General features: G+C 37.7%; 1 protein-coding gene across 3 annotated transcripts; it reads right to left on the bottom strand.

Moving 5' to 3' along the window:
• Positions 1 to 26,717: 26,717 nt before the first annotated feature.
• tlx1 (T cell leukemia homeobox 1) lies at positions 26,718 to 126,787 on the bottom strand. 3 transcript variants are annotated; one of them, XM_039734942.1, is made up of 4 exons: positions 126,047 to 126,787; positions 123,982 to 124,219; positions 121,263 to 121,441; positions 26,718 to 28,600 (listed from the first exon to the last, which is right to left on the bottom strand). In XM_039734942.1, the coding sequence occupies exons 1-4, from the start codon at positions 126,516 to 126,518 to the stop codon at positions 28,542 to 28,544; spliced, it is 948 nt and encodes a 315-aa protein (XP_039590876.1). In that variant the 5' UTR covers positions 126,519 to 126,787; the 3' UTR covers positions 26,718 to 28,541. The 3 variants fall into 3 exon arrangements, with proteins under 3 accessions (XP_039590876.1, XP_039590886.1, XP_039590895.1); XM_039734952.1 differs by having other exon boundaries at positions 123,982 to 124,183; XM_039734961.1 differs by lacking the exon at positions 26,718 to 28,600 and having other exon boundaries at positions 120,168 to 121,441; positions 123,982 to 124,183.
• Positions 126,788 to 144,179: the final 17,392 nt, after the last annotated feature.

Raw genomic sequence — 144,179 nt, 5'->3', positions numbered from 1 at the left:
GCCTCACCACTTCTTTTTTAAGTTTAGCTCTTCAAGACTTTTTATTTTCTATTGTAGCTTTTTTGGGTGGATGATTCCATTTTTGATATTCATTTTTTGTTTTTAAGCTGTTTTAATCTGGATACAAAGTATTCATGCCTTTTTTCCATTTCGTAAGTCCTCTTATTAGGGTGATTGTCACCACAAGATGACCAGAAGTTGTGACCTGTGACATCATTGGGTCAACAGTGTAAAGATCAGCACCCCACAATTATTGGTTATCCTTCTCCTTCTTCTTTCGGCTGCTCCAGTTAGGGGTTGCCACAATGGATCATCTTGTTCCATACCTTCCAGTCCTCTACATCTTGCTCTGTCACACCCATCACCTGCATGTTTCCTCTCACCACATTCATAAAGCTTCTCTTAGGCCTTCCTCTTTTTCTCTTGCCTGGCAGCTCTATCCTTAACATGCTTTTCCCAATATAACCAGCATCTCTGCTCTGCACATGTCCAAACCAATGCAATCTCGCCCCACTGACTTTGTGTCCAAACCACCCTACCTGAACTGACCCTCTAATGTACTCATTACTAATCCTATCCATCCCTGTCACACCCAGTTCAAATCTTAACATCTTTACCTTCAGTTAGCGTTGGGAACCCGCGTACCAAATTTCTTGAAGATGGGCCCATAAGTAACAAAGACCGTTGAAAAGTTCAATATGGCGGCCGACAGTGGCATCATACCACCAAAATAAGTACCAAATTTCAGACTTCTACCTACACGGGAAGTTGGAGAATTAGTGACGTTGGAAAGTTCAATATGGCGGCTGACAGTGGCGTCATACCACCGAAATATGTACATTGGTTTCGGTTAGCGCAAGGAAGCCGCCTACCAAATTTCGTGAAGATGGGGCCATGAATAAGAAACTTCAACATGGTGGATGTTGTCGACCGTTATGACCATTATGCGTAGAATTTCGAAATGAAACCTACTTAACTTTTGTAAGTAAGCTGTAAGGAATGAGCCTGCCAAATTTCAGCCTTCTACCTATACAGGAAGTTAAAGAATTAGTGACATTGGAAACTTCAATACGGTGGCCGACAGTCGCATCATACCATTGAAATAAGTATGTACATTGGTTTCGGTTAGCGCAGGGAAGCCGCCTACCAAATTTCGTGAAGATGGGGCCATAAATAAGAAAGTTCAACATGGCAGACATTGTCAACTGTTATGACCGTTACGTGTAGAATTTCGAAATGAAACCTGCTCAACTTTTGTAAGTAAGCTGTAAGGAATAAGCCTGCCAAATTTCAGCCTTCTACCTACACGGGAAGTTGGAGAATTAGTGATGAGTGAGTGAGTGAGTCAGTGAGGGCTTTGCCTTTTATTAGTATAGATAATATACGTTGATTTATTTATTCGTTCAGGTTCTGTAAAAAGACAAATTTCCCAATAGGAACAAATAAAATGAATCTATCTATCTATCTATCTATCTATCTATCTATCTATCTATCTATCTATCTATCTATCTATCTATCTATATTAAATCCATTCAAATAACCAAATATTCAAAATCTATGATTTCAAAAATATAGAAATTATGCCTGACTGAAAACTGGAAGAATTTCTGAAATCAGCAAAAAATGAAGAAAGTTCTGAATTCCCAACACTCGCACTGTCCTGATCTATGCAGTATTCTTTGGTCCATTTTTTGATACAAGTTTTATTCTTATTGTAATTTGATTTCTCCAGACCTCATCATTTTGATTCATTTTGAACATGTACCTGGCCTTGTTGTTTACTGTTGCCAGGCCTCTGACTCAGGGAGCATTGCATGTGACGATATTGTACCACATGCTTAAAGCAAAGCAGCTGGCGTTCATATTTTTGCATGATGTAAATTCTTCTTACAGCTCGTTCAGGTTTCTTTTTTTGTCTTTTAGTTATTTTTAACTTTGATGTCATTTATTTTACACATTTTGGTTTATTGGTGACTTTTATCTTTTATGTCATGTTTTTGACATTTTGACTGTTTTTGTCAACACTTTTGTCTACTTTTGTTTAATCTCCCGATCCATTTCAAACTGTCCTTTTCAAGACAAGCCTGTTTTTTTCAATCTCATGCAAAGAATGCATCTGTACACCTGTCCTTTATTCCTGATAAATACTTGATTTTCTTATGATGCACACCCTTTTTATGTTTTTATTTATTTATTTTGCAATTTTGAAGCTCATCTACTCACTGCTATTTATTTTTGGACTGGATTGGATTGATTGTTGAAGCACAGGCTCATTAAATAGTAGTTAAGCCTCTCATCAGCTGTCCTGTTTTACTTAATATTATTCATCTGACCATACCTGAATTTATTAAAACATCTTCTTAAATAAAACACCTAGAAAACAAAAAAAGAGAAATAATAATAATAATAATAATAATAATAATAATAAATAAGAGATGCATTGGAAGGATGTCATATACACCTTTTCCTAGCAGGACTTTTGAAATATTCTAATGCTAGAGTAAAAATAGTCATAAATAATGAAATCAAAAGCCCCGAGCAGATGCATCTGAAGACCTTACCTGTCTTTGATCCTGTACTAAATGGCTCATTAACATCTGGAAATTCTGACACAAGAGTCAATATTATTATCTGTTTCAAAAAGAGATACAAGGGGAAGGTTAACACAATGAAGAAAAAATATAAAACATCTGCCTTGCTGTCCCTCTTGGGCCTTCCTTAACAGAACATTACCTCTTTCACGTGGGGGCAGTGTTTCTGCATCCATACACATCACATCATTTCATCCATTTATCTCTTCTTTTCCCATACTGGGAACGGTTAATTCTGCGTCTTTGCCAGGAACTGGCCATCACAGGGATCATTTGCAGATTAGTATCAGACAAGGGTCACCCACACCTTTCTGTGGACATTAGGGAAGTTTTGGGAAGTTTGGATCAGTAATTCCTGCACATTTCAACTGACCTCCTTTTTCTTCTGCTGCACTTGATTTATTTACAAATTATATTTAATTAAGTATCAAATATTAAATATTAATATTAAATAATTTTTAAATTAATTTTGGTTACAATCATATGTCTTTTCTCTATAATTACATTTATGTTGTCCTTATTATGTTTTTGTAGCTCCTTCACACACCCAAAACCGTGGGGTCTTCAATTATCTTTTGGTCATTTTGAAGATTTCACAATTCTTGTTACTGTTTCCTTGTATTTATTTTAGTCACTAAATGGACCAGTAATTCCCAAATGTATGTTATTCCAGCTGTGTTAGAACAGTTAAAATCCCAGTGATACCTACTGGAGCTATTGTCTTCTAGAACACCCTTTGCTCACCAAAGACACATTCCTAAGTGACCAAGAACCCATCCTTTGTGTTATGATCATTGATGCACAAATGCAAATTTCACTGAATGATCTTCTCAAGTGTTGCCTGTCTTACTTGCACCTGTGTATACTGAGTGATAATTAGATAAAACAAGTACAGTAATAGTTTTCATTTGTTAAAGGAGTTATCCAAATTAAACAACCTACTCAATTAACCACAATATATTATTCTTAATTATTTGATTGGGATGACAATCAGTAGTGATAAAGGAGGTAAATACTCAAATTTAAAAACTCATGGACTTTTTTTTTACTTTTTCAGTACCCATCAAGGAAAGAATTCTGGCCATAAATTTTTTGCTTCTAAATTGGGGCAATGATGCCACCTGGTGGCTATTTTCAGAATTACAGGCTCTTACAAATCGGGGGGAAAACGGCAGAGACAGGAAATATTTAAGATAGTGCAAATGAATAACTTCTACTCAGTACAAGAAAACATTTTCTCTTTGATGGCATATTGAAGTTTGGCAGCTGCTAATATGAACCGGACTGCTAAAAGGTAATTAGAGAGAAATATTACAGGAAAGGTGAAAGATAACCCAAGGAAATTCATTCACTAATTTAGTCAGGCGTCAGAGGGGAGATGAAGTGCGTTAGCAATGGTGAAAGTGAACTACGATATGTGTGCAGTGAAATAGCATATGCACTGAACTTGCATTTCCTGAAGTTTACTTGTGTAAAGAACTCCCATCAGAAACAGGGATGATCAAGGTGAATTAGAATTTGTATAGTGAGAAGTGCTGCATAGATTAAATATCTAACCAATCAACAAGACAGGATAACATTTATCCTTGAGTTTTTAAGAAGATTAGTGAGTACATACAGTATATAAACACTTCATGCATATTTTTTATAAAATCTCTACAAGCTGGACTGGAAGCTACTGAATATTTTTCAATTATATAAAATAGTGATTAGGGTGATCTAAGTAACTAATGGCCAGTAAGGTTAATGTGCATCAGAGGTAAACTAATGGAAGTAATTATAAACTCTTTGAAGGCTGAATATTTTTTCCAAAAAACTCAGTTTTTTGAAAAGCACACAATGTACTGGTTTCACACATAAATCAAGACTGGTGTTGGCACCTGTTCGGCATCCCTGGCAGCAGTTGCTGTGCAGGGGAAGCTTGATGGCCAGCAGGAATGTATGGTGGGCTGGCTACCTCTTTGTCTTCGCACAGTGTGACGCAATATGGTTTGTATATCTTGTCATCATAAATGGTGGTCCTCCTAGGCGAATGCTGCTGTAGGCGTATCAGCTACACAAACATTTTTGGTACCATGATCAGCCGGGGACTGATAGGCTGATGCTGGTACCTCACTTTTGTTTTTGATATTCATCTCCAGATCACTTGCATCAAACTCAGAGTCCGGAAAGCCAGAGTCTGTTTCAGTGATAATACGTAAAACGTCCATGGAGTATTTTGTTTTGCACATTTGCTTTAGTCTCACCAGATGTCGATGTCATTTTAGAGGCTGTTTGCTATTCACGACTCATACAAGCCCAGGGAATCGAGGTCAAATCAACAAAGCTATGTAACTTTCCTTCAACCAAAGAGAGTCGAACTAAAATGTAAGGACGAGTTTTGTCACAGTTTACAGCCCATTATTGTCTTAAATCCCTGAATTTCAACAAAAGTCAACATCAGCCCTGAAAGAGTTTCAGACCAGGAAGGTCGTATTTCACTAATACATTGCACTTACTTACATAAGGAAGAAGTAAGAATATGTGATAAGACAGGTGCATATAATATTATTTGCTTTGATATTTATAAAGCTTTTGATAAGGCACCACTTGAGAGATCAGTAATGAAAATGTGGGAATTGAGGGTACTTGTGTGTAAGTGTTTCAACAGAGAGTAAAAAAAAAGGGTTATGGTGAGCGGAACCTGTTCGGGTGATGTTAAAAGTGATGCTCCACAGAGGTCAATGCTGGGGCTGCTGTCCTCTATATACTCACAGATGAGTGGGGACACTGCCCGGCCGGGATGCCTGGATAGTCCCCGAGTTGGACAATATTTCTTCTCGGCCACAAGAGGGCAGCCGCCCGGATCTAATTGGGGGCCACAGAGACAGAGCTGGGACGCTCAGTATGAGAGGACATGGCCACCGGCAGGGGGCGCCCGGACAATTAGAGAAGCCTGGATGGCAGCACTTCCGCCACACCAGGAAGTGCTGCCGGAAGTAATTCCGTGGACACCTGGAGTGCTTCCAAGTGCTTTCCTGACACTTCCGCCACACCAGGAAGTGACGTCAAGGGGAGCACCTTGGGTCATGATAAAAGGGGACGCCTCCCTCCAGTAAACGAGCCAGAGTTGGGAGGAAGGAGACAAAGCTTGTGAGGAGGGGACTGGAGGTCAAGAAGAAGAAGAAGAGTTGGTGATTGAAGGCATTGTGGTGCTCGAATAGTTAATAAAGAAGTGTGTTTTGGACATTCTGGTGTCGGTCTGTCTGTGTCTGGGGGTACGCTTTCCACAACATAAATGATCTAGATACAAATATAAACAACAAGACGGTCAAGTCTACCAATGACACTAAACAAGGTTAATAAAATAGAACAAACTGAATTGGTACAGTGGGTCCAGGAAAATATACAGCCATTGCCAGATTTGTGTCAGATGAAGTTTAATGTAAGTAAATATAAGGTATTACATGTACAGAGTAAAAATGTTAGATTTGAATATACATTCTGAGGATTGAAACTTGAATGTACACCTTATAGGATGGTTTCATCCAGGACTCTTCACTATTCACATCCAGACAGTGTCCTGGAGCAATCAAGAAGGTTAACAGGAGGTTAGGTTCTGTTTCACACTGTGTAAAGTACAACTCACTAGTAGGTCTCATCTTGACATCTGTGTTCAGTTTTGGTGTCCGTATTACAAAAAGATGTAACAGCACTAGAAAATGTCTAGAAAAGACTGACTAGGCTGATTTTGTGACTGAGAGTACTGAGATATAAGAAAAGATGGAAGGAGTTGAACCTTTTCGGCTTAAGAAAACAGAGATTAAGAGGTGACATGATTGAAGTGTTTTAAATTCTGAAAGAAATTAGTATAGTTAGTTTACGTAGGTGGTGACTTTTGCTTTTACCATAGGATCTCTTTAACTTTGTACAGCTGTAGAGAGAAAGAAAACTGAATTTATGGAAAATAAAAAGTCTTTTATTCCTGTATTAGCATAAGTAGATATGAAAACTATAAAGAATTAAACGTAGTGTGAGTCTTAACACAAATTAGGTATGCCAAGTAAATAGTTAAATAAAGGCATATACCATATTTCTTTTTTAATTGAGCTCAGAAGGAAACCGCCAATATTTTAATAACCCAAAAGGACGGAGAAGGGTGAGAATGATGAATGGAGACAGCCCGATGTCGGAGAAGGGGGAACACCTGTCGGTCGGAGGCCAGCTAGGAAATAAGGGAAGGAAGAGAAGATAATGAACAGCAAAACATGAGAAATATTGGTAATTTCTGAGAGGGCCTGGAAGGGGCCAACTGGAGTAAGGAGTCAAATTAAGTAGCAAATTAGATGTGCTGAGCGAGGTCAACATGATAAGGAATAATTATATTAATTGCAACTTTTGGCTTGTTCAAGGCTCAGCTCAGTTTCTCTTAATTGGGTTGAGTCCGCATTATTATTTATTGAAATAGAGCTAATTACTCTGTTTGCCTATCCTCTGACTCCTAGAGTCTTCTTTCGAAGTGAGAATATTTTACACCCGACAAGTTCCCTTGCAAGGGCTGAAGTGGCTGTTTCTGTGATAGTCTTGACATAGGGTTGTTGGGGCACTCGCCATTTAAGGAGGCCTCAGTGTCACTAACAGTGAGATCCACTATTAGCGACAGTGGAAAGTGTGCCCTTATAAGTTCAAATGTGACAACAACAGGGTAAATCTGTTCTCACAGTCGCTTAATCTTATTTTGGCAGCATTGAACACAAGGCAGGAAACAGCCTTAAACTGGGTACCAGTCCACTGCAGAATCAGAGGGTGAATATCTATACATAAATGTGTTGATAAGATATACAGTATCTGTAAAACACAGTCGATATTTGTTGGTTTGTTTCTTGAACCACAAACTTTAAACGTGACACACTTCTCACCACAATTCAGGCTTTTGACATGTGTGGACGCTAGGGGTCATTGTTGCCCTTTAAACACAACAGACAGACACGCAGGACACAGGGTAAAAGCACTAAGAAGTAATTTATTAATTCTTTTCTTTTTATAACAGTGCTGACCAGCACCACAGCCACAATAAACAGTCAAGTAACAATCACCAAGCACAATATTCTCTCTTTTCTATTCTCCTCCACACCTCCCAGCAAGCGGTGTTTAACCCCTACCCAACTCTGGCTCACCTGCTGGGTTCACAGCAGTCTTTTATATATGGTCCGACACGGAGGTGCTTCTGCTCTTCCGCCCATGTGACTTGTTACCACTTCAAGTTTTCTTCAGCCTGGAAGTACTTCTGGATTTCTGTCCTTATGACTCACTAGTATTTCGGGCTATGAGAGCAGTATGATTCTCCAGATCCTTCCACAGCACCCCTGGCGGCACACATGGCACCCAACAGGGGTGAGAAACTGAACTCCAAGTACCAGGATGCCCTGTGGGAATCTGGGGCAACGCTACTCTCCAGGGGAGCTACCATCTAACATCCTGAGGGAGGGATTGTTTTAAAAAAGCCGCCTTCCCCCATCCTTCCATATCAGGGGCGTCCCGGCCGGGCTGAGCAGCTGGGCATCTCTTACACATCTAATGCTGTACTTTATGTTTTGCTTGGAGTCAGAGTGCGTGTCAAGAAACAGAGGTGCTGAAAGAGAAACATCGCCATATACAGTAGCTAGTGATGGCTCTCTGATATACCAAGAAATCCAGGTCTGAATCCCACTCATAACTTTTAACTTTATGTACCTTTTCACTCTTTTTAATGGATGCCATTTCTTTTTTTACATTTTTTTTAATTGTGTGTAGTTTGGCTACTTATTTTCTACTGTATGCTGAAATTCAGGCTTGCCTGGGAATGGGTCATATGCTTCATAGTATGATTTCAAAGAAGCCATTTTCCACCATAAAAGGAGTCTGGAGAATTGTGATGACCATCACTTAATTTAGTGATTTTTGAAACTGCAAAACTTTGTTCTTTTCTTAATCACACTCCTGAAAATAAAAGTGCCAGAGTGGTTCTTCACAGCAATGCCAGAGAGGAACCATTTTTGGTTCCCAAAAGACCCATCCATATGAAGGTTCCAGAAAGATGTATTTAGATTTGTAACAGACTCCATATAGCAAATAACCATAACTAGATGGTAACAGCCCATTGAGGTATTCTTTGTGTGATAAATCCAGGTTTTTTAATGTGTTTGTGTCCAGCTAGGCAGCCTACCATAAATTAAAGATTTCAGCGATTTTCTACATATTAGGAAGGTTCTCAAAGCACAAAGAGCCAATTTCTTGGGAAAGAACCTATCAAAGAATGAAATCGTGTTTGGTCAAGCAATTGTCCTACAAGGAACCACATATCTGAGTAAAGAACCGTAAAATGGCAGTAAACAACCAGTATTTTTAATCATGCACTTAACCCAGGGCCATCTTGACTGCATCATAGGCTCCTGGGCAAAGTCGTGCGCTGGGGCAAAACACAAACATACATAGGCATCAGAAACATCGTGGGCCCCTATGCCCCTGGGGCCACCGGCCAACTCCCATACCTTAAGACAGCCCTGAATTAACCTAAAATATTTAAACACATTATTTCCAATGCCATTTTGCACATTATTTTTTTCATGATCTCTTCCAATGAAAGGTATATTTTTGACTAGTTTTTCTTTTATTAAAGTCTGTTTGTGACTCCTTAGTTTTTTCAACTTTATGTTGCTTTTCCATTTGAACTAGCTAATTTTACACAAGAACTCATGTTGATCATGTAGATAACAAGATTTAAATGTCATTTGTACCCACTGGTTTTCTGTGTGTTTATTTCATGCTTTTATTGTTGCAGTCTTTGATGTTACTGGCATCTCCACTTTTGCTACAATGCCACATTGTTTCCAGGCACTTGTGTTCATGTGTGCTATAACAAAGGTGAAGTCGCTGCCACTATCTTAATTTAAACTGAACAACAGAATATTGTCAGAACTTTGCTCTAAATAAAGACAATACTTGATAGTGAAGGGAATCTGGCTCCTTAAACAATTTTTATTTGTGTTTTTATTTAGTTTTGAATTTTTGCCTGCTTCCAAATTAGAATTTGATTCTCAGGTTTGTCTTGATCTCTGCTATTCAATATAAAAAACTTGCTACGCCTTACTGCAATTCAATCGCCCTTAAAAAAAAAAACCTCCACCACTTGCTGCCCAAAAATCACATAAAACAGCTGGTGTTTTATGGACAAGAGAAAATGGTCCAGTATGTTCTGGTGAGCGAATTAGGTCCTTGTGTGCCCAAACACAATGCCTTTAAGATGGTTGTACTACTGTAAGGGGTTGTTAGGAATATCAGACACCATGTGCTGTTCCTGTTGCTTTCAGTCTCCGTGTCTCTACAGTTTATCACACTCAATGGAATGTTTTCTGTTTTTTATGTTAGGAAAGTCACAACACAAAGTGAGTGTATTTCTTAAATAAACTGAAACTCATTCACTGTGGAGGAATCTAACTGCTGAACATCATTAACGTGTATGCATAACACCAAAGGTTATAGTCTAGCACTTACCAACCTGAGAGATTTAACACTAGAATCCCTGAAGCCTAAAAAATCATAATCCCAGGCCACCTTAAATTCTCTCGCACCTCCTCATCAGCGTCTTTTGATTTGAAAATGTGTCGATCAACACCAGCAGCAGGCAGCCTGCTATCCCATCCCCTCCACCGACACAATTTTAGTCGTACACAAAGTTCTCCCAAGTCTGTTTATGTCAGTGTGAGGTGCCTGGAATTATAGAGGGTAAATAATATATTGCTTTTTGGAACACATACATTTCATTTGTGTTCCGTGTCTACAATGATCTGTGCAGATGTTGGATGACAGGAAAGACAAGGCAAGAAATGTTGAACGCATCACTAAAACAAATTTTTTTTGCATGTGCTACATAATTGGCAAAATATTGACATGAAAAGTATAATGTGTGAAGACTGATGTCCAAAGATTAACACTTTTACAAAAGACATAGATATAACAAAACAAGTGCACATTTTTTCTAGAATTTAACCAAAGTAAAACAAATTAGGATTGGGTACGAGACACACACACACACACACACACACACACACACATATGTCTGCTTGGTTTGTGCAGAGGTAAGAACTGCTATTTCCAAGTCGGAGGATGCGGGTTTGATCCCGGGTCCTTCACACATAAACTGTTTTGAATAGTTCGCAGCTATTATTATTACTATTATAGAAAAAAAAATACATTTGATTTGTTTGAGTCTGTAACAGCCAGTGTAAATGTATAGTACTTATAAAATTTAGCATTTTGTTTTATTATTCACTTTTATTCTCTCAGCCATGTTCATAATTACGAACATTTTTGTAGGCTTATGGGATTCTAGTGTTAACAGTGCATCAAGAAATTATCTCCATGTTCTAGTCATTTGAGTCAGCTTTGTGTTTTTCAGTCCAACCTAAAAGAAAAAAAAAACTATATTCAATAAAATAAGTAAAACTAAAAAAAAGAGCATTACATTCCCTCTATACATTTATCAAAACAAGGTTTATTTGCAAAAATGAATCTTTTTATTGTATTATTTCAGCGAATATTATATATGATAACAATAGCCAGGCAGCAGAAAATTAAATGTGTTCCTTTACATAATTTATCTATATCATTTTAAATCTAAAGGAATTCAATAAAATAATTAAAGAGAGATAATTAATAAAAGAACAATCGTACTTCTATGGCAGTAATGAACAGGTCCCTTCAGGGTATCTTCCCATTTGAGCTCATTTCACAAACTAAGTTGCGGTCTTAATGTATCCGCTAGCTTGATACAATTTTTATTGTTTTCTGATATAATTTCCTGAGTGGTGTGATTGCCTTAACTTATCTTTTAAATGCATTTTGGCATACTATTCCAATAATGAATACAGAAATTATTCCAGCTCAGATCTTAACACTTTAAGTACTGGCCTGTTAATCTGTTACTTATAAAAGTTACTTTTACATGACTATCTGGAAAATAATATCACTGATTCAAATGTCTTTGTATAAATGCTTCTTTAATTCTAATTTCTACATTTTAGGTATCCATTCTGTCACCCAACATTTAAGATCATGCGGTTTTATTATAAGTTGTGGAAAAAGTGAAAGAAAATGTTGAATTTGTGGTTTGTCATCCAATAACAAAAAAAAGCATTCTGCAGAGCTGATGTTTTGAAAAATGGATAGATCTATCTATCTGTCTACAGTATCTGTCTGTTTGCTATTTGTCCCAAATGGAAAACTTGGAAACTTGGCTTTTTACAGAATCTCAATGAATAAATAAAAATATATAAATATTATAACAAACAAACACAAATACTAAAAAGAATGAAAACTTGGCTGTCCCTGTGAGGCAGTATGCAGGTGCATTGCTGTTGATATAAAGGAGCCCCAGCAGTTTCTTGACACTTCTGCTGAATGATTTGTTGGCTGAAAGTCCTCAGTGTTAGTGTGTCAGAGAGGGTGTGCAGAGTTGTTCTTAATGACACTCAGTTTTGTTTTCATTCAATCCTTCACTACTACCTCCAGTGACTACAACTGATGTAATGGTGTTCTGTTAGTTATAATCATAAGTTAATAAATGCAAGGCTGTCTGTTGATTTAGCATTATGTAAAGCAGTTGTTCTTAACCTGTGGGGCGCAAAGTAACAAAAAAGGGGGGTCAAAGATATGAAAAAAAGAAAACAAGAATCGAAAATATGAAAAATACATCTATTGAAACCAAAACAAATTAACTTAAACTACATTCTGATACTAGAAAAATAAATACAGAGTTAGATAAATGTCGCTAAAAGTTAAGTAAGTATAATAAAACTTGTAGCGGTGTATCGGCAGCAAAAAATATAGGAATACATTTTATAAGGGTTTCAAAAAAACGTTAGGGGGCACGATTAAAACTGTTATGAAAACTCGGGTCGCAAATACTTAAAGGTTGAGAAACGCTGATAAAATGGATAAATTTGATAGGTACTTAATAACAATGACTGTGGACATCCATTAATAAATATTAATATTATTCTAGAGTGCTTGAATAGGGCAAATAATTGTGTTCTAAAAAACATATTTGTTAGTAACAAGTGTCAGAGATCAATTAAAGTCTTTCTTTATGAATATTTTCAAAAAAATAATTAAGGACATTACCAACGGTTTAAACACACAATCAGATCTTTTATGAAGTTTAATAGAAACCACCAGAGTTCTAATGAAAACATAAAAGCAGTAGACAAAGTCCTGTTTATATGTTTTACTCTTGCAAAGTCCATCCATCCATCCATCTTCTAACCCGCTGAATCCGAATAGGGTCACGGGGGTCTGCTGGAGCCAATCCCAGCCAACACAGGGCACAAGGCAGGAACCAATCCTGGGCAGGGTGCCAACCCACCGCAGGACACACAAACACACCCACACACCAAGCACACACTAGGGCCAATTCAGAATCGCCAATTCACCTAACCTGCATGTCTTTGGATTGTGGGAGGAAACCGGAGCGCCTGGAGGAAACCCACGCAGACACGGGGAGAACATGCAGACTCCACGCAGGGAGGACCCGGGAAGTGAACCCGGGTCTCCTAACTGCGAGTCAGCAGCGCTACCACTGCGCCACCGTGCCGCCCCTCTTGCAAAGTCATCTCTTTAATTACTCAACTTTTTTATAATACAACTGTGAAGACATCACATGTCATCCATTATACACATTATGCACCTAACGATGCATCAGATAAACAGCCAAAACATTTGTTCAGTTCTTGTCACTTGATTACAAGGTATTTGCGCACTTGACCTCTCCCTTAATACCTCTTACTAGATGATCGAAGCACTCGCTTGCAAGACAACAACAGCCCTTTTTTTACTCCATTCCTGGCTCATCCATGAAGAGGCATTAGCTTCCTGTAAAAAAACACTTCCAAAACAATTGTTGCTTTCTTTTACCAATATTTTATTAATGTTACCATTAATTTAAAAGGAACAGGCATTTAGCTGAAAATGTTTCTTGTTTTTAAACCACTTTCTGCTAAAACACTATGTGTAAATAAAATATAATGGTTAACATATTTTAAAGTGGTTTATGAATTTTCAGGTCTTACACTAAAATGCTAGTGAAACACTCAGGTGTGAATGGGTCCTTGGACTTTTAGGGGCTGCATACATGTTATACTGAATGGTTCAACATGTGCCTACAAGACAAGAGGTGACAAGAGGTCACCTGACTGGGCCTTGCAGTTGTTCCTTAAGAACGAGATTTCCCCACTAAGTATGGGTCATAAGCTTGCACTGATTAAGTCCCTACCCTTTGTATACAGCACCTATCACTATTACTGATTGGATGTTGAGGCTCTTGGATTGGGCCTGCTATAGCCACTTGCAGCCTCTGCTGGAGTGCCTATCAGATAATCAAACATAACTATCAAGGAACTAAAAGTTGTAAAAAGGTTTCTGTAGTTGATCCTGCAGATGGATCATTACTAAGCTTCAAGTGGTGTAAGAGTGCAAAGGGGGCGCAGGGGATCTCCCCCTTGTTGGTCTTTCAGTAGGAGTACCTCTAGAACTTAGCCCCATTTTCTCCATTGGATCAATGCTTCAGTATCCATGGCTTTGTTTGTGTGGGGTTATTCATTAAAGTAACCCCTACAGAGAACAAGGACTGACTGTAAATAGTTTCAATATGGCCGACCCCATGAAGAACAATGATGTCACTAAAAATGTAATTAAAAAATAACAGTGTAATTAAATCAAATACTCATAAAATAAATCGATAAGTTGTTTCTGATTCAAAGATAGCATCATTTGTAGGCAATGGTCACACATTTGCCCAGTGGCTTCTCTTAATTAAAGAATTAAGTGACATCACACTGGAAAGAAGAAGTAGTGTCATTATAATTTGATCCCAGAGTTTAACATATTCAAACATTTTTACTCATCATTTTGCATTATTCACCTTATTTGGGTTGTGAAATTAAAAACAAAACAAAACAGATGTTAATAACCTACCCAGTTTTATGAGAGTTACAAGTAAGGAAGTTCCACTTGGTTAGAAAATTAAATCAATATTTCACTGTTGTCCAGGAAGACTGCCATCAGCAGCTCAGTAAGCAAACTGAACTGCAGTGAGAGTGTTGTGAGCAAAATAAGTGAGCTGGAAGAGATTTGTTACAAAAGAGGGACACTTAAGGCAAAGAAATTACTGACCCAAATTGACTATGTGATGGCGTAAGCTATAAAAAAAATGACTCAAGCTGACTCATACATGCGGAACATTATCTGTAACATCATCTCTCTTCATATTAATGGGGCACTTTTTAACATTTTTACTTACTTTAATAAAGAAAAAAAGGGTTCCATCAGGTTTCTACCACCACTACAATGAAACTTAAAAAACAAATTTTGCAATGTGCAGCCAATACTAAGATTTTATATATATATGACATTGAGAGCATTAGCAAGTGGGATCCCATCAAGAGTATGCTGTTACATTTTCACGCATCATCACCAGTATCATGGACTCTTGATTTGACACTCTTTATCTGCGTACTGATAGAATGTTCACTTACGATATCCAGCTAGCTGATTTACGTCTGTTAGATGTTCTTTCTTTAAAAAAATACTATAGGCGCATTGAAGAGTGCTATAGAAAAATAAATTGACTTGGCTTCATTTGACATCGAGGGCTCTCTTTTTAACGAGAATTCAACTCATGAAGATGCTTTGCTTCTAGTATGTTTTTGCCCTTAAAACATGGGTATTTTACATCAATCAATCAATCAATCAACATTTATTTATATAGCACATATTCATACAAAAAAAATGTAGCTCAAAGTGCTTTACAAAATGAATAGAAAAATAGAAGACACAATAAAAAATAAACATAAGTCAACATTAATTAACATAGAATAAGAGTAAGGTCTGATGGCCAGTGTGGACAGAAAAAACAAAAAAAAAAAACTCCAAAGGCTGGAGAAAAAAATAAAATCTGTAGGGGTTCCAGACCAAGAGACCGCCTAGTCCCCTCTGGGCAATCTACCTAACATAAGTCAAACAGGCCTCTTTGTATTTAGGGTTTTCATGGAAGGACCTGATGATGATGGTCACGTAGACTTCTGGCTTTCAGTCCATCAATGTTGGAGCATCATGATACCAGCGCGCGCAGGAGAAGTAGTGTTTTAAAGAAGGTACGAAAAGAAAAGGAAAAATTTTAAAACTAACGTAACATGATTGTTAATGTAATTGTTTTGTCATTGATATGAGTGTTGTTCTCATATCTATCTATCTATGTTGTTCTCATATCTATCTATATATATATATATATATATATATATATATATATATATATATATATATCTATCTATATATATATCTCTATCTATCTATATATATATAGTAGAATACCAGCTCAGAGAGAGAGAGTAGTGTGTTAAAGAAGGTACGAAAAGAAAAGGAAAAATTTTAAAACTAACGTAACATGATTGTTAATGTAATTGTTTTGTCATTGATATGAGTGTTGTTCTCATATCTATCTATATATATATTTCTCTATCTATCTATATATATATATACCCGCTTGGCAGCGGAGAAGTAGTGTGTTAAAGAAGGAAAGAGAAAGAAAAGGAAACATTTTAAAAATAATGTAACATGATTGTCAAAGTAATTGTTTTGTGTATTTGGCAGCGTCACGAAGTTGTTTTCGTAGCTGCATCAGGAAATGTACCACGACGCCTGACACGCGTCCTTTTACTGTTTTCTCACAGCTTGGATTGCTGCTGTCATATATATACACACACACACACACACATACATACATACATACATACATACATACACACACACAAATTAGATACATGTGTGTATGTATGTATGTATGTGTGTGTGTGTGTGTATATATACACATACATATACTTGTGTATATGTTTGTATGTGTCTATATGTGTGTGTATAGGTTTGGTCACTGAGTGCAAGGGAAAAATAATAAATTATAGTCTATAAGTTATTAAACAGTAAAACATTAACGTTTTAAGAAGTACAGGTACATTGAAATTACATTTTCTATGTGAACATTCAAATTTGTGCCTCTGGTAATGTGCCTTACCGCATTTAAAGAAAATTAGTTTTGTGTCCTCTGCAGTGTTAAGAGAGAAAGGCTTTGGTTTGGGATAAAAGGAAAAAGGTGTAAAGAAAGGAAAGTTGCCTTTTTCTTTTATATAGTATAGTAAAATACCCGCGCTTCGCAGCGGAGAAGTAGTGTGTTAAAGAAGCAATGAAAAGAAAAGGAAACATTTTGAAAATAACGTAACCTGATTGTCAATGTAATTGTTTTGTCACTGTTGTGAGTGTTGAGTGTTGTTGTCATATATATATATATATATATATATATATATATATATATATATATATATATATATATATTTACACACACACACATAAACATATATATATATACATATCTATACATATACACATATATACATACATATATATATCTACATATATACACACACATATATACACACACATACATACATACACACACATATATACACAGAAATACATATATATATATATATATACATACATACACACACACATATATAAGCATATATATACATATACATACATATCTACATATATACACACACAGCTATTTCAGATCAGTGCAATACGCTGTTTGTTAAAACGGTTGACTCCGCTCTTACGTGCAATAACAAATCAAATCATTCAGTTGTCTTTGCTCATATGTCATTTTAGAGCTGGACGCCTGGCATCTTTTTTTGGCCACAAGTTCGTTTCTGTTTCGTGTGAGGTTCTGTGTTGTGGAGATTCTCAGGATGGATTGCAGGTGCTCATCAGTGAGGCGACTCCTGTGTGCTGTTTTGTTAGTCTTTATCACTGAGAAGAGCTTCTCATACAGATATGTGCTACCAAACATGCACAAGGTTCGAGCCGCATGTAGAAGGACTTTTTTTGTTCTTCAAAGTCACCAAAGCGCCGTGCAAACTCAGTGCGCAATAACTGTAGCTTCGCAATAACTTGCAGCATCATAAGGTAGACTTGATTAACGTGGTAAGTGTTCGGCAAGGCAGCTAAAGCGCTGCATTATGGGATCTGTAGTTTATTGTGTTACCAGCGCTTCATATACCCGGGCTTTAATAACAATAATACAGTATATAAAATGATCTCGGGCGGATATAATTACACGCCGGGCGGATGTGGCCCTGCCCTTGAGTTTGACACATATGGACTAAATAGAACTTGAAAAGATATATTTTTCAAATGTGATCGCAATTCAGATAGAGTTGACGCAAGACTACAGCCTGCATGCCTCAATGAGTCATCCTCCCCTCGCTCTTACTTTTTTACAGTTCATCTAATGAATACACTGAGTATGGCTTTACCAAAACAATCATTGATGGCGAATAAAGTATCCTCTTTAAAAAGGGGGACCGGAGGGTGTGTTCCAATTATAGAGGGATCACACTCCTCAGCCTCCCTGGAAAAGTCTATTCGGGGGTTCTGGAGAGGAGGGTCCGTCGGATAGTCGAACCTCGGATTCAAGAGGAACAGTGTGGTTTTCGTCCTGGTCGCGGAACAGTGGACCAGCTCTTCACCCTTAGCAGAGTTCTGGAGGGTGCATGGGAGTTTGCCCGACCGGTCTACATGTGTTTTGTGGACTTGGAAAAGGCATTCGACCGTGTCCTCGGGAATCCTGTGGGGGTGCTCGGGAGTATGGGGTACCGGACCCCTGATAAGAGCTGTTCGGTCTCTGTACAACCGGTGTCAGAGCTTGGTCCGCATTGCCGGCAGTAAGTCGAGCCCGTTTCCAGTGAGAGTTGGACTCCGCCAGGGCTGCCCTTTGTCACCGATTCTGTTCATAACTTTTATGGACAGAATTTCTAGGCGCAGCCAGGGTGTTGAAGGGGTCCGGTTTGGTGGACTCAGGATTGGGTCACTGCTTTTGCAGATGATGTTGTCCTGTTTGCTTCATCAGGCCGTGATCTTCAGCTCTCTCTGGATCAGTTCGCAGCTGAGTGTGAAGCGGCTGGGATGGGAATCAGCACCTCCAAATCCGAGAGCATGGTCCTCAGCCGGAAAAGGGTGGAGTGCCCTCTCAGGGTTGGGGGAGAGATCCTGCCCCAAGTGGAGGAGTTCAAGTATCTCGGGGTCTTGTTCACGAGTGAGGGAAGAATGGAGTGTGAGATCGACAGGCGGATCGGTGCGGCATCCGCAGTGATGCGGGCTCTGCATCGGTCTGTCGTGGTGAAAAGGAGCTGAGCCGTAAGGCAAAGCTCTCAATTTACCAGTCGATCTACCTTCCTACCCTCACCTATGGTCATGAGCTATGGGTAGTGACCAAAAGAACGAGATCGCGAATACAAGCGGCTGAAATGAGTTTCCTCCGCAGGGTGTCTGGGCTTTCCCTTAAAGATAGGGTGAGAAGCTCAGTCATCCGGGAGGGGCTCAGAGTAGAGCCGCTGCTCCTCCACATCGAGAGGAGTCAGATGAGGTGGCTCGGACATCTGATCAGGATGCCTCCTGACGCCTCCCTGGTGAGGTGTTCCGGCACGCCCAACCGGGAGGAGGCCCGGGAAGACCCAGGACACGCTGGAGGGACTATGTCTCCCGGCTGGCCTGGGAACGCCTTTGGGATTCTCCCGAAGAGCTGGAAGAAGTGGCGGGAGAGGGAAGTCTGGGCCTCTGCTTAAGCTGCTGCCCCCGCGACCCGAACTCGGATAAGCGGAAGAGAATGGATGGATGGATGGATGGATGGATTATTCGAGTATGTAGAGCGGGATATATATATATACATATATATATATACCCGCGTATCGCAGTGGAGAAGTAGTGTGTTAAAAAAGGTAGAAAAAGAAAAGGGAACATTTTAAAAATAACGTAACATGACTTTCAATATACAGTATTTGTTTTGTGAGTGTTACTGAGTGTTGCTGTCATCAAGGATTTGATTATCATTATTTCTTTCAATCAGGTTCGTATTTGTAGGATGTGTTGTGTTCAAGTTACATTCCGTGTTTGTCAATCGTTGTAAAGATGACAGGTTTCATTCATCGATTCGCTTCTTACTGCATCAATAAACAGCTCGTCTTCTTCTTTATCTGAGACCTGACACACTGCATGCACGGGTTTTTTTTACACTGTCTTATTTTAGCGGGACATTGACTTTTTCCACCGTGTGCTTTGTTTCCACAGTAGCTGCATTTATGAATATGCTTATCAGACGCTTCATATTTTTTGCTGCCTTTTCAATTGTGTAATTCGGTTTTTGTTCAGCGCTTTGGAACTGTTGCTTTTATCTGTGCACTGCGTCAGTTCACGTGAGCCACTCGGTGTACTTGCATCGAAGGTTCCCAGCTGTGCTGGTGCCATCTCGTGCTATGTCCATAGCTTTATTTAATGTTACCTTAGTCCTGGCACTTAAAACTTTCTCTCGCAGTTTCGCTGAGTTTGTGTCAAACACCACGCTGACCATCTCATCTTCCTCTGCATAAGCACAGTCCTTAACCCGTGAATATTTAGTGGGAGTTTGCTATTGGATTGCCGCTGACGGACGGCCTTATATGGGCAGGCACTAAATTACAAATGCCAGCGGCAGCCTGTCTATGAACTTAATTTAAAGTGTAGATTTACATCGTGCTTTGTTTCCAAAGTAGCAGAACTCATCAATATGGTTGTATATGTCACTCGCTCGCTTCTTATTGTTTCGCTGCCTTCTCAATTATATGTTTTCTTCAGCGCTTTTTTGAGGTCTTCCTGATTTTCTATGTACTGCGTGATTACGTGGGAGGCGTGATGATGTCACACGAAACTCCGCCCCCACGGCGTTGAAGCTCATCTCCATTACAGTAAATGGAGAAAAACTGCTTCCAGTTATGACCATTATGCGTAGAATTTCGATATAAAACCTGCCCAACTTTTGTAAGGAAGCTGTAAGGAATGAACCTGCCAAATTTCAGCCTTCCACCCACACGGGAAGTTGGAGAATTAGTGATGAGTCAGTGAGTGAGTCAGTGAGTCAGTGAGTGAGTGGGTGAGTGAGTGAGTGAGTGAGGGCTTTGCCTTTTATTAGTATAGATATTGTCACACATGTGCGAGTAGGAAGCAGCTAAAGGGTCTGAGTAATTGTAATAAAACATCCGACCGGGGGTGGCAGAGAGCGCTGACTGTCTTTCTCAATTCCCTACAGACCTTTCCTGGGAAAGTCTGCAAGGTTTTCGGCGCCTCAGAAGACATCACTTCCAGAGCCGGCCCCTTTGCTGATGCCACATCCGGTCCAGATGACATCACTTCTGATTCTGGCCCTTTTGATGACGTCACTTCCTATATGGGCCTTTAAAGCCTCCATCTTTGTCTATTGTGATCAGTTCTGTTTTGGACTCTGTTCTATGCACATCATGCTACTTATTTCAACTTTTGCAGGTGGGAAAAACAATATACGGGTGCTGCCCCAAACCTTTATGATGTCTTGGACTCTTACTTTTTACTATATATATTAACATACAACGTTAGGGGTCGCCACAGCAGATCATCTTCTTCCATATCTTTCTGTCCTCTTGCATCTTGTCCTCTGCATTTTACAAACGTGATGGACTTCACCTAAAAAGATTCAGCACCCAGGTCCTCTCTGACAATATCTCAAAGGTAATCTGTCTTTCTTGACTATGTAATTTTAGTCATCTTCGTCTTCTTTTTATTTTGGCTGCTCCTGTTAGGGTTTCCCACAGTGGATCATCTTCTTCCATATTTTTCTGTCCTTTGCATCTTGTTCTGTCACACCCATCACCTGCATGTCCTCTCTCCCCACATCCATAAACCTTCTCTTAGGCCTTCCTCTTTTTCTCTTTCCTGGCAGCTCTATCCTTAGCATCCTTCTCCCAATATACTCAGCATCTCTCATCTGCACATGTCCAAACCAATGCAATCTCGCCTCTCTGACTTTGTCTCCCAAACGTCCAATCTGAGCTGACCCTCTAATGTCCTCATTTCTAATCCTGTCCATCCTTGTCACACCCATAGCAAATCTTACCATCTTTAACTCTGCTACCTCCAGCTCTGTCTCCTGCTTTCTGGTCAGTGGCATTGTCTCTAGCCCATATAACATAGCTGGTCTCACTACCATCCTGTAGACCTTCCCTTTCACTATTGTTGATATCCATCTGTCACAAATCACTCCTGACACTCTTTTCCACCCATTCCACCCTGCCAGTACTCTCTTTTTCACCTCTCTTCCATAATCCCCATTACTCTGTACTGTTGATCCCAAGTATTTAAACTCAACCACCTTCACCAACTCTACTCCTTGCATCCTCACCATTCCACTGACCACCCTATCATTTAGACACATGTATTCTGTCTTGTTCCTACTGATCTTCATTCCTCTCCTCTCTAGAGCATATTTCCACCTCTCCAGGGTCTCCTCAACCTGCTCCCTACTGTCACTACAGATCACAATGTCATCAGCAAACATCATAGTCCACGGGGACTCCTGTCTAATCTTGTCTGTCAACCTGTCCATCACCATTGCAAATAAGAAAGGGCTCAGAGCCGATCCCTGATGTAATCCCACCTCCAACTTGAATGTATCCGTCATTCCTACTGCAGACCTCACCAATGTCACACTTCCCTCGTACATATCCTGTACAACTCTTACATACTTCTCTGCCACTCCCGAGTTCCTCATACAATACCACAACTCCTCTCGAGGCACCCTGTCATATGCTTTCTCCAGGTCCACAAAGACCTGGCCTTCTCTATACTTCTCCATCAACACCCGCAGAGCAAGCATCACATCTGTGGTGCTCTTTCATGGCATGAAACCATACTGCTGCTCACTAATCATCACCTCACTTCTTAACCAAGCTTCCACTACTCTTTCCAATAACTTCATGCTGTGGCTCATCAATTTTATCCTTCTGTAGTTACTACAGTCCTGCACATCCCCCTTATTCTTAAATATCGGCACCAGTACACTTCTCCAGTCCTCAGGCATCCTCTCATTTTCCAAGATTCCATTAAATAATCTGGTTAAAAACACCACTGCCATCTCTCCTAAACACCTCCATGCTTCCACAGGTCTGCCATCTGAACCAACGGCTTTTCAATTCTTCATCCTTTTCATAGCTGTCCTTACATCCTCCTTGGTAATCCGTTGCAAATCCTAATTCACTATCTCCACATCATCCAACCTCTTCTCTCTCTTGTTCTCTTCATTCATAAGCCTCTCAAAGTACTCTCTCCATCTGCTCAACACACTCTCCTCGCTTGTGAGTACATTTCCATCTTTATCCTTTATTACCCTAACCTGTTTCACGTCTTTCCCACCTCAGTCCCTCTGTCTAGCGAATCGGTACAGGTCCTTTTCTCCCTCCTAAGTGTCCAACTCTCATACAATTCGTCATACACCTTTTCTTTAGCCTTTGCCACCTCTCTCTTCACCTTGCACCTTATCTCCTTGTACTCTTGTCTAGTTTCTGCATCTCTCTGACTATCCCACTTCTTCTTTGCCATCCTCTTCCTCTGAATACTCTCCTGTACTTCCCCATTCCACCACCAGGTTTTCTTTTCCTCTTTCCTCTATCCAGATGTCACACCAAGCACCCTTCTTGCTGTCACCCTTACTACATCTGCTGTAGTTTCCAAACTGTCTGGTAATTCTGCACTACCACCCAGTGCCTGTCTCACCTTCTCCAATGTCATCCAACAGACCACCATCCTATGCTGCTTAACTACACTTTCCCCTGCCACCACTTTGCAGTCTTCAATCTCCTTCAGATTGACTCTTCTGCATAGGATGTAATCTACCTGTGTGCATCTTCCACTACTCTTGTACGTCATCCTATGTTCCTCCCCTACCTACCACCTCCTTGTCTCCTCTGTTCCCTTCACCAACATGTCCATTGAAATCCACTCCAATCACCACTTTCTGTCCCTTGGGTACACTGTTCATCACTTCATCCAACTCACTCCAAAAATCTTCTTTCTCATCCATTGCTCACCCAACTTGCGGGGCATATGCACTAACAACATTCATCATCACACCTACAATTTCCAGCTTCATAATCATTACTCTGTCTGACACTCTTTTCACCTACAAAACACTCTTGACATACTGTTCCTTCAGAAACACCCCTACTCCATTTCTCCTCCTATCCACACCATGATAGAACAATTTGAATCCACCTCCAATCCACCTGGCCTTACTCCCCTTAAGTCTCTTGCACACACAATATATCAACCTTCCTTCTCTCCATCATATCTGCTAACTCTCTCCCCTTACCAGTCAAACTGCCAACATTCAAAGTTCCTACCCTCAGTTCCACTCTCTTTACCTTCCTCCTCTCCTCCTGCCTCCGGGCATGTCTCCACCCTCTTCTTCTTCTTTGGCCAACAGTAGCCCAATTTTCACCAGCACCCTGTTGACGAACAGTGCTGGTGGTGGTCGTTGTTAACCCAGGGCTCGACTGATCCGGTATGGAAATTTGTGTTTTTGTTCGAATATTTTATTTGGCAAAATTTTACACCGGATGCCCTTTCGGACATAACTCTCTCCATTTATCCGGGCTTGGGACCGGCGCGAAGAAACACACTGTTTTGTACATCCCCTGTGGCTGGGTTATATATAATGAGTTTTTATCAGTTTTTTAAAGTGCTCAACCGTATTAGCCTGGCGAATTTCTATAGGTAAGCTATTCCATATTTTAGGTGCATAACAGCAGAAGGCTGCCTCACCACTTCTTTTAAGTTTAGCTCTTGCAATTATAAGCAGACACTAATTTGAAGATCTAAGGGATTTAGAGTGTAAGGTGAGAGGCATTCCAAAATATAGGATGGAGCGAGATTATTTAAGGCTTTGTTAACCATAAGCAGTAAAATATTTTTCTGAATTATATAAAAGGCCTAAAGAGTATGGATATATATTAACCTGTGTTTTCTTCCCTATATATATATATATATTATTGTAACATGGCTTTCGCATTGCTTCATTGTAGTTTAACCCTGATATTCTGTATATGCATTTAATTATCATTTTTTTCATGGCTCCACAATCCTAACCCCTACTCTCTCTTCTGTTCTTTTTCTGGTTTTCTGTGGTGCTGATCTGCGCCACCACCACCCGATCAAAGCACCGTGATGTCCCAACATTGATGGATTGAAGGCCAGATGTCAACATGACCGTGATCGTCTAATTCTTCCATGTGAAGCCTGAATACCATGAGGACTGATTGAGATCATTTATGTTAGATAGAATGCCTAGAGGGGGCTGGGTGGTCTCGTTTATTTTTTTTCTCCAGCCGTCTGGAGTTTTTTTGTTTTTTCTGTCCTCCTTGACCATCGGACTTTACTTTTATTCTATGTTAATTAGTATTGCTTAATTTTATTTTTATTCTTTTTTTTTTTTCCTTTCTTCATCCTGTAAAGCACCTTGAGCTACATCATTTGTATGAAAACATGCTATATAAATAAATGTTGTTATTTGTTTTAAACAGTTATTTCATGTATTAAGAATAAGTGTGTCAATAGATAAGAGAACATTATACAGTTCCAAACACTCCATTTGCAAACTGAAGCAATATAACAACATATTTGAATGTCCTTAAAGAAAAAAACTGACACAATAATAGAGTGCTTTCCTGTTAAAAAACATGTGATCATTGTAGGCATGCAATCCAGTGCTCCATTAAGTAAATCTAACACACAGGTGCTAATGACATCATGTGTAGGTTGAACCAAAGTGGAGAATTCAAACAGAAAATAAAACAGTTGTGGAGAAAATTAAACTGGGCAAGGGCAGTCATACTTAAAAGGTGAAGCTGCAGGAAATATAGGATTGTAAGCTGCACAGCTTACCCCATGCTAAAAATGAGTGTCAAGACATAAGGTTGTCATCCTGCATCATCAAGGTCTCTCCTAAGCAGACATTTCACAGCAGATAGACGTGTCCAGGTATGCAGTCTAAGCTCTTCTGCAGAACTACAAATAAACTGGTAAAGCCGAGGACCAGAAATGCAGTGATCAACCATGGAACATGAGAGCTGCAAACAAGAAATACATCAAGCTAACTTGAAAATAGGAAGATGTTCAGTACTACTATAAGTGCCACAAACATAGAACTGGCACAAACCACAGGGATCCTGGTACAGGTACACCCCTCTACTGTCTGAATAAGTTTTCTCAGAAATGGTCTTCAGGGAAGACCATGCAAGCAAAAAGCCATTCCTCCAAAGTGGAAATAAAATTAGTAGAATCTTCAGGGTAAAAAAAAAAAACCAAACAAACTGTACATTTTGGTTTGAGAGAAGTGAATACCGGCTATGGAATCTGTGGAGGGCAAGCCATAATGAATCCATGCATCCTGTCTGGTACCGTCTGCAAAAAAGTTTACTGTTCTGATATTTAATTCTATTAATTCTCTCTCTCGGTGGCACATTTCTTCATAAAGATCAGGTCACATTTTTGGACACAGTGATCCATTTGGTATAGTTCACAGACATTTCCCTAACCACCAGGGACAATTTCACAATTTCAATCCACTCAAAACTAGTTCAGTTTCTTTTTCCATATTAATTTCAATGCAGTTCACGGACTTTGGCTAAGATCCCGAAGATTTCTTCAGTTTTGCTGAACTTGATGCAATGTAAATTCAGTGGGATTTTCTTATAACTATTGTTTTTAAATATTAGTGTTACTACAGTGACAAACTCCTTAGATAGGTTTCTGTTACAGCACTGATACTATTGGTATTAAAATACACCCCATTTGAATTGTACTATTATAATAATAATAATAATAATAATAATGTCATTTACAACATTATAGTTCAAACATTAGCATTGTTAAACAGCATTCATAAGAACAATTTGTGTCCATGAAAAGTGCAATGCTGTGGTTTCACAAAGGGTGTCAAATAATCCCAAGACTGTCACTGGTGTTATTTAGAAGCCTTTATTGTGATTATACTATGTATAGCAAAATTACAGAGTAGCTACTCCTTTCAGAAGCAACAAAAAAACAAATTGTACATTTATACAAGTTAACAGCAAAGTTTTACATTTAAAAACTGCTAAATAAAAAGAATATAAAGAATACTAAGTAATAGGTTCTAATTGGTAGGTAACAAATGTGGAATTATGAAATTAGAATATTACTGATCATGCAAGTACAACAATTGAATTACCAATGATGTGAAATATTACACAAAGATTACTAATAATGTAAGATATTGCACATAGGACAAATAGAACAATATTGCAATAGGCTGTGATTATTGCACAATGAATTACCAATGATATGAAATATTACACAAAGAATAATAATAACGTAGATATCGCACATAGGACAAATAGAGCAAATACTGCGCTGGACTGTAATTATTTATAGGGGATCAGTGCACATCCAAAAAGGGAGCTTGGAGGGAAGAGAGGGGGACAGAGACACAGAGAGAGATGATCAGTGCATGCTGAGATTCAATGTAGTTACGGCTCCTTGATTTGACTGACCTGTATCGCCTACCAGAGGGCAACAGGTCAAAGAAGTGAAAACCAAGATGTGAGGGGTCCTTCTAAATATTTTTTGCCCTGCCGAAGCATTAGGAAGTATACAAGTCAATAGTCTTCTGAGCTGCATTGATGATATACTGAAGCCCCCTCCTGTCAGCTACAGTGCATTTTTTGTACCACCCTATGATATCGTAAGTCAACACGCTCTTTATGGAGGACCTGTAAAAGTTTATAAGCAGCTTTTGATCCAGGTTATTTTTTCCTAAGCAGTCTTAAGAAGTGAAGTCACTGCTGTGCCTTTTTAATGCTGCTTTGGAATTTCCAGATCAAGAGTGGTCAGCAGAGACGAAGGTACCCAAGAATTTGAAGACTGTGACCCTCTCCACACAGTCACAATTGAAGAAGAGGGGTTTGAGGTCTTCGCTGATTTTCTTGAAGTCAAAGATGATTTCCTTTGTTTTCATAGTGTTCAGTGTCAGGTTATTTGTTGAGCTCCAAGCTGACAATTTCAGGCTCTCCTCTCTATAGGCAGACTCATTCCCCTCTAAGATGAGTAAAACCATCATGGTGTCATCAGCAAATTTGATGATGATGTTATTAGGGTGGGCTGGACTGCAGTCATAGGTGTAGAGGATAAACAGAAATGGACTTAGCACGCAACCTTGTGGAGTGCCGGTGCTGAGTGAGTGAGTGGAGGAAAAGTGGGGGCCGAATTTTACTGCCTAAGGGAGATTGATGAGAAAGGCTTTAATCCAAGCACAGACCAAGTTGGGGGGGACCTAGGTTAGACCATTTACAAACTAGAAAATCCAGAGTAATAATATTAAACGCTACATGTATAAAAGGAACTATGGTCTGAAAGCACATTTTTCTGGTGTTTGGGTTTCATTTTATTCCTGATTTTTTATTTTCTTACATACAGTATTCACTTAACTACAAGTTTGTCTGTTCCCTTTAGATACCTTCAATCTCCTGATTTTTGTATAATGTAAAGCTCAAAATTTAAAAAAATATTGGACCATGTTGCTTAACTGGTGATCAAAATATCTTATTTGTCAGCCAGCATTTGTTCCCTGCCTTTTGTATACTTTTGTCACAACTGTTATTTTTGATTTTATTATTTGTTTATTTATGGTTATTATGTAAATTCTGTTAATATTCTATTTAAAAATTATGTTTTGTGAATTTGTGCCATTAAGCTATATTTCTCATATTTTATGAGTGGAGTCCCAAGATGCAGGGGCACAATAATACTACTGCTGAGACTGCTCTATGCCTTTATATTCACATGAAGGAGTTGGTCCCAGCAGAGGTTCATTGTGAAGCTGTGGAGTATTATGGTGAAAACATTACTCCATCACAGACAAAAAAAGAAAAAGGTGTTCCTCAGACAGTTGTCATCGTACTCTCCCAAAATGGTGGTTTAAGTAGGACATTAACAGGAAGAGGTGGGTTAGATAGACCAGAAACCAGAAGTGATGTCACTGGAGCTCAGTCCGTCAATCGTTCTTTCTGCAGAGGAAGGTAGAACAGAGGTATTAGATAACAGCGCCAACCCCTGGTTTGGAGGCTAATCACTATCAAATGAGCCCTGAAGAGGTTTCCCAGTCACACATGTGTGACAGTGTCTAAACTAGAGGCGTCAAGCAATGGGAAATGTAAGCCACAAATGATAATGAAAGACTGCCAGATGACTATTAATCTTTACAGCCAGTATTTTTTTCACTTGTTTTGTTGTACTGTTTCGTTTTTCAATTATTCTCAGCTATTTGTTGTAATTTCAGCAATGAAGGTTAAATTTCAGATCAAGTATTACGTCCTTTTTTTCTATCTATTTACAGTGTTTTTTATATGCAGTATATGTGTATGTACAGTATATATACACAAACCACTACAGTATATTAATGAGGTTCAACACTTGATTAAGAACACTAAAAGATAAATGATTAGTTTAGTTTACTGAACAAGATACTGCTCATCACTATTAGCAGTCCCAATAACTCATATTTATAAGTCCCCTATATCCTTACAAAAAATGTAACTCCAGACTGGTCTGTGAAAAACAAAATGGTTATACTGAGGAATAATTTAGCCAAATTTTTGAAATACAAGAAAAACATAATGAAATCAACCTCAAACACAAGAAAAATGCTATACATTCAGAAAATTCAATTGTTATCTGCCTTCTTTGATTAATCTCATAAATAGTCCTCACAGAAATGCAAGTTAATCCAAGTAATGAATTGAGGCCCAGTGAAACTAAACAAAAGTATTATTAACTGAGTTACCAGTATTTTTTAAGAGTCAACATTACAGTGTGTCTTAATTCTGGATTGTATATGCAGTGTTAAGAACATAAGATATTTCACTGATGAGAGGTGACCATTCAGTCCATCAAGCTCATTTGTTTAGCTAATAGATGAGCTGTTCCCGTGTCCCATCAGGTACTTCTTAAAGGTTGTCAGGTTTTCTACTTCAAATACATACAGTATCTCAGAGGTTTGTTCCAGATTCCCACACCTCTTTGAGTAAAGAAGTGCTTTCAGGCCTCAGTCCTAAATGAACTTCTCCTTAATTTCCACTGATTTCATGAAGTACACAATTCACTATTATGTAGTTCTACTTTAACGATGCCATTAAGAATTTTCAGTGCCCTGAAGCATGCCTCTATTTGCCTTTTTATTAACCTGATCACTGGAGTCTCCTCTAATACAACCCATTTGTAATCAATTCTGATCAGACAGAATACTTTTCATGACCTGGCTCACTTCTTTCTGTTCATCATTCTCCTTTGTGGTAAATGATTCAAACAGAAGAGTCTTAAGATTGAACTTCTGGGTTTTAGAAGCACTACGGTGGGCTGGCACCTTGCCCGGGGTTTGTCTCCTGCCTTGCACCCTCTGTTGGCAGGGATTGGCTCCAGCAGACCCCCCCATGACCCTATAGTTAGGATATAGCGGGTTGGATAATGGATGGATGGGTGGTTTTAGAAGCATGCTCATTGGGTGAGATCATACTCCTTTGATGAAATCCAAGCACTAGAGTTACACAGCTAATCAAGTGATAAATATCTGCCTCTATTCATAACATAATGATGCTTCAAGAACAAACACAGTCCTACCAAACAAGCAAAGAATCATATGTGGTACTACTACACACACACACACGATGTGTGTATAATATATATATATATATGTTAGTAAGGGACAGCCGGCAGCCCCACCCAGCTGGGAAGCCCAAGGCAGCTTCTCTAGGGCACTGCTTCACCTAGAACAGTAGAATGCAGCTCTACTGGACATCATGGGACTTGGAGTTCTTTATCTCAGCCCTGATGGGTACCGTGTTTGCTGCCATGTGGTACTGCAAGGACCGATGAGCACTATGGCATGGGGTTTCTGCCTCACCCACATGTGAGCAACATCGGAAGCACTTCTGGGGTAGATAGAATACAAGGTGCTGCCTGCCTCACAGAAATGAACCAGAGTTGGGTGGAAGGTGGACAAAGCATGCTAGGAGGAGCAGAGGAGGCAGTGACCAATAGAGAGAAAGAGGTAAAAGAGTGGTGCTGTATTTGTGCATACATGTACTTGTGACAGTGGGTGGGGGAAATCCTTGTTATAAGAAGAGTTTCCCACAATGAAACACTGTTTGTATTTTAAACTGTCTGTCGGTGTCGAGTTTAGGGAACTGAATATATATATATATATATATATATATATATATATATATATATATATATATATATATATATATATATATATATATATACACGTACATACATCCATCCATTAGCCAACCCGCTATATCCTAACTGCAGGGTCACAGGGGTCCCAGCCGACACAAACACCGAAGACATACATAGATATGCATGTGTATATTATATTATTATATATAATATTATATATATACTGTAAATGGTAATTGAAGGTGCTCCAAGAATCCTGGTTCCTCTTCTTTCTGAAGCTTGAATCCATATCCAGACTCATGTCCTATCTCTCAGGTCACTGGTACAATGACTGGAAGGGTCTTTTAAGCTCCAGTCATGGATCACTTCTGTGTTTACTCTATTAATTATGTCCATTGACAGGAACCCTCTCCTAAATTCCTAGAATCACCGTTTTAGTACTCTCAGTACAGGTCCCGAGTATCCCTAAAGTTCTGAGCAACAACTTATACACTTAGGGCAAAGTAACAACCAGGATGGATGTTTATCAAAAGGGAGCCAAACCAAAGTCTCCGTCTTTTCACCAATTGGAGGAGAACTCCCTTAAATGTGTCCGGCCATCCATTCTAACTTTTACCTGGAGTAACAGCTCCCAAGGCGCCTATTTAGAATTACCATTGGTGGCATTTCCTTGTTTGCTTTAGCATGATGAAGAGCAACCTTATTTCCAGTGCCTCATATTAGGACCTCATAAAGTTCTGCACCTGTATTGTGGTGTGGCAATCTCTCTTCCCCAACATCTCCTTCGTGTTCGGGCACCACTTATTTATTTCATCTTTTGTGCATACAAAAATGGTTCATAAGTCATCTCATATAATTAGTTTGTCTGAAATACTTTGTGGAATGTAAACACAGCTGTCACAGAAGTGAAAGGCATGTATAGATCCATAACTTGTTTTCATCAATCATTTATAGCATCTTTCTGAAGTAATTTCAGCTTTTAAAGTACATGCCTGTTAAAATATAATATAGAGGCAGCAGAGCAGCAGTTATTTTTCTGCTTGTTAAGGGATTTTTCCTCTACTTTGAATTTGATTTTATATTAAAAATGTCTTCCAGAGCTGTTTTATAGGTTTTCACTGTTGTGATAAATTTATGTCTTAATAATTATTTTTCATGTGTTATTGATTGAATCTGTAAATACACTGTACAGCCTGCACTGGCTTATTATACTTCTCATCTTTATTCTTTGGCAGTACCCCCTCTGGTACTTACAAATTTGGATGCAAAGGACATTATTTTCTTTCCACTGTCTATAACTCTATAATTGAAAACTATTTCTATACCACAATTTATGAATACATTTTTAACCATACATGGTCTTAGATGGAGTATAATGAGCAATGTAGAAGTAGTTTTCAGTGGTGGTCGCTTTGTGGGATTTCTTATAATGTATCGTTGATCAATGCTGCCCCAGTGAAATCTTTAAAACTATTAAACTTGCCAAATAATTAATAGCCATTATGTCCGCAGTCTAGAAGCTATCTTAATATGCAAGATTACATTCACTAATCAACACAGCTTATTTACTGGGTACAAAACAGATCTGTGTGCAGTGTAGTGCTTTCATGCAACACCTTTCCATCAATTCATTTTGCATCTGTTTAAAAAATAAATACAATAACAGAATGCTATATTTATATTACAAATCAATGTCCATTTGACTCCAGCTCTTATTTGGAGAAGAGCCAAAGATTTTACAGTCCTAAGTTCTATAATCAAGCATTCATTTTCTGAACCTGCTTATTCCAGCACAGGATTATGTCATGGGAGTCTATTCCTGCACCAAAGGGAACATCCTGGTATAATCAGTCCTGGCCAAGGAACCAGTCATGCCCACACACACACACACACACACACACACACACTCACTAATTCACCCCAGGCCACTTTTGACACACAAAATATCATAATCTGCACACTTTGAAAAGTGGGAATGCCTGAAGACAAACCCACACTTACATGGAGGGAGCACATAGAGACCAATTAGGAATTTGACTCACTATCTTGAAACTAAGAGACAGCAGCACCCTTTAAAGCACTTGCTATTTTTTAAATGGTTTTATTTTAATCTTGCCTCATAGACTTAAAAGTGAGGATGCAAAGAGAACACATTGATGTTTTCCACATAATGCTAATAATAACAGTGAAAGTGCTGCAGTACCGATATGGGATCATCAACTGAAGCGAGCAGGAAATCCAGATGATGAGCAGGAAGACCAGAGAGCTACTAAGTATGGCCTCCTGCAGCCAAATGCTGACACAGACCAAACTTTCATACCCAGATGAAGTGGTAGACATGGACTCATTCAGCTGGAGAGTGCAGACAAGAGTGTGATTGTTGGCCTTAGCAAATACATCAATTTTGGAGCCAACAAATATACCAGATTCATTATGAGACATGTAAAACAGGAGAAGTTTCTCTCTTGTCGAAATCGGTGAAGAAATCAAGTGTTGATACTTCAAGTCTGAAAATTGTCCCCAGACAATGGAATTTAACTTTAAAAGCAGCATGAAAGCTTCACTAATCAATGAAACAAATCAACAACCTCTCATCTAAACCACCCCATGGTCACTTCTACAGGCGCACATCGAACAACTGTGTTGGCAAGAAACTGAACTTTGGATCGTTGCAAGGCTTGAGGCTGAAGGGTCACACAGAGAGTCTCCTCATGGCACCTCAGGCACTATCATCAGAGGTATACTCTAAAGATGGATGTTAATAGCAAGTGCAGGATATGGCAGTAACAAGAAGAGCACATCAGTCAGATTGTTGCTGGATGCTAGCACTAAAAGAATACATGGATGGACAAAACAGGATAGCAAGGTACCTGCATCACCAGCCTGAAAAGGTCATTGAGACAGAGGACCCACAGTTATGTATAATATGGATGCAAACACTAATCAAATCATTGGAGTCACCCGACCAGCCATCATTCTCCATGACAGAAACAAGACGATGTTTCTGAGACAATGTCTACTCATCAACACAGCTGTGCCAGATGATGTGAATGTCTCAGTCAAAGAGGATGAAAAACTCAGCAAATACAAAGAACTCGAGACTGAGATTTTGTGCTACTGGATTTCAAATGCTTGTGTGATTCCAGTCATGTTTGGAGTGCTTGGCTCTGCTCAACTAGAAATCCAAAAAATATCTTGATGAACTACCAAGTAAAGTACGTACCACTCACATGCAAAGATCACCCTCCTCAGATCTGCCCACATAATTTGTAAAGTCCTGACCATTGGACAATAACACCTAAGGGACTCAGTGGATTCCTGATATGAAGCAACCAGAACAATCAGAGGAAACCAAAGGAAAAATGATTGGAATAATAATAAAAATAATCTCCTCAGAAAAATCTCTTCAAAAAGATATGAAACTGCATTGCAAGGAGGAGTTAAACAAAATCCTTCTAACACAACAGAAGAGACTGAGGAAAGCCTAGAAGCCATTTAATCTTGCAGTCAAAATTACTTTTTCAAATGTGGCTTTGGCATACTGGCATATTTTTGGTTCAAGACAGACAGACAGACAGACGGATGAAAGAACCAGTGGTTTATTAAATGAAAACAAACCTTTCACTGAATACAAAATCGCCTCTGCCTATTCTAACCCCAACCCAATCTCAAGGTTGCAGAAACTTGGGCCTAACCTGGTAACATTGGATAGAAGACAGGGACCAAATCTAGACAGGTGTTCTTCATTGTCATATGTGCTGATTTAACCTTATGTAGGAACGCACAAATTCCAATGGGATTATTTAATAATTATTCAGATTAACACAAATTCCAATGTGATTATTTAATAATTATTCAGATGAACACACTCAATAACAGATCAATGTTACTGCATTCTACTATGATGTCATCTTCTGTCCATTGTGCAACATAAGGTCACATTCTCAAGTGCCATCCATATCCACTAATGACAGGTCATTTTGTATATACCAATTATCCCAACATTCACATCTTTAAATGTGCACCCTTAAAAATAAAGCCATTAAATTGGATCATCAGTGTGATGTCATATAGGAGATCCATTTTTGGTTTCTAAATGAACCATCGAGGTTTCTGAAAGAACTTATTTAGTTCCATAACATGTTTAATGGATAATCAAGAGTAGATTATTGCAGATTTGTGAAGTATCAGTGGGGTCATCATTTAAAATGACTCTTGCTGCATACAATAACACAGGCCGAGTTCAGGTTTTCTTGATCTATTATTGTCCTGCTATAGGTAGCCGACATTAAATTGATGATGCCCGTTTTATCCAAAATCAAAAATGAAAAAAATTATTTCAAAATCAAAAGAATTAACTTCACATTCACGGAACCTTTCCCAGAACGAAATTACCTTTTTGCCAAGCAATGGGTCTAGGAAGAGTGCACACAATCCAGTAAAGTGCCATTAAAGAACATACAAGACTGTGGTAGAAAAACACACATAGACACAGAGAGAATCTACAAAGTCCACACAGACTGTAATACAACGAGGACCTGAACACGGGCTTCCTAAGCTGTGATTGATCATTACATTCCGAATGCAAAGCCAAATCTATGCAATTTCCTTTTAAAAATAACTAACTTCGAGATTTCAAATATACTTGTAGTACGTATGTATTTATTAAAGAAATCTGTGTTTACAGATAAGATCATTATAAATCGTTTTTAGATAAGATACGGTAAATGAATGAAAAACGAAATGAGCCATCACGATCCTCGCGCCCGAGTCTGCAGTCAATTCCGGGCAAAAAAAAAAAAAAAACCCAGTGGTTACTATGGTAACAAAAGCGCGCTCGCAACTACGGAAGCGCAGCAAGAACAAATTGAGCGGACATGAAGCCAAGGTAAGGCAGTCCATAGTCATCATCACCGTGTAGTTTACTCAACGCAAATCACACTTGAGTCCTTGATGCGCTCATAACAAGTCCTAAACTAGAAATAGCACAACTATTAACGCACCTCGAGAAGTCTATTTTGAAGAAACAGAGACTTACAACACGTCTTTATGTGCAAAACAATTTAACACATTTTTAAACATCGGGAGTGATCGGAAACGTACATACTTTTCTAAAAGTGTATGAACTAATGTTCATCTAATTTATAAAGCATCGAAATTTAATCCGGAATGAGGACTGCTCAGTTCCCACCACTGATTCACTGTGTGACACTAAACAAGTTCCTTAATCTAATTGTCCTCCACTTATTCAGAACAAAAGGGCAATGAACGATTTCCTAGTATAGTACGTCGGCGAGAGCCACGTATCAAATAGTGATAAAAACAGAAAGTCACATTTAAAAACGAAGATGTCTTAAATGAACGTGAGCGTTTGTACAAGTCCATGGCGCTTTGAAGAATTGTGAAGTTCATCCAAATGGCTGTAAAACTCAGTTTCGATCACGGCAAATATGTATTACTTTATTGGATCTGTTTAACATTCATCAATGCATCCATTTAACAAAACCCTCTGCTCCATTAGGGTCGCAGTGAAGCGGGTGTCTAAACCGAGCATCAGGCACAAAGCACGAACAATCGCCAGTCAATCACAGGGTTAACACACACGCACGCACGCGTGCAAACACATCCACACACGGGTCAGTTTAGCATCTACACTCCACATAAAGGAAACGGAGAAGAAGCCTCACTGGCGTATTCGTGAGTTCGAATTCCATACTCGGTCGATTTCCGCACTGGTTAGGTTGATTGGCAGCGGCAAAGTTGACCCTGAGTTGGTTGTATTCGTAATTAGGCCCTTTGATGGACTGGCATCCCGTCAGGAATTGGATCGGTTCCGACCGTCCTCTGTCACCCTAATGAAGTGTGCTTGTTCCATTACCTTAAAGAGATATATTTTTCTTTTTGAAATCAAAGTTTTATCACATGACCATGCCGCATTAGGATTTTTAAAAATTAGTTAAAACACGGAAATTTGTTCCATTTATTAGCAGTTTGGACACTTTATTTTTTTCAACGCAGGCATATAGTGGCACGAAATAACGTTCCCCACGTGACCTCGTTGCAACATAAGCATAGGGCAGTTGCAGGATAGGCAAGGATCTGCATAGAGGTGTCCAGCTGTGATCCTGGTGGGCGGCAGTGGCTGCAGATTTTCATTCTAGACCCTTTTCCTAATCATTGACCAGTTTTCACTGCTAATGAACTTTTTTACCATTCATTTTACTAGCCCCGTTTTTAAGGATTCGGTCTTCTTTCTTGATCCTTTCCTTCATTAAATGGTAGCCAAACAGAAATGAGATATGAATCGAGCTAACAGATGATTAACTAAATCGGGGCTTCACAATTCAACCAGTTTTATTAAAGAGAAGCCATTTTCTGCTGTTAATTAAACCCGTTAACTTGCCATGGCTTGTTGCTGCTCTCATGCTGCCACTGCAGACATTTCCGAAACTGTTGATTTCCAGATTTTTTTTTAAGAACACCAACAAAATGTTTTGGTGACCAGAATAGATCAGCCTTACCGAGACCTTCAGCTTTCGTTACTTTCAAGTACTTTGTGACGGGCACAGGTGAAGTGGTCATGTGGCAGTATTGTCTGACTGCTAATTAGAAAAAAAAAGAAACAGCTAAGAACTATGAGTCATTAATTAAAACTAAGGCAAAAGAAATTAATTAGCAGCAAAAACTGGTCACTAACAAAAACGATGATTAGTATGAAAACCTGAAGCCAATGCGGCCCTCCATGCAGGACCAGAGTTGGACACCCCAGATCTACACTATACTGTGAAATCGCATGTGGTGCTACAACTTGAAATAAATAAACAGCTAACCACAGCTGTCTTGAGCATCAGAACATAGAGAGCATGACACTGTGGCATTCATTAGAAAATATCAGTACAGTGAAACAGGAGAAAAACTGACCTCTCTGGAGAGTTAAGATGGCATACATCAGGGGTCCTCAATCACAGTCCTGGAGGGTCGCAGTGGCTGCAGGTTTTTGTTCTAACCCAGTTGCTTAATTTGAAAGCAATTCTTGCCAATAATTTAATTTCATGGCTTGCTGATGCTTTAACTCTATGTCAGGTAATTCTCATATCCTGGATTTTCTTCCCCTTTCTAAGGATATCATCCAAATGATTTGAAGGCCAAAATGGATGAGTAATTCTCACTGCTTCACTTTTTTCTCTTCACTTTCCTTTAAATATTTAATTAAACCAACTAATGCACGATAAATACTCACAGGTGTAAACGGTAACAACCTAAATGGAGAAATGTTGCTCTCTTTTATCATTTGCATCTTATTGCTAATTAGGAGCAAATACAAACCAACAATACAGCGGTTTAAAACGAAAATAAGTAATAAGGGTTCAGACAACTAAAGTGAATCAGAAGTGTTACTTGAGCAATAAGTGCTTCTTATTAAGCGACTGGGTTTGAGCAAAAACCTGCAGCCACTGTGGCCCTCCGGGACTGTGATTGAGGACCCCGGCATACATGTTACTCTAATTGGTGACTCTAAATGAGTGACCGTGAGTGGGTGCAGGTGAGTCTGCTGTGTCCATAAATGGTTCTTACGTTGTTGTTGGTGTTACAATGATAGTTCTGATACCAAGAATTAAGCAATGGATAGATAGTTACAGTACTATAGTTTCAGAATGGGTTTATCCATCTATACAGTTTCAGATTTCTTGTACTCATGAATCAACACACATGAATATTAAAATCTTAAAAATACAGAGTGATGAATTAACCTATTTAATATTATCTCTTCATTCTTGAACTTGATCATTCCATTAAAAGAATGAAAAAGAAAAGTTCTGGAACAAATGGCTGATTGTTGGAACTCATCCTGGACGAGGTGACAATTCATCAGCCATGACAAGCTATACTATCCAAGCTAATTAAGAGATACCCATCAACTTAATCTGCACATTTTTTTGAAACTGAACTATCTGAAGAAAACCTATGCAGCCATGGGAGGAATGTAGGGACCGCATTGCCAAGTGAATCTGGGACTCTGCACCTGCACTTTTTAAAAGAACGTTTTTTAAATGGTTCTTTAGAGGGTTATGTGGTTCATCCTGTGAAGGGTTCTTGGCATATGAAGGTTCTTTAATCTTTGAAAAGGTTCCTAATATGTGGACAAAGCAAAAAGGTTGATTGTGTAGTACAGGTATGTTCTTAAAAACATAGGTGTCACAGTGGTTCTACAGAAAGGGAGCACCATTTTTGGTTTCCAAAAGACCCATCCACATGAAAGTTCCAGAAAGGATCTTTATTTAGATTTGCAACAGGCTCCATACAGTTAATAACCAGAGATAGTAACAAATGTGTGAAATATCAAAAAGTCATGATTTTAAAAGGACTCCTGCTGCATACAGTATTACAGGCTAGGTCCAGCTTTTCTTATTCTGTTAGTTTCCTGCTAGATAGTCATACTATGCATGAGAAGACTTCAGGTTTCTTCTCCATATTAGGAGGGTTTTCAAAGCACAAAGGACAAACTTCATATAAAGAACCCTTCCCAGAATAAAATGGAACTTCGATAAGCATTGTGAGGAACACAAAGCCCAGTAAAGAACCATAAGCTACAATTAAAGAACAACTGTTTTCAAGAGTGTGTCCCGAGGTATCCAACAGGACACTGACAGATCCAAAAAACCTGAACTTGGAATGAAGTATGAGTCGTTTTAAAATTATGAAGCCATTGGTGTTTCTGAATCTACCTATCCATGAATATCTATGGAACCTGTTACAGATTTAAATAAATTAAGATTATTTTAGAAACCTTTAGAAACTTTTTTGGAAACCAGAAATGTTCCCCCTATGGCATCGCCCTGAAGAACCACTTTGGCACCTTTACTGTTAAGAGTGAAGGCAGCAGAACTCCACATACACCGCCGCCCTACACGCACACCGTGCGAGTATATGTACGTAAAGTGACAACACTGCACAAAAATCAGTTAGCACAGATTAATTTTAACAAGTTCAATATATTTATTTGTTTGTGGATGGATTTACTTATTATAAATCCAAATGAAATGAGCGAATTTTAATTTTGCGTACCGCCCACATTTGTGCACAGCGTTGTTGTAATCGTCACAATTATGTAGACGACTCACTTGGCTTGCAGTTTGTGCTTTTTCTATTAGTGCGTCTTACTTGGAGGGTTGTACGTCATTCAAAACAACATTCTTTCTTTAACGATCCGATGAATCAGAAATGTATTAACTTGTCCTTATAGAGGTTTCCCAAATAATAATAATAATAATAATAATAATAATAATAATAACAATAATAATAATAATAATAATAACAATAATAATAATAATAATAATAATAATTCTACACAAAGTAACGCGCACCTCGCGAAATGCAGAATTATTCGGCACTGCCCAGGGTGGAAAAAAGAGTAGGTGCAGTCATTAAATGCAATTTTCAGAGGGAAAATTTGGGCACCAAATCAGAATTTCACTGACTAAACCTTCCGGGGAACAACCATTCATAGCTACGTCAAGTCCCAAAAACGTTTTTCTTTTTTATTCCTTCATTTATTTTAGAAGCACATTCTATACACTCAACTCAGACTTAACAAAGCAAACAAACAAAGCAAAATGCAACCCTCACCCAAGAGAAAGAGAGGAGAGACAACATCCAAAGCTACTCAATAAAAGGGAACAAGAAAGGAAGAGCACCCTTTTCCCCGAAGTGAAAGTTAATTTTAAATTGTTATTGATTAGATCCTGTCGTGTTTTTAAAAAGGTTTTGAACAGATCCTCTAAGTGAGAATTTGATTTTTTTCCCATTTCAAGTAACTTGCTACACTTTTACAAATAAAGGTACCAGAGCGGTTCTTCAAAGAGATGCCATAGGGGAACCATTTTTAGTTCCCAAAAGGCCATTCCACATGGAGGTTCCAGGAAGAACCTTTAATTTATTTAGATCTGTAACAGGCTCCGTACAGTAAATAACCATGAATATATGGTAACAGGTTTGTGAAATACCAATGGTTTATGATTTTTAAGGACTCTTGCTACATATTTAAGTGACACAGGCCAAGTCCAGGTTTTCTTAATCTGTTAATGTTCTGCTATGTACAAGTAGCCTACAATACGTTAAATATTTCAGTCGTTTTAAGACATTTTTCAAAGCACAAAGAACCAACTTCCTATGCAAAGAACCCTTGTCAGAATGATATGGCACTTGGTCAAGCAATAATTTTACGAAAAACCACACAACCCAGTAAACCACCTTGAAATGCCGGTAAGGAACAGTTATTAGGAGTGCAGGAGGCACTTTCCGAACAAAGCTCTAGGTGTGGTCACTACGTTGACACCAAACAGTTATTTCGAATTCTCGAGTTTTATTAAAATAGCATGCGATAACTGCTTTAATAGCCACTGAATATTTGTAACTTCTTAAATGTTGACGCTTATTAAAATCATTTAACATCAAAAAACTATTTGTCTTTGAATCCAAAAAAAGTTCGCCAACTTGATGATCATGTGCTGTTGGCGTTATAAAAACACAAACAGCTCTGCGCTGTGTAGAGGACATGTCTGATTTTAAGGTAGTGCACCGGACAGACGAGCTTGGAGGCATCCTTTTTTAGTATTAAAAGAGGACTTTCATGTGAATCTATACAGAGATAACAGACCCTACCTGCCATGGACGTCATTGGAAAGAGAGAGGAAGAGAGAGACCGAGAGAAACTGAACTCACCTCCGAGACGTTGGGGGAAACTCGGATTATACAGAATACTTATTACAAAACTTATAACCTGTAAACATTAACTTCATTACTCTGACATGTGATATTCCTACCAATTAATTTATGTAAATTAAATATATTCCAATTACTAATGATTGCTGTTTTATTATTTGTTTGCTTTTTACCTGCTCAAGTAAAGACAATGAAAGATTATTTACTTTAAGTTACAATTTTTGCGTTAAACAAGAGACGAAAGGGAACGTTAAATGTACATAAATAATCACTGTTTGGTTGTTTCTTATATTTCTATAAATGTATACCTTCCCTTTAAAATCTCACACTATATGTATATATTATTTTTTTCACAAAGACTAAAACTAATTTAACGTCTAATCATTTAATAAATTAGCCATATTTCTATAATACTGTGTAGTAATATGCATGTATATACTCGTACGTATATATTATCTATACAGACACAGTATATATCAAAAGTCCACACATAGTGACATAATAAGAAAATAGGAAGATGTCACTTTGAAAATTGAAAATTTCAAACAGCTGTGCCGTTTAGCCCCATATTCTATTTTTTAGATTATCTTAACCCAACTCAAATCCCATTTAAATCAGTTTCAAAGACCTTTTCACCATAAATGTAAACAGAATTTTAAAAATAAGTACAACAGAGTATAGGGACTGAAGATAGTTCATATAGGTAATCAAAAATTGGTCAGAGAGAAGGAAATAAGCGATACATGATTTAATAATTGCCTCGCAGTTAGGAGACCCGGGTTCGCTTCCCGGGTCCTCCCTGCGTGGAGTTTGCATGTTCTCCCCGTGTCTGCGTGGGTTTCCTCCGGGCGCTCCGGTTTCCTCCCACAATCCTAAGACATGCAGGTTAGGTGGATTGGCGACTCTACATTGGCCCTAGTGTGTGCTCGGTGTGTGGGTGTGTTTGTGTGTGTACTGCGGTGGGCTGGCACCCTGCCCAGGATTGGTTCCTGCCTTGTGCCCTGTGTTGGCTGGGATGGGCTCCAGCGGACCCCCGTGACCCTGTATTCGGATTCAGCGGGTTAGGAAATGGATGGATGGATGGATGGATTTAATAATAAAAGCATGTACAATTATTCATTAGGTCCTTTGATGTTGCATGTTGGTCTAAATTGATCATTTATGATAATCAGCTTTATTTGGCATGTATCCTTTTCGCTGATTAGAAAATCCTTCTTTACTGTATAGTGCCATGGGCATAGGAAAGGCGCTATATAAATAAAATGCATCATCCTTATTATTATTCCTAAAAATAACGGTTCTGTAATGACAATTTACTGGTTTGTGTGGTTGCTCACAGACCCATCCATGTAAAGGGTTCTTTTTAGTTGAAATTGGTTCTTTGAAAAGGCTTCTAATACGTTAACAAAGCAGAAATCTTTAATGCATAATGCACTACCTAAATGCATACTGACATATCCAGAAAACTTGAACTTACCCTATTATTGTATGCAGATACAATCCTTTGAAAATTAGGGACCCATTGATATTTCAGAACTGTTATGTATTAATAGTTATTTGGAAAAGCTTAATCTAAATAAATTAAGGTTCCTTCGGGGACCTACATGTGGATGGTTCTTTTTAAAAACATATATGGCATCGCTCTGACGAACAACTAAGGTACCTTTATTTATAAGAGTGTCCTTGATACAGGGAAGCAGATGGGCGTCAACTATCCTTCCACCAGGCGTCCCTAACACTCAAGCCGGCCCTGGCACACGGTACACGTACTTAAACAGACATATATGTTTTGGTGCGGCATATTGGCGCAGTGGTTATCGTTGTAATAGAGGTTGGCGTAGTTGTCATCGTCTGGGTGGAAGTTCTTCCCGTGTTTGGGTGGGTCTTCCTCTCACATCTGGAAAGCAGATCATGTCACGTTAGCCGTCCATTCTAAATTGGTTCGTGTGGGTGTCTGAGCAGCCCCCCACAACAGACTGCTGTCATCTCCAGAGCTGCTTGTTTCCTGCATTGCTCCTGTTGCTGCCTTGATAGCTTTCGACTTCCCGCACTCTGAATTGAATTAAGTGGGGTGGAGAGTTGTTGTTTTATATTTATATTTTGCATGAGGTAAATTAAACACATAAAGCTTGTAAAGACGCATACACATTTGGGCTCCTTGTCAATATAATTATTAGTTTAATGATTGCTCATTAAAAGGACACAGAATCGAACCGCAAACTAACAAGCAGTACTGTTTCTGTACTTTCGAAGGGATAAAACACCGAAGAAATAATTAACGCTGTTCGTTTGTATTTAAAGCAGAGTTCACAACCATGTCTGCGTGTGGTTTCCTGTTTCATGGCTATTGGTGTTACTGCTGATTAATCTTCTTTTGCTGAGTGACAAAGTAGGCTTTACTTCTCATTGGAAGAAATGATTAAGTCAGGGTTAGGGCACCACCTAGTGGAAGAATTGAAAACAACTGTCAGCTTTCTCTTGTTCGTAAAACTATCGACCCCCCAAAATGCATTGATGAATAACATGATTATATTTAATCATTATACAATGCTTTGGTAGAACGTCATCGATTTTTTTTTTAATGAGCTTTCCTTAATATAGCAGAAATGACGTCTGCTATCATCAGTTCATCAATTGTGTAAGTTAGCGTTTGTGATTATTTGTTCATTTTTAAGGCTTATGGGTTGTAATTTTCAAACTGAGTGCTGATTCGGTGTGTCCGACAGTTCGAGAAGATAAATGATGTCAGCTCACACGCACAGGAGATCGAATGGGACAGCGTGACATCCCTAACACTATTGTTCTGCGTTTTATCTTCCCACATCACCGCCGCGCTGACCTTTCTGTTTGTAGCTTTAATCGGCGTTGAAAGGTACGAAAAAAAGAAAACAGCGGTGTCCAAGCTTATGTCCAGATTGTATCCATCTGTCCACCTCTCACTACCCAATCAATCTGTCAGATTTCTACTTTTTATCCTGCCTGTTTATTTTTTCTTCAAAAAAGGTTTTTTTCCCGTGCACCCCACGCCTGCGCACTTACTCTTTTCACTTCTAGCACACGAGAACGTTTCCATTGCTGAAATTCATCTGTCCAGCCATTGATCTTTTTTCAGTTCTACATGGCAGTACGGACATTTGGTGGTCCACAAAGTACTGCTATATACCACAAGTGTCATCATGTCAGGCTTTTGCTCGAACTGAAGTAACGCTTTAGATACAAACTCAATAACTGAAGATAATAAGTTTAATCTTGTATATTCAAATAAAAGTGCCCAGCACAGTAGCACTGTGGCATCATGGACCCAGAAACCTGGCTTTGGACCCCATGCCAGGCTCGTGTTCCAACGGATTTGCGTGTCTTTATCATGTGTGCATGAGTAAGTAAGATCTGCGATGGATTGTCACCTTACTTAGGGCTCTTTACAGCTTTCCAGCCAATTCTTCTGGGATAGTCTTCCCCTCCCACAATCCTGAATTGGATAAGGCAGGATTGAAAATGTATGTGTTCCAATAAATATTTCAAAAGCAAGGCAGATTCATTAATGGAGTGTTAATAATAACCGTAAAATTAAAAGGGCATTTGTTCTATACTTGAAATTGCAAAAAAAAAAAAACAAAAAAAAAAAGAAATTCTCACTTAGAGGATTTGTTCCAGTAATATGGCAGGCTCTAATAAATAACATTTTAGAATAAGCTTCCATTTTGAGGAAAAGGATACCCTTCTTTTCTTGCTCCTTTTATAGAGTAGCATTGGTTGTTGGCTCCTCTCACCTACTCTTGAGGGTTAAATTTTGTTTTGATTAGTTAAATTTGACTTGACTGAATATTATCTGTTTCTAATTAAAATCAATAAAAATATATATTTAGTTAAAATCCAGCATCTATCTGTATGTCTGTCTGGTTTCAACGAGAGAACTATTTAATGCAGCGTTTCTCAGCCTTTAAGTATTTGCAACCCAAGTTTTCATAATAGTTTTAATCGCGCCCCCTGATGTTTTTTTGAAACACTAATAACCCTACTTAACTTTTATCAACATTTATCTAACTCTATAATTTATTTTACTAGTATCAGAATGTATCCATCCATTTACTAACCCGCTGAATCCGAATACAGGGTCACGGGGGTCTGCTGGAGCCAATCCCAGCCAACACAGGGCACAAGGCAGGAACCAATCCTGGGCAGGGTGCCAACCCACCGCAGGACACACACAAACACACCCACACACCAAGCACACACTAGGGCCAATTTAGAATCGCCAATCCACCTAACCTGCATGTCTTTGGATTGTGGGAGGAAACCAGAGCGCCCGGAGGAAACCCACGCAGACACGGGGAGAACATGCAAACTCCACGCAGGGAGGACCCGGGAAGCGAACCCGGGTCCCCTAACTGCGAGGCAGCAGCGCTACCACTGCGCCACCGTGCCGCCCTATCAGAATGTAGTTTAAGTTAATTTGTTTTGGTTTCAATAGATGTATTTTTTATATTTTTGATTGTTGTTTTTTTTTCACATCTTCGCACCCCCTTTTTTTGTTACTTTGGGGGGCACGCCCCACAGGTTGAGAACTACTGATTTAACAGATTTAGATTGGGTGTTTTTCTATAATTTGCTTGAACATTCCGATTGATTTTGTGATTTCTCTTATCGTGCTCAGTATCATAGTTCACTTGTGGTGCCAATTTGTTTGCGCGAATCCAAGAGAGAGACTGCGGGCTGAGTGGAGGGTGGCGGGGGCCCTCCTCACTCACACGCCACCCTCCATTCAAGTCGTCTACCTCTCGCCATGTGTTGCAGCATACCTTGCCTCTGCCTAGCTAGCAATACCTGTTTGTTCAACAGACATCATCATCTACAGATTGTTAAGAAGTTTGACGTTTTTGAGAGCTATGTGTGTTTTAGAGGGTAGCTGCTGATTGGCACGTGGGGGATGCTCTCCGTCAGAGCTGAACACGATCAGATACAGTGCCAACGTTTGACGTTGGAGCATACCTACCTTCTGCTTGGCCAGAATTACATTTCTTTTTTTTTTTTATTTGATTTTTAAAGTTTGTCCTGTTTCACTACTACGTGGGAAGAGCCATTGGGAACAGCTAGTATATATGTAAAAAAATAAAAAGACATTAAAATTCACTAATTAGCCAAAAGTACATGAACACCAGTAGCAGAATTAGGGGCTTCAGGGGCTTAACCTCAACTGTCCAGCCCCGATCTCAAAAATCCCCCACCCCCACCCCGTCCCCCATCATGATCTGAGGCATCCAGTCCCAGGCATTGAACAACCCAGCACCCAACCCCATCATCATAACTCACATGTAACCTCATAGTAGACCTCAATGAAGCACAAACCCCAAATGGGACAAATTTCAATCTAAACTTCATGTGGGACAATCAGAACTAATCAGAAGGAGGGGCTGAAAAAGCTAGCAATGACCTGGTGGACATTCCTCCAAAATACTGAGTTCAGGTGTTTCAGCTGACCCCTTTGTTAACAGGTGCATAACATCAAGTATGCAGCCAATCAATCTCCTGTGCCAAACACTGGCAGTAAAATGGGTCACACTGAGAGCTCAGTGACTATAAATGTTGCACTATTACAGAATGTCAGGATTAACCACAAGTCCGTACATTGACTTTCTGCTCTGCTAAATCTGTCCTGGTCAAATGCAAGTGCTGTTATTGTGAAGGGGAAGCATCAAGAAGCAACAACAGCTCAGCCATGAAGTGGAAGAACACATAAACTCACGGAGTGGGGCCATCGAGTGCTGAAATGCATAGTGTGCAGCAATCGGCTATCCTCTAGTGCATCATTCACAACTGATGTCCAAATTGCCTCTGGAAGCAACATCACCACAAGGACTGTGTGTTGGGAGCTTCATGAAATGGGTTTCCATGACTGGGCAGCTACTCACAAGGCTAAGATCACTGTCATGTTCATAGAACCAGCTTAAGATAACATGGAAAATGTCACAAAAACACTATCCTGCTAAAGCCTCCATTGAAAAAGAGATAGACTGTGGCCAGAAATGAAAGTAGATTGTCAACAACAATGCTAAAGTATGATGTGGCAGTCAAATGATACTCACTTGACATTAGTAAGCATAAAGTGTGCCAAGAAAACATGCACACCATTACACTGCCATCACCAGCATGTGCTGTCGACACAAGGAAGGATGAATCCGTGTACTCATGGTGTTTCTACCAAATTCTGACACCATCACATGCATGTTGAAGCAGAAATCGAGATTCATCAGACCAGGTGCATTTTTTAATCTTCATTTGTCCACTTTTTGTAATCATGTGCCCAGTGTAGCTTTATCATCCTATGACATGAGTGGAAGCTGACGTGTCTCCTGCTATTGTACCGTGTGCTTTTCAATTTCCAACTTGTTGTGCTTTCAGAAATGCCTTTCTGCACACCAAGGCTGAAAGAGTCCATCCATTCTCCTCTGACCTGACACTGTGCTTTCGCCCACAGAGCTGCTGCTCAGTGAATTATTTTTTTATTTCTTGCAGCTTTCTTTGTAAACTCTAGGGCAGATGTTTCTGAGACACTGGAGACTCTATGTCACTTATGAACACTCACAGAAAAACAAAAATGATGAGAACAGGTCAATTTTCCTAAGAAAACTCATCTGTGGTTGCTTATTCTATTTAATGATAGTAGTTGGTATCACGTTTACTCTCAATTTCTGCTTCATTAAATTAAAAGAACTGGTGCATTGAGTCAAAAAAAGGAGAACATCAAAAATAACTTAATTTCTCAAACTTGATTTTTTAAATGATGTAATGTTTCTACCTTTAATTTGCCTACACTAATTTTCATGGGAAGTCCACAACTTACTGAGTGATACTGCTACATCTAATGATTTCTAAAATATTAATATTCAATCATTTTTCTTGAAATTGTTACTATTAATGAGTAAATCAATGAAACTAAACATCAAATTAATGGCATCTCCTCAAAATAAATTTGTACTCAAGTCTATATCCACTCTTTCTAAATTCTAGTAGGGTAATATTTTTGTAATCTTTCCAACTTTTCTTTTAAAAGTAAATAATAAAACGAAGATTGTCTTAATGTTCAAAGAGCGAAAAATGAATTAATTAGGCAAGTTATTATAAATAAAACACATTAAGTAGATGCGTAATCTTTGTGATTTGCTTTCCTCAGTCCTGCTTTTTCGAAAACTACGTTTGAGTGATCGAATAGGACGGAGTGTGCGGTTATGCTGCCACCTCGTGGTAGAAAAAACAAAAAACCTAAACTTCAATACCAAAGAGTGTAATTCCACGGTAGCTAAGCTAAAATACTGTAAATAAGTCAATAAATTGATCATGCGCTTAAACTAATTGTATCAATAAAAAATATTAATTATTTTATAATTTGTATTTTAAAAAGATATTATGAAGAATAATTTACAATTTTCTAGTGGCCTTGTTTTGGGGTGAGCAAGTGAAGAAAATTGATAAATTGATGGGTTTTAAGTATATAATAATTAATGATGACCACCTAAGTGACAGGACTTGGATTAAACGACTTGATAGGGACAATGAATTTGTGTGATAGTAATCAATAATGTATGCAGTATATTATATAATAGGTTGTGAATTATTTGATTAATAATTATTTATAAACTAGACATTAAGTCCGTTACAATAACAGGCGCTAGAACAGTAGTGCATAAACATTAGTAGGAACAGTCTGCCTAAAGTAAAATAATAATAAAAATAAAATAGAAACGTATTGACAACACAGTAAGTATAATTAATATTGTCTTAGTCTAAACCTTTGTAACAATCTAAGACACAATATCTGAAGAAGATATTTTGGTAAAATTTTCTATTTTTTTACCTCATGAAATTTTTCTATACAATTTCATTATAGACAACATTTCTTGTAAATATTCTGTCTGAGTTTAGCAACAGTTTGCCTTGTTCAGGACCATCTACAACCTTGACAACAACATCTGGAAAACTTCTAACTCTTGATAATGCAGCATATAACTGACTGTGGCTGAATACTGATTTTGGAAAGTAAATGCCAACTATTTGTAAGGTTTGCTCTTCTGAGTCTTACTCTTTTAGCGTTTTTCTGATGGTCATTTTCTTTTTTTTTTAATCGATCTATTTGCTGGTATTTTTCGTTGTCTTTCAGCCTTTCTTTTGTTGAGGTTTACTTGTTGAGCTGACCGTTCTTCCAGGAGATGTTGCTTATATAGAATTTGATTGTCTGTGTCTTTTGTCTTTTTTTTTTGGGTGGCATGTTGTTAGTAGATACGTCCGTAATATTTTCTCTTATAGTAATACTGGCTTGTATGTGGCTGTAATACGTGTCACTGTATTGTGTGTCTTTAATTTTCTCTCGTAGTAATACTGGTTTGTATTTCCGTAAAATGCCTGTAATTTTCTCTGACAGTAATACTGGCTTTGCTGTCCGTAATATGATTTTAATTTTCTGTCACAACATTGGGCAATCAGCAAAGTGTCCCCAGCAACTGATTTAATGTGTGGAGTGTAGCTGATAATCGTGCTCATGGCGTCTCCCCAGCAAGTACTGTTTAGTTCCCCAGCAGGTATTTTAATCTGTGCTGGCGTGCAGCTGATTATTGTATGCGTGGCGTCTCCCCAGCAACGGATTTTATGTGCGCGGCCGCGACTAACCAATCAGCACTCTCCCCAGCAATGTTGTCCTTCTTCACCACTTCACCAGAAGACACACACACACAGGGACACTTGGACGCACACAGGGGTTTTATTAAAGAAGATGTATTAAGTTATCCAAAAAATTCTCTTCATGTGGTCCAAATTTTGTATAAAGATATGAAATTCGGATATGTTAAAAACAGTATTTTTCTAATTTGAGTATATGCTCAACTTGCTGTAATGATCTCTTAGCACACTCTGTTATTTACCAATTTCAGTGCCATGCTATGGACTGGCACCCTGTCCAGGACTTTTTCCTTTCCTTATGCCCTATGCTAGCTGGGACAGGCTCCAGCAGTCCCCATGACCCTGTTCAGGACTAAGCAAGTTAGAAAATGACTGTTTTCCAAAAAAATATTAATGGCAAAGGTATAATGTAACCTTTGCACCAAAGATAAGGATGTACTTTGGCAGGGTTTGAATAAGTATGTGTGTGTGTGTGTGTAGTTAGGCCAATCTAGTTTTGGGTTAGGACCCTCATTTGCTTCCAGCAGTTCTTCAAGGTGTGGATTCAGCCAGATGTTGGGATTATAATTAGGTCAAAATAGATTTTTTTCTGATTTGAGTATATACCCTCATCTGAAAAATATATAGAATGTAAAATTAATTATTGTGAAGAGCTCACTTTGCTTTCCAAAGAATAATAATGACAAAGGTTTAAAGTTATCTTTGTAAGACTCAGAATCAATTGCTTGTTATTTCTTTACAGTTTTATTCTAGACCTCTTTAATATCTATACATTTCAAAACCTCAGTTCCAAAGCTTAAATATTATATTTAAAGCAACTGAACCCAAGCAATTGAAACCAACTGCAGCTCTTCTACATGCTAACACAACACCAGAATAGTGGTGTTATGTTAAACAGCACAAACCAGAAATCCTTGTACAACAGCGATAAATAAATATAAATGCAGATCACAATTTATTTTCCGCTGAAGGCCTTTCAGTTATGATTCCTTAAGTGAATGCGCTGAACAACAAAAATAAAATTTAGTGTGTTCTGTAAAAATAAAAGCAGTTAAGTAGTATATTCAGTGGAAGAAGAAAAGGAACAACAGTGCAGGTAACAGAAACTGATTAAAAAATGTGTATTCTGATGTATTCATTTGTTTATTGATTTTTTAGCAGTTAAATTTCTTTCTTTCTTTCTATGTATGTACATGATCTGTTACTGTTTGAAATAGTTTTTTTTTAAAGATATGTCCTGCACACCAAGGCTGTAAGCTAAGTGTCAATGATTGGACACTACTACTGTACCTCCTAAGAATAAACTGCTTGAACTTGTTTCTTGACTCCGAATGTCAGAAAGATTATTCAGATTATTGTGTCTGGTGGTTTTAGGTAATTAGTGTTAACAATCAGAAAAGACAACAGAAGCACACATATATTGAAAACAGGAATACTTCAAAGTAAAAAATATAGGGAGAAAGAAAAAAGAAAGCTGGAATTGCCTGATATATTAAAACATAACAAAACAAAAACACACTCTTGTTAGAATTGGCTTTCATTCTGTGGACCACTGAGCGGCTCGAACTGCAGGTTACAGCACTTGAGTGAGTGTAAAGCCATAAAGCTGCCTACTCAACCTCCACCCCATCTGACCTATAAAAGGCCTTTTAATCTGCCTGTACTTCAGTTGAAAATAATATAAAACACATTTCAGGTATATTATATTATAGATAATACATAACATATTATATTCAAAGGCGGCATGGTGGTTCAACAGACCAGCATTGACATCCAGGGTCGTCACTCTGTGGAGTTTGCATGTTCTCCCCGTGTCTGTGCAGGTTTCCTTCAGGTGCTTTGGATCCCACCCACAGTCCAGAGACATGCAGGTTAGGTGGATTGGTGATGCTAAACTGGTCCTATAGTAGGGTTGCCAGATTAGAAAATTAGAAATACGGGACACTCTTAAAATCTCTCTCTATATTACTATATATATATAAATTTATACATGCCCCCTACACGCCCAGACCAATACATTATATAAAACTAGAGACATAAGTTAAAAACATAAAGCAATGATTTTAATGGGTTATGAGGAAACAAAAGTAAAATAATTTGAAAATGATTTACTGAAAGTGCAATTACATACACCACAGTTTTCTTCAAAACAGCTTCTGCCTTGTTTGATAAATGTCCATTCGCTGGAATATCCATCACGAAATGTACACTTCCGGTTTGGCATCTTGGGATGGATCGATGGATGGATTAATTTTTAAGTTAGAAAAAAGTGGGACATGGCAAGTAGTAACAACCCACTTTGTTGACAGTTACTGTACGTTGCAATGCTGATACAAAACTGTACAGCAGCGCGGCTGGAGAGCAAAACGGTAAGAGTGTCGCTGTCCTCGGCCAACCATAGCAACTGAACAAGGTGCAGACAGGCAGCAAACACTCGTTTCCTCATTGCATTTGGGTTATTTTCATCAAGAGAATCAGAAAAGAAAGTATAATTACTAATAAAGTTACAACTAAGTACCGCAAGAAGGTAGTAAAAATATATTTTTATTATGAAATTTGAAAATGAACTAAATATGGGACGTTTGGGTGTCCCTGAAAGGTCAGTACGGGACAGGGGACAAAATTTATCAAATATGGGACACGTCCCGTATATAAGGGACGTCTGGCAACCCTATCCTATAGTCAGTGGCGTAGCTGGGGGGGGGTCAGAGGGGACGGTCCGCCACGGGCGGCACATATTTGGGGATGGCATTACTGGCCAAAAGGCTCAGTACAATTCGCGTGTAAGCAGCAGGGTTCGGAAAAATATTACTCATGAATGAAAATGGTCAAATTCTCTGATTTTTAACCACAAATGCTTGAAAAGTAATGTTCAGACTGTAATCCTGTGACAGCATCAGACACAGCAGTTGAAATTTATGAGGCAATAACAAAAATAAAAAAAATTACACAGATAATAATTTCTAGGAAGATAAACAACTAATTTACAATTTATAATTTCGTTTCATTATCAATCCGAATGCGTTCTTGCTCTGCGCAAAAAACATCCCCACCAATCGCTTGTACCCTACTTTGGTTCTGGTTTTTGTAGCGTAATTATAATAAACTAATAATTAGAACACAGCTTATCAGTGTGTCTGTATTATATTCTTGTCTAGTTGATGCTTATAAATATATATAAAAAATGATTGCTGTTTCTTTATATATGAATAAATCTATGCAAAATTTATCATTTGTGATTTTAAGTTTCTATTTAAATAGTTTAACATATTCAGATATGTTGGAGGGCGGCAAATTGAAGCCCCGCCCCACCCCGAGCGGCACGAACTCGAGCTACGCCGCTGCCTATATATAGTATGTGTGAATGTGTGCCTGTGTGTTCGCATGAGTGTGTTTTCCCTACAATGGACTGCCACCCTGTCCAGGGATTGTTTCTGCTTTGTACCCTGTGCTTGCTGGGATATGCTCCTGCCCCCTGCATGTACTGTACATGTCTTGATAGAACACCTTTTAATCCTGTCACTTTAGTTGCAGAACAATTACACAAAAAATAAAATACAAGTTTTCTATTTGCTTAAAGAATTCTTTCATTACAATACAATACAATACAATATAATACATCCATCCATCCATTCATTTTCTAACCCGCTGAATCTGAATACAGGGTCACGGGGGTTTGCTGGAGCCAATCCCAGCCAACACAGGGCACAAGGCAGGAACCAATCCTGGGCAGGGTGCCAACCCACCGCAGCAATACAATACAATATATTTCTTATATAACCCAAAATCACACAAGAAGTGCCGCAATGGGCTTTAACAGGCCCTGCCTCTTGACAGCTCCCCAGCCTTGACTCTCTAAGAAGACAAGAAAAAACTCCCAAAAAAACCCTTGTAAGGAAAAAAAATGGAAAAAACCTTGGGAAAGGCAGTTCAAGGAGAGACCCTTTTCCAGGTAGGTTGGGCATGCAGTGGGTGTCAAAAAGAAGAGGGTTAATACAATACAGTACAATACACAGAACAGAACAAATCCTCAATACAGTTTAAAATAAAAATTTTAGAAGTACGGGGCAGAATTTAACAGTAAATGATATCACATAATATGATTTGGATTTGTTTAGAGTCCTAGAGACCACGGCCATCAAGCTGCCTCCCCCATTTGGCTATCCCACACCTGAAATAGCACTAATCTGATAAAAGGACCCCTCTTTCCCATGATTCCTGCAATCCTCCAACAGGGATGACTTTACCTTAGGCAGGCAAAACAACTTGGCAGGTGGGCCGTGGCACCAAGCGCTACATTTGAGCACTGAGATGTCAGGGTAATGCGACACAAGAGTGCTGCATCTACTTGTTTCAGTTACGAGTCATAGTACTGTACACCAGAACCTATTTCAGTGTCATAAGTCACCAATGGACCTAACTTTTATTTTTTTGGGGTGTAGGATAAAAACCAAAGAGACCTAGGGTACACCCCCAAACATACATTCACACAAGTACAAGGAAGCAAGAACAACATGAAAACCACTCACAGATAGGGACCAGATCAAGAGACAAATCCAGTTATCTAAAGGCATGAGGAGGCAGACAGTTAAACATTGGATTGCCACATCACCATAAGAGAGATGATGTATTTACAGAACTGGCTGAAGAACACACAGTAAGTCAGCGGAGGAACTTGAACCCAAAACCTTCTAATTTGCAGTTCATCTTAAATTTCAAGTCACATTGTCTTTGAGAATTACAGATACAGTACCTCCTATGTTCCAGTGAAATATGTCACCGCTTTTTATAAAAACCAGGGGTTGATCAAATGTGTGGTATCTGCTGCCACCTAGTGGTGTTAAATATCATGGCACAACGACCCAGCTTTTCACTTCACACATAAAAAAAAGAAGTTTCTCAATGACACAAAGTGTAAGAGTTACTCAGAAGCCTCACTTTATGCTATTATAATGAAAAACGCAATGATAGATGGAGTAGCACCCTGAAGGGTAATCATTTTTGCAGAGCAAAAATAGGCAGTGTCTGGCATTCATTCATTCATTCATTCATTTATTTTCCAAAACTCTCTGTTTAAATACAGGGTTGCACACTGACAGTGTTGTGCAAGTTCACACCTCACAAGAACTAGCCCAAAGTTCAGATCACACAGATTAAAATGAATAAATTCACGCTCGTAGTTCACCATTGTCACACAGAGTGGAGCTGAGAGTCACGTGTGCTTTGCAAACGCTAGAGTCTGTTGTGAGTTGTTGGTTTGTTCTGTGGTGTGAGATTTAAATAAAAAAAATACATTTTGCTCTTAAAAACGTGGGTTTTGGTTGCCGCTAAGGAACCGTGTGGGAATTTTTAAAGCTTTTTTTCCCTTTAGAAGGTTTTTTTTTTTTGCCCGCACAAGAGCAAAAGTAGCTGGGTGTTTGGAAGTGCGCTTGGAAAGGTTATTTGTACTTGTACCTGTTCTTGTTATCTATATTTGAATTAGCATCGAGACGGCAGGGTAGAAAGCAGCAGTAACTGATATCGGCATTTGTAAATAAATAACCGCGTCGTCGTAACAGCGATTCCTTAGTTTAAAGGAAAAGAAAAAAAGGCCGCGGCTGACTTCAAAACAGTAAAAGGTAGAAGCTCAGTAGTGCGCAGGTAAGCGCCCTGCGTTAAGACATCGATCAGGCACAAGGTGCAGTAGGAGTAAGTAAAGTAGTAAAGTTTTAGTTATTTGTTTATTTTAGATTAAACAGTCCTTAGCGGTCCAGAGGTAGAACAGTTAAGTGGGCGACAGCGTATTGGTTCATTAATACGGGGGAATACAAACAGTGCGAGTGAAGAGGTTATAAGAGGAGCGCAAAGTTAGGAGAAGAGACAGAGAAAAGTAAAGTTAACCTCATAGAAAGGCAAACAGCAGGCAGCTGAGAGGGAGAACAGGACAGGAGCTTAAGGGGAAAAGGTGTAAAATATCTGTAGCAGATATTACCATTTAAGTTAAGGAGCAGCTGAAGGAAGAAGAAATGTAATTAAAAAAAAAAAAGTTAAGGCAGCTTAGTAATCCCAAGTCAAATTTTAATAATGAGGCCAGTGCAATGCAAGTCCTGTTGGATGTTAGACTTTTTAGATGATGGTTTGGAAGAGCCAGTTGTTTATGAGAGCTACATCTGCAAGAGATGCCAGCTGATCCAGCACCTTGAGCTCAGGGTCGCTGAACTGGAGGAGGAGTTGGCTGACCTGCATTGTAATAGAGAATTGGCGGACTTGGCCCAGGTGTCCTTTAGAGAGATAGTATGCACCCCTAAGGTGGCGCGGGAGGAGATTCCAGACCAGACAGGTAGGAATAGGCGGGTCACGATCACAAGGTGTAAGGTAAAGGGTGCACACTGTCCGGGGGCATCAACCCCAGAATTAGAAGTGTCTAACCGTTATCATGTCCTGGCGGAGCTGGACGGTGACTCTGATAATTCTGAGGTGGTAGGCAGGGTTGAGGAGCCCCAACGGGCCACCTCAAAACCAGTCCCCAAAAAGAGAGAGGTAGTGATAGTTGGGTACTCAAACATTAGGGGGATTGAAGTGCAGGTGTGCTCCAGAGAGAGAGAGAGAGAGAGTCTCGCACAGTGTGTTGCCTTCCAGGAGCACAGGTGGGAGACCTCCCTGGAAGGGTGGATAGGCTCTTGGCCAGAGCGGGGGTGGATCCAGTTGTCATTGTCCACGTTGGAACAAATGACATACATAAGGGTAGTCTGTCAGTTCTGCGTTCCAAATTCAAAGAGTTAGGTACCAAGCTGAGGAGCAGAACTGACAAGGTAGTCTTCTCCGAAGTTCTGCCTGTGCCACGCGCCAGTCCAGGTAAGATTGAGGAGATTAGAAGGCTTAACACGTGGCTCAAATCTTGGTGCAGGGTAGAAGGGTATAGGTTTATGGGGCATTGGGACTCCTTTTGGAACAGATGGGACCTGTTCCGCCGTGATGGGTTACATCTGAACCAGAGGGGCACCAATGTATTGGGGAGGCGTATGTGTAGGCTAGTCGAGGATTGTTTAAACTAGGGAATGGGGGGCCAGGGAGTTTAGGACAGGCCAGGTTTAGATCTATACATGGAAGAACAAACAATGGTGTAGAAATCAAAATGCATAGTAATGTAAATTATAAGCAAACACGTAAATGTAGAAGGATTAACACACTAAAAATAGCTTGCCTTAATGCTAGAAGTATCAAAAATAAGGTAAGTGAGTTGGAGTTGTATGTAGCAGAGCATAATTATGATATTATAGCAATAACAGAAACCTGGCTAAATAACAAAGATGGGGATGAGTGTAACATAGAGGGATACACATTTTTTAGGAAGGATAGACAGAACAGAAAAGGAGGTGGGTTGCTGTTTATGCTAAACAGGGTTTAAATGTAAGACCTCTTCAGTCTTCAGGTTTCTATTATTTATCTGGACTTTCAGAAAGCATTTGATAAGGTGCCACATGAGAGGTTGGGCATCAAGTTAAAAAGAAGTGGGAGTTCAGGGTGATGTTTTTAGATGGGTGCAGAATTGGCTCAGACACAGGAAGCAGAGGGTGATGGTGCGAGGAACCTCATCAGAACTGGCCGAGGTTAAGTGTGGTGTTCCACAGGGGTCAGTGCTAGGGCCGCTGCTATTTTTAATGTATATAAATGATTTAGATAGGAATATAAGTACCAAGCTGGTTAAGTTTGCAGATGATACCAAGATAGGTGGATTAGCAGATAATTTGGAATCCATTATATCATTACAGAAACTCTTGGATAGCATACAGGCTTGGGCAGATTTGTGGCAGATGAAATTTAATGTCAGTAAATGTAAAGTATTACACATCGGAAGTAAAAATATTAGGTTTGAATACACAATGGGTGGTCGGAAAATCGAGAGTACACCTTATGAGAAGGATTTAGGAGTCATAGTGGATTCTAAGATATCAACTTCCCAACAGTGTTCAGAAGCTATTAAGAAGGCTAACAGAATGTTAGGTTATATAACATGATGTGTGGAGTACAAGTCCAAGGAGGTTCTGCTCAACCTTTACAATGCACTGGTGAGGCCTCATCTTGAGTACTGTGTGCAGTTTTGGTCTCCAGGCTACAAAAAGGACATAACAGCGCTAGAAAAGGTCCAGAGAAGAGCGACTAGGCTGATTCCAGGGCTACAGGGGTTGAATTATGAGGAAAGATTAAAAGAGTTGAGCCTTTACAATTTAAGCAAAAGAAGATTAAGAGGTGACATGATTGAAGTGTTTAAAATTATGAAGGGAATTAGTACAGTGGATCGAGACTTGTATTTTAAAATGAGTTCATCAAGAACACGGGGACACAGTTGGAAACTTGTTAAGGGTAAATTTCGCACAAACATTAGGAAGTTTTTCTTTACACAAAGAACGATAGACACTTGGAATAAGCTACCAAGTAGTGTGGTAGACAGTAAGACATTAGGGACTTTCAAAACTCGACTTGATGTTTTCTTGGAGGAAACAAGTGGATAGGACTGGCGAGCTTTGTTGTGTGGTGTAGCAGCAGTCATTGTACAACCAAGAGCAATACAATTTAATTTGAAAACATGGGCCGTAATTTGGAGTAATGCACAAGATGACAGAATAAGACTTAGTTTCAAAAACAATGACAACCCTTCCTTTTCAGTAATCCAAACACAATCTACTTCTCTACTTCTACACAATCAGGTTTCTAGCATTTCACAATGCTAATATCTGCAACAAGTTTCATTCTACCCAAGTAATTCCATTTTCAGTTATCATGTCCACAGACTCATATCTGACACACGCAGACTGGATGACATCACTTTCAAAACTGGTTGAATTGTTGTTCAAGGATGCCAAAGTTGACACATCACAGTACTTACCCTAGAGTATAGTCTTTATGGTATATGTTAGGAAATTAAAAAGGAAGAATTAGAAGATTTCTCATAATGGTCATTTTTCTCAAATCAGTCATACAGGTAAGTACACAAATGTTGTCAATGTATAGTTGACGCTTATTTTACAGTTCTGGCGTAGACTGATATGCAGCAGCACCTAATGTACTGTATGTAGTAAATTCAGAGCATTTTTAGCTGACTACCAATAATATATAGCATATTCATCTATCCATCCATCCATCCATTTTCTAGCCCACAGGGTCACGGGGGTCTGCTGGAGCCAATCCCAGCCAACACAGGGCACAAAGCAGGGTGCCAACCCACCGCAGGAGTATATTCATCTGGTTCTGGAAAGGAAACATTAAGGATTGGATAGGGGTGTTAGCTTTAAGGTCTGTATGATGTAACATCAACAGGCAGGAGACTAGACTTCCTTTGTTTTTTTTTCCCCAATTAGAGAGTATTCTATGACGTTTGTCCTGCTCACATTATGCATGTTACATATGGTAGCTTGGAATGTATGCTGGAAATATCTCAGAAGCTTCAATAAAAAGCAACAAGAAATTGTCAGAATTTGTTTAATTTTACTTTATATGTTAAACATTAAATTACAGGTGCATTCTTGTTTTATTCTGACTTTAATATTTTTCTTAATTGATTTTATGCTCTGCCATACATTGAAGGATAGGCAGCACTGTCAAACTTCCAGCTTGGGCTCTGGTTTGATACCCACCTGGGATGTTTCTTGTGGGGAGCTTACATATTCTTCTTATTCTTTTCTTGCATTTCCCTACTCAATATAAAGGCATCCTGTCAATTAGGTTGTGTCTACTCAATGATGGGCTTCCATCCACCTGTTCTTCACACATTCTGCCACAAATAGACTTATTTTCGATTTGGAAAGTAAGGAGAACTCAGGGAATTCACATCACACCTGAATTAGACTGCTGACTTGGAAAGGCAATAGACTAAGCAGCCAAATGTTTACATTTTAGTTTTCATTTACTGACATGGTGATCATGTCTATTTAGCACCCAAATTGCACACAGACCTGTCAGCTGGTGGCATAAAGGTAATGCATTTCCATTCATATATCTTCATAGCCATGATGTATTTTCAGGAGTTGATGTTGTCCAAATATTCAGCTTAATGTCCACAAATAATCCCCACATAAAAAAATCTGAAAGTGATTAGAATATTCAGTAATAAAGGTCTCCCAGAGGTGATCCTTGATGGAAATACAAAATGGCAGAGAAGGGTGGGCTGACTGGTTACACAGCTATCCACCACTTTTGAGGTATTGTGGGGTCTATCTGATTGGAGATTACAGAGGCCAAAAGTGAATGGGACTGGCTTAACATATAGTCATCATCTAACACTGAACAACAAATTTTTCAAATGTTTTGCTTCCAGAAATCTTATTCATGATAGTGATAGACATCTTAACACTGAATACAAATATTGCTTCAAATTGACTGTATAATGTAGGAATTTGGAGAAATGTGAAACTAATTTTTATCTCATTTAGGGTGTTTAATCAATTAGTGATGCTGACACATTGCAATAGTTAAATTAAGCTATGTATCAGGGTCCAACAACATTGCTAGATTCCACTTTATCTAATACTAGCAAAATACCCGCGCTTCGCAGCGGAGAAGTAGTGTGTTAAAGAAGTAATGAAAAAGAAAAGGAAATATTTTGAAAATAACGTAACATGATTGTCAATGTAATTGTTTTGTTACTGTTATGAGTGATGAGTGTTGCTGTCATATATATATATATATAAATATATATATATACACAAACATATAAACATATATATACATATCCATACATATATACATATACACATATATATACACACATACATATATACATATACATCCACATATATATACATATATATATATATACACTGTGTGCACAATTATTAGGCAAGTTGTATTTTTGAGGATTAATTTTAATATGGAACAAACACAGTGCTATCAGTCAATCCAAAATGTTAATAAACCTGAAACCTGAATGTTTCACAACGGAAATGTGAGTGTGAACATCATCAGGGGAATACATATGTGCACAATTATTAGGCAACTATTAGTGTGCAGATTTATTATGCAACTAAAGGAAAAATGAAAATTTTCCCATCTCACTTGTTTATTTTCATCTGTTATAGTGAGAATAATAAACAAACACCTCAAAATTTACAAATAAACATCTTTGACATTTCAAAAAAAATAAATCAATCAATGAATGACCAATATAGCCACCCTTCTTTCCAATAACAGTCATAAGCCTTTCCATTCATGGAGTCTGTCAGTTTCTTGATCTGTTGACGATCAGCTTTTTGTGGAGCAGTGACTACAGCCTCCCAGACACTCTTCAGAGAGGTGTATTGTTTTTCTCCCCCGTAAATCTAGCGTCTAAGAAGTGCCCACAAGTTCTCGATAGGGTTTAGGTCAGATGAGGAAGGGGGGCCATGTCATTATTCCTTCATCTTTAAGGCCTTTACTGGCTGGCCACGCAGTGGAGAACTTCGATGCAAGTGATGGAGCATTGGCCTGCATAAAAATCATGGTCTTTTTCCTGTATCACTGTTTGAAGAAAGTGTCTTCAAAAAACTGGCAGTAGGTTTGGGAGTTGATTTTGAGTTCATCTTCAATGCAAAAGGTCCAACTAGCTCATCTTTAAAAATACCAGCTCATACCAGTACCCCACCTCCACGTTGGAGTGGAGCTCTGTGCCCATTACTGATCCACAGGTCCATCCATCTGGTCCATCAAGAGTCACTCTCATCTCATCGGTCCATAAAACCTTTGAAAAAATCTGTCTTCAGATATTTCTTGGCCCAGTTTTGACGTTTCAACTTATGTTTCTTGTTCAGTGGTGGTTGGGTTTCAGCCCTCCTTACCTTGGCCATGTCTTTGAGCACTGAACACCTTGTACTTCTGGGCACTCCAGGTAGGTTGCAGCTCTGGAATATGAAAGTACTGGAGGATAATGGGTTCCTGGTAGCTTCACGCTTGATTCTTCTCAAATCTTTGGCAGCTAATTTACGTCTTTTGTTCTCAACACGTTTCTTGCGACCCTGTTGACTATTTGCAACAAAATGTTTGATGGTTCTGTGATCACACACCAATATCTTAGCAATTCCAAAAGTGCTGCATCCCTCTGAAAGACTTTTTACAATTTTTGACTTTTCAGAGTCAGTTAAATCTCTTTTTTGGCCCATTTTGCCCGAGGAAAACTAGCTGCCTAATAATTCTGCACACCTTGATATAGGGTGTTGATCTCCTTAGGCCACACCCTCCCTCATTACACAAATACACATCACCTGACGTGCTTAAATCCAATAAGCATTCAAGTTAATACAGCTTGGAGTTGGAATATACGCATTAAAAATGATGATATGGTCAAAATACTCACTTGCCTAATAATTGTGCACACAGTGTATATATATACATATCTACATATACACATACATACATACACACACACACATATATACACACAAATACATATATATATATATATACATATATATATATATATATATATACACACTCTTTGGGGTGCGAGCAACCAGGGCCGCTGCTAACCAAATTGGTGCCCTAAGCAGAAATTTACTTTTGTGCCCCCTCCCCCAAATATTATGGAAGTAAAAATAAAATAATAAAAAACACCTACTTAATGACACCATATGGTCATTATTAATCAATAATCATAATTGACTCTGTGTTTTAATATAATGCATTTTAAGTCATTTTGTTTATTTAGATCTGCTTGTATTCATATTAAGAAAGATGCGTTAGTCGTGAAATTATTACCGACATTAAAACACATTATTAATGTCGACAGAATAAAATAAAGTTTCACAGGATTATGAACGTACCTGAAAGTGATGCACGGGCTTCAGCTTGGGCTTTTTTTTTCTTTCGTTACTCGGCGCCGGACTGTTGATGTCTCTTTCCAGGACCAGGCATATTGTTCAATCATTATCATTTTTGGCCAAATAGGCAGCCGTAACAGAGGTGAGGGCGCGCTGTGAGCGTCATCACGTGTGCTTAGCCTACTCTGCGTTCACCGTAAAATGCAATATATACGTTTATATTTTTGTTTATTTGTATATGTATATTATTAATATTAATTTATTATTATAATATATAAAAAATTTTTTTTGAGCAGCTGGGATGTTGCCCCCCTGGGAGTTGGTGCCCTGCGCAGACTGCGTACTCTGCGTATAGGGACCGGCGGTGCAATACTCTGTTTGTTAAAACAGATGACTCCCGCTCTTACGTGCAAGTCTGCGTGGATATTATGAACTACGGTATCTGTTCAAGTTCTATTTAAATTTTAAATAGAAGGAATTTTTATTTAATCGACAGAAATATCTTTGGTAGGAATGTAAGTTAAATATAGGCATCATTGCATAAATTTTTCTTCACCATACAAATGTAAAGAGTAAATTCGCCTTACATTCCAAGCAAAGATATTTGTGTCGACTAAATAGAACTTGAAAAGATATATTTTTTCGAATGTGATCGCGCAATTCAGATCGAGTTGACGTGCACCGACGCATCAAGCCCGCGTGCTATTGTGGTTTCGCCTGCGTGCCTCAATAAGTCACCCTCCCCTCGCTCTTACTTTTTTACCGTTCATCTAATGATTACACTGAGTATGGCTTTATCAAAACAATCATTGATGGCGAATAAAGTATTCATTATTCATAAAGCTTCAATTGGTGATCTGTCTTTCTGCGTTAACTGCATATTTTTTCATACGTCTCAAACCAAGGGGATGCGAGGGTAAAATAAATCGGGAAGCGTGCGTACATACTCAGTGCACCCCCTCTCGGGAATCGAACCTCAGATGTTGGCGCTAGAGGCGAAGCCTCTACCATTGCGCCACGGCGTGTGGTTGTTTCTTACTGCATCAGTAAACAGCTTGTCTTCCTCTTTATCTGAGACGTGACACACTGCATGCACGGGTTTTTTACAATGTCTTCCTTTAGCGTGACATTGACTTTTTCCACCCCACGGTTGTATTTAATGTTAGCTAAGACCCGGCACTTAAAAGTTTCTCTCGCAGTTTCGCTGAGTTTGTGCCAAACACCACCCTGACCATCTCATCTTCCTCTGCATCAGCACAGTCCTTCACCCGTGAATATTTAGCGGCAGTGTTTCTATTGGATTGCCGCTGACGGACAGCCTTATATGGGCAGGCACTAAATTATGTGGGAGGCGTAACTCCACCTCCCACGGGCATCGAGCAGAAGTCTATTATAGTATATGGACAAAAAAATAGGTTCCAGTTATGACCATTACGCGTAGAATTTCGAAATGAAACCTGCCCAACTTTTGTAAGTAAGCTGTAAGGAATGAGCCTGCCAAATTTCAGCCTTCTACCTACACGGGAAGTTGGAGAATTAGTGATGAGTGAATGAGTGAGTCAGTCAGTGAGTGAGTGAGTGAGTGAGTGAGGGCTTTGCCTTTTATTAGTATAGATTGCTTTTCCATTATTGCAAAGTCTGGGTGAAATCTTTCACCATGTTCACGATTTACCACACTAAGATTAGCAGGGAACAAGTCCATGTGTGAATTCAGAAAATGTTACACTTTATGGTTTTGTAAACTTGAAGCATATTGTTATCTAAATGGGCATTGTTTGGTACTCTGTAGTTGCCAAGAAAATTATTGATAACATCATTTAATGGCTTCCATATGATTTTAACCAGCCCAGATTTACAAACTGCTTGCTAACAAAATTGCCTTCCTTAATCCTGACATTACTTATTTATTGAAGCATCTGCCTCAGATGCTGAAATCTTTCAGTTTTCTTGTTCACCGCTTTCACAACAGTTTTGATCGGCCCAAGTTTTATATGAAGAGGAGGCAAAAATATCTTTTGAGGTTTGACAAGTGGCTTATGTACCACACTTTTCTGTCCAGGAACAAATGCTTACAGAGCAACCAGTACTTTAGCACGCCTGTCCCATTCGCAATACTCAGAATATCCAAGCTGCATTCCTAGTAGCAGTGCTGCTACTTTTAGATCATTGCTGATGTTTCAGTTGTAGTTTTTTTCTGCATATGTAAAAACTTCCCTGTTGTTTGTTTTGTGAGTTTCTCTCATGTGTACTGCATAGCTAATGGGTATCGAAGGGTGGACATTTCCATTGCGTAACAAGACAATATTCAGACTTAACAGTCTTGAATGAACAAAAGCATGTTATGCATCATGCTTAAAACCCAAAACTATGAATAGGTCATCACCGTCAGTGCAGAAGAAGAGGTGGTCAACCTGAACAAAGAAATTTGTCACCTCATCTTTGCGCTTCAGAAAGACAGAAATTTTATTATTTAGTGATTATTTAGAATCTCACCTGATATAAAAGTAGAACTCCTGTCATTCTGCATGTGTATTTCAGCATCTTCGTCTGTTCCATCTCTACATGTCCCTGTGGCTTTGTCACTGGCAAACTGTCATCATGTAGTTCTCATCTCATTGTTGAGGGCAGATTGTAGTATTCAATAGATTTCTTATTTTTAGTTGAGTAGCAAAATACTTTGATCAGACAGAAGTAACAGTTTATCATGCTATATCATCAGGACTTCAGATCTCATTAACTTCTGACTGGTTCTGAGCAAAGCTCAACCAAAACAACAAAAAATGTGACGGCCCACAATTAGTCCTGATCACCAAATTGGAGCTCATATTCACTTTTACAGTTGAAAAGAACTATTGACACCGTTAAACCAGCTCTCAGTTCTCTTGATATTGTACCACCATGCCTCATAGTGGAAGCCTTTTTTTAGGTACATATTTACTAGCCATTATCAATGGTTCTATTAGTGAGGGATACGTGCCCTCATTTTTTAAACATCTAAACGTCTAAAAAAGGTTGAATTAGATCCTGGAATTTTAGCCAATTTTCTGGCTAAAATATTAGAAATAATTATTTTTAATCAATTGGTTGATCACCTTAACTCCAATAATTTATTTGAGATCTACCAATCTATCTTTAGGCATATAAAAATATTAAAGTATTCAATGATATCTCTATTATTACTGACTCAGATGGCGCTGCAGTCCTTGTCCTCCTTGACCTGTCTGCTGCCTATTGACCATGAGATATTGCTGTTGCGACTTGAACATCTTGTTGGACTTAAAAGGGTTGCTCTTAACTGGATCAGGTCATATTTAACTGGTAGACATTTTTCAGTGACCTAAAATTCCTCTTTTTCGTCTACTGCTCCTCTTAAACGTGGTGTTCCTCAAGGATCCATTTTGGGTCCTATTTTTTTCTCTATATACCTTTAACCTATTGGAGCTTTTTTTAGGAAATGTAACATTTCTTTTCACTGTTATGCTGATGATACTCAGGTTTATATTCCCGTCTGCAACTTTGCAATGAATCAACTGCACAACTGCCTTTCTGAACTAAGATCTTGGATTGCTAATAACTTTCTTGATCTGAATCAAAATAAAACGGAGGTGCTTATACTGGGTCCAACAGCTAAAGACCAAATTGGTCTTGGACATTTCAGCTCTTCCTTTCCCTTTTGCAAACCTCAAGTCTGCAATCTTGGTGTTATCTTTGACAGTAACCTCTCTTTTGAGAAACAGGTTAATTCTGTAGTCAAGAGTTGCTTTTTCCAGCTTCGTCTATTAGGTAATATCAAGCCTTTTTTATGTTCTAGGGATCCTGAGAAAGCTACTCATGCTTTTATCTTCTCTCGCCTTGATTACTGCAGCTTGCTCTACAGTTGGTCCAGAATGCTGCCACTCACTTTCTGGTTGGGGCAAGAAAGTATAATTCTGTTTCTCCAATATTAGCTTCTTTACACTGGCTGCCTGTCAGTTTTCAAATTGATTTTAAAATCTTGTTGCTAGTTTTTAAACCTTTACATGGGCTTGCTCCTGCCTATTTATCTGAATTGTGTGTTTTACACCAGCCATCTAGAGTGCTTAGATCTTCTGGTCAGTTGTATCTTGTTGTCCCTCTTACCAAGTGTAAAACTAAGGGAGACAGAGCTTTTGCAGCTGCTGCTCCTTGCCTGTGGAACTCTTTACCTCGTCACATAAAGGAGTCGTCTACAATTGAACTGTTCAAAATGACATTAAAGACTCATTTCTATTTACTTGCATTCCGTGACCTTCAGCAATACTGATGGTTTCCTCATTGTGATTATGTAACATTACTTCTATTTATTATTTATTTTATTTCTATATATGTTATTCATGTTAATTGTATGTTTTTCTTTATTCTACTGTTGTAAAGCCCTTTGGCCACAGCATTCCTATCTTGCTTTAAATGTGCTATATAACTAAATTTGACATTGACTTGCAAATGTGCATTTATAGCCCATCTTTGTAGCATTCATCCTGACCTAGCATGACCAGGTATGTCTAAACCTTAGCATATCCAACCTGCACTGAGCAGATGCGCAGACCTACCTGGACTTAAAAAAACAGCTTACTTTACATTCAAAATATTAGTAGCATTAAAATGTATGAGGAAATCATAAAAGTTGTAATTAATTGGCACACAATAGAGATATTTAAAGGATTTTTTTGTGATCAACATGGTTAAATCTATAAGATACATCCAAAAGTGTTCAGGAAGAACAATATTTGTTGTGCAGTGGTATCCTGAAGGGTGATTTCTCTTGAAGTTACATCAGCACAAGTTAAACGTTTGTAGTTTGTTTTAGAAATATTGAAGAAGCAGGTTGAAATGTATTCTTGGGCACTCTACTGCATCTATGGTAGTTTCCTTGTTTCCCTTTTACATGGAGCTGTGCTGTGAACTTTTGATATGTCCATATGTGTTTTGTCTAAATCTGACTGGATTCTGGGCATATTACCAAGCGCTGGAAGGAAACAATATTAGCAGTTCTTGGAAGAACTACTATGCTTTACTGTATATGGACAGATTTTTTGTAGTAATGCTGTGTGTTTTATTTTTGTTTCCAGGATAATTGATTTCTGTTCATCAGGATCAAGTATTCCAGTAAGTGTTAGCTGTATTACTAACGGTGAACCTCCTCGTAGACCTTAATAAATAAGGCCTATGATATACCTCTAGATGTTTAATTTGTAAATCCAGTGTACAATATGAATTTAAAAAAAACAACAATAGCATAGGTCAAATCAGAACTTGGTTTCCCAAGCTTCCTGTTTATTTCATTATATTTTTCATAATCAAAGATCTTTGTCTTTATCTTGCTAGACAAAGAATGAAATTTATTTTTTCAGAGGTTAGTAAAGGTAACTAAAAGGATATTGTAGACCTTATAATTAAAATTTATTTAACAAATTTGAACTCAAAATGAAAACATTTCTTTGTTAACTGAATTCTTTATTTGAACATACAATATACCATATATTTTTTTATTTCCCATGTACCAAGTCACATGTAATTGTCTATGAGAAAAGCAGGCATTACTCAAGTCTATTCTCACTCTATGTAAAATTTTGCAATGAGATTTATTAATGTTTTTTTGCAGTTCATTTAATTGGGAATTACAGCATGCTAAATTGAATAGAAAATCTTTTGGAATGGCAAGTATCCATGAATTGGAACATTTTGTTTAGCATATATTCCCAAGTGTCACTGTCATCTTAATTAAAGAATTATGGAGATACAACATTCTAATGCTATTGACAGTAATGACAAATTTACATTTCAAAAATATGTTATCGGTGTGCCAATTTTTACTATAACTTTATATTAGAACATTAGAACACTCCAGACGAGAACAGGCCATTCAGCCCAACAAAGCTCGTCAGTCCTACCCACTTAATTTGTTCCAAAAAAACATCAAGTCAAGTTTTGAAAGTTCCTAAAGTCTTATTGTCTACCACATTACTTGATAGCTTATTCCAAGTGTCTATTGTTCTTTATATAAAGGAAAACTTCTTAATGTTTGTGCGAAAATTACCCTTAACAAGTTTCCAACTGTGTCGCTGTGTTCTTGATGAACTCACTTTAAAATAACAATCTCGATCCACTGTCCTCATTCCCTTCATACATTTAAGCACTTCAATCATGTCACCTCTTAATCTCCTTTTGCTTAAAGTGAAAAGACTCAGCTTTTTTAATCTTTCCTCATAATTCATCCCCTTTAGCCCTGAATCATCCTAGTCGCTCTTCTCTGGATATTTTCTAGCACTGCTATGTCCTTTTTGTAGCCCGGAGACCAAAATTGCACACAGTACTCAGTACTCATTGTGGCAACCTTCAAATTTCAAAGAGTTCATAATTACTGTAGCATAGTTAAGATATTTTATGCACATGTTTGAATCGTTTATCATAGATATCATTTCTGATTGGTGCACTGTAAGAGAAAATGTTCTTGGAACTGCCAGCCTGTTTAACTAGGACAGGGGTCCTAAACGTCGGTCTTGGGGGCCCACTGTGGCTGCAGGTTTTTGTTCCAACCAGATTCCTAATCAGTGACAACACCTGATAACACTGATCTCATTTAATTAGCTGGTATTTTTTTTCTTTTATTCGACATTCAGAAAAGCATAGCAGCATGATTTTTACATTTATAAGACATTTATAAATATTTCTGCTTTTGCTCTAGATTTAAATGCTTAACTCTCTTTTGTTGATTTCATTATATTTTGCCCTTTCTCTGTGCAGTTTTTCCCCCTTCATTATATCTTAACAATGACAACTTAAAATGAGCAGAGCAGACACCCAGGCAAACAACACTGAATAATCAAAGGCTGCAGCTACTTTAGCGTCAGACCCACTAATTAGTAAATAATGGATTAATTAAACAATTAGAACACCTAGAAAAGTAGAATGAAAATCAAGATGAAAATATTGTTAAAAAGAAAAAAAAATACATTATTTCTATATAACTGCTTCATACATTTTTATTTATTTTTTTTTTAGCAAACTTAGTTTTCTAATTAATATATTGTTCCATAAACACAGAACTTGGGAAATATCAGTTCACTTAATTAGCAGAGGAGTTCAAATAAAAACAGAAGCTGGTTGGAACAAAAACCTGCAGCGACAGGGGGTCCCCAGGGCTGACGTTAAGAACCCCTGAACTAGGACATCCTGACATTTGTAACAGCACATTCATATTAGAAAATAAGATATAACATATGAGTATATATTTTGTTCTCTCATAACAATTTACATGTGGTGCATGAAGTCTTATTTCTTTTAACCAAACATCCACCCACGACTCTTAATATGTTTAACTAGTTTGGGACTTTACATAATGCTTATTGACAGGGTTGTTTTTTGAGTATACCAAATTTCCTTATGCTGATTGTTGAAAATTAAAATACATGTGTTATGTAAATGCACCTTAATGAAAAGATTTCTTCAGTCTGCTATATTGCATTAAACAAAGCAAATCAGGCTCCGCCAGCTGTTGCAAATAAAGGAACCATGTTTCAATTTTATTTTGTAATGTTCGCTCAAGACTCTACTTTATCCACTAAGTATTTTCAACAAGAATTCCAACAAAAATGACTTTGTTAGTCTTGGCATCAGTTATTCGTAAAAACAGCTGTGCCAAATATTGAATTCCTTCACCTTCCTTGTTCATCACTTTCCTCAAAATTTTTCATCAGTTCAAGTTTTATATACAAAGAGGTGGCAAAATATCATTTTTGGGTCGACAAGTGGTTTATGTGCCACACTTTTCTGCCCTTATGGAGCAGCAAGTTCTTTTTATTGTAATGAGACTCTTTAGCATGGCTGTCTCATTCACAAATGAAACAAAAGGACTTGGTATATATAGCAATGTCATTACTTTTAGATTCCCACAGATGATCCAGTTGTAGCTGTTGAACTGTAAGTATATACTTTTAATTAGAGCTGGGAATTAAAAACGATAAAGATAATTATCGTGAAATTAATTTTCCTCAATAGAAACATCAGATATGGTTGATAAAAGTCAATACAACTCCTTCCATCCATGTTTTAACAGACAACACAAAAAGCCAATGATAATGAGGATATCGCCATGCTGAACCAATCATGTGGCTGGAATAGAGTTACATCCACTTCAGGTTAGGTTGATGCACACTGCACAGAGCTGGCAGCAGCACACATGCTAATGTTTGGGTTGCAGTAGGTTTGCACATCAGTACATCAGGAGTAGGAGCAAGATAAAAGAGAAAATGATGACAGAAAACGTTAACAAAAACTAAAAAAAAATCAGCGTTACCAAAGAAGATACCCCAACAGACACAGCTGAAGGCTCAAAAGATGAAGACATTGTTGAAATGAAGGGTCTAAAGAATTTCATAGTGTGGAGATATTTTGGCTATTTAAAGTCTGACAAGAAGCAGAGCAGCGTGCCCTGCAAATTATGCCCAACGCCTGTTCCCACAAAGACAGCTAATGCCATTTATCTTTAGTACCATCTGAAGCAGCGCCATCCTTCAAAGTACACACAATGCAAGATTTTACAGTCCCAAACCAAGACAAGTGCTGCACTAATGGGGATTTCTTGTGCTTTTTGTTCTTTTTTTTATTTGCCTTTGAACATAAGCTGACCACAACTGAGTGAATATGTCAATTTTATTTATGTTCTCCTTCATTTACATTTGAAAGCTGCTTGAATTTGTACTGAAGATATATACAGAATGATTTTGTCTATTTATTTGTGGGTTTGTTTCCCAACCATTTAGAGCAGTTTGAATCTATGCAAAGGAAAGGATACAGTACAGAGGTACTTTTTTTGAGATTTTATTTTGTAATAACACCTACTTTATTTATTTGGAACTGACCAAAGAATTTACTTTGTGCTCTACTGTAAAACTTTAGATTTAAGATTTTAGAATTTTAGAATAAAGATTTTATTTTATTTATCTGAAGCGGACTGACAAATTAAGTGTGTTCTTCTGTAAAACATGAAAGCATTTTACTGGTCCGAATTTAGACTTTTTTATTTTGTATTACCTATTTTATTTATTTGGAATTGACCAAAGAACTTAGTTATGCATTTTATTTGTGTTCTGCTGTAACAGGTGAAGCTTCGCTCGCCAACCCCCCTGGCCTGCACTACGCGCCAGCCACTTCGCATCTCTGCCGTTCGTGCTGTGAAGAGAAAATAAATAACATTTAAATCAAAATGAACCTTATGATATCGTTTAGGAGTAAAAAGGAACCTTTACGCTTGACAGAAATAGTGATTTGATTTATTTTGTGATATACAGTATATCGATATTAACTAATATGAAAATAATTACTGTGAGTTTTTTCCTTATCACACAGCCCTACTTAAAATATGAGAGTAAATCACAAAAATAGGTGACTAACATGGTTTCTGTTTCTTCTAGAATGGAAAACAAGCAGCTAGCAGAAGACTAGTTTCACTTCTTGTGCAGTCGCCAAGCCCCACGTATTCCATTCGCTCAGATACTTAAATCGCTCCTCAACCGGGACTTGGTGTTCTTTATTAGACCTCCTTCAGAAGAGGATGGAACTCCAGGATTAAAGTATAATTCTCTAAACTCATTAAAGCTTAGGTGCATCTATGGCAATGTACTCCGCCATTATTAACATTTTACTTTAATTGTTAATTCAGGACATTACATGTGTTGTCCAGACTGAGATCCAACTCTTTTCTCTTGTCCCTTGCGTTTTTACACTATATACTATACCATATGAAAGTAAATGCAAATGATTCTTTTGTTAACTTAAATTGAAATTTGGCTAAATGAAGGGCAATAGGCAGTTTTGTAACATGACCACACTTAGATTCACTTTGATTCTGAGTTTTGGCACACATCCGTATGTCATCCTGTGTTTTATTTTTTCCAGTGGGTTTCCGCTGACAATCCAAAGACATCCTCTACAGTGACTGCTAAAATTGAAATTGTGCCAGCATGTGAAAGTTACTCTATGTTGGCTTGTTATTTCACTGTTGTCCATTGTCTCCAGAGCTTCTCAACATTGAAATGGATGTTAAAAAGGAGTGGAAGGATTATGTAAGAATGTTTATTGACTTAAAGGTGAAATTTAAATGTCAAAAGCATCAACATATGAAAAAAAGTAATTTTATCAGAGTCACAATACACTTCTTATTAAGTGCCACTTTATTCCATACATCAGTATTTGGAAACAGTCAAAATTATAATACACTTCCTCAACTACAAATTCTATGTGTTAATTTTTCATGTACATTTGCATTCGGCACAAGAGAAGCAATTATGCAAGTAATATACTGTGCAAGCTTTAATAACAGGTCTAAATTATGCATAGAAGAGCAGTTTAATATTTAATTAGATAAAGAGGCAGGACATATTTATTGACTAAAGCAGTATCCACGCTGCTGAAGTCCATGGCAATGCAGTCCAAAGATATGAAAGGTAATATTCCAGCATAAAGCGCTCCACTGCTGAGTTATGGAGTGATACTGTTTCAGCTTTTACAGTGAACTTATTGCTTATTATTTTAAGTCAGCGTAAAATATTAGGAGTAAAATATTAAAAATAATATACACAAAAGCTGATATTTCTATTGAATTTCATGACTTAACAGCTTGCAAAATATTGTTTAATTGTAGCTATTTATCTATTTTACCAATTGTCAGGTTTATGGAGACAGACGGGGATCTTTTCCAGCAATGACTAAAGTAAGGCAGGAACAAGCATCTGAATAGAATAATATTTCATCTTAGGTTTTGTGATACATGCAGTAATTAAAAATAATATAATTATAAATAATTGAACTAAAAAAATAACAGACTGTAGCATTGCCATTTATCCCAAGCCAAAGCACTGATGAGCATGTCAGAAGTCATATTATTACCTAACTTTAACTGTTAACTGTACATTAAGACCATTGGAGCACAGTGCTTAGTACTGCTGTCTCAAAGTCTTCAAGTTCTTATTTCTCAACCAGGATAAGGTGGGTGACAGGTAATAGTGGGAGGGAAGGATCTGGTAGAAGTGACTTTCAATGTACTGTTGAGTCTGCATGAGGAGAAAACAAAGTGTTATGTACAGTGGTGCATTTTGGTGTATCTTCATGTGAAAAATATGGAGCATGTCACATTAAAAAAAAAAACGAAGTGCACTTCTCTGTGGTGATGTGAATGAGAGTCATAAATAGAATTGATTCTTCTGTTGTGTGGTGGATTATATGCATTACTCAGTTGCAGAAAAGAACACAGGTAAATATGGAAGTGTGAACGAGGCTTCAGTGGTCAGCATTCCTTGTTTTCCACTGAAACAAACCTTGAAAACCTTAAACCGTTGTTAGTGAGTTTCAAATTTTCTACTGCTAAATTGCCTGTAAAACTAATTTTAGCATTAGTTTATCAAAACTGAAGGTGAATTGAAACTTTCCTGTTTTGCTTTTCATTAACTATACATTTTTTTAAGAAGGAAGACCATGGAACAGCACAACAATGTAGCTGTGTTTCCAATGTGACTCTGTGTCCTTTAATGGTCAGCACAGAAAACATGTTTGGGCAGCACCTACAAAGAATCTGAGCAAAACGCCACATGTGACAATTGTTTCACCTCATACGTAATGTGTGAGGAACTGCTGAGAAGTGTAGCAGTTTAGAAAAGCTGACAATATGCACTAATTCCCCGTTTACTATAATTAAGAATGCTTTCAAATCTGTAGTTGCATCTTTGTCAAAATGCTTCCACTAAACCTGCAAAAAATTTTTAGCGTTCAGGGATAAACAAAATATCATTTATTTAGATCACATTTTAATTTTATTATTATTTATAAGTAGTGTTATTATGACTTATTTGATTCAATCAGGTTCCAATTCAAATGTAAAAATACACTGATGATTGCACAATTTACTATCGTTGAGAATGATGATTTGTATGACTGAGTCACTTTTAGAGTTAGTACACCTCAGTGTGGATGAGTTCTTTTAATTTCCATGCAAAAATGTGCAATACACCAGATGTTGTTACCATTGAATGAGATTATTATTTTGGTCACTTCCGGGAACTACAGAGCCCCGCCACTTCTGTTCCAACTGGTATTTAACTGAGGTAGCTATCTAAAGTCAGTGTTCATTCTTGGGTTGTCAACAGAGCAGTACAGAACTCAACACTTCTGAATTATTATTTTTTCTTACTGTATTTCACCCATTGTCAAGACAACAATCTCATGCAGAGCTCTGCAATTTACTTTAAATATCGGACACAACCTATAATCCTCTAGATCCCCAACTCTTATGTTGTTCTATGCTTTCATAATACGGAGAGCAACTAAATGCTAAAATAAAATACAACTTTAATTCTAGTGGTTCTTCACTGTGTGGGCAGATAGTAAACTTCCCCTTCCCATAGCCATACCTATTTTTAAACTAAAGGATCCTAAGTTGTTATGTATGCTTTCCATAAAAAGAAAAAAAAAATAAATAAATGAAAAACATCCACACATACCTATGCACACAAACTCTTATCATTATTATTTACTTTACCTTCACATTTTGTCCATGACATGTGAATGGGCAGACAACATGACCACAAATGATTCATATACTACTAGCTGTTTATATTGCATTTCATCTGTTTGTTAGTCATTTCTACAAAATTAAGTACAGCAATATTTATGAGCTTTTACTAATTCCTCTCTATTCTGTTTCACTTCTTGCTATCCTGCTGTGGCAATTTGTGTGGGCAATTCACCTGCCCAATGGGAAAATACTGGGAACTTTGGAATCCAAGGGTGAATGCAAAGGATAAATGGATTTTGTAATCTAGTATAATAAGGTAGAACACCCAAGGGAAGTCGGGCAGCCACTTAGCTGAGGTCTCAAGGACTGTGACTGTGTTTGCATTTGCCTTTTGACTTTCTCTGTTAGCTAAACAGAAGTTTATTTTATCCAAGGAAGCTGCTAACTTGAGTTTTTATTTTCATTCCTCAAGCCTGGATTGAGACCCCCAAAGGCCCCTGAGTAACTCAGAGAGTTCATCATACTTTTAACAAAGCAACACACGGATTCCTGGTAGTTTATTGCTGTGCAGTATGTCACACTCTTGCGTTCGGCACGTGAAGACTTGTTGGTTTCCCCCTTGGTCATTTCTGCACACAGAGACTCAATTGTTTCATCTGCATTTAAAAAACTCTGTGTTTTATGTGTGTACAATATGTATTTTATAGTTTTATAATTTAGCTCACTTGTAAATTTGTTATAAAACTCTGTGTCTGTACTCAGTGAAGAGTACTATACAAATACAACAAATGAATCCATCCGTCCATCTTCCAAACCCACATATCAACAGGAGGGTCACAGAGAAGCTAGAGCCCATCCCATCAAGCTTTGGATGCAAAGCAGGAATAATTTCTGTTGCGCATCCATGAATTCATTTCTCTGATGAGAACAAAGGAATGCTCAAGCTCTACAACATTTTCATCACAGTTTATCGGTGATGGAAAGCTTCAAGCTGGAAGCTCATGTTGCCAAGCAAGCACACAGTCATAGAACTATCCAGAAGTGGTTTCAGACATCTACATGAGGACATATCTGGCTGGAAATCTCCAAAATTTTAAGAAAGGTTGCCCCAAGTGCATGTTGAGCAACTGTTCCTTTACCATGACAATGCTCCTGTGCATCAACATACCAAGACCATCTTCTTCAATGGTGCCTTTAGAATCAATCTTTTGGATGCCGCACCCTACTCACCTGTCCTGAGCTCTTGAGATTTCTAGCTCTTCCCCAGAATTAAGAGGGAAAATGTGTGGAAAATGCTATGTGGAGTGAAATATGTGATCAATGTGGTGAATGAAGAGCTGGAAAAGCTGGAAAAAGAAGATTTTCATGGGTGTTTCAAAAAATGAAACAACAGACTGATAGAAAATTAATAAGATTTCTGAGGGAAAAAACTTTGGCGAATCTCTTTTATTTCAATTAAAGTGAATGGACTTTTGGAACTCCCTTCATATAACATAAAATTCTCAGATCTGCTGACAAAGGAGTCTAAAGCCCATATTCTTGCAGCAGGAGGAGCAAAGCAGGGGCCCAGTCTGAATGGGGCCCAGGAACAACTCACTCATGTACAAATCTACCTGTGCCCATTTCACACTGCTAATTAACGTAAAAACACATATCTTTGGGATGAAGAATTAAAAGTGGAGCACGGATGTAAAACCCATGTAGAAATGGGGGAAACTCCACACATTTAGAGACGTGGATGGGATTTAGACCTAAGATAACACAATCATGTAATTGTGCTGCTTCACATTCAAGCAGAAATCAAAACTATAAAAATGCTGGTGCTTTTTTTTCCTGTTAGAGCTCATTTTATGATACATTGCTTCTTAGCAGACATATGATATTTCAGGATTTGTATTTAATGGGTTACATGTCTTGGTTTAATGCATTGTTGTGGCAGCTTTTGATCAAGTATCTGTGTCAAAATGAACCAGTTCTTGCTTTTCTGCTATGAATGCTTGGCTCCAGTGTTCTTGGCACAGGCTTTCATAATGAAAGTCATTTCATGCTTTGACCCCGTGATGAAGCATTTGGAGGTCATTTTGTCTGCAAACAAAAATGATAATAAACTTTAATGACAAAAGTATCCCTGCTATTGTTAAGCTGCTTTAAAATTGGATGGTTTTTAAAAGCAAATTTGATGATTATTATTATCAATAATAATGAACCAAGTGAATAAGTGATTTATGAGGTCAACAGAAACAGACTTATGTCTAAGTGAAAATTGATATTCAAGATTTTACTACATCCATTGGCTGTCTAAAGCTGCTTAATTTAAATTTTAGATGTTTGGTGGCTGGAATACACAGGAGTCATCACTTAGTTATTTAGACTAAATATATACAAAGCCAAAACACTGTACTTGGTAATCAAAATTGTCAAAAAGAATGAGAATTAAAACCAACTGAATGGATTATTTGGTGGCTGATTTAGGACAGTAGGATTGTTTATATTTTTAATGCCTTGAGTTTCTTTTTCAATTACAAAACAGAAAATATCAGTTGTAAGAGATGGCCGGCAACTCAACCTGGCCCGGAAACCCCTGAGATGGAATGGACAGGGGAAGGCAGCTTTTGTAGGACACTGCCTCCCCCAAAACACTAGATGGTGACTTCCCTGGACTGCAGTGGTGCCCCGGATTCCCGCAGGGCATTGTGGGACTTTGAGTTCGGCAACACAGCCCTGCAGGGTATGGTGGGTGCCGCCAGGGAATGCTGTGGGAAGATGGTAGGACAGCAAATTCTCACCTAGCCCGGACTAATGGATTACAACAACAGAAGCCCCAAAGTACTTCTGGGTTGATTAACGAACTTTAATTCTCCGTCTGACCCAGAAGTGCTGGCAAGTCACATGGACAGAAGAGTAAAAGAGGTCAAGAACTATATAAAGGACATGTGAAGACACAGCAAGCGAGCCAGAGTTGAGTGGAGGTGGACAAAGCTTGCTGGGAGGTGTGGAAGAGATATATTGAGAGAGCAAGAGTTGTGCTGTATTGTGTTGATTATTGTGTTTATTTGCCTGTTTATGGTGGCTGTGGTGCTTTGTGCACTGTTTTCAAGAAGACAATATATTAAAATACTTCTTGGTACTTTTATCCTGTGTCCTGTATGTCTGTCTGTTGGGTTAAAAGGGGCAACAGCAACCCCTAACGTCCACACAGTGAATAAATTTAGTTTGTAGCCATGTTAAGATAAATCAGTTAATCCATGATGACAATATCATTTTTTATTGACCTTATGTTGAAAGCATTTTATTCCACCACCTCCCCCATCCCAAACTAAAAAAAACGCTTGTTCGCAATGGTGAAATTGACTTGTAGGCCACAAATTAAATTCACACTTTTATTTTTATGTAAAGTTGTACCAATTCTGCTGTTTACTGCATGCAGATTGTGTTGTAAATCAATGGCCTATTCTGGCAGAAAGGTCAGTTATACAGTAGCCACTTTTTTTACAGACCCACCCAAAAATCAGTTTCTGGTTCTGCCTGTGATCTTCATCAGCAGCAATGTAAATATTCAAACACCATAACTTGTTCATGCTGACGTGTTCTTCATAACACTCATCTAATCTGATAAGGGTGTCCTGGATCTGAGAAACCGTGACAAGAGCCAAATTATGGTGGCTAGACAACTGGGTCAGGGTTCCGAGTATGCAGTGATTAGTACTTTCCAAAAGTGGTCAAAGGAAGGACAATGCCAACAGGGTCATGGGCACCTAAGGCTTATCGATGTGCTTTGGAAGTGAAGCCCAGCCCATTTGGTCCATTCCCACAGAAGAGATACCGTAGCACAAACTACCGAAAATCTTAATACTGGCCATGAGAGAAACGTGTCAGAACACACAATGCATTGCAGCTGCTGCATTGTATGGGCTGCATAGCTGCAGACCAGTCTGAGTGCTACTTTGACACACACCACCTACCTAAAGATGTTTGCAGACTACATGCACCCCTTCATGGTTATGATATTCTCTGATGGCAGTGGATTCTTTTGGGAGGATAATGCACCCTACCAAACTGTAAAAATTGTTCAGGAATGGTTTGAGGAACATGAAAAAGAGTTTGAAATGTTCTCCAGATCCCAATCAAGCTGAGCATCTGTGGGAATGTGCTGGAAAAACCAAGTCCAATCCATGGAGGTCCAACTTCGCAACTTACAGGACTTGTTAAAGGATCTGCTGCTAATGTCTTGGTACTAAATACCACAGGGCACCTTCAGAGATCTTGTAAAGTCCATGTCTCTATTAGTCAGCTGTTTTGATGGCATGAAGAGGACCTGCACAATACTAGGCAGGTGATTTTAATATTGTGACTTATCAGTGTGCAGTGGATTCAGAAAGTATTCAGACCCCTTCAATTTCCTTACACTTTACTGTGATTTAGATTTAATTTTACATGGATACAGTTGCCATTTATGGACATCTATCAACACTTAATGACTTATAATCACAAAGATTATTTAAAATCAAAAACTGAACTTTCTCATTCATAGATAATCAAACCCTTTTGTTGTTTAACTTGAAATTTTGGTCAAGTGAATCCTGATTGCTTTAATTCTCCTTGATCTGTGTCTAGAACTTGATTGGGGTCTACCTGTGGCAAACTGAATTGATTTTACATTATTTAGAAAGGCACACACATGTTTATGTAAGGTCTCACAATTCACACTACAAGTCAGGACAAAAATCAAGCCATGAAGTCCAAGGAGCTCTCTGTGGACCATCATAATACAATTGTGATAAGGCATAGATTAGGGCAAGGGATATAAAACCATTTCTAAACCTCTGAATGTTTCCATGAGCACAGAGGCCTCAAACTGAAACTGAAGGAGTTCAGAACCACCAGGATCGTATGATTATGAGGAAACCAAGAACCAAATTGTTACTCTAACAGAGCTTCAGAGGTCCATTGCTGAGATGTAGGAATCTGTTGAAAGGACGACCATCACAGTAGCACTGCATGGTAGAGTGACTAGACAAAAACCACCCTTGCGTAAAAGGCATTTAATTTAAAGGACTCAGAGAGAACGTGATGAAAAAGATTCTTTGGTCTGATGAGAGAAAAATGTAACTCTAAAAGAACTGCAAACACTATGTCTGGCAAACAGCAGACACAGCTCATCACCTGCCTAATACCATCCCTATGGTGAAGCACGGTGTTGGAAGCATCATGCTATGGTGATGCATCTCAGCAATCGGCACAAGGAGACTGGTCAGAATTGAGTGAATAATTAATGTAGCCAAATACAGAGAGGTCCTTGAAGAAAACAAGCTGCAGAGCCCATGCAACCTCAGACTAGGGTGACAGTACAGCTTTCAGCAGAATACTGACCCAAAACTAACAGCCAAGACAATGCTGGAAAGACTTCTGGACAAACCCACACTAAAACCATTAGGGCATCAACTGCCAAAAGTAAGAGTCTGAATACTTTCATAAATGAGAGATTTTAGTTTTTGACTTTTAATAAAGGTGTAAAAATTTCTGAAAACATGTTTTCACTTTGTTATTAAGGGTTATTAATTGTACATTGATGGAATGAAACAGCTAATTTATCAATTTCAGATTACATTTACAACAGAATAAAGTATGGAGAAAGTGAAGTGGTCTGATTACTTTCTGAATTCACTGTATGTATGAATAAGTGATTGTTTTATATTCAAGATCATATGTAGTAAATACCATATCAGAAAATATATTTCTCAGTCAATCTATGCATCTATCTTGAAACAATAATACAGTTGAAGCATCTAAAATTGACACAATATTCAATTTTTTCAAGGTTGCAGTCTGCACATTAATTTAACATCAAAATTGGAATATTTTTCAGCTTGATGTTTTATGTTTGTAAGTACTTTTTCTAAATAGTTATGAAATGAAGTCTCTTGCATCATCTATTAGAGTGCTTGGGAAAGTAGTCAATACCAATATCTCATCAATCCACTTATGTGTCAACTTTCTGAATATCCTAATTTTATTTTACTGGCCTCAAAGTTCTAATATTTCTTTTGAATAACACAACTTTTAGTTTCTTTAATTGTAAAGCCTGGGCAACATTTTTGTTATTACATATAACATAAATACAGCTGCTCACCTTTTATTAATTCTGTTACATCTTCCATCTAAGGTTCATAAAGTAAATGGTTAATGTTTTTCTACTGAGCTGAAAACAATATAGTGGACCATGAAATGGTGCAAAGCAATAGAGGGAAAAATACTAGTATTTTAACAGGCAAATGATAAAAACTAGAATGAGCAAAATATACTGTATGACAGGTCAAAAATCGAAGGTCAAAACAGGAAAGCAAACACCCTGTCTAACTATAATTCCCTTCCCTAAATCTCTCAAAAAGTGACAGTGTAGGGTGGAACATTTGATCACTCAGTTAATTAATTATCAGTTTCACTTTTGGCAATACTGGTAATTAATTAAACAATCCCCAAGACACCCCCTGCAAGGGACACCAAGTTACATACTGTATACGTTGAGTGAAGGATTACTGGTTCACTATCCAGCCGGATATGAGAAGATATGCACAATTATGAACAAGGGTTATAAATTGGTGAAAGTCTATATTAACACTTTTACTTTCTGTTGTGGTTTAAATATTACCAAAGCCTTACTTTCACAAATAACCCAGATACACTTGTTGAAATAAACAAAGTAATACAATTTACTTATAATGATAATAGAAGATGGAAATATGCAAATGTATATAAATAGATGAAAGACAATAATAACACAAAATATAAAATTATGAAAGCTTAGTTGACCATTTTTCTTCCACAGAAAAAGGCACATAACTTATGGATACTATCTCTTGACTTAGAAAGATAATTTTCTCTTATATAAAAAGTCTCATAAGTTATGAATTCTGATCTTTAAGTTCATGTTTTAAAGATAGATAAGTTCTTAAGCTAGTAATTAATCTTTGTGTGTTTGTGTTGTGGCATTCGTTTGCTCACAGCTAGTCTTCTCTGCACTGGGTTAATACACACAGAGTTTTCTGTATGAGTGTGTGTGAGAGATGTTGCTCTGCACATTATTACTGGTTAGGATAAGGAACGCATAATAGTCACAACACATCCTACACAACGTTATTACCTTTCAGTTACAGTGACACCAATGCCATAATAAATTAGCTGGTTTATCCTATTTATTAAATTACAATAGTAATTTTCGGAAATCACACTGTTATACATATGGTTTGAGGTATGTGATGACTTGTTCCTTTCTTGATCTTCTTCCCCCAGACATGTGGAAGAAGTTTCAGTTCACTTTCTTTCATTTAATTCAGGCGCTTGTCTCCTTCTTTGTCTTGATCACACATTCTAGTACGAGTACTTCAATGTCTTTTAGGAGATTTTTACAAACACAGTATCCTCGGTTGCTAGCAAAATTACATCTTCTGAGAAACTGTTGATCAGTCAGTTGCTGTGTTTCTCAAGACAAATGTGGTGCCTCTTGTAAACGGTCTTTTTCTGCTTGGACACTTGGTTTGGACTAATGGCAACCCTGGTCTAACAGGCACTATTCCATTTTTCCAGTCCAGCCCTAGTTACAAATTCTGTAGTATTAGGGATTGCTTTTAACTTTTGTTATGACCTAAGCACTGGGTATCTGCTATACAACAGAAGTTACAGCCAGTGAGCTGATAGAGGGAAGCAACTAATTAGGGTCTTACAAGGATTTTGAAAAGAAGGAATAGTGTCTTGCCACTGGCTTCTTGGATGCCCATAAGCCCATCCTTTTAGGTTGACAATTGGTGCAAAGTTCTGTCTCTCAGGGTTGTCAGTCCTTGGGTTATTGGCCTTTGTTTGAACATGGGTGCCCAACTCGTACCTGTGAGTGCTAGCTCTGAGTGTTACTTGGTCTGTGATCTATTATCATATCAAATAAGGTGCAGAGTCTGCATTCCACAAAGGGGCCCTCTCAGACAAACTAAGACTTTTTACTTGGCTTAATGAGTGTCTGGCTCTGGCTTTTAGACCAGGTCTTGTGTTCTAGCCACAGCAAAACATGGATAGTGCAAGTCTGTCCTACAGAAGTGAGTGGATTGTTTGACATTAAATATACCATGTGAGCCATGGAGGGGTGACCTCATGTGTCAAAATTTCAGTGGTCATATGGTAGTAACAGATGTCATTGCAGCATGCAAATTGGACTAGCAGTTCAAGTGTTGAAAACACTGTCCAAAACAGCAATGTGATAACCTTACCATTATAACAATAAAATAAATGAGGTGGGATAGTCCATTAGGATTTTCATAGTTAAGACCTTTGCTCTCATGTCTTGATTTTTTCTTCTGGATCTGCTTTTTTGCCTTTTTAGTTAATGCTTAGTTGATTTATTTATTTGTTTGTTCGTTTTTGGCATATTTTCTCCTTAAATTTATCTAGATCATGTGTTATTCTACTAATACATTAATGGTGTATATTGTGGTTGGCACAGTGGGTAAATGCTGCTGCCTCTTTGCTCTGGTATTATACGTTCAGCTTGTGTTTGGATTTTTTTTTTATTTGGAGCTTCAAAAGTGTATGTTATGTTAATTGGTGATTATAAAACCAACTTCATAAACTCTGACACCCATCACACTGCATTGGATTAATCATATCTGGGAATGTTCTTATATTTATGTGACATACTACAAAGTAATAAGTTGGGAAAAGTCCAATGTGGTGGGCAACCGATAGATAGATAACAGACTAGACTTTATTTATCTTGAGGGGGATAATAAATAAATAAACACACACTATGGTTTGAAGATACACCAGAATGACTACAATGAAAAAATAAATAAAAATTAAGAAAACTTCTGACTTGGTAGTCCCACTCCTAGTCCCAGTGAGGAATTATGCAGGTGCATTGCTGTTGTTATAAAGGAGTCCCAGTAGCCTTTCTTCACACACTTTTGTTGAAAAATGTATTAGCTGAAAGTCCTCAGTGTTAGTGTGTCAGAGAGAGGATGTGCAGCATTGTTCATAATTGCACTCATAATGGCTACTACCTCCAGGGACAAGAGTGTGTCCTGCAACTGAGCTTGACCTTTTATTTAGCTTATTGATTCGGTGGACCTCTCTTGAACTGATGTTGCCACTCCAGCACACCACAGTGTAGAAAACTGCACTGGCCATCACAGAGTTGCAGAAGATGTGAAGGATGACTCTACCCATATTAAAGGAATGTAATCTCCTAAGGAAAAACATCTGCTCTGCTGCTTCTTATATAATTCCTCTGTGTATCAAGATTAGTCCAAACTAATCTTTTAGAACATTAGAACAATCTAGACGAGAACAGGCCATTCAGCCCAACAAAGCTCGACAGTCCTATCCACTTGTTTCCTCCAAGAAAACATCAAGTCGAGTTTTGAAAGTCCCTAACGTCTTACTGTCTACCACACTACTTGGTAGCTTATTCCAAGTGTCTATCGTTCTTTGTGTAAAGAAAAACTTCCTAATGTTTGTGCGAAATTTACCCTTAACAAGTTTCCAACTGTGTCCCCGTGTTCTTGATGAACTCATTTTAAAATACAAGTCTCGATCCACTGTACTAATTCCCTTCATAATTTTATTTAATTTTACATAATTAATTTACATAATTTTTTACATAATTTTATTTTATAGTTACTGTACAACTGAGCATTCATTAGTGGCCAATCAAGACTAAATAATGTACCCATTTTATTTATCCACCAGTCCTGTTCTCCTGTCATGGTCAAGGCAGCAACAGAGCAAAGTCACTAATCAGCATATCACCATATCCTTGAAGAAAAACAGGAAACTGTGATAATTATTTGAACGAAAGTTATGTGAAGAAAGTTATATGAACCCAGGGATGACACACAAACTCTCCAAAGAAAGCCCAATGTGTTTGAGCATAGTGTCCATTGTGGTTGAGACTAAGAAAATGTTATTTTTCCCCAATATTCAATAGTAAAGAAAGTGAATATAAAGGCAGAGGACACAATACGAACAACAGTGCAGTGGAGTTGCTAAGGAAAAAGATAAGACTGATTTTAAAAGAATTAAGCTTTAAGTCTTTGAGGTAAAGCCAGAAAAGGTCACACCACTCAGGGTTGAATGGAAATGAGCAATTCATACATAAATTTGCCTTTCTGAACATTTACTTTCCCTTCAACATACAAAATTGAAGAATTTGAATTGTATGCACATTTCTGAAAACATTATTCACAAGAGGAAAACAGTTGTCAACAGACGTATTTTGCTTGTGGACATCAACTCTTAGCCTGCACCGTTAAAGGTTCACTAATCCAATACACTTAGCAGATGAAATGTTTGCAGCCAGGGGCATTTCAAAAGAAATCCATCTTTTTTGTGAGACTGTAGATTAGCACGTTTAATGCCCGGAGGCAAAAGACAACTGTACATATTTATTATGTGCTTTTCCAATTGTGCAACTTAACAATTACTATCATTCACTAATGATGGCTTCAGCCAATGAAGTTCATTGCAGCTTAGTGTCCCATGCTGTGAAGGGTCTTAAACTAGATATTGTATGCTTAAAGAGAAAAAATGTGTTATATGGTCATAAAATAATTGGTCAGATTGGTAGAATTTATCCATCCATCCATCCATTATCCAGCCCGCTATATCCTAACTACAGGGTCACGGGGGTCTGCTAGAGCCAATCCCAGCCAACACAGGGTGCAAGGCAGGAAACAAACCCCGGGCAGGGCGCCAGCCAACCGCAGTAAATAAATCTGCTATTAAAAATAAGAAAGAATATTGCATATTTTCTTTTATATTACCACATTTTTTACAATAGGAAGAAAAAGCAACTTGACCATCCATCCATTGTCCACTGCTTATCTGAGGTTGGGTCGCGGGGGCAGCAGCCTAAGCAGGGAAGCCCAGACCTCCTTCTCCCCGGCCACCTCCTCCAGCTCCTCTGGGGGGACCCCGAGGCATTCCCAGGCCAGCCAGGAGTTATAATCCCTCCAGGAGTTATAATCCCTCCAGCATGTCCTGGGTCTGTCCCGTGGCCTTCTCCCAGTGGGACATGTCCGGAACACTCCCCCAGGGAGGCGTCCACGGGGCATCCTGACCAAATGCCCAGACCACCTCAATTAACTCCTCTCAGTGTAGAGGAGCAGTGAATCTACTCCAAGTCTCTCCCAGATAACTGAACTCCTCACCCTATCTCTAAGGGATAGTCCAGCCACTCTGCGGAGAAAACTCATTTCGACCACTTGTATCCGCAATCTTGCTCTTTCGGTCACTACCCAAAGATTGTGGCCATAGGTGAGGGTATGAACATAGATCGACTAGTAAATCGACAGCCTCGTCTTTTGGCTCAGCTCTCTCTTCGCCACAATGGAGTGTCAACCACCTGCTCCATTCTTACCTCACTCGTGAACAAGATACTTGAACTTCTCCACTTGAGGCAGTAAGAGAACCATGGCCTTCGATTTAGAGGAGCTGACTCTCATCCCTGCCACTTCACACTCAGCTGTGAACCACTCCAGTGAGAGCTGGAGGTCACTGTTCTATGAAGCCAACAGAACCACGTCATCCGCAAATAGCAGAGACGAGATTCTGAGGTCACCGAACCAGACCTCCTTTGCTCCTAGGCCGCGCCTAGAAATTCTGTCCAAAAAACCTATGAACAGAATCGGTGACAAAGGGCAGCCCTGGCAGAGTACAACCTCAACCCGAAACAAGTTCGACTTATTACCGGCAATGTGGACCAAGCTCCTGATCCTCCTGTACAGGGATTGAATGGCTCGTAACAATGAGCCTTGTACCCCATACTCTTGGAGCACACCACACAAGATGCTTTAAGGGACACAGTCGAATGCCTTTTCCAAATCCACAAAACACTTGTGGACTGGTTGGGCAAACTCCCATGTCCCCTCCAAGATCCTAGCCAGGGTGTAGAGCTGGTCCAGTGTTTCACAGCCGGGATGGAATCCACATTGTTCCTCTTGAATCCGAGAAATCGACCATTGACCGAACTCTCTTCTCAAGCACCCCTCAATAGACCTTACCGGGGAGGCTGAGGAGTGTGATCCCCCTATAGTTGGAGCACATCCTCCGGTCACCCTTCTTAAAAAGGGGGACCACCACCCCGGTTTTCCAATCCAGAAGCCCTACCCCCGATGTACCATGCGATGTTGCAGGAACGTGTCAGCCAGGACAGCCCCACATCATCCAGAGCCCTGAGGAACCCAGGGTGAACCTCGTCAACCCCAGGGGCCCCGCCACCTTGGAGCTTTTTAACTACCTCGGTGACATGAGCCTCTGTTATGGACGGGATCCCCAAACCCCGCCAACCCGGGGAGTCCTACAGCTCTGTTTACTCTAAGGAAGACATGCTGGTGTGATTGAGAAGATCCTTGAAGTATTTCTTCCAACCGGTCAATAAAGTTTGTAGTTGAAGTCAGCAGAGCACCGCTTTCCCCTCCTGAGGCACTTGACGGTTTACCAGAACCTACTCGGTGCCAGCCAAAAGTCGTTTTCCATGGCTTACCCAAACTCCTCCCATGCCCAAGTTTTTGCCTCTGCAACAGCTGATGCCGCCACACGCTTGGCCCACTGGTACCCCTCCGCTGCCTCTGGACTCCCACTGGTCAACCAGACCAGATAGGACTCTTTCTTCAACTTGACGGCCTCTCAAACCTTAGGGGTCCACCACCAGGTTCGTGGATTGCTGCCACGAGAGGCACCGACAACCTTGCGGCCACAGCTCCGTTCTGCTGCTTCTACAATAGAGGCTCAGAACATGGCCCATTCAGACTCAACGTCCTTTGCATCCCTCAGAATAAGGTTGAAGTTAAAGGAGGTGGCAGTTAAAGGGTCTTTCTGACTGGTTCCTCTGCCAGACGTTCCAAGCAGACCCTCATTATACATTTTGGTCTGCCTGGTCTGTCCAGCAGCCTCTCCCTCCATCTGATCGAACTTACCACCAGGTGGTGATCAGTTGACAGCTCAGCCCCTCTCTTTACGTGAGTGTCCAAGACATAAGGTCGCAGATCCGACGGCACGATTACAAAGTCGATAATCGAGCTGCGACCTCAGGCATCCTGGCGCCATATGCACTTATGGACACCCTTATGCTCGAACATGGTGTTCGTTATGGACAATCCATGGCCAGCACAGAAGTCCAACAACTGAACACCACTCGAGTATAGATCTGGGAGGCCGTTCCTCCCAATCACACCTCTCCAGGTTTCACTGTTGTTGCCGATGTGAGCGTTTAAGTCTCCCATGATAGACATAGAGAGGGGATAGAGAGTCCCAAGGAGCTGCGCCTCACAGTGTTTCTTACATGGACTCCAAGAAAGCTGGGTACTCTGAACTGCCGTTCGGCGCATAAGCGCAAACAACAGTCAGAGTCCTTCCCCCAACTCGAAGACGCAGGGAAGCAACCCTCTTGTCCAACGGGGAGAACCCCAATGTGCAGGCCTTAAGCTGGGGGTCCATAAGCAAGCCCACCCCTGCCCGACGCCTTTCACCCACAGCAACTCCAGAGTGGAACAAACTCCAGCCTCTCTTAAGAGGAATGGTTCTAGAGCCCAGACCTATATCTAGCCGGTATCTCTCAACCTCTTGTATCAGCAGGCTCCTTCCCCACCCACCCTCCTTCGGCCACCACCCATATCACATTGCACCTGACCCCTATGGCCTCTCTTGCAGTTGTTGGGCCCACATGGGAGCGGAACCACATTGCTCCTTCGGGCTGAGCTCCTTGGTCAAAGTTCCAGCCACCAGGTGCTCGCCAGCGATCCCCTCTCCCAGGCCTGGCTCCAGGGTGGGGCCCCGGGTACCCTTTCCCGGGCAAGGGAAACGCCGATCCTTGATTTAAATCCAGGTCTCAGTATCTTGACATTTTTGTTTTTATATATTAGGAGACTGGGTTCAAAACACACCCTGCAGTTTGCAAATTCTATTCATATCCCTGTGTTATTCCTCCATGTAGTCCAGCTTTCCTCAAATATGTGCACATTAGTTTATTAGGTGATTTTAAATTGGCCTGGAATTGGTGAGTGTGGCTATGTGCTGAGGTACATGAGTGTGTTGTTTCCAATTTCTGCTTTGAACTTAGGTTTGCTAAGATAGGCTTCTGATAGGCTTTCTGACAGTGTTCAGAAGCCATTAAGAAGGCAAACAGAATGTTAGGTTATACAAAACGATGTATGGAGTGCATGTCCAAGATGTTTATGCTCAAGTTTTATAATGCACTGGTGAGGCCTCATCTGGAGTATGTTGTGCAGGTTTGGTCTTCAGGCTACAAAAAGGACATAGCAACGCTAGAAAAGGTCTAGAGAAGAGTGACTAGGCTGAGTCCAGGGCTACAGGGGATGAGTTATGAGGAAAGATTAAAACAGCTGAGCCTATACAGTTAAGCAAAAGAAGACTAAGAGGTGACATTATTCAAGTCTTTAAAATTATGATGCAAATTAGGACAGTGGACTGAGACAAGGGGACACAGTTGGAAACTTGTTAAGGGTAAATTTCATGCAAACATTAGGAAGTTTTTCTTTACACAAAAACAATAGACACTTAGAATAAGCTACCAAGTAGTGTGGTACACAGTAAGACTTTAGGGATTTTAAAAACTTGACTTGGTATTTTTTGGAAGAAATAAGTGAATAGGACTGGTGAGCTTTTTTGGGCTGAATGGCCTGTTCTCGTCTAGATTGTTCTAATGTTCTGATGATTGTGGTGATGAATTTAACTAAGCAGATTAGAAAATATATATATACATACTTGCGGAAAAAGTATTTAATATAAAGGCAGAGTTGGAAAAAAAATTTACATATCTATTCAAGAAAAAAATGTATTTCTGATGCAGTATGACAAAAATTAGCTTTACATTTAATGTTAATCAAATTTGTACATTAACAACTAAAACTCATTGTAAAATTGAATTCAAATGCAACACAGCCATTGCTTGAATTATACACTTAGAATAAATTGCTACTAAAGTTTATCCATTGTTTATATTGCCTTATCTATCTATCTATCTATCTATCTATCTATCTATCTATCTATCTATCTATCTATCTATCTATCTATCTATCTATCTATCTATCTATCTATCTATCTGTTGTCACACGTGTAAGCCCTGGGAGCACCTCACTGGCTTTGGCTAGGTAAGAAAGACAAGGAAGGATGGGAATGAAAAAAACAATTGTTAACTTCTGCTACTTCTTTTCCTCTAAAGTGGTGCAAGACATTATAATTGTCACTTCCGCTCCACCTATGAAAGCCCCACCCCTTCCAGTCATCCTTCTATATAAGAATAAGAGCAGCTGAGAGGCAATGAGAAAAAGGAAAAAATGTTCAGGTAGACAAAAATGGAAGTTTATATAATCCCCTGAGCCTCCTGAAACCTGTGTGATAAACACAATGTTTATTGGACTTTGTTACTTTCATGATTGTTATGATTGCTTTAATACTTCTTAAGTCTGTTATTGCTTAAAGCTTAAAGAATTCATTCCTGGCTTCAGTGAAGCACCTTCTGTTGCTGTCAAAAAGTCAGACAAACATTTGTAAAATATACATGAATGAGGCAGAGGTTTGCTGAACAGAGAATGTTTTTCAAAGCATTTAGCTTTAAATAGCAGTCCTTTTTAAATAACCTCACTATAATTTGTACAGGCCTGTCACGCATGCGCGAGTAGGAGATCGCGGACGGATCTTAAAACACATCGAAGGATGTTCGCCGGCGGGGAATGGCGGGGTACTAACCTTGTTTCTTTGTTTTCCAGACCCAAAGACACTCCGCCATAAGACCTGCCCGCATTACGTCTACTTCCGCCCTCCCTCCGCCATCTTTGATGACGTCATTGTCTCCCATCAACCATCACTTCTTCCCAGCATTCCTGCACTTCCGGCTCCTCCCATATAAAAATGGCCACGACGCCTAGTATGGCGTCGCGCATGAATTGCTTATGTATGACCTAACTGTTATTTTTTTTGGAAATCTGGAGTGTCGACAATATAAGGGGCCGGAAAACCCCAAACCTTTTTGTTGTCTGCTTCTGAACTTATTACAAGGCCATACCAGTTTTACATGGAAATCATGACATAATTGATCTACAAAGTCTGAAAATGATAATACCACCTCAAAGCTGAACACAGAACAGTTGCTGGAGCCTGGCTTGAGAGACTCATTTTCTCTATTATTGCAGTCCATGCCTCAAAAGGGCTGGGCACTGGATTCCTAATACTCTTGTTGGCATCTCCACCACAACTACTCCAATGAACTGGTACTAATTCCTTCCTCTAACAGCAAACACTATTACATCAACCATTATTTTTTTGGTGGTGCCTACAATAAGCACACATAAATTCCTAGTGTCTGGGTGCCCTTTTTACATGAAATGTCGTTTCTTACCCAATGTTACAAGCTTCTGTCAAGACTTGTGTGTTGTGTCTCCACTAACAAAACAACAACTAACCCCTTTGCTTGTTTATCACAAGCAAATGGAAAAAATAAATAAAAATAAACAAACAATGCTGAATGCCTTTCACAGTTACTCAGAGTTTCTCTGAGATAAGCTAAGGTATATTACATCCATGCACAACTTCAAGCTACATGGATGCAGATCCCCTGACCAATTCAACACAGAAATGATTTTATATCCAGTACTCAGTCTGACTTCCCTGAATATCAGGTCAGTTCATTCATTAAATAACCTGTATGCTTATATTTCTGTCACCAACAGGCTTTCAGAAACAGTGCCTTTACTTCATGACACATGATATATGGATCCCTCTAACACATCAATAACATCACATCATGGGACAGTTTCCATTTTGGATGATCTACTTTTTTTAGTGTTTTCATGATATTCCCCTTCAGTTGTTTTTTCTTTCATTCTCTTCTATCCTATCACTCCTAATTATTCCATCCACTTCCTTTCTCCTTCAATTCACTCCCTCCTTCCACTTGGCTCCTCTCTCCATCTCAAAACCTCTGTCCCTTCTTCCATACCTACATGTCATTTACTGTGCAGAAACTTATTTGGGTAAGCAGCTCATCTAATGGGGTTGGTAAATGCAAACTTAAATGTTAAGCGGCTAAGAGCAAGATAGGGTCTCCTCTTCAAGTACTGCTCTAGTGTACAGTGTAAATAAACATTCTGAACAAACTTTTTTTAAAAACTTTTTCAATTATGTGTGGGTCGCACATATAATTGGGAATATTTATTTTTTTCATCAAACATTATAAAGTCAAAACTTTGGACTGAATAAAAAGAGCTGTCATAACAGGTTACACGTACACCATTACAACAAAGATATATACACGCTTCTACTCATTGCACCATTCATGTGGGTATATTTCAGTTTTTACTGGAGTTAGTTCCTACTTGAGCATTTTATATTTTACTTTCCCAAAAAAATATATACTGTAGAGCTGTGGGGAAAAAAGCTCATACATTTGCTAAGAGTCATTTAGGTTGGTTTGTGAACTGTGGATCTCCATTTCATTGAGTGTATTAACATACACATATAAAACTGGAAAAAGGTGAGTAAACCCGGTTAAGGCAGAAATGTGATTCCTTAAAACACTCTATTTACACGCACAAGTCTATTTAGGGAACTCTCCAATGTCATACTCTAAAATAATGATTAATCCATTAATCTGAGAACAAGTATGGAGTCTATCTAACTCCTAAGATTGTGCTTCTGTTCAGCTAATTGGGTTGCATGCTATACAGGTAGTGGAAAAGTACAGAAAAACCCAAAATTTAAAATGGTAGAGTGCTAGACTTTCAGGATTTTCAGTACCAGAAGTAAACCACAGCTTTCCTCTCCACCACCTCCCCCCAACACTTCAATTGCTAGTATAGATGTGGAAAAAACATTACTTTTGTAAACCTGATGAATGAAACCAAAGGCTTTAATGAGATCCATACCAGTGAGCCGTGCAATTGTGTGCCGCACCAGGGAGGCTGGAGTAAGATAAGGGAATGGTGAGTTGTCTGTTATTTGCTTTAGAACCATTTCAGTTTTAGTACCGAAGTCTGAAAGCTGCCAAAGTCAACATTTTAATACTGAACCAACACCTTCAGCATAATTTCTAAAATTATGAGACAGAATAATTTAAGCAGAAGAAGGGATAACGTGATCACCTGAACAATTGCCTCAGGAAATGTATCTTTGTGGATGCTTCCACTATTTTTTGCCAGTGGAAACCAAACGCATGCGCAGGCTCAGAGTGTTATGGACACGGACAGATTACAAAATCCTTAAATGTAACCCGGTTAAGGGTTTACTTGGCCACATAACTATGATACTCAAGCAGAAATCTATGTGTGATAACCTAGTTTCTTCAATGTTTCTCTTACTGAAATGAGGGATATAGAGCATTTCTGGAATAGTATTTCTGTGTAATAACTGGGTTATCAAAGCAAATTTAAACACAGTCATTGTTTCCTATCAAGAATGCTCCTTTGACAAAACACTGTTAGGACTGCTATCTGAGGGTGAACATTACTAGTTTCAGGTTTTTCATTCCCACAAAAACGTTTGGAAGAAAAATAAGCATGTGAAGTTTGACTGAAGCTTTCTGTTAGAAGCATAGAAAATGAAAAATTCTAGGAAAAATACAAAATACAAATAAAACAATGTATGAGAAAAGAGGGATTTGTTAAAATGCTTGTTAAAATATTAATAGTACATGAAGGAAATGAAAAGCAAGCAGCATAAAGTTTAACAATAGTGCAGAGTCACACACAAACTATTAAGAAATGCAACAATAGTAAGAAATAGTTGTGAAAAAACGGTTGCAACTCCACCAAGATAACTGGAAAAGATATTTGCCAAAAATGACAAAGTTGTGGAAAAGCATTTAGTTCTGACATACTGTGGGTCTGAACAAGAGCGAAATCCTTCAAACAAACGATTGGAGGGTTTTGCTTGCTCTAAAGGAATTTGAAGGATTAAAACAAGAAAATACATTCCTCAGGCAGTCCCAGAAAACAGAAGGGATATCTGCATGAAAAGGAGAAAGCCGGGTGCTAGTGGTGAGTGATAAAGAGCATGGCATTAGAAAAAGGCCAGAAATGAGCACTGAATGAATGTGCCAGGCCTGCTTTGTTATGCGTACTGGGATAAAAAGAGGAACGGACAAGTGAGGCTCAGAATGAGACAATGTTGACGAGAAGAAGAAAACATGTAAAAACAACACATACTTGCTAAAAAGCAACAAGGAATCTCACTTCCATTAGGGATAAAGTAGCGTACCTTCTGCAAATTTAACATAAGGAGGAAAAGGGAAAGGTGCAACTTCCTTATAACTTCAGTAAATTAGATTTAACCACAGGCCCATTCTGTCTCTATGGAATTTGCACTTTCCCTCAAGGGCTTACTCCAGGTTTTACTCTTTTTCTCACATCCCTACACTCTTAAAAATACTTGTTCTTTAATGACATTTTATGTTTCTGAACTGGATTGTGTGGTTCCTCATAGAACCATTGCTTGCCAAAGCACCATTTCATTCTGAGAAATATGAAGTTGGTTCTTTAAGCACTGAAAAACTTCCTGATATGTTAAAAAAATCTTTAATGTATGGTAGGCTACCTAGGATACTGACAGATTAAGAAAACCTGGAGTTATCCCATGTTATTGTAAGTAAAAGTCATTTTAAAATCTGGATCCATTGATATTTCACAAACCTGTTACAAATTATTTCTTGTTATTTACTGTATGGAGCTTGTTACAGATCAAAATATATAAATGGTTCTTTTTGAAACCTTCATGTGGATGAGAGTTTTGGGAACCAAAAATGTTTTCCCATCGCTTTGAAGAACTACTCTGGCCCCATTATTTTTAAGAGTATGGGAAATACATGTTAGTTTAGTTACTGTAAGGTGGACATGATAAATACATGTTCATGAATTTGCACTGCATTGAATTACCATCCTACGTATCTTGTGATATGTCCGATTTTTCCCAAAACCAGACCAAATGAACTCATTCCTCATTTTCCTTCCTAAAACAGAAAATGTGGCTCCAAAAAAAACTAGTTATACATGACAACACATGGATTTTGTTATTGCTGTTTATGACCATATTATCTTCTTTGTAAGGTTTTTAAGAAAAGATTTTGAAATGAACAGTCATCTTATTGTCAATTGGCATATCATCCTTTAAAACATCTGACATCGTGTGCAGCAATACAGGGGTGCCGCAGGGGACTGTACTTTCTCCGGTCCTGTTCAATCTATATACATCAGACTTCCAATATGACTCGGAGTCCTGCCACGTGCAAAAGTTCGCTGATGACACTGCTATTGTGGGCTGCATCAGGAGTGGGCAGGAGGAGGAGTACAGAAAGTTAATCAAAGACTTTGTTAAATGGTGCGACTCAAACCACTTACACCTTAACACCAGCAAGACCAAGGAGCTGGTGGTGGATTTTAGGAGGCCCAGGCCCCTCATGGAGCCTGTGATCATCAGAGGTGACTGTGTGCAGAGGGTGCATACCTATAAATATCTGGGAGTGCAGCTGGATGACAAATTGGACTGGACTGCCAATACTGATGCTCTATGTAAGAAAGCTCAGAGCAGAATATACTTTCTGAGAAGGTTGGCATCCGTCAACATCTGCAGTAAGATGCTGCAGATGTTCTACCAGACGGTTGTGGCGAGTGCCCTCTTCTACGCGGTGGTGTGCTGGGGTGGCAGCATAAAGATGAAAGACGCCTCACGCCTGGACAAACTTGTTAAGAAGGCAGGCTCCATTGTAGGATTAAAGTTGGACAGTTTAACATCTGTGGCAGAGCGACGGGCACTAAGCAAACTCCTGTCAATCATGAAGAATCCACTGCATCCACTTAACAGGATCATCTCCAGGCAGAGGAGTAGCTTCAGTGACAGACTTTTGTCACTGTCCTGTTCCACTCACAGACTAAAGAGATCATTCCTCCCCCACACTATGCGACTCTTCAATTCCACCCGGGGGAGTAAATGCGAACATTAATTTTATTTTAATTCTTTTCATTTTATTACTATTTAATTTAATATTGTTTCTTTGTATCAGTATACTGCTGCTGGATTATGTGAATTTCCCCTTGGGATTAATAAAGTATCTATCTATCTATCTATCTATCTATCTATCTATCTATCTATCTATCTATCTATCTATCTATCTATCTATCTATCTATCTATCTATCTATCTATCTATCTATCTATCTATCTATCTATCTATCTATCTATCTATCTATCTATCAGAATTCTGAGTTGGTATGTCATGATCCCAGAAATCCTCCTTTCAGTCACACTGCTAAGTCCAATGATTCGCAATTTTTTGATACACAAATGAAGGTTATCCAGTACACAACAGCACAGAAAAAAATGTTTGTTGTTGTTTTCTAAGAAATTGGAACAGCAGATTACTTTTTATGGTTCATTGTACTAATTCTAATTACTTAAACCCTTCATGCAATATTTCTGAGCAGCAATAGCCTTCAACAATAAACCCATAGGTTTATTATAATTATAATTTGGGATACAGAAAATTGTAGAGATTTTACTGCTTAATAACCAAGTTGTAAATGAGAACTGTCCATATCACAAATATTCCATACCAACACTTTGGAAACATTTAACTTCTTTGGGGCTTAATTGTCAAATCATCTTAAAAGCAGACTGACATTTTTTAACAAATCCATTATAAATCTGTCATAAAGGAATGTTCATCCAGGGTACTTACATGGGAGACAAAACATAGTCTAAAGATCGTCATTAAGGGGTTGGGGCTTCTTAAGGCATACAATGTCTCCGTCTCTACCTAAAGTTTAGCATCTTAAGACCAATTAAGGTCATAAACATCTGATTAAATTAGGTCAGTTGAAACTGCATTGAAAATCTCCCTCGATCTAATTACCTTCAGTATCAAACAAATATGTGCATCTGCATCCTGCAAATACCCCATCAGATCTATTACATTTAAATAATTGGAATCAGGTTTCCCAACTTTCAGTTACAAGCAAAATGAAGGAGACACACAGCCATACCAGACTATCTCCTCAAATAAACTGCTGCAACGTTCTGCTTCAACAACAAATAAATGACATTACACAGTTCACTTTATCAATTACATTATCATTGCTTACCATATTTATTGTAAAATATATGTATTCCATCCATCCATTATCCAACCTGCTATATCCTAACACAGGGTCACGGCGGTCTGCTGGAGCCAATCCCGGCCAACACAGGGTGGAAGGCAGGAAACAAACCCCGGGCAGGGCGCCACCCCACCACAGGGCAAATATATGTATTTTTTTATTATTATCTGATGTATTTGAGCTGCAATACTGTATTTTCCAACCTGAGCCCATATGCTCCCCTTAAAATTGGAGATATAAAAATCGGGAGTGGTCTCCCCTAGACATTCTCCTATACTCAGATATGGGGATGGATATTTGAGAAGTAAACCGCAAGACAATGATTATATTTTTGTGTTATGTACATTAAAGAACCATCATCAATAAATTACATCAAATGAATAATATACAATTATTATAAAAGTAAAGTTGAAAAAATCAGACTATGCAGCTGCATGAATAAAAAAAAAGTACCACTTTCGGTTAGCAGAAAAAGCTCAAAAGTTGATAGAAAACTACGTTTTGTACCTAATAATTGTATGCATAATTTGGTTTACATACACACACAGACACAAATTTAATTTTCTGACTTTCGGAATTTCTGGAGGATTTCAATACTGTCCCTATACTTTGTGTACAAGGAAGTCAGGGAGGTCTAAAACATCAAGATTCATCAAAATCTCTAAATCAGATTTTTGGATGATTACAATTCTTTTCCTATACTTCAAATAAAAAAGAAAGTAACAAAGACAGAGATTTTGGCACTTAAAAACCAATTTGTAAATGGGAATGTAGTTAGAAACGTTGTTCTTAAAGAAATAAACTGGTAGCCATCCATTCATCCATCTTCTAACCCGCTGAATCCGAATACAGGGTCACGGGGGTCTGCTGGAGCCAATCCCAGCCAACACAGGGCACAAGGCAGGAACCAATCCTGGGCAGGGTGCCAACCCACCGCAGTAAACCGGTAGCTGTGTTGCCAATAACATACCATATAAAATTCAACATACTTTTAATTCTTATTGCATTTTTCAAACCTTAATATCTTTTTATGGTATAGAAAAACAATTTTTAGTATAAAATAACTTTTTACTTGACTATTTTTGTCGGAAATAATATCTTCAATTTTAATTTTAATCTACAAGTGCTTTTCTAATAAACTAAAATTACAGTTGTATAATATATAAAATCCTTCTAAAAAACATTTTGTCATTAAAAGTAAATATGAAAACCTGGAAAGGTAAAATCACACTGAGGTATACACAAATTGCCTCCCATTTAGAGCCAGTCTCACACGAGTTTATAATAAACCTTTTCGTAAGGAGCAGTTTTATGGGTACACTGGGCACAATTTGGGTGCAACACATTTAATCATTTTTCTCTGTCACTGTTCTGCTTGATTTGCAATGCTCATGTGCAAGTGTACCCTACATTACATTTTATGGCAGTGTCTGATTTGTGGGGCAGATATTTTTATTGTATGTTATTAAACAATAATTTGTCTTGGTACAAGATTGTATTGAAGTAAACTTTGACTAGCCTATATTAAAAGAATCTTTTGAGCTTTCTTCTAGAGATAAGAAGTTTTTTTGATTTTTTTTTTTGGTCTTTTGATTGGGTTGTGACTTTGGGTCTGCCAGATCTCTTAGATTTTCTTCCAATTTCCATTTGCCTTTGGATTGTGTAAGACACCAAAGGACTCACCAACACTTCGATTTTTTTTGCAATTTCTCTAAACAAAAGGCCTACACTTCTAAAGGTAATAATAATCTGTCTCATGTTATTTATTAATTGCTGTTTTCTTGCCATTATCAATGAATATTGTCCAAGTAGTACTTCCGAGGGTGTAGTAACATGATCCTTTCCAACTGTGCTTTAAGACAGACAGAAGGTTTGTAGGTGATCAACAGAGTAGGGACACCCTTGTAAATTGTTTACTTCAACTTGTAAGGTTTAATTTAATTGCTTCAGAACATCTGTAGGTTACAACCTCATATATATATTGTGGGCCGGGACGCCCAGGAGGACCAGAGGAGAGCTTGTGCCTCCTCCAGACCGCGAGGGGGCGTCCGTCCTGGCTATGTTGGGGGCCAAGGGAAGTGCTGGGGGGAAGACGACAGGGGACACCCGGACGGCTTCCGGGTGCGCAGCCGGCACTTCCGCCACACTGGGGTGTGGCTAGGACTGATTGCCGGGAAGCAGCTGGAGCCCATCCGGGTTCCTATAAAAGGGGCCACCTCCCTCCAGTCATTGGCGGAAGTCGGGTGGAAGAGGACGGAGCTGGAGTGAGGACTGGAGGCGGCCAGGAGAAAGAAAGGCACAGGACTGTGTGGCCTGGACATTGGGAGAATCGGTGCTGGAGGCACTGGGGTTGGTAGTGCACGATTAAAGACTTGTAAATATTGTAAATAAACGGTGTGTTGGGTGATGAACAAGATGTCCGTCTGTCTGTGTCCGGGCCAGCGTTCACTATATATATACAGTATATATACAGTATGTATATATGCTAGCCAAGCTTCCTGTGATAGACAGGTTATAGAATAATTTAAAATTCTTGATGTCTCTTGCCCTATGTGTATCTTCAGTGCCCTTCGTCAGTATCAGAATATGCCTGAATCTCTCTTGACATGCGCTTCTTCGCTCAAGTGTGCTTCCAGAAACCCTGCTTTTCAGACTCTGTCATTATTGTTGAGACACCTTGCTCACCTCCTGTATGCTTTTATACTTGCCATCTTTCAAGGTGACTCTCTGCATGCCTCCCATGCTGTTTTCCCTCCTTGTGTGCCACACACATGCACTTTCTCTTTTGTTGCATCGCCTAATCCAAACTGACCAATCAGAGAACAGCCAAACTGACCAATTAGACCAAAACCAAACTGACCAATCAGACACACAGACTTAAGTATGTTTTAGATATAGATATAGATAGATATAGATATAGACATATATAGATCTCATATCAAACACAAAGGTTAGGGCGTGCCTTGTGAGTATTTGATGTTTTTTTAAATACAGGGAAGAGTTTGAATGTAACACCTGCTTTAACCCTATTTCCGTTAGCCCTTGTGTGGAGAAGGACTTACTTATCTCAGGAACTCTGGTATCGCATTCATCCATCATTTTTCCTGTTCTGTTTATTTTATGCTTATGAAATTGATTCATTGGGCTTAAAAAGTTCTTAATATGTGGACAAAGCTGAAATGTTTACGCTACCTAACAAGGTACTAACAAATCGAGAAAACCTGAATTCAGCTTGTGTTATTGTGTGCAGCAATAGTTCTTTTGAAATCAGGACCCCAGTTTGTTATCATCTGTTTGTGGCTATTCAAATAACTCGTTACAGATCTGAATAAACAGCAGTGATTTCTTGAATGTTTACGTGAATGGTTCTTTTTGGAAAACAAATGGTTCCGCTATGGCGTAGCTCTGGAAAGATTTGATACCTTAATTTTTAAGAGTGTAACACGTTTGGTTAAAGAAAACAATACTACATTCATTTTTTATGCATACTTGTTTGCTAAATATCTTTTGACATTCAAAACTTAAAATACTCGTCCGCTCTTTTCATTACAGATAGTGCAAAGAGGTGAGTAACGGTTCTAATTGAGATGTTTTTATGCAGCGCTGGTTTTATGGTTTGATTGCGATTCAACTTTGTTTTTTTAATTGTCCCGAGTAATCCTTGCTTTACAGTTCCAGAGTGTTCTGTTTAGACCCCAGCTCAGCTACTGTCTCTGTGCAGTTTGTGTTTCCAGGCACGGCCAGGTTGTATTTTAGAAGGGCAGTCTGGTGTCCTTCCATGTACAGTTTTTTTTTTTATGCCCGTTTTACGGTCGGTGCGTATTTTGCGCTCTTTGCTGCATGCAGTAATAGACTTTGGCTTGATGTGACCCTGTTTTAGAAACAGAAAAAAAAAAAACTCTAGAAAACTAACGAATATATCACCGCTCCTTCAATTGTTCATTCTTAATGTTTTTGGCAATGTTGAACTGCAGTATTTGGATAGCCCTTCTTGCATTTGCTATATTAAAGTCAACAAGTTGCATTTACTAGTTATAAAAAAAAAAATAAAGAATCGATTTAAAACAACACTATAATAATGACCATGTTCTTTAAGGTTATTTGCATTTTACTCATTTCAGCTTCAATCGTGTATAGTAGGCTATTTTTGCGCGACAGAAAAGTATTAGTTCTGATTACGGAATAAGATGGAACGAACTCGCTGCTGGACACTCGGAGGCAGTCGGGGATCTTCATTTCCTCAGCTGGCCTAGACGGCAATTTCTCTGAACATGAGCTCGCATCTATCAGACCCAATTGGAGTGTGCCGTGACGAGAGCACAACCCGATAATATCATTTTAATACTATTTGACTGAAATCAAATGTTTAATTGTTTTTATTTTTATTACGATATAAAGTTTCATGTTATAAAATTTACTCCACATAGCAACCGACATCCATTCGCATTACAACTTAAGTAATTTATTCACTAATGATTAAAATGTCTGATGTAAGTCAGTCTTTACCCTTGAGCATATTTAAATAATCAATGATTTTTTCAGTTTCACATCCGATGATAAATTTGTTCTTTTGGACAAACTTCAAATTCAACGGCTGCACTGCGAAACAACGTGTCAATTATCGAAGTGACGTCAGCGCTTCCTGTCAAAGTGACAGGTAAGACACTTTTCAGTGTGCATGTCACTGTTAGAGCTCCCCACTCGTCTCTTTCTTCACACTGCCCATCTGTCAAAGATGAAATTGAAAACCTACAGACTGAGTGTCGCCAGGTTAATGCACTGACAGTCTCAGAGCTCGGCTCACCCCAAAGCTGTTAGGATACTCCGGGCTGAAAGGAAATGGAAGCTTGCTTTGAGGAGCGCATCGGATACCTACATTGAATAGGCTCTTAAACCTTTTTGTTTTCATATCATATATTATATACAGTACATATATGTATTTTAATTGTATGTGTGTGTGTGAATATTATCTAGTCTCGTATGGAAGACTCAGCGATACAGAAACACTTCCGTTGTACGTTCGTCTTTTGCTCGATTACTTAAGGCGTAGGATTTGATCTTCTGGGAGATTTACTCGTTGAGAAACTAATTCATTTCTCATTTTAAAATGGGTAAATAATAGAGAGTGATTGTCAATTATAAACAACTCTGCTAGATAGATAGATAGATAGATAGATAGATAGATAGATAGATAGATAGATAGATAGATAGATAGATAGATAGATTTTTATTTGTACCCAAAGGTAAACTTGATTTTTACAAAAATTCATTTAATAAATATATAACCATATAGGTAAATAAATATATAAACATACACACTACAGTCCGAACACACACATGAATGAATAAAAAGGAAGAAAGTTTTAAAAAGAAAGAAAAGTAAACTGCTGACTTACAGTCACAGTCACATGGCGCTAGCGGATACCGTTACAAAACTGCAACAAACCAAACTTTAGAAGTGTAATCATTTACATCAGTGGCGTTCCAGTCTTTTAATACTGTATGTTTTCTTCGCTTCTCGAATAGCACAAACATACAAACGGTCTAAAAAAGAAAAATCTAAAAAGGAATACAATTTGGTTGCAGTCACTTTCATGACAGATAGTGGTCCGGTTTCTCAAAAGCTTTACATCGGTGAGAAGAGCTTACGAGAAAAGAGTGACGCACGCGATCGTACTTGGGAGTTGGTGCTTTTTGTGATCGCCTCAGGAGAGGAGACAGTAAATCAAAGGCTTTGTTTGGACTGTAAGGTGGACGTGAGGCTGCAATAATTTGAAATTTCCCCAAGTATATGTTGTGTGCTTCTAACCTGCAGCATCGAATAATCCATCTTTTTTACATTGGCATATATCATGATCCGCAGATAGGCAGCTTTCCAAAATATGCAGTAAAATCGCTGTTGTTAAATTAAATATTTAAGTGTACTGCATATTAGGGTCAACTATTTTCATATGTACAATTTTCAGGGTTACTTTATCAATTTGCTGTGTGCCGATTGTTAGTTTACAAGTATTATTAACCTTATTGACGACACATGTTTAAATTCCCCATCGACTAGCCTCGAATCTGTTTGTAGAAAAGGATTTTCTTCACTAATGTGCAAACCATCTGTGACAGCAAGCTCATTATAAGGAACTTTGTCGGGAAGTGGCCAGGGGCTACACAAGGTGCCTCAGAGCTTTGCTTCAGTCAGGTGGTGCCCTACAGCATTCTCAGAAAATATGTGATGACACTTTCTGTTTGGCCTGATACCAACTAATCATGATGACTAGTCTGTCATTTTTACCCAATGCCGCCGCCTGAATATCTTTACCTCTCATTTAGGACCTTGGACTTTTCGCTATACATACATTACTCCATCCCTGTACAGAGCTTTTGCGACACCACCCATCACCTACAACATCATTTATTTATACACATTTAACAATAGGCTACAATAATCAATAATTTAATCTCTGATTTTTTTGTGGCATCCTGATTTGCTTCTAGAGACTTGGCTTTAATGTTCTCATTTCATGCCTACTTCTGTTACATTTTACATTACATTTCTGTTTTGAATCCCCATCTTTATTTTATAATTTGCACTTCCTTTTTTATCAGATCCATATTTTAAACTGCCCCTTTCATTAAAACATTAGTCGGCCACGCCTCTTAAATGGTATATTTCTGGGGGCGTGGTTTCGTGTCACCTGTGTGCGCACTGTAAGATTATCGTTTTCTCACCGATCTTCTTGGTAGCCTTCGAGAAACTGACTAAAGAGCTTAGCCAGAAACTAGCAAGAAGAGCACGGGTGAAAACTCTTGACTGTTCGTTATCCAGAAACCGGCCCGCCATATCCGCAGTAACAACTGATTGGTTGAAACACTGTAGCCATTTGAGCGTAAGACGTCCATAAATAGTATTATCGAAATATTATCAATTGCCATCTTCATCATAATAATTTTAAAATTAGCTTTGAGCTTAAAGGTACTGTATACTGTACAATAATAAACCACCTTTAATTCAATTTAGGTTCATAAAAGCTGAAGCCTATCCAAGCAGCAGTTTACACGACGCGGCAAACATCCTGACATAGTGGCAGTCCATCGCCTGGCATCCCTGCCCTTTACATGACATTTATGGTCAGTGTTAATGCTCAAGTTGCCGAAGATTCATTTACTTATCCTTAAATAATAATAAATCACGATGGTTATAACAACAGGTTGAGATACAGACGATTTAGAGCGATATGTTTGGCCGGGTGATTTAGGCACAGTTATGTAACATACGACTATAGGTTCACTCCGTAGTGCTTACGTGAATGTGTCATCTTCTGCTATAAATCGACATTTAATGCTACGCACTATAAGAAAGAGTTCCATAAGATGACATTTTCTTGTCACATTCTTTCTTAAAATTAATGGTTCTTTAATGGCATTTTACGGTTATTAATTGGGTTGTACTGTTCCTCGAACATTACTTGACAACACACCATTTCATTTTGGGGGAGGATTCTTTGCATAAGTAGTTGGTTCTTTGTGCTTTGAAGAACCTCCTAATATGTAGGAAAAAATGAATTATTTAATGTATGGTATAGGCTGCCTAGCCGGACACTAACAGATAAGAAAACCTGAACTTAGCCTGTTATGGTATGCAGCAAGCGTAGTTTTAAAATCACGAGCCATTGGTGTTTCACGAATCTTATACATAATTTTAGGGTTGTTTATTGTATGGAGCCTGTTACGGATCTAAATAAATACCGTTCCTTAATGGAACCTTTATATGAATGAGCGAGTCTTTTGAAAACCAAAAATGTTTCTCCAATGGCACCGCTCTGAAGAACACGTCTGGCCTCTATATAATATTGTCTATCCGGTATGTGTGAATGATTGATTGATTGATTGATTTATTTTCTTCTTTATTTGATTCATTTTTGAAAATGTGGGTACATCCTATTAGGTTTTAAGTATTTGATTCCAGGAAGAGTTTGTTGGAGGAGTGTATGCTTCTCTTTTCAACACACACGATCAGACGTACCTGCACACAGACATATTTCTTTTTAATACGTTTTGCTGTAAATCGCAAGAATGAACATTTTAATTCAAAATGCTACTTTATTTTATACCCTTTACCTTTGCAAGAGAGACTCATTCGTTTCGTTTTCAAATGGTTGTAAATCACCTAGCGAGGAAAGCAAGAATGCGTTTCCAAGTCTATAGGGAGATTCAACTAAATATCTAAATGGTGATCATGGAAAGTAGCCTTAGACTTTACTGACTGAATTTAGACAACAATTTTGGTGTCTGCCTCGAACGTTATCGGCGTCATTATGTTTCAAGTGGGCTGGAGGATGAAAGGACGAACGTGGAGAGCTAAAACCGAACACAACTCTGCTTTATTTGAAGTCGATAAACTGGTGAGTTTCATTAGAAAACGTTTCTTTTCACCAAACCTAGATCGTGACAATAGTTCACAGTAAGACGACTAAACAACAGTGACACGTATGAGATTGGCTTTTGTCATTGTTCTGAAATGTATATATATTGAAATACTGAAATGACGATACGGCTTCATATAGTTAGTCAACTGAAATCAAAGAAAAAAGTGTCCAAAAACCCTTTATTGATAATATACTTTGAAATTATCCGTTGTTTATCAGTAAAGTTCTTGGGGATATACTAATAATAATAGGTGGCGCAGTGGTAGCGCAGCTGCCTCGCAGTTTGGAGACCTGGGTTCGCTTCCCGGGTCCTCCCTGGGTGAAGTTTGCATGTTCTCCCTGGGTTTCCTCCGGGTACTCCGGTTTTCTCCCACAGTCCAAAGACATGCAGGTTAGGTGGATTGGCGATTCTAAATTGTCCCTATTGTGTGCTTGGTGTGTGTCTGTCCTGCGGGGGGTTGGCGCCCTGCCCGGGATTGGTTCCTGCCTTGCGCCCTGTGTTGGCTGGGATTCGCTCCAACAGACCCCCGTGACCCTGTGTTCGGATTCAACGGGTTGGAAAATGGATGGATGAATAATAATAATAATGCGTCTGAAGCTTTTCAAGAAGCGGTGCTATCTTGCGATCGCCAACTCAAACTCTAGATATAAAAACAGAAATATTCCTTATGATATCAAAGAGCGCGAACGCTAACAGCCAAAATATGAATGGTATCTTAAGATGCAATCAACAAGTAAAATACAATCCATTTAAGGGAAAAAAGACTTAACAATTGCGTTGGGTTTGTTTATTACTAACATGCAATGGTAATTCTAATTAAATTCTATAACATAAAATGAATTTAACCAGTAGAACTGTAGACGTATGTTGAAATTCATAGGCTTATCTGATTAATAATGTAATTACAGAGACATATATAAATCATTTGCAGCCTAACACTAGAGGTCACTGTTTGCCTAATAAATATTTTTAATGTGTCACATTTTTTAAAATGTACTCTGGTCAGCTAAGTGCAATAACCATAGAATTTTTTTTAACGCCTGCAACTCTTCTTTTATGTTTCTCCTTAAAACTTGTAGTCCTAAACCACCTGTAAAGAAAGTACGTTTTAAAGTCAAGAGTTCTATTAAAAACGCTGCATATTATTAGTTTTTTAATGGCTCATTTTACTTTTCCATCCATCTATCCATTATCCAACCCGTTATATCCTAACTGCATGGTCGCGGGGGTCTGCTGGAGCCAATCCCAGCCAACACAGGGTGCAAGGCAAGAAATAAACCCTGGGCAGGGCGCCAGCCCACCGCAGGGCGTATTTTACTTTTCATTTCCATTAATTTGGTAAGTTCTAAAATGGGGTATGATTCCCGGTCCCTCTGTATTAATGTGAATACAGCATAAAAAAGAGGACACTGACTTTTATTTTTTGAAAAAGAAAGAAAGAAAGAAAGAAACTTGGAAATGTTACACCATAATAATCCAGCATTCCATTCTACAAAATATGGATTGGTGTGTGTGCGTCTGTGGTATGTCAGATATTGCTATTTCAACCTAAATTTATGTTTTTTAAGGCCCTTCAAAATGCTGAAGACATAAACTGAGATTAGTTTGAATTCTGAACATCATGTCCAATTCTGAGATGTTTAATAAAGTTCTTTTGGTTTTGAGGCTTTCAGAATAGGTAAATATGTCATATTTCTTTAACAACTAAACATGATATACCTTTTTGCTATCTCTCTCTATATATAAAATCTAATGTCTGTCTGTCTGCTTTCACGAGAGACCTACTTAACCAATTTAGATTGGGTTTCTTTCTATAATTTGCTTGAACATTCCGGTTAATTTTGCGACATCTCTAATCTTACTAAGTATCATAGTTCGCTTACAGGAGTGATTTATTTGCGTTAATCAGAGATAGAGGCCGAAGTCCGAAAGGAGTGGTAATCATGACGTCAGAAGTGGAGAGCCAGCCAGGGCCCTCCTCACTCACCTGCCAGCCTCCGTTTGAGTTGGTCTACCTCTCGCCACGTTTTGGAGCATACCTTGCCTCCACTTAGGCAGCAATACCTGTTTGTTTATTGATTTTTAAAGTTTGTCCTGTTTCACTACTATGCAGGTGGAGCTGTGAGGGACAGCTAGTCATGAATATAAAGTTCACAAAACTTCCTATTTAAATGTGTTTTACTAATCAAAGTCAACACAGTTGAATTTCAATCTTGTGGCATCTGTGTAGGATGTAATGTGGGCTTCACTAACATCTCTTTTGCTTATAATCCTTCAAATGGGTCTCCTGCAGGGCCATTGGATTAGGTGCCTAAGTATAATGGGTGTAATGGGTAATGGGGTTTTCTTTGAATGTTTGAAGAAGTTATAGTTTAGCTCGGAGACTACTTTTTCACATCTCCAAAATGTTCGTGGCTAGGTTAGCTTGTGTGTCCAAATTGGCCTGATGGGAGTGGTAGTGTGTGTGTGTGTGTTTGTGTAGTGGGCCCAATGATGGACTGGTGCCCTGTCCAAGGTTATTTTGTTTCTTGTGTTCATGTTGCTGAAATAGGCTCTGGGCCCTGTGACTCCACCTATGACTAGAATTATATATTGCTGTATTTAATATATTTATTAACTTGTATAATTTGTGTACTGCTCTCCTAGGAATATCTGAAACCATCAAATCAATGAGTAAAATCTATTCATTGAGGGATTACCATCTGATTTGCTCCCATGGTAAATCAGTATGGACAACCAAGTCATCCATATTGATCACCTCTTCCTTATCATCATCATCATTAATGGCTGTTTAAAAGCACAGTGGTTTGCGCTGCTGCTTTACAGCTCCAAGAAGCTTGGTTTGAATCCAGAAGTCTTCAGATTCTCCCATTCCCTGTGTGGTTTTATTCCATGCAATGCGTGCTCTGGTTTTCCTCCCACATTCTGAAGATATGTATCTTAGGCTGTATGCCAACTCTAATTTAGCCCATGTGGATGTAGGCATGAGTGTGCCTGTCCTGTGACAAATTGATTTTCTGTCTAGGGTTGGCTCTTGCCTTGTGCTCAGTGATTCTCGGGTAGGCTCCACTACTCTATAACCCTCAGGTAGGTTAGTCAAATTCAGAAAATTAACATATTATTATTATTATTAATTTACAATTCATTTACATTGACAATTCATAGTCAGTACATTATCACCAGTGCTTAGTTAGATGAGGGAGTCTCAACTAGAGACACATCTCATATGAGAAACTTTCTCAGAATGTTTGCTATGCCTAGGAGTGTGATCTTCTGAACTTCGCTGATACTTTGCCTTCCTGGTAGCAGTTTGAAGTAGCTGCTGAAACCTTTTTAAAGGGTTCCAAATGCTCCAATGAACACTGGTACTTTTCTCACGTTTGTATTTCACATTCACTTGGTTTCTATCTCCAGATCTCAGTATTTGCTAATCTTCCGTGCTTCCTCTATTAGAAGATTAGTATCTCCTGGGATAGCAACATCAATTAGAAGGCAGGTCTTTGTATTTTTATCGTGGAGCACTATGTCTGTTTGATTGGCTGCCATTGATTGAACAGTGTTGACAACCATGCCCCAATTAATGATAATGTCACTAATGTTCATGACACCTTGTGGCTTATGCTCATACCAGAGATCAGGTACTTCATGGCTGTGTTCCTTGCACATTGGCCAGTGTAGATAGCCAGTCACTTTGTTATACCTGTTCAATTATTCACAATTATTATGGTGCTAAAACTGAGCAGCCAGTCACCATGTGATTTATGTGGCACATTCTGCACTTGCTGTTGGCATTCATCATAAGGTTGGCATTTTGATAGAGTAGAGAACTGAGTGCCTTGTGTTGTGCTACGAATATGGGACTCTTTCTCACCTTTGAGACCCCAAGCTTTGAAATCATGCACAAGATGCTTATTTATCTATATGTGGTTTCTTTTAGTAGCTTAAAGAATTGATCATGCAGTGGCATCTCTTTCAGTCTTGCTTATTTGTGCCTTTGCATGAGTCCTTGCAACTGGAAATACTCTCAAAACTCAGTTGTAATTGTGGAGAGTGAGTACTTGGATTTCCCAGATTCATGGTTACATACCATGGTTTTGAGCCTGTCTTTGCCCAATTGGATGTAATAGTTGAGCTGGATGATGGCAGAGATAAAAGCAGTTTCCAGTTGTACGAGCCCATGTCCACCATCTTGCCTTTGGATGTACAGCCTATGAATGAATGAATCCGCCTTTGGATGGTGGATCCCATGAATGTGTCACAGATGGTCATGGTCTTTGCCCAGCTGGGAGGACCAGGGGAGCAAGCATGGGCAGAATAGTACCTCCCCTGGGACTAGATGGCAGCCCCCATGGGTTCCAGTGGTGCCTCGGACTCTCACAGGACTTCATGGGAGATGGAGTTATCTACAGCCCTGTTGGGAACTGGTGGTGCTGCCAGGGGGTGCTGCAGCTGGTCCAGAGCCCATGTGGGTGGTGCTTCCACCACACCTGGAAGTGCATCCAGAAGTGGAGCAACAAGTACCTGGAGCACTTCTGGGTGACTCATATAAAAGGAGCTAGCAGACACCACTCAGAGAGCCAGAGTCAGGAGGAGGGAGACAAAGCTTGTTGGGAGGAGTGGAGGAGACAAAAGAAGAAAAGAAAAGAGGAAAAGAATTGTGTTTAGCTGTTGTGCTTATTGGGACTGTGTCATTCCTGTGGGAAACAGGGAAGGCGTTGCCCACAGGTGAAGAAAAGAAAATAAAACATTTATGTTATCTGTGTTGGTTTGAGTGGCTGCCAAGCCCAATACATTTGTCACACAGGCGTAGTTGACTGGATTCCTGGCTGTGTATTTATTTTTGTGTGATGACCCGGCACAGCAGTGCAAGGCACGCTCACAACACAGCGCGAGGTGAGCTCAAAAAACAGCAAAGAGGCTTCCTGGCTGGGCTAGGACCCCGGCCATCTGTGACAAATGGTAAGAAGTTTTCTCATTTAACTGACAAGCGTCTCAACCTCCTCTTTTCTCCAAAACTGTACACCAACATTGGAACTGCTATGCTGTTGATCACAGTCATCTTGTTATAGGATTTGAGTTCTGATTTCAGGATCAGGTGAACTCAATGTAGATATTCTAATGTTATAGATTTTTCATCTTTGTATGCTGGATATTATTATTATTATTATTATTATTATTATTATTATTATTGTTCATCCATCCATCCATTGTCCAAATCTGCTTGTCCAGAACAGGGTCAGGGGCAAACTGGAGCCTATTCCAGCAGGACATGAACATTCCCTGGACAGGATGCCAGCCTTTTGCAGAGGGAACACCGACACACGCACACACACACGTACAAAGCAGGACAAATTTAACATCACCAATCCAACTAACATGTCTTTGGACTGTGGGAGGAAACCTGTACACCTGGAGGACACCCACACAGGCATGCCAAGAACATGCAAACTGCATGCAGGGAGCACCTAGGATGTGAATCCTGGTCTCCTTGTTGTGATGTATTAGTGCTACTGCTGTGCCAACATAATAATAGTTGTTATTATTATTATTATTATTATTAGTAGTAGTAGTAGAAGAAGTGTTATATAATTTTCAAGCCCACTTAATGCAGTAGAATGTAATAGGATCCTGGAGCCTATACTGGCAGCATTTGGCACAGAAGCAGGAAGAAACCCCTCACTTGGCCAGATCAGAATTGCCAATGAATCTAAACTTTATGTTTTTAGGCCATGGGAGGAACACCACACAGAGAAAAATAAATGTAGTATAGGAACAAACATGCAAACTACTCACAGGCTGTGGCGAGGCATGGGATCTATGAGGGAGGAGCACTATGTTGTTGTTGTTATTATTATTATTATTATTATTAAGAACATAAGAAAGTTGACAAACAAGAGGAAACCATTTAGTCCATGAAGCCTGTTTCTTTAGCTAATGGCTAAGCTGCTCTGATAGTTCATCCGTATACTTTGTAGTTATTAAAGGTTCTCGAGGTTTCTCATTTAGCTACATGACTTGGTAGCTTGTTTCAGATTCCCACAACCCTGTGTAAATTTCTTTCTGCCTTCAGACCTAAATTCACGTTCCCTCAATTTCCAGTTTCCACTTAATTCTATTATTTAGGGTGTTGTACCGTGTTAGCCATTATGAATGTAGTGAAAAGTCAAGCAAAATGACACCTTTTATTGGCTAACTAAAAAGATAACAATATGCAAGCTTTCGAGGCAACTCAGGCCCCTTCTTCAGGCAAAATGTAAAACTTGTATATACATATAAAAAAAAAATTCTCTTGAAATTGAATTTGTTTCTTTAAATAAGTAATTGAAAAAAATGGACTGGTTTAATACATTAAAAAGTCAAATGTAATAATTGCTGAAGTATATTGTGTTAACTGCAGAGGGCTGGCGCCCTGCCCGGGGTTTCCTGCCTTTCGCCCTGTGTTGGCTGGGATTGGCTACAGCAGACCCCCGTGACCCTGTAGTTAGGATATAGCGGGTTGGATAATGGATGGATGGATGGATGGATGGATTCATTTAGGAGGTTTTTTTTTTTTTTGCAAAAAAATGTATAGATTATAAGAATGAGAATACATAGGAACCAAGTATAGAAATTATTCTGAAAGGACTGTTCCTTCTATGGAATTCAGCCTCTGGTACATCTTCCACCCATAAAAAAAGTGGATCAATGCTTGCTGCTCTTCTGTAGTACAAATGGAGAGAAGATCAGCCATGACTGATCAAGTTTGAAAATATACCACTGTGACCACAGACACGCAATGTTTCCACATGTGCGCAGGGAAAGCTGTAGATCCAACCCAAACAAAATAATTCCAGAAGTGTGGATAATTATTAACTAAACTTCTTGACTATATAAACGTGATACAAAATATCATTAAGGGTTGTGAATATGACAAATGAGTAGACTGAAATTAAGACTAAAACTTTATGTTGCACTAGTAGCAATAATTCACCTCTGATTAAGAAACACTTTGAATCAAAAATTTCAGCTACTGTGGCTCTCTAAGACTAAGATGGAAGACAAATACTGGCTAGTCTTTCATCAACACGTTTAATTTCTCAAAGCTGCAGAGATGTATACTTCGAATCTAGGACTCAGTAATTTGCTACAGATTCCCATGTGTATGTCTGTCTTGAAAAACACTTCATTATAATTTTTTATTAGTCTTTCTGAGTACCTGATTCAATGCCAAAGTGAAGTTCTTATACTAGATTAGTAGTAGTAGTAGCAGTAGCTGCATTAAATACCATGAAATTCTTACTCGCATATCTTACTCCCAGCAATATTCTGCCACTCCATGGTGCCATTGTAAAGAAAAGTGTATTAAAACAGAGAATTTAATTTTATTGATGTGTTTTAGATTTTTTTACAAACCTGGATTAGATTTTCTTTAAAGCCTTTCCTTTTAAAAACCAGTCTCAGTAGGTATGCTTCAGTCCTGGGATGTGTTTGGTTCTTTTCTATTGCTGTTATTCTCTGTCTGGAGCACAGTGACCAGAAACACACAGAATGCAGCAAATACATCCTCACATTACAGAGTTTAAGGATAGAGCCTACCTGTTTAAATCCAATAGTGTTTTCACAATGTACCACTACATTGGATTTGTCTCTTTCATTGTTTCTGTCAATGAAGGATAGAAGAATGGATGTTAAGGGATTTGCAATTGTAAGGTCAGATCACTACACACTCACTTGCAGCTCATCACAGGCTCAGCAATATAATAAAATAAAATATAGTGTTTGGAAGTTGTTGTGTACAGAGATGGGCAGGTGCAGCAGATAACGCAGCGTGTAGAATTTACACATTCATGTTATATGTGAGTGTGTTGTTTTTTCACTGATTTTCCTCTCCTATACCAATGATGTCTGTTTGCTTAAATTGTTCATTTTTTAAATTTTGTTGAACTGGAACCCCATTGAGTTTTGCTTCCAGTGGTACCACTGAAAGACTAAAATAAGATGAAGATGACTCACTTAAAGGGTGGATAGACTTGAAGGAAGAACTAAAAACAGAAACTATCTGTTACCTCAGCACATTATATACATTATTTATAAATGGACTACACATGCCTGAATGTCTTCAAAGGATATGAAGAAGGCAGGTGAGGGATGCTAACTTCAGGAATTGACTAATGGCATGTAAATTTCATGAATTATGGATCACTTCATTCCAGAGATGACATTGTATGCTTTTTGAGGAAAGAAAAAAATAGCTTAATAATTATTTTCTTTTACGGATTTGTAGTGGCATAGTGGTTACACTACTATCTAAGAGCGTCTAAGTCCTGGGCTTGAACGTGGTCAGACATGTCCTTTTAGAGTTTGAATGTTCTCACCTATTGTCTGTATAGTATTAGCTACAGGTATTCTAGTTGTTCTCTAGCATCTAAAAGATATTCTTGTTAGGTTATTTGACCACTCTAAATAAACTCTGCGTGTGTGTGTGTGTAATTGATCACTTCAGTATAATCATGTCCCATCCAGGGTTGGTCTCAGTTCTGCACCCAGTGCCTGAGTGGATTTAGCAGATCTAAAAATGGCTACCAGGCTGCTGTTACATGTAAGGGATTTATTAAGCACCAAACTTAAATACTTTTACAAGGTTGGATTATTCTGTATGTCACCATTTACCCCTATACAAAGAATTACTTATTTGGCAAAGTAGTAAGAACTAGCCTAAAGTAATTATTTTCTGTGGTAGTAACAAAGCATGGGTGTATCAAAAAACCTGTAAAGATCCATCTATCTGTTTTCCAAACCCACTATATACTGAGCACCCTAACTCAACAAGCACAGGGCGTAACGCAGGAAGAATTTGTGGACAGAGTAAACACTCAGACACACTGGGGGCAAATTAGTATTGCTGGTATTTCTGACTTGTATGTTTTTGGACTGTGGGATGAAACTGGAGCACATGGAGGAAACCTACAGACCTGGAGGAAACCCATCAGAGATCATGGAGGAAACCCACAGACACATAAAACTCCACATAGGGAAGACCAGGGATGTAAATCCTGGCTTTCTTGCTGCACAGCACAACCACTACACCACCAAAATGTGTGGACAGGAAATTCACTATGAAGAAGTGACAGCAAATTGTTTCAGTTTTGCAATACGCACATGAAATGGGTTAAAGCCTATAAATACCTTTTGAGACTCCAAGTTGACCATCTGAAACACTACAATCTGAGTTGATTCCATAAAATGTCGATTTTTTCAGTGTTTTGTGATGTGTGTTTAAATATCTATCTATCTATCTATCTATCTATCTATCTATCTATCTATCTATCTATCTATCTATCTATCTATCCACTGTAAAAAAAGTCAGTAAATTTAACGGTAAAAATACTGTAAATGGTGAAAGTAAAAGACCTTTTCTGAAAAAAATGGAAAGTTACCTTATGTTCTACTGAGAATTATCTGTATATCTTAAACAATACATTTCATTATTTTTTACAGCCAAGTTCTGTAAAATCGATATTTTTCTACCTTCAAAATATGCTAAATACCGTTTACTGATGCATTACAATTACACTGAAAAAATCTATTAATTGTACATTGTAAAACTGTTAAATAGCGAAGGTAAACAATCGTAAAATGTTAAACGGTAAGGTGCTGTTTAAGTAAAACCAAAGTTACGATATTTTCATAAGGACACGCCCCCTTTTACCATATTGTTCCTGGTGAACCCTAACCCTTTGAATAGTAGGGAAGAAAAACTTAAACTAAGTTAACAAACTTATTTTCCCTGCGTGCTGAAGGTTTTTGAGGTTATGGAAGCTGGTTTATGGTGGGTTGTATTTGAGAAGCTAGCACACCTGTAGGACACCAAACACCACAAAGCAAACTTTACTTCCCCAACAGACAATGTGCCATAGCTTCCTTAAACATTGAATTGTTCTCAATGTGTTTTATTAAATGGCAAAACACATACAAAGAATTAACAAATAAACAGAAAGACCTAGAGTGGATGACAGTATATGAAATTCTACAGACACAGTCGGCCATGTACAAAAGGAGAGTCACAAAAAGTTCAATATGTCCGAGGGAAAACTTCTCAGAGATTGAAACATCAGAGCATATGTTTTGGAACTGTAAAAAGGCACAAGATGTGTGGAATGAGGTGTTAAAAATATAGGAAGGGAAGTTAGGAAAAGAGGTGATTACAAAAGAAGGTGTGTTGTATGGGTTAGTAGGGAAGGACTTAAATGTGAAAAAAAGCCAATAAAGGAATGGAAAATAATCAATATAATAAAGGAAAAGATGTGGTGGTGGAGAAATGAACTGGTGATTCATAACAGGAAAATAACAATACAAAGATTGTTACAGAAATGTGAAAAAGAAGTAGTGGAAGAAAGGAGGATAAAAGAAGGACAAGGAAACAAATGGCCCAAAAAAAAGGTAAAGGCCTTAAATTAGAATTAAAAGGTGGGGGCAAAAAAAGGAAAAAAAAAATTGTGTCACTTGGGGTGAAAAGGTGATGGGTACGTGAATTAGCAATTTGGCCGGACTTTGTGTGTGTGCTCAAAGCTAAAACACTGAAAAGAAAACATAAATGTAAATGAAAGGGGACAAGCAAAATAGTGTTTGTTCTAAGTAATGGATTTTAGACATTAAAAAAAGATAAAAAAAAAGGTACTTGTTTGCTATTGGTTGTTGTTACTTTACTGATATAAGCTGTGTACTGGGGTTTGACCCTGACAATATTTTCTAATGGTTTATTAATTGGAATATTTATTAAATGACATTAATTTCTGGTTATGGTTAAACATACCCGTCTGTTGGAATGCGTTGCAAAGAAAAAACTGTTTTTACTACAAAGTTATACCATAAACCTAAAAATATTGTCACATTATTTATTACAGTAAAATTATGGAAACCCAGCTGCCAGTTTTTTATCGTAAATTTAACATTATTTTTTTTTTTACAATCTATCTATCTATCTATCTATCTATCTATCTATCTATCTATCTATCTATCTCCTGGAGCGTGTCTTGCCCTTGTTACTGTGTCGGGACATTTCAGGCACCGCTTCCCTGTTCCCTTTAGCTGGTTCAAAAGATGAATAGCTGGATGGATTATCTTTCATCGTGTTTACTATCGCATGGTATAAAGTGTTTTGTTAAGCTTTTGTTGTATCAGATGTTAACTGCAGCCCGCAGACGCACAATCGGAATAACTACTGTACTGGGCAGAGTTAACGATTATAAACTGAACGCCATTTACGCGTGCGGTGGTTGGCATGCAATTTGAGTTCTTAAAAAAACTTCTCATTATACCAAGAATTGCACTTATTTACACTTAAGTAAAAGCAAAAAATTGTGTGTTTAATGGCTTAAAATGGAAAAGCACGGATTATTGGAAAAGTAGCAAATATTTGATGAACACGTTTTCAGTATGTTGACAAAAAAAAAATAAAATCAAAAGAACATGTTGTCAGAAGTGTCGAGGTCAAAAAAAGTCCAGACCTGGACAAAATATAGAATAAAGAAATTATTATAATGTGCAGCACTGCAGAAAGATAATGACAAATTCATAGACGCGACTGAAACGAACATGTAATCGATTCCCCAAATTTAATTTAAAATAATTGTCCTTCGATGTCACTTTATTGGGTTGGGTGGTTCCAGCTTCATTGCACCATTTCATTCTGGGGAGAATTCTAACAAACCAAGAAAGCCTGATCTTAGCCTGCGCTACAGTATGCAACAAGAGTCCTTTTAAAATCATGGACCCATAGGTATTTCACAGATCTGTTGTCTAATAATATCTATTTATGGAACCTGTTACGGATTTAGTTAAATAAAAGTTATTATAGATCTTTCATGTGGATTGTCCTTTTGGGAAAAAATGTGGTTCATCTATGTCTTCGCGCTGAAGAATCACTTTGGCACTGTTAGCTTAGCGTGTGTATACGATCCCGGCATCGCCGAATTTCTAAATCAATTTAAACATTCATTCTGAACCGATCAGTTTCTTTACTGAAGTGACGCGATTAATTATATTTATCTTTACATTTCTCTATTTTTCATTTTCAAAACACAACGCGGCAGATAGCAAATGAGACTTTTGCCTTTAATACGTGCTTACATTCTTCGTATGCTAAAAACAAGTTTATTCAAGTCCAACAGGCTTTTGAAAGGCACTTAACACATCTATTGTGCCGCAGTAAAAAACGTCTCTTTGTTTTAATAGTGAGTCATGTTATACCTAAAGAAAGGGATAAAATACACTTTAATAATGACGGAAAACTATTATCCATTTAAGTGGATTTGCTTGAAAAAATGAAAAACTCACGGTGACTTGCACAGTATTGTTCGCATGTCTAAATGAGCGTGTATACTGATATAGGGGGGATCTGTACATGTTTGTCATAATTTTCTCATAATAATAATATAATAATAATAATAATAATAATAAGAAGAAGAAGAAGAAGAAGAAGAAGAAGAAGAAGAAACGAATAAATAAACGAACAAAGTGGTTATTTATGATGAGTGAGTCACTGCTAGGACGCATTTGTCTTCCCAAATGGTCAAAGAAAATTTTCTTCAAATAAAGTCTAAATAAATTTATTTGCGGATGTTTTCCTTTACTTTTTTCCTTTACTTGTTTCCATCCAATTTTTGTAATATGCACTCAATGACTGCATAAAACGGAGAATTAACACATTTTTTCCTTCTTTTCTTGAGCTCAAGAAAACAACTGAGATACAAACTCTATCCCTATTTATTTTTAAACCTATTAATGAATACTGGACTAAATAAAAGTGCTCCTCAATTACCCCGTTCCACTTCTCACATATTATACCACAGCATTTCATGGTATTTCAGTCGTTAAGGAGATTCACTTTAAAAATATCACAACTTTTACAACCTACCAAGTTAAAAAGTTGCCTTCAAAATAGCGAGCAATGTGGGTATCGACCGGGTAGGTTACTCTCATAGTCTTAGAAAAGATTGAATATTTGTGTTCAATGACAGAAATTATCCCGATAAACAGCGACCTCTCAGCACCTCTGAACTGAATTAAACGGGTTAGAAAATGGATGAATGGAGATGTGAATTATTTAGTTATATCTGGGAACTTTCTCTGTCACAAATACAGCATGTAAACACACGTTTGCATTTTCTATGTATTCCTCCAACTTTGAAATACCTCATTGATAATTTAAAAATCTTCATCCTTATTAATTTGTTACTCAATGTATGTATGTATGTATGTATGTATGTATGTATGTATGTATGTATGTATGTATGCATGCATGATAGGCGTATACCTTTAGCACCGTATATCATTTTTTTCTTAAAAATGCAGAAGTGTAACTGTCCAAATGTTACAGATTTACAGATACAGATGAGCAGCAATCAAAAGAAGGATACTTTCTTTAGTGCAGAGATGAGAAGTATTGTCAACGTAAGAATTCGTGGAAGTATCTTAAAATGGAATTGTGTCCTCTCATAACTTACCGTTACATAAATAATTATCAAGATCCTCATAACAAGTGGATGTCCATGTGACAAGTGGAAATCTGAAAGTATCTAAAGTAACTATTGTTTGTGAAAGCCTCAGACCAGGTTCACAGTAGATTTTGCCGTCTGTCGCTCAATGACATTGTCAGCCACCGACCTCCTGTGACTCAGAATTGAATTGAACGAGTCTGAGAGCGCATGATATTGAAAAAAATATTTGAACATATAGAAAAAAGCAAAAGAAAAAGAAAAGTAGAAGAAAAAAGTTTCTTTCTAATCTTTTCAGCATGGAAATAATCTTTACTTTCTTAACCGTTAATTCCAATGTAACAAGTGCACGTATGTATCTATGTATGAATGTATTATATTCAGAAATCAATATTGCTTGTAAATTTCCAGCGCCCCGTCCGGGGTTGGTCCCTGCTTTGTGTCAAATGTCGCCTGGACAGACTCCGGTTCTGCGCTGTTCCCATTTTGAAATGAGAAAGGCTGACGGGTTTTCTACTAAATGTCACAACCAACGACCCTTTTGCCACAAAGAGTGTAGGCACTCTGTTCATGTCGTGAAGTTGGACTTATGTATCATTAAAAATACCATGTAGGAAGATTTTATGTTTCAGAATAAACATAGTAACAAAAACATTTTTTATTTCGCACGTGACCTCTTCGAGCCTTTAATGTAACTATTCATAGTTTAACAACATGTACAAAAATACTGGATTTCATAAACTTAATGTTTATTTTTTACACAAATGTACACAAGCACTGTAAGAAATTAATATACATAAATGTTAAGTGCATTTCTAGTTAAAAGAATCCGTTAGGAGATTATGAATCTGACAGAATTACAGACGGATAAATGAAAACGAAATAAAATTGTATATGGGTAACCTAATAACGTGCTTTATAATACAGAACATTCGTACACGAGTAAATGGACCATGGAATATAAAAAAATAAAATACTCTGGAAACCTTGTGAAAATCATAATGCCAAATGGCATCTGGTGAGAATATCTGGTGGCAGTTTGTCAATCCTAACGTTGTTTCTTTTGGAAAATAATAATAAAAAAAATGTCCCTTGAAAGACAAAACTAGCGTGATCGATATAAATAAATTGCATTATTCCGGAAGAAAATAAGAGTCTCGGGAATATCCGTTGCATCAAATGTGACGGTTTCATCAATACCTTTAGCAGTCTGGTGTTGTCATGACATTGTAGCACAATTTCGTTCGTGGACTGAAAAGTTTCCAAACCAGTGAACGCATAAAAATAAATCCACCGTCGTCAATTTTTAGGGAAATTTCCATAGTAAGAAAGGTGTTTTAAGTGTAATAAAAATCATTTTAAAAAAGATATAAGGATCATTCAATCATGTCCCTAACATATACATGACAAGAGTTGCTAATGGCCAGAATGAGTGCATTTTTGTCTTTTTCAGTATGTTCACAAGATTTTAATACTGCAGGATCCGGTCTTGATTTGACTTCGGAAACAATTGTGTAATGTCGACCAAAAAAACATTTTTACATTAAATATAGATTTCTCTTGAAAGTTATAAACTTCTCTGTGAACTTAGTTAATAATCTTAAAGATTTGTTCGGGATTTTTCAATATTTTTAGAGATACAGGATTGTTGCTGTTCTTCTTAAGTGTATGTTGGTACGTTTAAAGTCTAACTTATTCCAGAAAAAAAAATCTGCTCCTTTTCATTCGCAGGAAGCCGCCACCGAAGTTACGCTCGTGATTTTACCGGTGTTGTCTGTCCAGGGCTGCAGGTTCTGGAGCGCGTAAAGCGAGGAGTTGTGAAGGCAGATGGGGTCCGGCTGCACCGGCTGATTAAGAGTTTTTTGGAAGGCTTCTTGCTGCAGTTGCATTAAGATACGATTGGCCTGCTGTCTCTCGGCTTCCCTTTCTTCCGCAGTTTGTCTCCTGCATAGAAGTCAACAGAAAGAATGAAATAATAACCTTAGACGCGATAATACCGACTGATAATACGATTCATACACTAAATTAAAAAGATGTTCCTTAATGCAATAGATACATGTAGGGTCAGTGTAAATGTGGATATTAAAAAAGTTGTATTTACAAAACTGATAAAACATAGACCGCGACTTCAGGTTTTCAACTCGTATGTTTTCAGTAATATTTTGTTTACTATCAGATTTCTATACTCATTGTAAAAGCTGCTGATTGATCACGTTATAATACTACAATAGCTGTATAATGCACTTTAATTTAAAAAAAAAATTAATCAAATAAAGCGTTCGTCTTATTTGTTAAGAACCAACAACCTCTCCACTGAACCCGCGCACAAACATTTATGAAGTTATTTCATCGTAATAGAAACCCACCCATCTATCTATCTATCTATCTATCTATCTATCTATCTATCTATCTATCTATCTATCTATCTATGAATGATATATTTTAAAACAACGTAATAGCATCTTTTTTATCTGTTTACGTGCCTAATAACACATGCAAAATTTAGTACGTGTGTTCCCAACAATTACTCAAACGTTTGAAAACCACGATTAAACAACCACGTGAAACATTATAAACCTAAGATCTGTTAATAAAATGTAACTTTTGTAACATAAAATATCAGTGAACCGCTTAGTTCAACAGAGGATCACTTTTGACTGCAGCTTATCCCAGCAACATTTGGACCAAGGCAGGGACCCTCGCGCACTCACACTCAGTTATCAATTATTAGTAAACACACCACATACGTGCAATTTTAAGATATGTTAAGAGTTGTTCAGTTCGCTGCAAGAGACTTTTATTGAAGGAACATTTTTTGACTTGACGAGAAAACAATCATCCAACTATACATTTACTGTTAACTTTGTAACAGTTATTCCGTAAATTGTGTAGACATTACTGTTATTTGACTATAGTGTTTATGGTAAGCCATTAAAACTTCATTTGTCTGTCTCTTTTGCGAATGAATCAAAAAGTAATACCAGGAAGGTGAAGTAAACTCTGAAAATCCTGGAATCATGGCTTCACAAAGAACCGCTTCATTATGGGAAGGGTTCTTTGTATGAAACTGGTTCTTTCGGCTTTGAAGAAAGGTTCCTAAACAGAAATCTTTAATGTAAAATAGGCTACCTTCTCTGTGTGGAAAAAGAAATCGGGGTTCCAACGTAGGAGAAGGTACAGACTTCCACACCGTTTGTGAACCAATGACAATGACCGAGATGAAAACTGTTTGATTTGGAATACTCCACATGGACCAACTGTCCATAATTCCTGCATAAAGGCTATTTTTAGAAAATATATGTTTGACATGAATCCAAAATCCCTAGAAATATTAGTTGTTTTGAGAGGCATTTTGCAATGCTTAATGAGTGTTATTTCCTTTTCTGTAATATGTTTAGCTGAATGGCTCAATGATTTTAAATCATTCGTGTTTTTAGTTCGCTCTTTAATCTGGTCACTTCAGAATATTGTTATAGTTTTATTATTGTTTGCTTTTAAACGCTATAAGTGCACCCTGCTAAATATATCAGATAATTAGCTTATAGAGTAGCTGACCATATTCAGATGCTTTTCTACCAGTGAAATTAAACACATTGATAAGAGAAACAAAAAAATGAAGAATCATGCTTCATTATTCTTTTTCACTTACTGTGAACATTTTCGACGTGAAATGTAAAAATTCAATTTCCATGCATTGACGGTGCTTTATACGTTATAGTGAGCTTTAATGTTAGGAGCTGGATCATTACAATCAGAAATACCGAAAGCTAATATATTAATGTTATTTTCAAATGAAGACAAACACACCTAGACTTTGCATTGTATTGTATTGTACGGTTAAACCGATTATCTTATAAGGCAAATATTACTAGTACTAGTACTACAACTACTAATAATACCAAAAATAATAACAATAATAATAATAATAATTAGGCCAGCCGGTTATCTCTGAAGTGAGCTCCAGTGCACTCGCATGTCACTCACATTATGCATTTTGACGTCGCCAATTAACTTAATATACACGTTTTTTAGCGTTTAAAAATATTTAATGGATGAAAATAATAATAATAATAATAATAATAATAATAATAAACTGTGCAGTATATATGGTCTTTTAATCATTGATTTCACTGTCACAGGACCCCGAAACCACGGAAAATAAAACTGTCCATTAATAATTTTATTCGGAAAATTTGAAGGAAATATTCCAGTGATATCATGAAAATATAAAAAAATTAAAACCAAGTTCTTTTAAAATAAACAGTATAACATAATGCAACCACATATTTACTAATACTATAAAAAGGTCTTGGGGCAGAGTGTTAATACGACTGTCCGGTACACATTGACATTACTTCATTGCTATTTTCGAATTCATTTGTTGTTGGTGAAAATTCATTTAACGTTTTTGAAAATCCAAAATAAGATAGAAATACAGGGTATGCCATAGTTATGATAATCCTGAAGAAAAAAAAAATACTCACCTCCATTTTGTTCTCCTATTTTGGAACCAGGTTTTGACCTGAGCGTCTGTCATTTTGAGCGCCTTTGCCAGGGCGGCTCTTTCTGCGGAGGCCAAATACTTCTGTCGATGAAACCTTTTCTCCAGTTCACATATCTGCAGTCTGGTGAACGATGTCCTGGGCTTTTTCTTCTTTGGAGGCGTCCGATTCTGGTACGGGTGACCTATACGGCGTGTTACAGTGAAGGGTGAGAGCGCCACTGGAGTGGAAGATAGACAGGGCAGAAGCAAGTGGCAAAATGAGCAAGATACAAAAAAGCAAAGGCAGGGGAGAGCGAAGCTAAAGAACAAAATGGGGCAGCAACGTAGTGACCAGAGAGCACACTCATGGTAGGCAAGAATTTTACAGTGCTAGTAGGACAGTCATTTATTTGACTGTCTAGTAACTGGCAACCAAGCTCCACTCCCACACACATACGCCTGAAGTGAAACATTAACGAATCTATAAAATATGCCACGTTTAAAGGGGTACATTTTAATGTCTATACTGGAATCTGAAAGTTAAACGTGGGCAACAAGTTACATAGTTTGCCTATAAGTTATACTAATAACAGTATCTGATTATTTTAAGTAAATAATTCATTTATGTTATGAATATTTTGCCTCTGTTGCTTAGATGCCTGCATATTTTGTAGTTATTCTGATTAATCTGCTTTATGGTCTATCACAATGTTTTCTATAAATTCTTGGCAGTAGGTAATGGGTTTATGTTCATGACAAAGGGGTCCTCATAGAAGGCTATCCGTATGAGGGTCCAGAACACACCATTTGTTAGGTTTAGGCCAAGCAGGGGCTTACCAAGTCAACATCGTTATTTCAGTTAACAATATCAATTAAACATATTCCAATACAGAAACTACGAAACGTGTTTAACTATGTTTATGTTAAACAACGAGTGAATATCAAAGACAATTTTTAAAGACAGAATAATAATTACAACGATTCAGTTGCAGTATTACATCAAATTGAAAACTAATGGTCTCTAACCCTACTGCTTATTGCTGTAACACATGAACATATTTTAAAAACTGAACCTTAACATTGACAAAGATGTGAATAATAATACAATAATAACAATAAAAAATGCAGAAATCTATCAGATGTGTATTACAAATGTATCAGAAATCCAGATCACACACATTTGGGTATATTCTGACTCTTGAACGTCTTTTATTATTATTATTGATTATTATTATTATTATTATTATTATTATTATTATTGAACATTTACAAAAATAATTTGACCTCGTATACCTATTGAAAAACTGTGCCACGTGACCTGTGACATTTGACATTCACCATGTCAAGCCATGTGTCTAATGTTAAATATTGTGCATTATGTTAAAAATCGATTAATCTGCTTTACATAGCACCTTTCACAGAACTCACCATCATTAGGTGCATTTCAAAAGAACATTAACATGATCGATAATAAGATACATGTTCTCTTTTCTTAACATTATGCTGCAATTTTGCCCGTTTGTTTGTATAACAATTTATAAGTATTTTATATTCATAACCAATGTACCCATTACTGCGCAGTACTTTTACTTGAATCTACCAAATGCATAAGGGTCAGATGCAAACGTGGCTCAAACGTAAATTGATTTAATACTCATGCTTTAAAATTAATAGGATTTTATATGCTAATACTTGTTACAATTGTATGTACTTTTTTTAGTTTGGGCTAGAGTGAGTAATTTTGCGCACTGTAGTCACTTTCGAAGTAGCCAGCATATTTTAATGAAACGTCCGAACGAAAAGATGCCATAATTGCAGCCATCCGTTTAAAAATCATTGCATATTTTAATCTCTAAATTGGGAATTTACATAATTTGATGACGCATTTCGAGGCATTAATTAACTTTCATTTTGAATCGCCTTTTTGTTTAAAATGTACTCACTTCATCGTCACTACAACTTCAAATTATATGTTAATATATAGGAATGCAAAACTGGGGCTTAAATTAATGTATATTAAGGTGGAAAAAAGTGCAGTTGTATCATTTGATTTGCGTAACACATACCTGTGAATCTGTCCTTCGTGTATCTTCTGTTACTTTCCATCCAAGGAAATGTCAGTCCAGTAAGATTGTTCATACTGTTCATAGTGCCCATACTGGGTACGGTGGGCATGCCCGTTGAAATGGACTGGTGAGCGTTACTTAAAGGTCTGTGAGCAGGAACGCGGATTACTCCTGCCGAGTTCAAATTATTTCCATTCATGTTCATGCCCATGTTGACATTGTAAGACCCAGTTAACGATGCCATGCTACACGCACTGTTATTGTATCCCCCAGTGTTGTTTGTGTTGTAGTTGCCGGTCACCGTGTTGTAGGCACTGCTGACAATGCATCCCAAGCCGTAGTCGGAATCTTGAAGTCTGGAGTTAGATATCATGCAACTTCCCTGATCCGGGTTGTTTAAAATTTGATCGATACCAAAGCTGATAGGTTCTGCGTGGGTTTGGTGGATATGATGGGTCGCTATGTGATCCATGATCTGCCAAACCCCTTGCAGAAAACAGTGGTCCCCCAGTCCGACTGCCTTATCAGATGGAAAGTACAAATGCTTTTCGGTCTCGCTTCAGTTGCTCCCAAAGACGTGAGAATAGTGGAAGTGTGTAACGAAGAACACCAGTCAGGGCAGCTTTTTTGCTTGAAGATCCTGCCTGCTAGAGAAACCAGAACATCAATCATGCTGCCAAAAGGCCCAGCCGAGATGAAGCCTGCACCTTTAGGCCCTGCAACTCCATTGGCTGAAAACTGAAAGTGTCTCTCTGACTGACAGAAAAAAAGAAAAAAGGAAGGAGCTTCTGCTAAAGCCAAACCCCACTAGTCCGCCTCTGCCAACCAAGGCTCAGTTGCAAAGTTCAGTGGAGCAATCACATCGGAGTATACGAATAATTCATGACTTCAAATTAGTGCCAGCACAGAAGAGGCGTCATTTCTCTGCAGATGAAATGAACTAATACGAACCATTATTTACTTATAAAGAACGGAAAAATACTGAGTTTTAAAAAAAATTGTACTATTAAATATGCACATGGCGCTAATAAAAGCTCCTATACTAGAAGAAAAACAACGGATAACTATATTATTTAAAGGAATACTCGTACAACGTCTTAGTTAGATTAATAAACTAAACTGATTTGACAAAATACATTTACGGGAACAGATCGAAACAATATTAAATATTAGCTGATTTGTTTAAGGATACAATCTGCAAATAATAACTAACTTGGGAAATTAATGGTAAGATAGATAGATAGATAGATAGATAGATAGATAGATAGATAGATAGATAGATAGATAGATAGATAGATATTGTTTCCATAAATGTAATAAATTAAGGGATAATCGATTCAGTAAGGCATAAAATGCCTAAACAAAGTTGAAGCTATTGTAGTCAATTGATTACAATTTAACTATGTGATCCTTTATGAAAAGAAGCGATGTAATTGAAGCAATAGTATTCTAAACATCGCACAACTTACAATTTTAATATAACCTCCATCTGAAAAAAGGAAAAACAAAACAAAAATCAGTGTAGCTCTTCAACGTCAACAGGGTATATGTCACAACGTCAAACTTAACTTTTAAGACGAGGTTATCATTATTAATCAAAACATCATTAAAATGTGAACATCATCAAATTTGAAAAAGTATACATACTTCTTTGGTAAATAAATACCGTTGACTAATGAAGTTGATGTCGGTTCTTAATGTATAAGGAGAACAAAATCCATGAAGTCGCGATTCTCTTTTAAATCATAATGGAATGATGTCAGATAAAGAGTATATATATTCATGTAGGTCATTTAAATCTGTTACATCACATACAATAGCTACTGCCTCATATGATTAACAATAAGAGCACGCTAAACGATACTCTTCGATAAAGTAGTTTAGAATGAAAAATTTAAGTGCAGAAGCTTTACATCTCCAAAGATATTTTTCATACCAGTTAAGAAAAAAAGTGTTCCGTGAATGGGAAACTACCTGTGAAAGTATAAAATGTTTAACTTTGGTTTCTCATAACGTTCAGGTGTTGCATATTTTGAAGTAAAAGGTACGATCATAATGAGCTAAATCGACATAAAGGAAGTATTTATTTGTGTAAAAAATAACAAGTAATCATATATTTTGTAAAAATGAACGCAAATTTCTAGTTTCCTATGCAAGCATTTGGGGGAGAATTCGCCTCACTGCTTAAACGCAGGCCAAGTCCAATAATAACGCAAAGATCTTCCTGAGATGACGCGATTTATTGAAGAATACATTAAGTGATGACAATAATTCTAATGTGGTATTTCACCACGTTAAAACAAATGCTTTCAGTCAGTCGTTGAGCAACCATTTTTAACTGTTTCCTTTGTCATTATCTGATAAAAAGAAAAGAAAAAAGAAAAAAAAAAGAGCAAGCGGTGGCATTACGCGTTTAGATTAAAATGTCGATACTTGTTGAAACATTCTCTGCATTTCTCAGTTACCAGTCTGTTTTCTTTTAAAGCTCATTCTATAATAGGACTACTTTTCGAACAACTTGAGAGTCATTCTTTTAAAAGGTAGGTTTACGTGTTTACTTGAAGCTTTTGTTACTAGTCATTAGTTGTTGGTACAAACTGATTATAAATCGGCCAATTGAAGTTGTTAGCCTGATCATATATTATTTCAGTTTTATGTTATTACTGCACATTCTGTTATTATCCTTATTTCGATTCTGTACGCTTTACGAGCGTCATATAAAACATGCGATTCATAAAATATATACACACAGTAATCTAAATTTCCTCATTCAATATAAAACATTGACTAAAATAAAATGTAGTTTTCCCCTTCCCCCAGAAACCTTTAGGGACGTGATTAGTTAACTTAGAGCATTAAAGTATTAATATTTGATAAAGAATTGCAGGCTTTTTGCTGGGCAATTGACCGACATTAATCTTTAATGAAATGCCCCATACGACTCGATTTAGTGGACTGTCAATGTAGAAGAACAGAAGCCATTAGCAAAGTTGTTATTTTTTTTTTCTAACAGGTAAATAATTGAAAAGAAGTGATTTTGGAAGGCATCCAATGCCACGCATACAATTAACATTTTTATATCACTGTATAACTGCGATAATAACAGGTCATATTTAAGTCATAATAAACACCTCAGTATTAAACCTCACAAGAATTGATTCCAAATTTGTTTATAGTTAAAAAAAAATTCGGGAAAATAAGAAACATTAAATACTATAGTATATTTTCTTTCATTCTTTTTTGTGTTATCTATCTATCTATCTATCTATCTATCTATCTATCTATCTATCTATCTATCTATCTATCTATCTATCTATCTATCTATCCATCTATCTATCTATCTATCCATCTATCTATCTATCTATCTATCTATCTATCTATCTAATATAGTACCTTTAATATTTATATCTCTCTCTATAATGAAATGGTATACTAGACCACTCATATTGAAGCCATATGGTTTCCTATGTCTTATAATCTGCTGTTAAAATTATTCTATCCATCTGTTTTGAAATACACCCCCGAGTGTAGGGATACGTAGAGAAATCCAAAAATCAAACTCGGTTATTGAGCGGCTGCATTGGAAAACTTCTCAAGTGTCCTGACACATCATTGAGGTTGCCAATTGTACCACTTAAGAGCTAAATAAATATTTCCATTGACTTTTCTTTAGTGTCATCGGCAATTTATTTTAGAAAGGACAGAACAATCCAAAATGCAAAAGCAGCGGTGCTCTGGAAAGAACTACATTCAGTGAGTTAATTTTACTTTTAATATTTTTAAAGCGAATGGAAGGTGTTTATGAATAGAAAGACAAACAACATTTGTATTTCATCAAGGGTTCGCTTTATCTATTCTGTTTTTCTTCTATTTTGCTTCTTCAAAATATAGATTGCAAAGCGCACATTTCAGCTACAAGCAAATAATTCTAGCAGGAAGTTTCTGTAGACGGTGCAGTGCGGTGTCAGTAAACTCTGGTCAGCACAGGATGTGTGGACAATATAAGCATCTTCCCACTTTACGTGTCTCCGTTTCCCTCTCGAAATCCACCCCAGTGTGCTAGTATCAGGTTTCCAAGTCTACCTGCCCAGCTCTTGACTTCTGAACTCTTCGGGGAACCTGCTGGCGCCAGCTCCATCAACCAAACTCCTTGTGGTTGGAAAGAGAAGAAACACTCCAGCCCTGGCAAAGGAGCTGATGAATGTTTCAAGAAGGCATCCATACAAGTTTAAATTACGTCACATCGAAATCCAGCCGAATGGAATCCCAGCTCAGCTATAGATTTCTTAAACACAATAAGGCACAGATATAACATTAAATAATATACAGAACGTGCATGGAATTTGTAAATGCAGCATTTATAGCAAAATCATCAGTGTCATATTAATACTTAAAACGTCATCTTTTTTTCCATATATACACTTTTAAGGGCTACTTAAAATTAATGTGACTTTGCTTTATTTACCAGACAGATCAAGACGAATGAGTTGGAACAAAACAGTATTACTTTGCTCCGGTTGCATTTGATTCTTCAAGAAAGAAAGAAAGAAAGAAAAGCTTATCTTCCAATCGTTATACCTTAATATTCAAATACAATTTTATTTTATGAACTAGAAACACAAAGAAAAAAATCATAAAAATGAATCCTAGCGTGTTTAGAACACTTTAGACGAGAACAGGCCGTTCAGCTCAACAAAGCTCGCCAGTCCTATCCACTTATTTTTTCCAAAAAAACATCAAGTCGAGTTTTGAAAGTCCCTAACGCCTTACTGTATACCACACATTTGTTGAAGAAAAATAAAATTAATAGACAACGATAATCATAGAAGTTAATTCACAATTTTCTTTAGAGGAAGGCACTATGCAGATGCTCAAAACATCAGTCATCCATCCATCCATTCATCCATCAGTTAAACACCCTTAATCAATTTCAGTGACTTGCGAGCGGGAGGCTTCCTCAGCAGCATCGGAAACAAGGCAGGAGCCAGCCTTGGTTATGGCGCCTGTCCATCGCGGCACACTTCCATGCGCCACTGCATTTATTAATTTTGGCTCAGTTTACTGTAGCCAGCCGACGTACCATCCACGTCTACGGAATCTGGAAAATAAACCAGAGTACACTCTTAAAAGCCATAGGGGAGCCGTTTGTGGTTCCCAAAATGACCGTCCGTATGAAGGTTCCAGAAAGACCTTTATTTAGATTCGCAACAGGTTCCATACATTGCCATGAATACGTGATAACAGATTTGTGAAACACCACAGGGCCCGACTACATACAATAACACAAATAAGTTCAGATTTTCTTGATCTGTTGACATCTTGTTAGGTCGACTACTATACATTGCATTTTTCTGTTTTATCCACGTATTAGGAACCTTTTCAAAGCCCAAAGAACCAGCTTCATATGCAAAAGAACCATAGAATGAAAATGTTCTTTCTCGGGCAATGGTTCTACAAGGAACCACAGAACCCTGTGAAATGCCATTTTTGAATTATTTACAAGAGGGTACCTGGAGAGAGAGAGAGAGAGAGGGAGAGGGAGAGTGAGAAAAGAAAACAGCACCACGGCCATTGTGTTTCCTTATTGCTAATAGGTATTTTATCAGGAGCATCATAAAGAATGCGTTCTACAGACTTCACAGGTATTACTTGGAATATTTATATATAGCATTTATCATAAATTATATTCCGAATAAGTGAAATCCGTTTCTTTACCTGAATATTTTTTCACATTCTCATTGTAGTAAATCTGAAATCATTTAACAGTCAAATATAAGCAAACGCATCTGAATCAAACAGTTACACATGACACAATAATTTATCTTTACATCGAAACTGTAGGACCCGCATTATTACTCCAAAGTCTAGGTGCGGGGATAGTAGACAGCCTGACGTTTATTTAGTGGACTCGTTTAGCGAATGCGTGTTAGAAATTGGGTACACTTGTTCAGAATTTCTTTACAGGGACATTGACAAGTCATGAAACTCATGATGTGATTGTCACCTAGCTCTTTTTAGTCGGGATACGGGGACACGGGGGACAAACTCTTTATACACCATACATAATATTAACCCTCCCAACCGTTTTCTGAACTTAGTTCTAAGGTTCGTGCGAAATCTGTGATAGTTGCGTCCCTTCCTATAAAGCTAAGTGTCAGTTAAACGATTAATTTTATACAGCTTTAACAGCAAATAGTGTAACTCTAATCTTTAAAGAAGTTAGTAGCATAACAGAACATTGAAACTATAATGCTAATGTTTATTACGGTTTGCCGAATTACATCTTTGACAGTTCTTTATTTGTAGTGTATAGGACATTCAAATAACTTAAATGAATTAGTAAGTTTTACACTGAGAAAGATGTGCACGGATTCTATGATTACACTTTTCGTTAAAAAATAACAGATTAAAGATGATAATAGCGGGATTTTGAATTCATTGCCGCATTTGTAGTACTGTAATTAGTTGCTACAACATGGATACTATGAGGTTAAAGCAATTTATATAAAGGACTCCTGTGTTTATTTGCACTGATACAATTTTGATTATCGCCTGCATGTTTCTTTATGTAGAAGCAATAGCCACTGTTTTTGGATGGTCGACCTAAACAATGAGACCCGACTACATTCTTGAGCATGTAATTTAAACAGCTGATGGGTTTTAATGGCCTTTTTGCCTCTGTTAATAGTCATCAGAGGAATGCGACTTAAATGCACTATAAGAGAGACCTGTTGGCGTTTGCTTTTCCAGCTTTAAAAGGGCATAAGTGTACAGAATAAAGTATGCAAGAATGAGCTCTCATGCAGTCCACCGCCATCGCTAGGGCAGTAATTAAGGTATGTTCATTATGGTTTTTTTAATAACAACCACCTTTCGACACATTGTTTTTGTTATACTGTATTAATTCCTACCTAAAACGTTATCTGTATTCTACTGATAGCTTGAAAGTGTGATATTTATGAAGAGATGGTTTGTAGTATCAAAGAAAAAGATTTATTTAGATTTGTTTAAACAACACGACACAAGGTTACGGACTCATTTCAAGCTTGGTTTTTAAATACCGATTATGAGATCCATACTATAGTCACACTTGAAAGTTTTCACATGTTGCGCTTATATTTAATAAGAATATAATCTAGAAAATAACACCGATTAAACGACAGGCGGAAGAAATTTGCCCGTACTGTGAAGTTCGGGTAATGGCTTTACTGGGACTAAACAATTACCTTAAAATGTGTGTGCAACTCAGCAGGAAACTGCTGGTGAAGAGGGTTAGCTGCTGGATTTCGTCATATAAACGCTGTAATTGACCAAATCTTGTCACTGCATTTGCCGATTTGAATACCATTTGTTATTGTGATAACAACAATACGTGGGGGGACATTTGCTTTATGGATGTTTTTAACATGGATATAAAATTAAAGACTTCACTCTGATACTTCCATTAAAAGCTCATGGCAGTTATGTTAAGCTAAAGTAATTACTGCTTTGCAGTTACTAGTGATGTTGCCTCCAGTGTCATCACGCCAAATCTGTGAAAGTGACTGTGGATCTATTTACAGGCGTATTTATTAGCCTCCATAAAAACCACACAATACATTAAAAGATAAGATCCTTTTACTCTTCTTTATTCCCTCCTCCTTCTTACTGGTTCCTGAGGGGGTGTTTAAAGGAACTCCTTCAATCTGGATTAATAAAGTCACAAGAGAGGGATCTGTCAGTTTGATTAAGACAGCTCTGATGCGGCTTCCAGTGAATTCAACTCACCCTCTGCTTTAGAGAGCATCTCCGGCATGACTGTTTGATAAATTCTATGCATTGTTCTTCGGAGACCAATTTATCTCGTAAACACAATACCACAGCAGATTTTCAATTTATTTATTTATTTATGAAACCCAAATCGGTATGTCCGTGTTATATATTTTAGACAAAGTTATACGTAGTTAGAATTTAAAAGATGATTTAGTTATAAACGACGAACACTGATCTTTTGTCTAGTTGCAGTCGCTAAAATTTGATTAAAAGAATTTTGTAAGCAGAGGATAAAGTCCATCATACTTTAGAGACAAAATTATTCAAGTACTTTCTTGATTTAATCTATCTATCTATCTATCTATCTATCTATCTATCTATCTATCTATCTATCTATCTATCTATCTATCTATCTATTCCATCGTACTGCATTCTTCCACAAAACGTAAAATATGACTCGTAAAATAATCTAATAATTTATATTTTAAGCCTTAAGCTTTACGTCAACATTTTAAATAAATCTGTTTCATCTTTGTATTCAAATTCGAACTTGACATCTATTTTTTTCCTTGTAAAAAAAAAATAAAAATCAAATAGTCAAACTTGATTTTACCTTTTATGCGCGATAGCTAACTTTTCGTTTAAGTTGGACATATTTTTTCTAATGTAACCATACACAAAGATTTAGTAAGTTGAACGTTTCCTCCCCTTTGTATATCAGTATATTGTTTTATATTATTATGGTGCTGTCGAATATAATATATGTTATGAGTATGAGGTATTAAAACTGACCATAGCAGTATGTTTTGCTATTTTAAAGCAAAAATCACACGGCACTGACTTACTCCATTACTGTTCAGAAAGCCTTAATTCTTTATTCGCTTCTGACACAAGACCTTTTGCTCAATGTCCAATTGAATCTGAATTACACATATACGAACATGAAAGTAATTTTCTATTGAAACAAGAATTCAAATGAGTGAATAAAACTGATTAAAAACAGCAATACTATTATTACTACAAAAACAAGTACTATACAGCTACTCATAATAATAATAATAATTAAAAATGTTAACACAACCAATTTTGCTAAATACGCACATATGAACAGTGCTTACAGTCTGCAAGGAGCATAAAAGGTAATTAACATCATTTGGGGAGTTTTTAATTGCTTTAATGTACTGCAAGCATAATTAATCCCAAATCAGCTGATTGCCTTTCTTTTGACAGATTTAATGGATGACTTATAGGAGGTGGTTGAGTAGCGGAGGCAGATTATCTATCTATCTATCTATCTATCTATCTATCTATCTATCTATCTATCTATCTATCTATCTATCTATCTATCTATCTATCTATCTGTACGGGCTCCGGTTGTAGTCTTGTCTCTCTCTCTGTTTCTCTCTGGGTATATATATATATATATATATATATATATATATATATATATATATATATATATATATATATATATATATATATATATATATACAAAACATTTTTTCTTAACAGGTCAGTTAAATGAGAATTGCATCATGGTGTAATAAAACATATATATTAGACACGTGACAACGATTAAAAGTACCTTGGACCATTCTCTACTATCGTAGCCTCAAACCACTTTAATATTTATTTTTGGAAACTAAAATATAATTATCATTTGAATACCTTGATCTTTATTTTATTTATGTTTTCACTTTTATGAGTCATTGGTAAAATGGCACGTTCTAAACGCCACACCTTTACAGGTTCCACATGACGCGACTGCCATTCTCTGTACGAAGGACGCCGCAGAGTAGCAACTTCTTGAATACTGAACGATTCTTTCGAACATGTATCCTTTATTTTTTTATACCGTTCACAGTTTTTAGCTCTAAAAAAGATGTATGTATTTGTTTATGTCTACGTAAATAACAGGATATTTCTAAGTAGCTTGGTTCAACATTTTTGCGTTTACGTTGCTCTTTTGTTTATTTTTGTAGAGGCTCATTAGTTGAAATGCGCCTATCAAGAATGAACTAAATTAACACTCTGATTCATTAGCCACTACGTCACACTGTCTTCGAAGTTCTAAAATATATAAAATGTCATGTATACTCGTGTATCGTCTTAAAAATAAAGGTGCCAGAGCGGTTCTTCTGAGTGATGCCATAGGGGAATCATTTTCGGTTCCCAAAAGACCTATCCATATGAAGGTTCCGGAAAGAATCTTTATTTATTTACATATGTAACACACTCCACACAGTGAATAGCCACAAATAAATGATAATATGTGAAGTATACCAAATGGGTTATGATTTTCTTGCTTAAGGATTCTTGAAGCAGTGACACAGGCTAAACCCAGGTTTTCTTAATCTCTTGGTGTCCTGGCGCCCTACCATATATTAAAGATTTGCTATTTTTGTCTACATATTGGAAAGTTGTTTAAAGCACAAAAAACAAAAAACAAAAAAAAAAAACTTCATATGCAAAAAAACTCATTCCAGAATGAAATTGTGCTTGGTCAAGCAATGAAGCTACTAAAGAACCATTACTTTTAAGAGTGGATAAATAGTAGCTTACTAACAATTATTACATTTATTATTCCCATGGACATTATTGTTGATCATATATATGACGTAAACGCTTTTCATTTTAGTACTTATACTCAAGATGGAGTTTTTAGTTTCCAAATTTCTTAATTAGATTATATATTCTGTTCCAGCATTGTATGCATACTGATTTATAAAATTCAGACTTCATTAATTAATTTATTTAATTTATTTGCATCTTTATTTTATCTATCTATCTATCTATCTATCTATCTATCTATCTATCTATCTATCTATCTATCTATCTATCTATCTATCTATCTGTAGTTTGTGAATCATTTTTGCGCTTTACCGCCTTTCTAAGCTTGACATTTCTATGAAAGCAATCTTCTGCAACCCCTTGTCAGAGTAACAGGAAACACAATCAAACATACTTCCCATTTACTGATCCATCATTTTATAAAATAGTTGCAATACGTACTGAGTTTTCCGTTTTATTTGAATGATCAGTGACATTTAAACCAAAATGCACCAGTTCCTCCTGCCCCTTTCTTTCGAAAGGCTAAGATGTAATGCCGTAAAGCATTGCGGACTAAATGGTGCTACACCAGAAGAAGACACTATCTTTGATGTAAAACAGTTAAAACATTGACACGCATATACGTGAAGCCTCTGTAAGTTTTATGTATGCCCAGTATATAAATTAAATATAACTTACAGCATTATTTTTGTCAACAAGCACGGCTTTGTTAAATATGCTGCCATTTGAAAAGAGGTTAAGGTTAGACCTGCAGGGTAGGGATGAGTCGATAAAGTGATCATCATTTCTTACATAGTTTGTGTTCTCTAAACGCTTGAAGACTACCTGAAACGCAAAACGGACTGACCAGATCACAATCAGCCTTTTATCAATCCACAGTACCGGGAAGATAGGTACAGGAAATGTGTTGTTCTGAACATGAATTAAGCAATTTAAGCCTTCCATCGCTTTATGATCAGTGGTGTAAGGCTAGACAGATTGATATTTAAAGCTGTCCATTTCCAAACCACATGCGTTATTCATCAGAGTAACGAATAAAGCAGCATCTGCTGAAAAGGCTCTGTTGTTTAAGAGATACAGGCATCCAGCCCACAAAATCTGTTAATATACTTAATTCAATTACCGATTCTCGTACTTTTTTTCCGCCCACTCTTTCGGCTGCAGCAGCCAGAGGCACTAATAAAAACCCAGTCTATCTTGCAGCCTTGGGGCTATGTACTGGAAGCAGCTCTGCCATATCTGTCCCCTTTCTCTTTTATTCGATGTAACAAATTAAATTTGCCCCATCATTTTTTAAGACAAGCCGCTACCAGCCAGTACCGACCAGCTACTGACACCGTGATTAATGCGACGAACAATAGAAGTGACAACGAGAGGGAATCCGAAACCTCTCTCAGCTGCTTGGCCCCATCAGGCGCTGCCTGTCCTTTCCCCTTCCACTTTCACGCGTTTTCAGAGAAACAAAGATTGATTACCGCGATTTAAAATAAAGACCGCATTTGTTATTAACTTTCTGATTATAGATCCTTTGGAACAGTTTGAATATTACAAGACTTTTGTAAAACCGACAATTATCCTCGGGGCATGTGGAATAAAAGAGGATTTTTTTCAATTCAGTAAGTTGTTAGTGTACTTATCTATCCATCTATATATCTATCAATAATAATAATAATAATAATAATAATAATAATAATAATAATAATAATAATTACAGGTTAATTTAAATAAAAAATTTAATTAACAAAGGCTTTTGTCATCAACCTAGCCTTCAGATTATCGAGTTCCTTTTCAAAACATTGAATATATAAAATAAATAGATGCTGTTCATTAAATTAATTTCATTTTTCAACTTCATCCCGAGTCCTCTGGTCAAAGACACAGAAGTATTTAGTAATTATGCAACTTTTTTTTTAACTTGCTCTTACTTGAGACTAAGTTTTATGTTGAAATTGGTCTTATTAAAACGTGTGCTAAATGATTAATTTACTAATTGAAACAAAAATAAAATTGAATTGCGGAAATTTTCCATAGTTGTATTTAAAAATCGCACTTTTGACAGGATAAACAAATTGTTGGAAGAATTCCTAATACGCTTTGCTCATTCCGCAATCTTTTCGTCCGTTTATGTGTAAATAAGAGGTTTCCTCATTAAGACGAGAATCACTTTATAACTGCTACTGTATATTATGTTAGTATGAGTTTAGTTTTATTATTTGTACAGATGTTTTTTAAAGTTACTGTCATAGTTATAAAGTACATAACGTGATTTTATTAATTGTTTTCTCATTTGTCCGAGATGATTTTTCTTCATTTCCTATGCTGCACTTCTTAAAGAAAACACAATCCAGTACCAATTTTATTTCATACTTTAATATTTTATGAGTGTTATGAGTTTTTCTTCATTGTCTCCAAATTTTTCCAGCTGGTAAGTAAGTTAAGACAATTCTTTGAACTTTATTTTTATCCTTATATTGTGATGATGATCATCTAATATAATCCAAAGAACAAATTATTTTTAACATATATTATGCCACTTTGACTATAGCTACATTACAATGCAGTTCATGAAGTTTATTTGCATTATTAGATCTGTTAACAATCTTTTAAAAATAGTGGAATATTAATGTTGTTGACTTATTCTGTCATCAATTTAATATGGCGAGTAACGCTGTGTAAATCAGCGACATAAAGGCTACGAATAAAATTATAAGCACGCTCTGCGCTTTAGAATTGCTTTTTTGGGTGTATGAAGATGAGTCAAGAACATGAACTGTAAATATACAAGCAAATATTAACTTTAAATGTTGCTTAAAAGCGACAAGATGGACTTAAAATCATTCTTCTCTCGTTTCTTGAGAAACGTCATTTATTCTCTCATTTGCTGTTTGGTTTTGATTTTTAGCTTAATTGTAAGAAGATACAATTTCACAATACCACTGCCATCTTGTTTTCAAATTAGGTTAAAATTCTCTTTTAAATTTAAACTTCTTTGCAACCGAGCTCAGTTCATCAGTCCGTTGTAGAAACTCAAGCCGTTCAATTCAAAACAGTTCATTACTGATGAGGTCATTTGGAAAGATACTTAGATTCCATATTATAATAATTGCTGCCCTGGTGTTTGGCTAAACCTAAAAATATCTGTCAGTAACAAAGACCCAAACTTTTTTTTTTTCTTTTTTCTTTACTATTAACCTCGAAGTTTTAACTTCAGAGAAACTGAAAGTGCATTCCGGCACTAAGCGCAATACTATGTGGGTCACTTTCAAATTTCAACAGACAAGTTTTAATTTCAGAGAAATAGAAGAATATGTGTTTACAGAGTTAAAATGATGAGTTTTTGCTTAATAGCAAACTTAATTTGATGGTCCCCGGGAGTACACTTTCAACTGAAGATTCGTAATCTACAGCCCCGTTACTTTCTCAGTCGTGATGAAACGCCATGGACTCTTCCACAAAAGTGTGCTGTGAAGAGCGATGGGTCCTCTGTGTTTTGTTTTGCCAACAGAGGTAATCGGCCAAAGTCTCTCCAAGTGAAAACAAACAAGACTAGGAAGAAAAAAAAAAGTTAGATGAAAGCTTCGATTGTGCTTTAAAAACGTACTTTTACAGCAATTCAATAGACCTTTTCATAACATCATTAAAATCATACTTTTTTTTACTATATATACAGTTTCTGCATATAGTATTCTTATCGACTGTAAAAATAGACTACTTGTAAGCAATTTAATGTGTTGTCTCAGTCATAAAATACATATAGGCAGCGTTATGAAAATTAGCTAATAGCAGTGTTCTTTAAAGTTATTTATTTGTCCTGCTCATTGAAAATTTCATATACAACTACACTCTTAAAAAACAAGGTGCCAAAGTGATTCTTCAGAGCAATGCCATAGAGAGCCATGTTTGGATCCCACAAGACCAATCTATATGAAAGTTCCAGAAAGAATCTTTTATTTATTTTGATCTGTAACAGACTCCATACAGTAAATAACCATCACTAGATGGTAACAGAAACAGCTCATGTTTTTTAAAGCACTCTTGCTGCATACAATCACAGGCTAAGTTCAAGTTTTCTTAATATATTTGTGTCCTGTAAGGTAGCCTACCATTCATTAAAGATTTCATTTTTTTATACATATTAGGAAGTTTCTCAAAGCACAAAGAACCAACTTCACATGAAAAGTACCCTTCCCAGAATGAAATAGTGCTTTGTCAAGCAATAGTTCTACAAGGAACCACACAACCCAGTAATGAACCGTAAAGTGCCAATAAAGAACCGTTATTTATAAGAGTTCAGGGTTACCCAGGTTAAATAAGACCAAGAAACAGTTGTTTGGAAATTGAATGATTGAATAATGAAGGATAATCACACACTTCTTTTGTGGTAAAATCACAATGGTTACCTGAACTCTTACAGAGTTAAAATAACTTTTAAAAGTGTATAAGGAAGAAGTGTTTACATATATTCACTGTTTTAATTTAACATTAAAACCTGAAGTGTTTTTGAAGAACATATAATACACAAAGTCTTTGAAGTAAACCCTTTATTTATTACCAGATATTTAAGTGAGATGCACTCGGTCATTTAACACAAATACTAACAGGCAGACTGCTGCAATGGAACTAGAAAAAAGGGGTCATGGTTTATTTTAAAGAGCTACTAATGCCATTCAAAATATGTTGCAACACAATGTTAAAAAGTTCTTTACATTTCCTTTAAATTAGTATTAATGAATGACTAATTACAAATGTTTTATGTAATAGATGAAATACCTACACTCTTTAAAATAAGGGCGCTTGACTGGGCCTTCAGAGCGATGCCATAGAGGAAGAATTCTTAGTTCCTAAAAGACCCATCTACATGAAGGTTCCAGGAAGAACATTTACCGTATATACTCGCGGATAAGTTCTCCTGCGGATAAGTTGGGATTTAATTTTACCGTATAATTTTTGGTATTTTTTAATATCAGTCAAATAAGTCAAATGTGGAAAACGCACGCTATTGAGAGATTATGATATGCTAACGCCCACCTGACAGAGTAACCACGGAGCACATGGCCTTTTTTTCTATATGGGTGAGGCAATGTGCTGTATCAGCATGTGCTCCTAACCTCTCTCTCTATTGTTCCTATGTGATCACACAGTAATACCCGAACTATTCCAAAGCAATGTTTGCACTGATTTGTGTTTTTTGTATCTCACACCCTCATACACCTTTATCGTAAGAGTATCTCTTATCTACAATGGAGCAGTCGATCAGAAGAAAATATGAAGCTGGTTTTAAATTAAACATTGTTGAAGTAGCAAAAGAAATTGGTAACTGCGCAACAAAATTTGATGCGTCTCAGAAACTGATGCGAGATTGGAGGAGGCAAGAAGATGTAAATGAAAAAAAATTAAGTGTCTCATTTCTGAACGGGCGTATAAGTCGGGGTCTGATTTTATGATCGAATTTTTGGGTTTCAAGTCCCGACTTATACGTGAGTATATACAGTATTTATTTAGATCTATAACAGGTTGTGAATTTCCCCTTGGGATTAATAAAGTATTTATCTATCTATCTATCTATCTATCTATCTATCTATCTATCTATCTATCTATCTATCTATCTATCTATCTATCTATCTATCTATCTGTCTATCTACCATACAGTAAATAGTCATGAATTGATGGCAACAGATCTGTAACATACCAATGGCTCATGATTTTAAAAGGACTTTTGCTCTATATGTACAGTAACATGGGAAAACCCCAGGTTTTCTTAATCTGCTAGTGTTCTGCTAGGTAGCTTGCCATACATAAAAGATTTCAGTTTTTCCTACAAATTAGGTTTTCAAAGCACAAAGAACCTTCATATACAAAGAACCCTTCCTAGAATGAAATGGTGCTTTCTTAAGTAAATGTTCTACAAGGAACCACACAACCCAATCAAAAGCCATAAAATGCTATGAAAAAAAAAAAAAACATAACTTTTTAAGAGTGCAGGGTTACCCAGGTATAAAAAAGGTTAAGTCATTAACGTTTGGAAATTTGACATTGTTAAACATATCCCACAATGACACAAAAAGATGTACCCTTAGATAAAAGCTGTAATCCAGAGAGACAATAATATTATTATCCAAATTAGATTCTACTTTGGCTGCTACATGCATGATAAAGGTGTCATCCCATCAGCCCCTGCGCACTCCAACTACCTGATGGGAATTTTAGTGTCTGCACAGGCATTGGTTTCTGAGTTGTCATCTTTCCATTCTAACCTCTCACCCTGATATGCCATATACTGTAGCATATATATTTTAAGGTGGAGCAATCGCAATGTACATGCAAAATGATTTAGCCATTTTTGTGTGATTGACAGACATCCAGATAGCATACAATTTTATTTATCTAGATTTCTTACCATGCCATACCATACTGATAATCCCTTACCTGGACTGGGACTGCTCCTTTTATATTTTGCAAAGTCAAATGTTTTCTTTTTAGTCATTCTGATGTGTATTTGAAAGGGGGTATGTTGTTTGTCATAATATGATATTTAATTGCTTACTGAGCTTCTCTAAAAGTGAGATTTCCCTCTGGGGACAAAGAAAGATCTATCTATCTATCTATCTATCTATCTATCTATCTATCTATCTATCTATCTATCTATCTATCTATCTATCTATCTATCTATCTATCTATCTATCTATCTATCTATCTATCATTATAATTATAATGTTCGAGATAAATAATATAAAGTAAGGATTCAATTTCCTCAAAGGATTACACTGTGTAAATTGAGTAGTTGGGCATTTTTAAATATAAAATGACATTGCTAATCTTTATTTTGAAATCCAAACAAAAATAATATTACAATTTCCTTTTATATTTCCTTTCAGAGCAGATGCTAAAAAAACATGGCCACGCTCTTTCAGGGCCATTAGTATGTCCTGCTAACCAAAGTATATCTGATGGAACACCAAAGAGCACATTTTAAGTGAAGTTTGTGGTACACTGTTTCACTGTTTATAGATGCTGCTTGATACCTTCATTGGACTGGATTCAAATTCTTGCCCAGTCAATGTCTGTGAAGAGGTTTCAAGTTCTCCTCTTCATTGTTTCTTTCTTGGGATCCTGGCTCCTTTCCATAACACCAGTACTATACACTTTAATTTGCTTGTGGACACTATATTGGCTCTGTGTGAGTGTGGATGCTTATTGAATATTCTGTAGTGTTGTGATGTGAGATTTTTTATACAAGTTGATAAATATTTTAAATGTCTTTATTTGTAATTTAGGCAAAGCAATCTAATATTGGTGTTACATTAGTGAGAAGCATTCATGTTTGACCCTGCCATTTGGGAATAGGTCTCTTTGAATTTTAAGATAGGATTTGGGGGAAGTGCCTTAAACCAGTTTGGCAAGTGTTTCTCTGCTAAAGTCTCTCTCAACCCCCCACAGGAAAGCCAGGCTGCCTAACTGCCAACCTTAATATATGGTTTGGGGGCAGGTGTGAAGATGTTCTATTCCCCCATTAGTCTGAAGTATGGCTGTGTGAAACTGGCTTGTATCAGAAGCCTTTAAGTACCATGACATCCTATTGGCTGTAGGGGTTGGACAGAACATCTATAAATTTGATCACTCCCTCACTCTCTCTCTCTTACTAATATCTGATGAAGAAGCATCTCACACCATGAACTGACAAGAACAACACAATTAAGAGCACAGCTCAGCAGCCATATTGAGACAGGCATGCAGCCTGTTCTGAAGAAAGCTGACCACAAATGATGCCTTAACTAGAGACATTTTTAAGTAACTAACAAGTCTGTGTGCC

Source organism: Polypterus senegalus, chromosome 1 (assembly GCF_016835505.1).
Source record: "Polypterus senegalus isolate Bchr_013 chromosome 1, ASM1683550v1, whole genome shotgun sequence".
Classification (NCBI taxonomy): Eukaryota; Metazoa; Chordata; class Cladistia; order Polypteriformes; family Polypteridae; genus Polypterus; species Polypterus senegalus.
This window is presented reverse-complemented; position numbering and strand designations above follow the sequence as displayed.

What these genes read in the sequence shown, in the direction of transcription:
- tlx1 (XM_039734942.1), bottom strand. Translation starts at nt 126,518, where the DNA reads ATGGATCACATAGCGACCCATCATATCCACCAAACCCACGCAGAACCT. An exon ending in CACGAAGGACAGATTCACAG is followed by an intron (nt 124,220 to 126,046) that starts GTATGTGTTACG and finishes CTTCCACTCCAG; the next exon opens with TGGCGCTCTCACCCTTCACT. An exon ending in GCCCTGGACAGACAACACCG is followed by an intron (nt 28,601 to 121,262) that starts GTAAAATCACGA and finishes CTTCCTCTGCAG; the next exon opens with AAAGAACGATTGACGGACTG.